At 38.9% G+C, this 144179-nt stretch overlaps 1 protein-coding gene across 2 annotated transcripts; it reads left to right on the top strand.

Moving 5' to 3' along the window:
* Window positions 1–18853: 18853 nt before the first annotated feature.
* Window positions 18854–81514, top strand: LOC149775118 (uncharacterized). Of its 2 annotated transcripts, XR_016416606.1 has the most exons (9): window positions 18854–18931; window positions 24963–26339; window positions 31029–31238; window positions 33879–34021; window positions 59761–59834; window positions 66935–67018; window positions 67809–67903; window positions 71999–77380; window positions 77424–81514. XR_016416606.1 is itself a non-coding variant. In XM_089944205.1 (8 exons), the coding sequence occupies exons 2-8, from the start codon at window positions 25032–25034 to the stop codon at window positions 72542–72544; spliced, it is 2460 nt and encodes an 819-aa protein (XP_089800331.1). In that variant the 5' UTR covers window positions 18854–18931; window positions 24963–25031; the 3' UTR covers window positions 72545–81514. The 2 variants fall into 2 exon arrangements, 1 of the variants encoding a protein (XP_089800331.1); XM_089944205.1 differs by having other exon boundaries at window positions 71999–81514.
* Window positions 81515–144179: the final 62665 nt, after the last annotated feature.

Here is a 144179-nt window from a genome sequence, read left to right on the forward strand (position 1 = left end):
TTTTCAGGGCCACCCATATTTCTCGAAAAGAGAATGACTTTCAATTGCCTACCCCTTTTTAAAAAAAAAAAAATTTCTTTTTAAAAAAAATTTAAAAAATCCCATATTCAATTTCCCTTGACGCTAGACAGTCCCACGAATTTTTTTTCTCCATGTTCAATTCCCCTTGACGCTAGAGTACCCCACGATTTATTCCCATGTTAAATTCCCCTTGACGCTAGAGTAGCCCACGATTTATTCCCATGTTAAATTCCCCTTGACGCTAGAGTGGCCCACGATTTTTCTCCATGTTAATTTTCCCTTGACGCTAGAGTGGCCCGGGTGGGTGGGTGGGTGGGTGGTCTGTAATGCTAATCCCCATTGACGCTAGGGTGGCCCTATTCACTACTGCTGTAATCTTTCCGCTATCCAAAACAGAGAGAATGAGCAGCAGAGAGGGTGAACAGACCATAGAATTCCGACAAAAACAAATAAACAAACAAATAAATCATCTCGTAGAAAGGTCCAGATTTTACAAATGAACTTTCCTTGAGATGTTTATTTTTGCAATGACCGATTGTGCTAATAAAACCTCAGTTCGAAATAGTATCTGAAAAAATAAAGTACTCTACGTGTTTATTTATTTCTTGTTTATTTTTTTGACGACCAACGTTGGTAGGTACCCTCTCTGCTGCTCCTCTTCTGCTGATATTAATTAAATTATTATGTTATAATAAAAATGGTACATCCAGAATCTCATACTGCAAGAACAGCTCGAGAACGATTAGAAACAATTAAAAAATTTCTTCCTGTCAGAGACTCATTTAGAAAAAATCTGCAAGCGCAGCAAGAATCAAAAGTTGAGTTTGAAGAAGACACTAAAAAACTATTTAAACCCGTCACTGCAGCTACTGAACAAGTTACAACTGTCATCAAAGAAGATCTTCTTCCGGTATCAAAACAAACTGTGGTACAGGCTGAAAAAATAGCAAGAAGAACTAAAAAAACAAAGAAGATTTTACGAGATCTTCCACCTGGCATAGCCAGGGAAATAGCCGCAGCTCAACCTCCACCTGTTGATGAGGAAATACTTGAAGGTATTGGAGAACTTCGTACTGAAGTCGCCGATGTGAGAAAAAAACTTGCATCTGAACCCAAATCAGCAGAAGAAAGCTTAAGATTAATTGCAAGATTTAAAGAAGGAGTTGTTGAGGAAATTAGAAACACTGAAAGAGAGAGATTACCTGAAGAAATATTAAATAGTTTATCTAATAAATCTAGTATTTTAAAACCCCGTTATGAAAAAACAAATGATGATAATTTCATTAAATGGATATATCGCGTATATTACAATAAAAAACAAGCTAGAGGTCAAGAATTTAAAAGACTTAAAGAAGAAGTAGAAAGACTTAGAGGGGGAGGGGAACAACCAAAACAAGGAGAGTTCTTCCAGTATCAGCTTCCTCCACCTCTGCAACAAATAGAACAACAACAATCTTCTTTGCCACAGCAAAGGTTGATGTCGAAAATTAAAAAGGCTAAAGAGTCACTTAAATCACCCTTCTCGAAGAAAATTTCTGCACCGAAAATGACATTTACACCGACAGATTCACCACATGGATTTCGAGAAGGTGACTCACCCCCGGACACCGCTGAAGTACTTACTTCGGTAATGCAACCACCACCCCAAGATGAACCTAAAAAAGGATCTGGTTTATGTCCTGATAATATCATCAATGACGTGTCACGGTTAGAAGTTCTCATAGGAGGAAAACGAGCTGGAAATAATTCACCAGAAATAACCAATGAAGCAGCTGATATTTGTCGGCGACTATTTCAAGGTGGTATCATGGATATTGGCGTTTACCGAGAACTTATTGATGAGCTCGTTGATGACTAGTTGTTAGATAAATGGTAAATAAAATAAGATGATTGTGCATGATAATCATCGTAAACCCACACAGGTTAGAGCGGTAAACTCACGATTACCAATCTATGAAGCAATTTACGGAAATGGACTTGGTGATGTCATTCGAGGATTATTCACGAGGATAGCTCCAAAAGTAGCACCCGTCGCAAAACAATTATCGATGAAGGCTATTGATATTGTTCGTGATAAAGTTCCTGGTGCAATTGTCAATGTTGCTGGTAAGGCGTTCTCGGCGATCAAAGAAAGATTATCACGATTATTGCGACGAAAACAACAACCACTAGTAAAATTACCAAGTACTGAGGTGATGCCTGCAGACGTAAGTAAAATAATAAATCAGGCTGCAAATCAAAAACTAGCGGCGATATCTGAAGAAGCAGAAAAAAATATAACAGCAAATTTAATAGCAGGAAGCGGTCTTCGTCGACGATGATCATCATTTGGAAAAATGATAATTATAATAAAAATGTTCAGGCGCGAATCAGACCCAGCATTTGATATGGAGGCACCTGTCCTTAAGTACGAGTCTGTACGTGATTATCAATTTTATTCCTATGACGCAAGACTACCAAATCAGCGAGGGAGAATCGAATTACAGGTTCATGATACAAGTAGATATTTCTTGCCCGCTGAAGCGTTTATTGAAGTAGAAGGTAGACTTGTAACGAATGTTGTAGCTAATACGCCATATGCTGCTAATTTGCGTGTTGGTTTTGTCAACAACGGAATTATGGCACTGTTTGATAGCGCCACATACATGATTGATGGAAAAAATATTGAATCAATTCAGAAGGATGTTGATGTTGCTACAACAATAATTGGTCTGGCGAGATATTCTGACGACTTCACAAGATCAGCTGGTCCAACAATGATGTTCGCTAAAGATATCACCGACAACGCTAACCATAATCAGTATACCAAGGTATTCACTCCAAGGGCTACTGCAGTTGATCCACAGGCAGAAGCTGCCAACCCAGACCGTGAAGTTAGACCAGGTGCTGATTTTGACATCATAAAAGATACTGCCCCGACTTTCAACTTAGGGTTTGCAACACGCCGGGCGGCGCTGTCAGGAGATAATAGAAATTTTTCGTGTGCAATTCCATTATCTCACATCTTTGGATTTTGCAGAAATGTTAGAAAAGTCATCTTTGGAGCTAAACACACAATTGTACTCGTAAGAAAAAGTGATGATAATGATGCAATCTGGCGAGGTGCTGGTGCTGATGCTGATGGTAAAGTAAATATATCAAAACTTTCATTGTGGATGCCAGTAATGACACCATCTATTACTGAGGAACAAAAATTACTATCTTTTATGGATCAAGGCGGTAAATCATTGCTATCATGGTTAACAGTAACCACAGATGCTGCTCAAAGCAATATTAATGGTTTATTTACATGGCATATAGCATCACAACAGGGTGTTTCTGCACCACGACATATTTTTATTGCACTACAAGATAATGCTCGGATAAATGATCAACAACGTTCACATATGATATTTGATAACCTTGGAGTTAGTGAAGTTTCTTTACGGATAAATGGACATCAAGAACCAGCCGAGGATATATAACTAAATTATGCACAAAATCATGTAGCGCGCGCATATCATCGTTTAATGTCATTCATGGGACGTAATCAAAATATAGATACCGGGTTGCAAATATCACAACTAGATTTTACAGGTCTATATCCGATTTATTATTTTTCACTAGAACATCTTGATTTATCCAAACAATCTGTTGTTGATATACACTTTCGAGCTCATGTTACTAACCCACCAGCTGGTGGTGCCTACAGAGCGATCGCGGTCATACTTAGCGACAAGGCCATGTTACTTGAAGGTGGTAGTGGTCGAATGAGGGTCGTTGATGCACCGGTGGAAAATCTTTAATCGTGCTATTTAGAAAAATATATTTTATATAAAAATGTCGTATGGTCATGTTAATGTTACTCTGACCCCGGGTCAGGTAAAAAAGCTTCAATCAAAAACCGCCAACAAATGCGGAACTAAAATATCACTAAAACGAGATCAGATTAGTGGTGGTCCAAACAAATTATCGTTGACAAATAATCAGATTAAACATTTCAATAAAGCCCTAGAATCAAAAACTGGAGTTCAATTCCATCTCTCCCCGAGCGCCATCAAAGACATGGTTAAAACGGGTGGTATATTCCCATTTCTTGCGGCCATTCCGGCATTACTAGCTGCGGCTGCTCCAGCCGTAGCAAAAGCAGTTGCGTTAGGTGCTGCTGGAGCGGCGGGTAAAAAAATTTTCGAAAAAGCTACTGGTGGACGATATAACAAAAAAAAGGGACGCGGTCTAAGATTACCGGGATCTCGTTGGGGGAGAGGCCTAAGGCTTCCAGGGTCATTTCGTTAAATGTTCCATCATCAAATTTTGATTTACTTGATGCTGCTAAAAAATTAAAAATATCCGCCTTTAGAGGTGTTTTTATGCGAGATCAATTACCGAAACAACCAAACAAACTAGAAACGGGTATTATTAATCTTGACAAACGTTCCGGACCTGGTACTCATTGGGTATCATACGCGATTGATCCGCGTGGAATTGTTTATTTTGACTCGTACGGGTTAGCTCCACCTGTTGAATTTATCAAGTATGTCGCACCACTCCACGCAACAACTAGCGGTTATAAAGTTTGGTATTCAACGCTACCCACACAAACAATGACAGATCCGCCAATATGCGGCCGTGAAGTAATTAATGTACTCGACGCTATATCAAAATCATCCAAGCCGCCACATAAAGTCGTGCACGATTATACAAGCAACCGATATGTTGCGCGTAAAGCATTTTAAACAACGGATCTTATTATAATGGTTGACATTTACGGAAGATCTTCACGCGTTAAGAAAATAAAATCCGACGTTGATCTGTCAAAGTATGCGACTAAAGATGACCTCGCTGATATTATGAACCTTGCTGGAGTTGACCCAGATGAAGTTGTTATTTTTCAAGATCGATATGGTAAACTAAAAACCAGCAATATCAGATGGAATGATATAGTCCGGCGAGTACTTGGTGCAGTTACGGATAATATTCCCGTGTTTACTGACGGTGGTAGAATCAGAGATTCAAGTATGTCACTTAAAACCATCAGAGATGAAATTGCAAAAAGTGTTGCTAATCGCGTGAGAAACACCGGTGACACAATGACAGGTGAACTTAACATGAACGGCAACAAAATAGTAGCTGTAACAGCTCCAAAATCTGACAACGAAGTCGCAAACAAACAATACGTCGACGACGTGGATGGAAAACTATCCACGCTACGGGCCGAGTATGACGTTCACACGGGCGCGTTTACAAGGCTTCGAAGAAATTTTCAAAAAACCGATGATGCCATAAATAAGTTCTTTGGAACTCCTTCCGTCATTGACATGAAACTCGTTGATATCAAAAGTAACCTAGATACGATCAAACGAACACAACTAGACATCGTAGCGGGAATTCCTGAGATTATCAGTAAAACCAATCTGATTAAAATTCCAGCTGAAATAACTCCCGGGCATATCACAAACATCGTATGCACAGTATCATCGGGATTTGCAACATGGTCAACGCAGAATAAAAATATCAAATATACCGCAACAGTCACTGGCGTGTACAGGCTGTCTGTGTTTAGTTCTGCAAAATTTGAAATATTTACAACGTTTCCATGGCGTTATTCCACAGACAGGTTTTCCGGGGTTGTATCCGTTATATTAAATAACGGAACCGAAGAAATATTTATTCTGGAAGCAGCTGATAAGAAATTAACCGCAACATCTTACTGGTGGTGTTTGGAATTTGTAGCTGAAACACCTCAATTGTTTACTGCATAAAAATATATGGACGGTGCGCAATACAGATACAATCAAGCACGTGAATGGCAGGCTGCGCTAAAAGATCAAGTTGATCAATATACAGTAAAAGTAAAAAAAATATCGACGACGATTGGTTATCGTTGATGTGATTGTTTATTCAGTATCCGCTGTTGTTGCTGGAACCGGTGTAATATTATCAGCGTTGACAACGATGGCACCAGTAGCTGTAACTATCTGTATTTCAGCAGCAACAACTATTGCAGGTGTGCTTGGTATCATCACAAAAAAAATATGTACTTGTACGAACGAAAAGTTATCCGATTACAAAATAAAATTACATACAGCGACGGTAGCATACTCGAAATTATCCTCGTTGTTATCAGCGAGTCTCAGTGATGGAATTATATCTGATTTCGAATTTTCAATGATGACCAAAATATACGACGAAGGTATTAAAGATACAAGTATCAATAATGACAGAATTACTCCAGCAGATCGTGACCAACACAACTCCACCAAAGATAACGATGATCTCGGTAAGTTCAATTAATCCTGAATTTAGTGTTAATTTTCCTACTGCAATTCCAGTAAAAGAAATAGCACTAGCACAATTACGAGTATATTACAGCTGGCCAAATATCAGATCAAAATCGTTTCATGGTACACCAGCAAATAATTCGCTTGTATTTGCTAACAAGAACAAATCCGATGGAACACCTGACTGGGTTGTTGTTGGAATACCAACCGGCAGTTACCAGATTGAAGAGATCGGTGAGGAATTTGCACGTAGAATAAAATCAATAACGGGAAAGGAATCAAAAATATCAATAAACGTTCATGAGCCGACGTTGTCCTCGACGGTTGAAATAAACTCGCCTGATTATGCCGTTGATATTTATCAATCTTCAATCAGATCAGTGCTAGGATGGCCTGAAATATCACCACCGATAACACCGATACCACCAGAACCAACTCGGGCTGATTTTATCACAGATGAAAGAAAATTTATGATAGTTCCTGAATATAGAGGTAAATATCCGTGGAGCTGGGGGGGCGGCATTTCCTTTTTTATAAGTGCTCCTGATGGTGAAAACATTCCTAAAATAATAAATGATATACGTAATGCTCGTTCAGGTGCTCTATCAAAACCACTCGTTGATGAAGAATTTATTAAATCATATTCTGATCCTGTTAATTTTGAATTTAAACAATCAATCAACAAACTACGAAATTTCTTTACTAATAGCTACAGCGATGACGTAAAACAAAAAATCATTGAGACGATAAAACATCTAAATCAGGTCATATCAGATATTAGATACGTTAATAAAACTATCATTGTGAACATGGTTAAACACGGTGATGAAATTATTGATAATTATAAAGCTAGACCATGGTTTCTCAATCATTACAAAATAACTGAACAACAATTACCAACATTTGTAATACCGGGGATTGATGCTGGAGAACTAGTAAAATTATTAAACGATCTTATCAACGAAAACTTCCCTAAAATACTCGATGCATGGAAAAAACTAGCACCACCTCCAACTGTTCTCAGATATGATAATGATCCACATGGCGGCGGAAGACACGTATCCCCGCGGATCGTTAATATAACACCGACGGTCGCGGTCAATCTGGTTTGTGACGTAATCGATGGCAGCTATCAAATAGATCTCGGAAGATCAAATCAGGCTCAACAAGGATACATCCTATACACGTTCACACCACAAGTTCCCCCTGGAAATTTAATCGTGCAAGAACCAACTAATCCCGTGTATTTGCGGTGTCACAATAATATGTTAACACGAATCAATTTTAAACTCACAGACCACCTTAATCGCTTGATTGACATACGTGGAGAAGAGCTTGTAATAAATCTGTATGTAAAGTCCTAGGACTTTTGTCGTAGATCTTCATGTGGAGGAAGGTTTTTACACACGAGGATTTCTTAACAGTTAGAAGAACATTTGTAACAGAGATCAGAATCAAATTCGATCAACTTAAAAAAAATAATATTTATTAATTTTACTGAAATTGTACAAATTACTTGATTTTGACTACCAACTACCCCCTCAGAAACATAAAAATGCACGAACTACTTGATTTTGACTACCAACTACCCCGTCAGAAACATAAAAATGCACGAACTACTTGATTTTGACTACCAACTACCCCATCAAAATCAAGAAAGTTCTAACCTTGTCAAATTGTTCCTAACAAATTTTATTTATTATAAATTAATTTTATTTATTTATTTACTGAGATTTTTATTTTTTTTTTACTAAAATACAACGAAATTGCTCAATTTTCCTGATTTTGACTACCAACTACCCCGTCAGAAATCAAGTAATTCGTGCATTTTTCTTTGATTTTGCCTACCAACTACCCCGTCAGAATCAAGTAATTTGTGCATTTTTCTTGATTTTAGTAAAAAAAAAAATAAATCCTCAGTAAAAATAAAATTTATAATAAATAAAATTTATAATAAATAAAATTTATTAGGAACAATTTGACAAGGTTAGAAACTTTCTTGATTTTGACTACCAATACACGTGGTCAGCGTTGACATGGACCCCAGTTACCAAAACTTTCATTTTCATTATCATCAGTAACGAGGTTACTCTGGATCGTTTCATCAGTAACGAGGTTACTCTGGATCGTTTCATCAGTAACGAGGTTACTCTGGATCGTTTCACCAGTAACGAAGTTACCTTGGATCGTTTCATCAGTAACGAAGTTACCTTGGATCGTTTCATCAGTAACGAAGTTACTCTGGATCGTTTCACGATCTGACATTATTTTTCTTAATAGTCTTATGCGGGTACTAATCGTTTTCTTTGCCTCATACTCGTGGGATAATAACGACTTAATTCTTTCTACGGCGGTAGAAAGAGGAACGAACTCCTTCACATGATCATCTTCTACGGTAGCTAGCGACTGAAACATTGCCGATTGAATCCGTTTCATGAGACTGTATTCAGATGATAGTGTGTGTGTCCCCATGGTTTTACGTTCTTTTAAAATCTCAAAATCAGAAACTATTTTTTCAGGATTAAGTTCATCAGATATATTAATTCCATCTTTTTTTAATTTTTTAATAGCGACAATTACATCATTGATATTTTCATGGTTCATTATATAATATATAAATCTTTAAAATAAAAAAAATATCCCTGAACACCTATCGAGTGTTTAGCGAGTTCGTCGGGATGTTTCAGGGACAGCACAGCCAAGAACTTGTAGCTTGCCACCGCAATCTACCAAGTTCATTAGGCAAATATTCCCTCTACGAGAGCCCCTAACCCGCCAAACAACGGTCTAGAGGCCCAAGAGGGAGGACAGCACAACCCTCATAAACTCGTAGCTTGCCACCGCATTCTACAAAGTTTAGAGGTATACACATAACATATAACTAACTAAGGACAGCACAGTCCTCATAAACTCGTAGCTTGCCACCGCAATCTACCAAGTTTAGAGGATATACATACAATGAATGAAGAGCCCCTATCGAGTGTATTAGCGAGCTCAGATTATGAATGAAACGGCACTAACTAAGGACAGCACAGTCCTCATTAAACTCGTAGCTTGCCACCGCAATCTACCAAGTTTAGAGGATATACATACAATGAAATGGTTATATACAATGAATGAAGAGCCCCTATCGAGTGTATTAGCGAGCTCAGATTATGAATGAAACGGTACTAACTAAGGACAGTACAAACATGTACGCTCAGCAAAATCACACCCACAATAATTAATCCAGTGGGTGATACGAAAATATGTATCAACCACAAGTCAATATTGTGGTTTGTGAATTTGCTGAGCGGAGGGGTTATTGCGGTTCCCCCCACTATTATAAAAATCGCAATTATGCGCACCACCGACAAATTGTCAGCCATGGGGATTCGATCCTGAACCGCGAGCGCCACAGTCCAATACCATACTGATCGAGCTATCAAACATTGTTACGAACATATGTTTCGGAAGTTAATATATAGCTAGCTATATAGCTAAGGAACCAATATTTACACTAAACAGCGGTTTCTGAATAATAACGGTTTCTGTATTTAACAGTTTCTGTATTTATAACAGTTTCTGAATAATAACGGTTTCTGTATTTGTAGCGGTTTCTGTATTTATAACAGTTTCTGAATAATAGTTTCTGTATTTGTAGCGGTTTCTGTATTTATAACAGTTTCTGAATAATAACGGTTTCTGTATTTGTAGCGGTTTCTGTATTTATAACAGTTTCTGAATAATAGTTTCTGTATTTGTAGCGGGTTCCTAAGTAGACTGAGAATCAATAATAACAGTTTCTGAATAATAGTTTCTGTATTTGTAGCGGGTTTCCTAAGTAGACCGAAAATCAATAATAACAGTGGCATTAATGCACAACTGCAGGTCGATTACAATGAGTAACGATTTCTGTTTACACACAGCTTCCTACGGATCATGTGTTGTATGATGGGAAAATATTTAAAAACCATAAATAATACTTCTACGAGTAATTAGTTAAACTGACTAATTACGATCATAAAAAACCAACCATCTACGAAGAAAACTATATATTACAAAGTAATCTCCCCTTAAATCAAAAATTCAGTAGTGTATGGAGGACCTCTGTGACATAAATTAAAAAATTAATTCAATGTGGTGATGATAGTTAATAATGTGGTGATGATAGTTAATAATGTGGTGATGATAGTTAATAATGTGGTGATGATAGTTAATAATGTGGTGATGATAGTTATTGATACTGAAATGTAATTTTCTGCTTATATTTTTTCGAGAGAGCTGTTTTATATATATTTTCTGCCACTCTTTGTACTGATTGCGGGTGAATATCAAAATATTTCGCAGCAGAAGATATTGAACGAAACATAATTATTTTACCGGTTTCTATGTTTGTAGAAATTACCGCCCTCTTTCCGATTGTCTTACATCTTCCTGTATTACCGCGTGTATTATTCTCGCTGTGAGAGATAGCTTGTAAATTGGATAAATTATTGTTTTGAGTGTCCCCGTCAATATGATCAATAACAAGACCATCATTGATCAAACCCTTGTGACACTCGTATGTAAATCTATGACACATATAATGTTTCTTTTCCCCCCCGCATGTGAACATTAGATAACCAGTATTAATGACAAAACCAACTGGTCTCTTCAACTTGCGGTGCCTGATGATACCATTAATATTTGATTCATAGTTTGTTATGACAGGATGTGGGACAAATATATTTTGCTCCATTATAATAATATTATATGTTTAAATCATTGTTTGTCTGAAATCTTGATATATAATCCTCCACGGATTTTATAGCGTTTTCACCGCTATTATTTTTTTTGTCATAATATCTTTTGAGCTCTCTGAACCGTTTCCCGCCACACTTCCCACATAATTCTGTCTTTCCTCGCACTCCAATACCACACCGTAGACATGGTATTGGTCCTAGACTTCCTCGTCGTATGTTTTGTGAGTGCATCCAACAAAATTCCTTTCTACAGGATTTGTTGCATCGATTTACTGAGCCGATCATCAACCATCTGCATTGGGACATTGTATATATATATATATATAATTTTCTTTATTTAAATATTTGTTTTAATTATATGAACGAGTTTGAGAGATTATCCCAAACTAGGCCTGTTAAGTATAAATTCAACCTTGACAGATTATCTTCTGACTTGCCAGTACGAGATCTGGTTGATCCGAAAAATAAAAGTTTGATCTCGAAAATTCATGACGCTAAGAAAGAATTTTACACGGATAGCGCATCTCATACATGGTCAACGTTCAAGATTATACGCCCTGACTCCGTCAAGGACGCTGTCAAGGACGCTACAATGAATGACAAACGAGCGGCAACTATCATTAACTACATCGCTGAATACGAGGGCAATCAAAAATATTTCTTCAGAGTAAAATTTATTGTATTAACAGAAACAGGTAGTTGGATTATCCGTGACAAATATGATCCTGTCCTTGGTAATAATAAAACTATCATATTAAGTAAAAATTCCAGACCGGGTCTATTGACTGGTATTGATAGACCGTATTATGAGCGAGCGTATCCTGTAACAGCAGTTATTTATGGAATTTATGAGATAAATAAAAAACCCAACGTTGATAAACTAGCGCCGATGAAATTATCATCCTTGACCTTGTCAAGGCTAAATTGTGTAGCCGAGCGAGTAATAGAACACTTTACAAACGCGATGCGTGGAAATGGATTAACTGATTTAAGGCGTGAAAAAATAAACTCGTGGGCTGATTCAGTTAAGGATACCGGTGCTACAATAAAAGATGTTGCTGAGTTAGGAAAAATATTAAAATTTCCAATAACCGTAGCAACAATAACAGGAGAAGTACTGTACCAGTCGAAATATAAATCGAAAGGAGCTCCAATAAATATTATCGATCATAACGCGCACGCATGGACTAACGCAGTAACAATATTTCCACGTGATCGAACTGTTAGATTTTACCCCACAGATATGGCTGTGGCAGATATGGCTGTGGCAGATAATTCTGTGGCAGATATGAGTATGTTTGATTTTATCAACGAAATAAGTAAAACCGATCCTGTATCGGTATGGTTATTCAAAAGTAATGAGGAGGGTGAATTTGATCAGTTTGTCAAACCGAACGGTGAAATATATCGCACAGAATCCCTCCATGACGAGATGAAAAATCTTGCGACGTTTTTACAGTGCAAGCACGCGGAAAATACTGACAAATTACTAACTAATTGTTTTACCGTTCCATCTGTTGCGGCTCATTTCGCCAGAGAACGAAATTCATGGAAACCAACACGATTTGATTTACTCGAGGACGTACGCGCAAGTTGCGTCGAATATGGACATGGCGGATTATGGAATACCAAATACAATTACAATGATGTTATTTCGGTTGATATGGTTGCATGTTATCCAGGAAGTTTTCTGGGATACGGAGATTGTTCTACGTACTTTGAAAGATTTGGTCACCCTACAAACGAGATGACGCGAGTGGCAATTAATGGACCATTACCTGATTTTGATCTGACTGGATTCGCCTGTATTGAGTCGTTCGAGTTTAACGAAAATCTTCACAAGATTTGTTATGTTTGGTTTGGCAGACATTTTTGTGAAAAACGTTGGGCACCTATAGTTCTGTTGCGATATATGCTAGATTGTATGATACTGACATCGTTGGTGGTCAGTGAGGCAATTATATCATATCATGCACAGACCAAAGTTTGGTTGCCCATGTCAGATTCTGAAGTTATCAGCGAGTTTAAGGATGTTTCCGAAGATGATATTCCTAAAATTCTCGAGATTAAACTCAAAACCGCAAAAGATCTCGGTAGAAAAATTATAGGAAAATTTACTCAAGGTGGTGCATATGATTATAAAAGACATCACGCACGATTAATTCTAGATGATGCCGAGTACGATTTTATAATCGCTGATACAACGGCGAAAAATACATTTGTAAATCGAGAGAGTGTTTATTTATCCGACGGAACAAAATTGGGTACGATCGTTAGTTACATAAATGACGTATCCCCGCAATATACTCATCTAAGATCTTCCATGTTGGCTTATGTTTCTATAAATTTATTATCGATGATTAATAGATTTCCTGAGACCGCAGTCAGAGTCGCAACAGATTCGTTTTATATTTCAAGTAAATATTTAGAACCTGTTATGAAATTTACAAGTAATGATGAACGATGGGGTTCGTGGAGAATAAAAAAGGAACTATTACACAATTATACAGAATCAGCAGATGTTCCAGTGAGAGATGTTTATCGTGAGGGTAATAAAATATCAGAAATGTCGAAAGCACCATCGTTGAGTGATCCAATAACCAGATATAAGACAGTATATCTCAATGGACCTGGTGGATGCGGCAAAACAACTCGAACGATTAATGTTTTTAGAAATTCAGATATAATCGTGCTGACACCCACACATAGACTCGCACGTGAGATGAAACAGCGGCAAGTACAATCGTGTACGTATCATAGTTTCTTCCGATGGCGCGGGGATACATGGACTCCTCAACGGATGGGGGAAAAATATATACCTAAAATAATTATTTGGGATGAGATATGTACGGTCTCATTGGATACATTAAAAACGTTTCTTGATTGGTTGTTGACGAAAAATACCGCTATAATAATGTGTGGCGATCATGGTCAACCGCCGCCCTTTGTTGGACCATCTCCACATGACTGGTTAAAAAATTTCGTTGATTATTACGAAGAAATAGATGATGATCATAGAGCTCTTGATGCAAATTTGAAGGAGTTTAAAAAATTAATCAGATTACAATCAAACAAAATTCAGTGCGAAATATTACGTGGAGTGATCTCAGAGACATCAATGAGTGATTTTTTGAACTCATGGAGACCCAACGATTTGATCGTAGCAAGTAGAAAGATAATCAGAGACGCTTTACAACAGCAGTTATTTCAACTACATAAAGAACAATATTCAGAACTACCCGTACCGTTGTGTTATAGACCATCAGATACACGAAAACAGAATATTAATGTTGATATTCCAGGACAGACAGAGTCAAGGAAACAGAATCTCGTATTAAATGATATTGTCGCCGTTGATATCAGTGTAGTCGAAGATGCATTACACGCTGACAAATCTCCATGGGTGTTAGGATACGCTATGACGATCCACTCGTCACAGGGATTAACTATTTCTGATACACGAGTCTGGATTGTAGACGATCGCATCGAGTGGTCAAATTTAGTTTATTTAGCGGTATCGAGGGTCAGAAATATATCTCAATTACGTAGAATTATAATTCCTGAAATCGTTGATAAATTTAACATCATCGATGATGATATAATAAGAAAAAAATTAATCGGATACAAACAATCTGACAAAAAAAATAAACGCGACTTTGATCTTGATGTTGAATTTATTATTGAGTTAAAACAGCAGCAGAACAATCATTGCACCAGTTGTAATTGTATAATGTTATGGCGGTATTCGAGTAATGATTCAAGACAATTTACCGTAGATAGGAAAGATAATAGTCGCGGTCATACACGAGAAAATACCATGTTAACCTGTCTTGAGTGTAATCGACGTAGAGGCGCTAGTGCCTTGGGTGCTAGTTAAGTGATCGAAATCACCGGAGTGATCGCGGTGGTAGTTGTGTATCCGCGGGAATTATTTGTAGTTGTTCACGTGTAAATCCACGTTGAGGAGCAGCAGAATCTAATCTGTAGATTGCAGGTCTGGAAACGCCTACATTTCTTCCAGTGGATCTTGTCACGGTAGATATTTTGTGTGTGGTAACACTCCAAATAGGATCAGTTGCTCTCGCGCTACCACCTTCAAGTTCACCAGGCTCATATAAATATCTGACTGTGATATCACCTAATATTTTTTGTTTTCCAGCATCTTTCCGTTGTGTTGGTATATTTTTTTTTGTGACCGCGCTAATGGGTTTCATGTTGGTTGTTCGTGTGATTTCATTATTTAATGCAGCTATCACGATTGGTAATCTTGCAACCCATTCGCGAGATCTTTTATCCTGAATAAATTCCCTCGCGTATTGATATCCAAATAACCGTTCAGCAAGTGTTCGATTAAATCGCTCAACAATTGCTTGATCACGGTGAATTGCAGTATGACCTCGTCGTATTTTGGTATTATGTTGTTTCATCAACGATGATACTGGACCAAGAAATTCCTTACCAGGATCAACCTGTAGTAGCTGTGGCCATCGTAGACCACCTTGTGGTCCACCACCTCGTTGATAAATTCGTTCAAACGCATCAGCTACTTCAGATGATGTTTTCGCCGATAGCGGCTCTGCTTCTTTATATCTACTTGCAACATCAACTACGGTTAGCGCGTATTTGTACGTTTTTCCACGTACAGTATCATGTGGTAAAAACAGAATATCAGCTTGATGAACTTCATTAGGAACACTGACATCGAAATACGAGTACTGAATGTGTTTAGGACGTGGTAGATAAATTTGCCATATTGCTTGTTTAGATAACCACGTTTTAGCAGTAGAATGTTTAACCGATGCTGCATCAGCGAGTTTACCAATTGCTGCTTTGCCTCTCCAGTATCCTCTCGGTGAATAATAAATTGATTCCATTATTAATTACCAGCCCCAATCGCTAATTTACCTTTCATCGAGGATCTTACTAACCAATTAGCTAATGATTCTCTAATATTTTTATTTTTTATAGAATTTAATGAATGAATTAATTTTACATCTGCAATATGCCTATCTTGTAGATTTTGACTTTTATAAGCTACATCATGAGCATGACAAGCTCGATCAATAGCATTTATTGGTTCCTCGCCTGGTTTTGGTTGATCTTGATTATCGAGCCTGATATCGAGTCTGGTACCAGGACCGCAATAATTATATCCTGGTAGATGTTTTTCCCCGCTGTATTTAGCCCATGGAGCACCTGGAAACTTTGACATCAAATTAGCAATATCACCACCGCGCTTATTAGGTAAAAACGAAAATTTCTTTCTACCGCATATAGAACATTTTCCACCGTACGCTATTTTTTTGTTTTTTGTTGTAACCGTAGCTAAATCAGTAGTTGGAGTTTTAACTTTACAGCGTAAACAATATAAATTCATGTTATAATATATATGGATATAATTGATTTCTCAGCAACTCGGCAGCGAGAGCCAGTTAAGCATCATCCTGCGCTACCGAACTCCATCAGAATGATTATCATAGGACCATCTGGATCGGGTAAGACGCAATTATTACTTAATCTGATAATGAGATGGTTGAAATGGGATAAATTATATTTAGTAGCACCATCCGTTGATGATCAGCGATGTTATGATGTACTTAAAGATTTCAATGAAAACGCGCGATTACTGGATGAAGATAATGATGTTATAGAGTTTATAACCGATATTGATGAAGCACCATCCGTAGATGTTTTGGACGGATTTATTAATAATTTAGTTGTATACGACGATGTGATGCTAGATAAACAATCAAATCCAGCCAGAATATTTTCCCGAGGTAGACATAAAAATACAGACGTGATCTATGTTACTCAACGATATACACAAATACCAAAAGTGATCAGAGACAACTGCAACATTTTAGTTGTGTTTAATGGCGTAGACACACACACGTTGCGAAATATTCATCAAACTTGGTGTGGTGGTGACATGGATATAATTAAATTCAAAAATTTCTTCTCACGAGCGCAAGCTACCCCGCATGGATTTATAACAATAAATTTACATGATCCAAGAACAAGATATCGTGTGGGTATTGATAAAATATTTGGGTAACAGGGGGAGCAGCAGAGAGGGTACCTACCAACGTTGGTCGTCAAAAAAATAAACAAGAAATAAATAAACACGTAGAGTACTTTATTTTTTCAGTTACTATTTCAAACTGAGGTTTTATTAGCACAATCGGTCATTGCAAAAATAAACATCTCAAGGAAAGTTCATTTGTAAAATCTGGACCTTTCTACGAGATGATTTATTTGTTTGTTTATTTATTTTGTCGGAATTCTATGGTCTGTTCACCCTCTCTGCTGCTGAATGTCATTGACTACTTTTAGAAGAGTAGTTTCATTAATGTGGCAAGGGCGATATGCAGATTGTACATTGCTTAAAAGACTGTTTGAATTCAGATGAGATGCAAGTTGGGATAGAACAACTTTTTCTAAGATTTTGTAATATGAATGGGAGATTATAAACTGGGCGGTACTTCTTTAAATCGTTATGGTAGAGTGTTGGTTTCTTCAGCAGAGGCTTTACAATGGCAGTTTTGAAATATGATGGCAATTCCCCGGATGAGAGAGAGGTATTAATAATATCAGTTAGTGAAGGCAATACTGGATCTAAGCACTCAAGCAGCAGTGATGTTGGAATTGGATCAAGTTAGAGAGAGAGAGGATACTACTACTACTACTACTACTACTAATAATAATAATAATAATGTGTGTGTGTTACGTGGTTTTTCTTATAATAGTTCACATGGTCCGAATCAGCCCGTCATTTGGTCCGAATCAGCTACGGTCCGAATAGGGTTATCACAGTGGAACCTTGGCTAGCGAAGATGTCCATCCTTACACACTGGGATTTAGTCACTGGGCCTTGCAAAATATAAAAATCTCCGCATAAACCAGTGTAAAAACAGTACATATGCGCTTACCCAGCAGGAAAAGACAAATTTATATATGACACTGTCATAGGTCTGATATCCATCTTAATCGTTCAAGTGACTCAGACTTTTTAATAACATGACAATTATTAAGATTCCAACCCTATAACCATTTGCATATTAAACGGCATGAAAAGTCTAACGTACATATTCAATTAACATTTGTTCCTAGGACAATCCTTCTACTTACGCACCTACTGATAAGGCTCAAACTTGGAGCTGGTCAAAATGTATTCAAAGCAAGGGGATAAATGTTTTAGAAGCACATACTTGTATTTTGCAAGGCCAGCTGGTTTATAGATTTAAAAAAAATCGAAGTGTCACTTAAAGCACAAAGTACAAAATTACAGGCAGATCATGTAGCACAGTCAGATCATGTAGCACAGTCAGATCATGTAGCACTGTCAAATCATGTAGCACTGTCAGATCATGTCAGATCATGTAGCACTGTCAGATCATGTAGCACTGTTCAAAACAATCTCGTATAACATCATAAAATAGGGCAAAACGCACCTACTCTTGAGCGGCGAAGTATCATTAGCTTACCGTAACGAAAATAATAAATTTCGTAAACTACTTTTCGCCATTATTTATTATATACTTTGGAAAGCACAGTTACATGAAGTAAGTGTATATAGGTGCCAGATAATATTTAATTAATTCACGAATTTCGAAGCTATACTTATCTTCCATTCTTAGTGAAAATATTAAGAAATAGGAAACTAGGGTTAAATAATACGTGAATATAATATCCACAAAGTTTTGCATTTCCTCGAAAACACTGTAAACTTTTTCGATCACATTCATATCATACTTCCTACATCCTTCCGGAAAACATTTGCCCACAAATTTAAAGGAATTGGCATGGGCCTTCGGTGGATGTAATTTTAACTGAAAAATAAGTGTGTTACACCGGTCAACAGATGTTGTCTCCCAAACTTGTGCACTTCGAAGAATGATAAAATATAATATTTGCCAAGAATTTACGGTCTGTTCAAAGATTATTACATCGGCAGTACTGTTTGTTATTATCGTCTTGATCTTTCAGATATATGACAATGGATGACATTCCTCACGATTACTTGTTTTACGCAAATTCTCATATTTGCCCCAAAGTGTAGGACGTTTGGGGCTCTCTAAGGGAAAATGAAATCGCAATAACAGTTTCTATTTGGCATGTATATATTAAGAGGTATCCACCACCCTTTCCATTGCCCTATTTAGTCTTGTTCTAAATTAGAAGAAATTACAGATGTTAATAATTGACATCTTTACGAAAATAATGTGCTACCTCTTGTAGGGTAATGCGATAGCTCGAGGAATATCAGAGTTCTATGATATCGCGAGTGTTAAAGTTTACGATCGGAGAATCTGTAAATAAAAGAAACTTATCTTCACTATATTATATATGTTGTTCTTTGCTCTATATTAAAATGCGTCTATATTAATTTAATTTCCAGTTTAAATCGGATGACTGCAGGAAACGACCGATAAGCAGATGCCATGCATGATAGGTTCCTATGATATTGTGGGTTCTATAGTATCGTGGTATTCGAACTTTTCGTTATTTTTTCCGTATAGTGCTACCTATCGTGTACGTCTCTTATATACATTACATTACCATAAGTTACTAGTTCAGCATCACCAGTTAATTTTGTTAAAATCTCGGGATTGCAGACGAGCACACTATTTTAAAAATACAGCCATGACTATTACTGTTTCCCAATAATGTCCGTACCCCATGTTCTCAAATGGAATCTATATCTTCTTGAAATCGGAATCAATGTAACAAATTCGTTAACCAGTTTGTCGTCTGATTATTTTTAATGATGTTAAGCAAGAGTTGGATCACATTATTACCGTATTTATCAAGACCCAAAAGATCGAATCTATCAATCTATGGTAGTTAATAAGAATGAATGGTGGTTTTTGCACTTGACTTTAAAACTTTATGGTACATGATTTATTAATTTCTCTGGAATACTAGGAGTTGTTTAAACAGTCTGATGTCAAAATGTGCTTTCATGCTTGTGTTGGTGGTCCATTCTCAGTGACAGTCCCAGTGCTACTCGTCCCATCACAGATGGCTACAGATGCATTTCTGAACTTCTCTCTGGCAAGTTTCTGTAGGGTGGCAGATGGAGGTAGCATCCATTCTTCAAGTGCATCCATTCTTCAAGTTGCTTTACATTTTGTGCAAAATATATGTTAGTTTCCCAACTTTAGGACAAGTATGTGCCATCATAAAAATATGTTGTTGGTATTACCTCGATAACAGTAATTTCCCATGCAATCTACATGGCATTTGCTTATTGATAGTTTCAAGCAGTCATCCAATTTAAACTGGAAATTAAACGCATTTTATTATTGAGCAACGAACAATAATAGATTTATATAATATGTTCAAGGTAAGTGTTTTTATTTACATATTTGCTGATAACAAACTTGAAAACCCACAGTACCAATATTCAATACTTCAGAAACTGGCTAAAGTTTTTTAAAATTTCTCCTGCACAGTTTATGATAGTATTGTTAGACTTGGATTGTTTCACATGTCTGTTAGGACCACATAACAAGAGGACACTGCCATAACATAAAGTGTCATGCAAAAATGCCCCTTCCCCCTGTTATGTTTAGCAAAACATGATTTTCATTCATATTCCTAACCAAAGAAAGAAGAGCAGAAGAGAGAGAGACTGTTCTTTACAACGCAGTATATACTTCTGACTTGTATTAACAGAAAATGGTTTTGCTTAAAATGTAAGTCTGTCAGAGACAAATAGCCACACTTTGCACAGGTTACTTAATTGACTAACAATGTCAGTGATATGATGCCTTGGTGGGAGAACCCATTAATGATAGTTGGATTAATGTGGAAGCATGATTAAGTTTTTGCAGCAAAATATCAAAATACGGTTGTGATTCAGGGAATGATGAACTATTGTTGAAGCAAGCAAAACCCATCAAAACTAAATTTTACAATTTTTGGTAGATTGAGTTTGTATGAAGCACAGTAGCAAAGGGAAGCATTTATTCTTTGCGCATGGTGCAAACACTGTATAAAATTAATCATTCTGGAGTGTATGACATTCATTGTCATAGAAACATCACCCAGCATTGGGACATTGCTTGCTCAAGCCACAAAATAACTAACTAATGCAACCATTGTATGTTTGTAACTCCTTGCCATCATTTTCAGGCTGCCAGTATAAACAAGGCCTTATCTTAAAAACAGCATGATGATGTGTCATGAATCCTTGGTGGAAAAATCCTCATAGGCTCTTTTGCATAGCTAGTACACAAATTCATTGAAAGTAAGAGGATCTCTAGTTGATGGAGTAGCAAGTTGGAAATTTTTATTCCTTGTTTACAACATTTATCAACACGGTAACACCACCATAATGGTTGGAGGTAGATCTCAATCTCCCCCCCACCCAATAACCAGCATGTTTTAAACATTTTAATTAGTGTGGCCAAAGCATGTTTGAAAATCCTTGACAAGTTGGTTGCAAGTATATACAATGTGTGCATTTTAACTGACAGCATAATTTCTTTTCATTCCAGAAGATGCCATTAACTACTTTAGTAGCCATCTTTTCATGTGACAGGTATGACTCATAGTCGATAAAAGCCAAGCTAATTATTGACATATAAAGAGATATGATCAGTCCATTACAATCGCCTAATGGTATAGATCCATTAAAAAAAGTGCACAATTGGAAACATGAAAAAGTAAAGTGAGTAATAATAACATTACTGTCAAACTACCGTAAATTTTGATATGACAAAGGCTTATTACTATGAACTATCTTCAGAAGCAAATAAAAGTAACAGCCCATTATCAGTAAATCTAAGGCCAGGCATTATGTAGAGTGATGGTATAGAAAACTACAATCTGAATTGTTTTGGCTGGCTTGAATTCCAATCTGAATTTCATTGGCTGGCTTGAATTCCAATCTGAATTTTATTGGCTGGCTTGAATTCCAATCTGAATTTCATTGGCTGGCTTGAATTTCAAGCAGATGACGCGTGTTGACAGTTTTTGCAGATCTGTTTACTTAAAAAAATGAGAATGTTACTGATTTGATACTTATTACAGCTGCAAGCTTTAGAGTCATATTATTGCTACCCATCTTGAATAGATGGTCATATTGTTATAAGGTTTTAACTGAGGATTTACTTGTCCCTATTGCTGATCTGACATCCAGTATGACTGACACAATGGCCATCTTAACAGTCTTGTTATTACTACTGACCATTAATGGATGGACATATCAACACTGGCTTTCATTAAAAATAATAGCCTTCATATGAAATGAAAATAGGGCTGATCTGACTAAGTTCCATTGTGGCCACCATGGCAACCAGCTTAAGAATCTTGTTATTGTTACTCTTTCCACGTGGATGATAATATTGACTTCTTACTTGTATTACTCTACAAAAACATGGTGGCAGAGTGATAGATTACTGACATCTCATCTCTCAGTTTGGGTTTGAATCTCAGACTCAAACAGTATGAAAATGTGAGAAAGCTTACCAATAGCTTCCTGTGGGTTGGTGGTTCTTTCCGGGGTTCTCCTGGGTTCTTTCTCCACCAAGTATACTGGCTGACATTTATTGTCAATAATGTGCTGAAAATGGCATTAAACCGATAACAGCAACATCCAACACAATACCTTTTCTTTTACTAACATACACAATTTGATTTACCTAATTACCGTGAATTCATTTATGTTTTCCTAGTTATAAATAGTTGTAGTTTTGAGAAAATGATGTTTTTGTTTGTCCATAGTATAAATTCAAAGATTTGTAAAGGTGTCCTTTCATTTACATCACTTTTTGTCTCTAATCTTCTGGTTGATATTAACCATGATATCTTCAAGTATTGGTACTGTCAGTCACTCCATGGTTGATATTAACCATGATATCTGCAAGTATTGGTACTGTCAGTCACTCCATGGTTGATATTAACCATGATATCTTCACGTATTGGTACTGTCAGTCACTCCATGGTTGATATTAACCATGATATCTTCAAGTATTGGTACTGTCAGTCACTCCATGGTTGATATTAACCATGATATCTTCAAGTATTGGTAATGCCAGTCACTCCATGGTTGATATTAACCATGATATCTGCAAGTATTGGTACTGTCAGTCACTCCATGGTTGATATTAACCATGATATCTGCAAGTATTGGTACTGTCAGTCACTCCATGGTTGATATTAACCATGATATCTGCAAGTATTGGTAATGCCAGTCACTCCATGGTTGATATTAACCATGATATCTTCAAGTATTGGTAATGCCAGTCACTCCATGGTTGATATTAACCATGATATCTTCAAGTATTGGTAATGTCTGTCACTCCATGGTTGATATTAACCATGATATCTTCAAGTATTGGTACTGTCAGTCACTCCATGGTTGATATTAACCATGATATCTGCAAGTATTGGTACTGTCAGTCACTCCATGGTTGATATTAACCATGATATCTGCAAGTATTGGTACTGTCAGTCACTCCATGGTTGATATTAACCATGATATCTGCAAGTATTGGTACTGTCTGTCACTCCATGGTTGATATTAACCATGATATCTTCAAGTATTGGTAATGCCAGTCACTCCATGGTTGATATTAACCATGATATCTGCAAGTATTGGTACTGTCAGTCACTCCATGGTTGATATTAACCATGATATCTGCAAGTATTGGTACTGTCAGTCACTCCATGGTTGATATTAACCATGATATCTTCAAGTATTGGTACTGTCAGTCACTCCATGGTTGATATTAACCATGATATCTGCAAGTATTGGTACTGTCAGTCACTCCATGGTTGATATTAACCATGATATCTGCAAGTATTGGTAATGCCAGTCACTCCATGGTTGATATTAACCATGATATCTGCAAGTATTGGTACTGTCAGTCACTCCATGGTTGATATTAACCATGATATCTGCAAGTATTGGTACTGTCAGTCACTCCATGGTTGATATTAACCATGATATCTGCAAGTATTGGTAATGCCAGTCACTCCATGGTTGATATTAACCATGATATCTGCAAGTATTGGTACTGTCAGTCACTCCATGGTTGATATTAACCATGATATCTGCAAGTATTGGTACTGTCAGTCACTCCATGGTTGATATTAACCATGATATCTGCAAGTATTGGTAATGCCAGTCACTCCATGGTTGATATTAACCATGATATCTGCAAGTATTGGTACTGTCAGTCACTCCATGGTTGATATTAACCATGATATCTGCAAGTATTGGTACTGTCTGTCACTCCATGGTTGATATTAACCATGATATCTGCAAGTATTGGTACTGTCAGTCACTCCATGGTTGATATTAACCATGATATCTGCAAGTATTGGTAATGCCAGTCACTCCATGGTTGATATTAACCATGATATCTGCAAGTATTGGTACTGTCAGTCACTCCATGGTTGATATTAACCATGATATCTTCAAGTATTGGTACTGTCAGTCACTCCATGGTTGATATTAACCATGATATCTGCAAATATTGGTCCTGTTATTCACTCTATACTTGTCCTTATTTACAAGTCCAGTCGAACTGCAGACTGCATAGACCCAGATCTACCATTACATAACGCACCAACAGATGTGAGTAAATGCAGTTTGTTGGAGTAATTAGTAGAACAAACAAGATAGACCCTGATCTGCTTGTGCATTGTGCAGCAGTTGATCATGGTCTGTGTTGTTTGCAGGTGGACTTATAAGTGGGTATGTACATTGCTCCATGAAATGTAGCTGACAGTAAAGTACATTTGTAAACATGTAGATGAAAACATTCATATTCATGTTACTAAGCTGATGGGAGAAAGTGGTCTTTGTTGGGAGGTAGTCTTATTATAGAGGTTAAGTTTGCTCATTTGCATAGTAAATTGGACAAAACAAATTTTGTTGCTATTGTTGGAGGGGTCTTTTATTTGGAAGTGAAAATCATTTGATTTCTTGCTGTTTCATTTTCAGAGAAACTTAAAAGTTGATGATTGAAGACAGTATGAGTTATGACATTGTATTAGTCTGTAAAAATTGAGCATGATGGCGGAAACAGATCCAAACCTTAATCTGTGTGTCTCAGAATATCATCAGGGAATCTTACAGAAATTACATTCCCTGCAGAAACAGGGCTGTGTATGTGATGTGCGTCTTACAGCAGAAAATGGCAGCGTTGAGGCTCACAAGGTCATTCTTATAGCATCCAGTACAGTTCTGCAGCAGCGGCTCAGTCGAACACCCTCAGGGGCATATGACAACATTCACTTTGATGGGATTCCTCATCTTGTTTTGAAAAATGTGGTTGACTATATTTATACAGGGAATTTATCTGTGCCGAAAACTTCTGTCCGAATTTTTCTAAACTTCTGTGAGGATCTAGGTTTGCATGAAGCAGCACTGTTATGCCGTGAATTTATATCCAGTGACAAAGGTATTAATACGAATAATTCTTCCAGAGTTGAAATTCCCATGAAAAATTCGCATTCTGACCCCAAAACTGCTGAGGAAGCAATTGATCACCCAAAGAACGAATTTTTTGGTTTAAAACGGAATAGACGAGTTAATCGCAAACCCCGTAAAAGACCACAAATTGAGGACACATTGAATCTTAAAAATATAAAGCCACCCACAGCAAAAATTCCTAAAGTTTTACTACCCAGGAATGCGTCAAGAGACTCTGTTTCATCTAACCATTCCAGGACTCTTAGAAGTTCCTCACTTAAATCTACCAGACTGACCCTGAAACCAAAAACCAAACCAAACAACACAAGTAAGTCTTCCACAAAAGAGCAAGCAACAGAAATTCAAACTTTGAAGGGAAAGTCTTCAGAAGTTAAAAAAGGAAGATCAGTCAGAAGGATTGGCAAAAAGGAAAATGCAGCTGAAACTAAAGACATTTCGGAATTGTACCCTAATGTGCTCCCATCTGCTGGAGATGCAGAAATCACAAAGGTTAAACATTTACCTGGAAAAGATAATGAAGATGACAAGACTGTAAAAGAAGAAATAAATTCTGTATCAGATGAGGAAAATGAAACTGAGCGAGAGCAAGAAGAAAATACCGATCGTGTAAATGTTGGTGTAAAGGATAGCATGGGTACAATACAAAACAAACATGCAAAAGTTTGTGAGACTTGTGGTGTAGATTTTCCAAATAAAAAATCATTATTGAAGCACATGAAGTCAGATCATGAAGGTTCCCCGAAAAATAAACGTGCCTCAGTCTGGCCATGTGTAGTGTGTGGTCGACCTTTGACTTCAGCAGTGAGACAAGCTTGTCATCACTTTAGCAAGCATGGCATTCCGTATGATGACAAGAAGTTTAAAATTCACAAGTGTACTTATGAGGTATGAGTTTCACTTTGTACAGGCAGTGAAATGCTACTACTCAAATCAAAATGAAATTCTGAATGAATGCAATGAAATGTAGAATGAATGCAAATGAAATGTAGAATGAATGCAATGAAATGTAGAATGAATGCAAATGAAATGTAGAATGAATGCAATGAAATGTAGAATGAATGCAATGAAATGTAGAATGAATGAAAATGAAATGTAGAATGAATGCAAATGAAATGTAGAATGAATGCAATGAAATGAAGAATGAATGCAAATGAAATGTAGAATGAATGCAATGAAATGTAGAATGAATGCAATGAAATGTAGAATGAATGCAATGAAATGTAGAATGAATGCAAATGAAATGTAGAATGAATGAAATGAAATGTAGAATGAATGCAAATGAAATGTAGAATGAATGCAAATGAAATGTGGAATGAATGCAAATGAAATGTAGAATGAATGCAATGAAATGTAGAATGAATGCAATGAAATGTAGAATGAATGCAAATGAAATGTAGAATGAATGCAATGAAATGTAGAATGAATGCAATGAAATGTAGAATGAATGCAAATGAAATGTAGAATGAATGCAAATGAAATGTAGAATGAATGCAAATGAAATGTAGAATGAATGCAATGAAATGTAGAATGAATGCAAATGAAATGTAGAATGAATGCAATGAAATGTAGAATGAATGCAAATGAAATGTAGAATGAATGCAAATGTATGTGATCAGGTTCTTTGTTCATTACATTAACAGATGCTTTGTGTGATAATGTATGTGATCAGGTTCTTTGTTTATTACATTAACAGATGCTTTGTTGCTACTTACAAGCCATGAAACGTGAAACTGTTCTTACATCCCCATTGATGCAGTGACATTACTAATAACCAAATTAAACAAAATAATAAAATAATATTTGATGACATTATTCTGCAAATATATTTTTATATTGACTGCAGATGTAGTTATATTTTTTAATCATAAATTGAATGCTGTCTATTGAATTTTATGCATTTTTTTTTAAAGTACACGTATGATTGCATTACTGATTTCTGCTTAATACCTTTTGAAACAGAAATTGCAACTTTGATAGATGCATTCCAGATGAATGAAAACTGGAGGAATATAAGCAATCAGAATGCATTTCTGAAACTATAACAAAATGAGAGTGGTGTGCAGATGAAATTCGGGTATGGTAACATGACGCATTTCAGGGTTGAATCTTCTTCAAAATTTCTGTAGTCACGCATATCAGTTTCTGGCAGTGATGGTGGCTTAATGTTAGTGGTATTGTCAACATTCAAGTGTTATGTCAATTTTTTGCAAGATACAGCTGTGATCTGTCATTGCATGGACATGTGTGAGATTCATTTTGTACCAAACATGTCATACATATTTTTAACTTTCTGCTAGCTGAGGCCCCCCCCCCCCATTTACTTGCAGTTTGCAACCAGTGCACTGAAAAAGGTGCCAACAACAAATGTTGTTAAACAATATTAATATTTTTTTATTGTTCATTTTCATCTGGTATGCTGCCCAGTTGCTTTCTTTTATGTAATGTTTTGTGTAATATTTTATGTAATGTTTTATGTTATGTAATTTTTTATGTAATGTTTCTGCAAAGAATTTTAGTGACTTAACTAAACATTGTTCGAGTACCAGAAATTGCTCCATTATTGCATAAAGTTTGTAAATGACTTTTCATAGTGCTTTTAAAAGAACATCAACTCTGAATGAAAGGAAACCATGATTCTGGCTTGTACAAGGGAACCATACCATGGTCAAGGGAATCATACTCTTACAAGGGAATCGTATCATGGTCAAGGGAATCGTACTCTTACAAGGGATTCATATCATGGTCAAGGGAATTATACTCTTACAAGGGAATTGTATCATGGTCAAGGGAATCATATCATGGTCAAGGGAATCCTACTCTTACAAGGGAATCATATCATGGTCAAGGGAATCATACTCTTACAAGGGAATCATATCATGGTCAAGGGAATCATATCATGGTCAAGGGAATCATACTCTTACAAGGGAATTGTATCATGGTCAAGGGAATCATATCATGGTCAAGGGAATCATATCATGGTCAAGGGAATCGTACCCTTACAAGGGAATCTTATCATGGTCAAGGGAATCATATCATGGTCAAGGGAATCATATCATGGTCAAGGGAATCGTGCCCTTACAAGGGAATCTTATCATGGTCAAGGGAATCATACTCTTACAAGGGAATCATATCATGGTCAAGGGAATCATACTCTTACAAGGGAATTGTATCATGGTCAAGGGAATCCTATCATGGACAAGGGAATCATACTCTTACAAGGGAATTGTATCATGGTCAAGGGAATCATATCATGGTCAAGGGAATCATACTCTTACAAGGGAATTGTATCGTGGTCAAGGGAATCATATCATGGTCAAGGGAATCATACTCTTTCAAGGGAATTGTATCATGGTCAAGGAATCGTACCCTTACAGGGTAATCGTACCATGGTCAAGTGTTATACTGGAATTGTCAAAGTTTTAAGTAAAAATTTTGAACTTGACAGAGACCAGAGGTTTGGTCTGCTAGCTCCTTTCCGATGATTTTGGGGAATGGTTGCAAAACAATTGAAAACCTGAACTCTGCATGGGGTTTTCACCACAAGAGTTCTTATGATGTCTAGTTGGTCTTAGATACAAATATGATGTCTAGTTGGTCTTAGATACAAATATGATGTCTAGTTGGTCTTAGATACAAATATGATGTCTAGTTGGTCTTAGATACAAATATGATGCCTGGTTGGTCTTAGATACAAATATGATGTCTAGTTGGTCTTAGATACAGATATGATATCTAGTTGGTCTTAGATACAAATATGATGTCTGGTTAGTCTTAGATACAAATATGATGTCTAGTTGGTCTTAGATACAGATATGATGTCTAGTTGGCCTTAGATACAAATATGATGTCTAGTTGGTCTTAGATACAAATATGATGTCTGGTTGGTCTTAGATACAAATTGTGCTGATTTAATATCAATATGCCCAGTATGGAAACACAGCATCCATTTTGAAAATCTTGTTAATGCTACTTCTTCTCATTGGATGGTCATATCAACATTGGGTTTTACTGGAAGACTTCTTAATGTGACAATTGGTCCCATATAAAAAGGGTGTTGATCTGAGGTCCAATATGGTCATCGTGGTAACCATTTTGAAAATCATGTTACTGCTACTCATCCTGAATAGATAGTCATATTGACATGGAATTTTCATCAGAATTATTATATTGTCGTGTTTGTCCTAAACATCTTAAACAAAAATGGTTGCACTTGAACATTACCTAAATGTAAGTGGTGCTAATAGAAGGTACTATATGGCCACCATGGCAACCATCATGAAAATCTTGTTGTTATTTCTCATCCTGTACAGAAAATTATTCTGGCTTAGGGTTTTATTAAAAGACATCTTGTGATGAATAGTTTAGTCATAAATGAAACTGGTGCCGATTGATGTCCCATTTGGCTGTCCCAGCAGCCATCTTGAAAAATTCATTTTTAATAGGTCTCCTGAATGGAAACTGTCAGAAACTGACCATTTTAGCTTTTTTTTTCATTAGCTATGTTCATTTTGATTCCCAGTCAAGTCAATTTCAACCTTTGTAAATTCCATGCTGAGAGCGGTAGGTTTGTGACATGTTTTGCATTAAATGTGAGATTCTCAAAGCACAGTGACCTGCTTTTCAAAGCAACTGTAAGTGAGTTGAATGAAGAACTTATCTAATGGTATTGTTATTGCAGGCTTCGGCATAATGTTTTGCATTTAGCTCAGGTTCTCTGACACTGTTGTATATAATCATAAACTTGATGGGTATTTTCATCTTAGAACCACTGTCACATGTAAAAGTAGATCACATTAACCTAGTTTTCATTTCCTATTGATTGTTACATTCTCTGTTTCTCTGACATTGTTTCTATATAACGTCATCAAACTTGATGGAAGTATTCATCTTGGATGCCATTAAATGTAAAGTCATTAAGCTTGGTGGCTATATTTAAATTGGAGGGTATTACTGACTGCAGACAAAAGTAGGTTATGGTGAGCTACTATTAATGCTCTTGCAGTCATGTTGAGATTATATATTACGCACAGTTATTCTGTCGTTGTTGTAGGCACAGTCTTGAAATGTGCTGGATGTATTATTCATCTTGGAGAGTACTATTCACCATGAGCAAATGTAGGTCACAGTGACCTAGTTTTCACACTCCTATGATTACATTATGTTTTTGAATTTATCTCAGTTTCTTTGACACTGTTGTATATAGTCATGAAATTTGTTGATTGTATTTATAATTGGAATGTTAATATCATTAGCTACTGTTAAGGTAGCTGTAATCTACTGTTAAGGTAGCTGTAATCTACTGTTAAGGTAGCTGTAATCTACTGTTAAGGTAGCTGTAATCTACTGTTAAGGTAGCTGTAATCTACTGTTAAGGTAGCTGTAATCTACTGTTCCAGCTTGAGTAGTTGTGCAGGGTTTTTGGGTTATTCAGGATGGGATAGGTAATATTTAGAATTCTGTGGAATTCCTATTATTTTTGTCCTCAATTTCATTTATACTACAATCCTGTTTCAATCTTTTCAACATGTCAGTACAAGACTTAATCCCATAAACTAATTACTGTGATAATTTCAGGGTTGTAACTACGTGACAGCCAGTAAACACTACCTGCAGATTCACCAGCGTGGTCGTCATGGCAATGAGAGGCCACATGTATGCGAATTTTGCGGGAAAGGCTTTAAGCTTCCAAGTGCTCTAATGACCCATCTTAACATCCACACCAAGGAACAGGTCTTCAGGTGTGATGATTGTGGTCAGAGTTTCAATCAAAAAGGAGGCCTTGATGTAAGCTGTGGAAAGTTTGTTCTTAGTGCAAGTTATGAAAACTTTGTTAGAATTTTGTAGCTTAATGTCCCTGTTGTTATTTTACTGCTGCATATTCAGTCATCTTTAACATAAAGTTGCCTACATTTTATCTTTATAGTTTTATAAATGAATGTCAGTATTGATGTTAATGAATGTCAGTATTGATGTTAGTGAATGTCATTATTGATGTTAATGAATGTCATTATTGATGTTAATGAATGTCATTATTGATGTTAATGAATGTCAGTATTGATGTTAATGTCATTATTGATGTTAATGAATGTCAATATTGATGCTAATGAATGTCATTATTGATGTTAATGAATGTCATTATTGATGTTAATGAATGTCAATATTGATGTTAATGAATGAATGTCAATATTGATGTTAATGAATGTCAGTATTGATGGTAATGAATGGATGTTAATGAATGTCAATATTGATGTTAATGAATGTCAGTATTGATGTTAATGAATGTCATTATCGATGTTAATGAATGTCAATACTGATGTTAATGAATGTCAATATTGATGTTTTTACAGCTTTTAAGTTGTAATTGTTTATTTTGGCCATGTCTAATATTTGTATAATTTATGACCTTGACTTACTTGGGGGTGACTGGAGCAAAAAGGTAACTTTTAATGTAAAACTTGAAACATTATTAGCAGGAAAAATTGATAATCATACTGCTGGGTATCAGGTTGGTGAATTTAAAAATTGATAATCATTCTGCTGGGTATCAGGTTGGTGAATTTAAAAATTGATAATCATACTGCTGGGTATCCAGTTGGTGAATTTAAAATTGATAATCATACTTCTGGGTATCAGGTTGGTGAATTTAAAAATTGATAATCATACTACTGGGTATCAGGTTGGTGAATTTAAAAATTGATAATCATGCTGCTGGGTATCAGGTTGGTGAATTTAAAAATGCATTGGATTTTCATTGGGATGAGGAAGCTATGTTGGTTTTGTAATTTGAATATTTAAGTAACAAATGTGCTCTCCAAGAGTGCTTGTTCTACATGGCCATTTGTAATTATCTAGTTAGGGTCATAAAATGTTATCCTAATAAATTCTTGGCTCAGTGAAGTTGTAGTTGTAGGTTTAGTTATGAAATTCTTCTCAGGAATAGTGAAAAACACAAAACTGATAATTTCATTGTTAAAAATTCAAATCGTACCGTAAAAACAAAACGTGTTTTGAAATTGTTATCATTAGTACATACATGTGCAGCATTATTTCTTTGAAACAAAATCCTACAAAAAATTCTGCTCTTGTACTGCCACCATGAGGCCAGAATCATAGAATATGATTAAAAACTGTTGTCTGTCAAGTGTAACAATCAGACATAGAAATAATTTTATATCACAGATGTAGTAGAAGCGGATACAAGCACTACGACTAATAAAATCAATTTTATTCTTCTTGTCAAAACTTCAATACACTGCTTTAGCATCATCATCAGAATCGTACATGTCATCCTGATGGTTTCTCATTTTGCCACATTCTGCCCAGAACTGACCTCACTTTTTTTGGGAGCCTAGGAAAATCTTGAATTCTTGCTAATAAGGTAGACACCGTTATTATGTAATGTAAGTTAATCCCCAAAATGAGCAAAGTCTGGAACCAAGATACTGAATAAGGCCAAATATCTACATCTATGTGGTTTTAACAATTAGCTCATTACATAAATTTGAAGAAACAGCATTAAAACTGACTTTTTACATGTGCTTGCTTTCTGTTCATCAAATAAGAAGAGGTGAGTGCAATTAAAGACTGATTCTAGTGTAATTCAATAATCCCATTGGCACAGTTGAAATTAAAGACTGATTCTAGTCTAATTCAACGATCCCATTAGCACAGTTGAAATTAAAGACCGATTCTAGTGTAATTCAGCGATCCCATTGGCACAGTTGAAATTAAAGACTGGTTCTAGTGTAATTCAACGATTCCAATGGCACAATTGAAATTAAAGACTGATTCTAGTGTAATTCAGCGATCCCATTGGCACAGTTGAAATTAAAGACTGATTCTAGTCTAATTCAACGATCACATTGGCACAGTTGAAATTTAAGACCGATTCTAGTGTAATTCAGCGATCCCATTGGGACAGTTGAAATTAAAGACCGGTTCTAGTGTAATTCAACGATCCCATTGGCAAAGTTGAAATTAAAGACCGATTCTAGTGTAATTCAGCGATCCCATTGGCACAGTTGAAATTAAAGACCGGTTCTAGTGTAATTCAACGATCCCATTAGCACAGTTGAAATTAAAGACTGATTCTAGTGTAATTCAGCGATCCCATTGGCACAGTTGAAATTAAAGACTGATTCTAGTGTAATTGAACGATCCCATTGGCACAGTTGAAATTGGGCAGGATAAAAGCGTCTTATTGTTGACTTACATGTAACAGAGATATTTGCATGACTAGAATATGACTTGAGTCACAATGAGTTAGCTTGATGCAAACATTATTTAGGTCAGTATTTTGCAATGTTACATTGTATAGGCAAGGAAACATAAGCTACATTACACAGTGGACAGTGTGTTATGCATAGAGTTTTAAAGGGATGTATACATTTCTACAATACTAAATGTCAATCATTTCTAATACAGGTTCACATAAAAAAACACCATGAAGGAGAGGCATCCTGGACAGAGTTATGTCACCTTTGTTCTGTGAAATTCCTACAGAAGGCAGATCTGTCTTGGCACATGTATAAAGTTCATGATGTTCCACTACCAGAAAGATACAAAGTGTAAGCATACTTATGTACAATGTTATCTTTATTATATTTATCATTTTAGTGGTTGTCCTTGTCTATGGCCAAGGAAAGTGAGGCCATCCAGTGTGCAGATCGCAAACTAGCAGTCTGCTGGTTAAAATCAGATTTGTCTGTGGAATAAATATTAACTGGCAATTTCTTGTTAGTACCAGTGGTTTTACTATATTTCAGTGAGTGACTATACATACTTGTACAATTTGATAAACTTGATAATGAGGAGGGACATGCAATATGTTTTATGTTTTACCATTAAATACATTACCCAATCATATTAGTATTAGAAATTACTGCTGCTACTTCCAGAATCCACAACTTTTATAAATCATACTATCATGCTGTATTGTGTGTACTACATTTTGTAAGTCAGACTATCATGCTGTATGGTGCATACTACATTTTGTCAGTCAGACTATCATGCTGTATGGTGTGTACTACATTTTGTAAGTCAGACTGTCATGCTGTATGGTGTGTACTACATTTTGTCAGTCAGACTGTCATGCTGTATGGTGTGTACTACATTTTGTCAGTCAGACTATCATGCTGTATGGTGTGTACTACATTTTGTCAGTCAGACTATCATGCTGTATGGCGTGTACTACATTTTGTCAGTCAGACTATCATGCTGTATGGTGTGTACTACATTTTGTCAGTCAGACTATCATGCTGTATGGTGTGTACTACATTTTGTCAGTCAGACTATCATGCTGTATGGTGTGTACTACATTTTGTCAGTCAGACTATCATGCTGTATGGCGTGTACTACATTTTGTAAGTCAGACTATCATGCTGTATGGTGTGTACTACATTTTGTCAGTCAGACTATCATGCTGTGTGGTGTGTACTACATTTTGTCAGTCAGACTATCATGCTGTATGGTGTGTACTACATTTTGTCAGACTATCATGCTGTATGGTGTGTACTACATTTTGTCAGTCAGACTATCATGCTGTGTGGTGTGTACTACATTTTGTCAGACTATCATGCTGTATGGTGTGTACTACATTTTGTCAGTCAGACTGTCATGCTGTGTGGTGTGTACTACATTATGTAAGTCAGACTATCATGCTGTATGGTGTGTACTACATTTTGTCAGTCAGACTATCATGCTGTATGGTGTGTGTTACATTTTTTGTGTATTTTGTTACTGCTTCATATGACTAATGCTTACAGTGGGTAATGCCATGTTTACAGCTATGTAGTACTGCAGTACAGCTTGGTAATGACATATTTACAGCTACGTAGTACTGCAGTACAGCTTGGTAATGACATATTTACAGCTACGTAGTACTGCAGTACAGCTTGGTAGTGCCATATTTACAGCTACATAGTACCGCAGTACAGCTTTTATCATTCATAGGTACGCATATTCACACATCTCATCTCTTTATTATGAAATATTTATAATATGTTCAGTATGTATTTAATTACACTTACATTTTATCATAGTTAATTCGATCTGTAACTGTTTCTACGTTCCACTTGCAATCTATTGTTGATGTAGGGTATCTAGTGGAGGCATGCATTCATATTTTTATATTTGATAGCCATTATCTTACTTTGTATTTACACCTGGTGTGTTTTGTTCTCTCTATTTTCATATAGTCTGTGACAACATGGCTATTAAATTTAAAAAATGCAGTTGATTTAATGTGGTGGAAATCAATCTTGAACCCTGCCAGTAGTGAAGGGGGGCACTTTACGTACAATGGGAATTAGCATTAAAAACACCCTTGGGGCACTTTACGTACAATGGAAATTTAACATGGAGAAAAATCGTGGGGCACTTTACGTACAATGGGAATTTAACATGGAGAAAAATCGTGGGGCACTTTACCGACAAGGGGAATTTAACATGGGAATAGAGTTTGGGCTTGTTTAGGGACAAGGGGAATTTAACATGGGATTTTTTTAAAAAAAATTTTTTAAAAAAGGGGTAGGCAATTCAAAAGACTATCTCTTTTCGAGAAATATGGCTGGCCCTGAAAAGGGCCTTTGGTTTATGTTAATATACCCTTAACATAGAGGGCATTTGCGACATCTTCTTTTCCTCAAACTTCGTCTTACAGCAGGGCCATACATCAGAGTCCTCTTGAGGCAACCTTGTCTCTCTATATAGACTCTTCTTATCCACAGGCTGCTGTTGGTCCTGTGGACAACGGTCCACTTGGCTCGGACATACATGAGCATGTCCGTCCTGAACATCATTGTTGACACAAGGGTTGAAGATTCAACGTCTGTCCACATGTTGAGGCTCCGAGAATAGGTGAATCAATGCAGTGAACGGCGCTTATTTATAGGGACAGGAAGGATTGAAACGGATTGAGTTCATTCACCAATCCAAACACGCGTTACAGAATTCAGTCAGCCCGCATCCAATCGTAAGAGTGCAGTATGTGACGTCACGTAGTCTATATAGATTCGCTAGCGCTTGTGTGCAGTCAATCTATGCGACAGTGATTCAACATGACGGAAACTCAGAAAACGATCCATTGGGGTGCACCAGCAGGAGAGACTGCCCAAGGGAACTCGGACTTACTTTCAGAAGAAGTGAATTGGGATTTTGTGGATTTTCTCTCCTCGCAAGAATTTGTTCCGGAACCTGCGTTACCTTCTTCATTACCGCAAGTGGAAAATTTTAGACAGAGACAAAAAGAAGAATTGGAGAAATTTATATAACGACAAAAGGAAGCGGAACAGGCTTTTCTCCTACAGCAACAGCAACAAGAAGAAGAGGTAAGAAAAAAACAACAGCAGCAACAGCAAGAAGAAGTAGTAGCAGCAAAGAAACAAGAGGGTGAAAATCAAACGGTCACGGTACTGTTGGACATTTTAGCGGAGTTAAGAAGTCTGAAACAAATGTATCAGACTTCATTATCACGACCGAAGAGAATACGACCTTCCCGAGCTAAACACGTCAACCCTGTGACTAAGCCTACCGTACCACCCTTAGTGATTTCAACCCAATCATCATCAGCATTACGCAGTTCAGAAGTAGGCCTTGGCCGTGGCAAAGGCATAAGGCAGTTAAAGTTGATTGGTTAAACTCACCCTTTCACCATGAAGAAAAAAGGCCCTTTTCAGGGCCACCCACATTTCTCGAAAAGAAATACAATTTCAATTTGCCAATAACTCAAAAAAAACCCCACCCATTTTACCCTTATAGTACGTGTCTGTGTATGAGTGCGTGAGTGTACGTTCTTATTTTAAAATCACAACTCAAAGACACTTACCTTATATCATTCATTTATTCTTTTCTCCATTTTTTACAATCCAATTCACAATTCACAACACAACACTTTAATGAAAAGTTCATTGACTTCTCCTTGTTTAGTCTCTCTGTTTCTTGAATTTCTTCACTGTCTTTTCCTCATTTTCTTCCCTTCTTCTTTTCTTCTTCTCCTCTTTCTTTGCCTCTTGTAAATAGAATTGTCTTTTTTCTTCCTCTAAAGAATCCCTCTCTTCTTTCGAAGAATCCCTCTCTTCTTCTGAAGAATTCCTCTTTTCTTCTGACTCCTCGTTTCTTTTTTGGGCAATCTGGAGACCAATGTCCTTTTTCTTTACAATAATAACAGGTATCTTGACTTTTGTCTTTTTTAGTCCCTGTTTTTGTTCTTGTTTGACGGTCTGGACACTCTGAAGACCAATGCCCTTTCTTCTGACAGATATAGCAAGTATCTTGACTTTTATCTCGAAAGGAAGGAGAGTAGTCTGTCGGCTGGTCTGAAGAGAATTTTCTAATGACCCCTCGCAAAGCTCTAACGAAACGTTCCATCTGGTCAGTCTCTTCCATCGTTGTGCTCGGCTTGAGAGTGAAATGAATAGTGAAAGGACAAGACACACACCCTTTTATATACGCTGGTCTGCTATGACTATAAAGTAGTTTATGGTGTTTGAACTTGAGTCATTTGACTTTTTGCTTTCAAGATGAAACGATCCCATTCATTCGAGAAGAAAGAAGAAGAAAGTAAGAGGCAGAAACGTGATCTATCGCCTCGAACCAGGGCTGAAATCTTGGCACAAATTCATGCCAGTGATTTTGAAGAGGACATGAGTGAACCAGAATTTGAAACCTCTAAACCAAGTTTACCACCCTTAGTCAACCCTGAAAAGTACTATTCCATTCGAGAGACGGAAAAGCGCTCCTCTAGAAAATTTAGAACCACGGCTTACAAATACACGGTGAAGTTTAAAGATTTCAAGGCTGAAGTACCGTTAGAGAAAGCAGAAGTGTTCATCACTGAGGTGTGGGATTCTTTGCTCACTGCACTCAAGCAACAATGTCAACCCAAAGAAGACGATCGCTTGAGACTTTCCATACAACACGACGGTTTGAAATCCCCTGTTTGGATCGAGTTTAGCACCCCTGCAGAATTGACCGCTTCCAAAATCATGGACAAGATTCAACACGTACAACAATCTAATGACCAGTTTGACATCACCGATGGAAAAGCCACATTGGACATGACCCACGTCTCTCCTCCTCAAGGGACCGGACGCAAAAAGATGTTATTGGTGGACGACCTTCGCAACACCAAAAAGAGTCTCGTCCTAATTAACAACCCTCATGACCAGATGTGTTTAGCCCGTGCCATCGTGGTGGGACGAACCTATGCCAACAAGAACGACACGGTAGAATGGAAAAGAACCTGGAACACTATTCAACGATCCGATCGAGCCAAACAACGAAGCGAAGCAGAACTCCTGTTACAACAAGCCGGACTGTCCAAAGACACACCCTGTGGCATTCCTGAGATGCAAAAATTGCAAGATGCCCTAGCTCCACGATACACCTTGAAAGTGCACCCTCAAGAAGTGCGCGGACCTCTGTTGTTTCGAGGCCAAGACTTTAAGGACGGAAAATACATTCACGTTTATCATCACGATGAACATTTCGATACCATTACCAGTATCACCGGATTCCTGAAATACAGTTATTACTGTGAGAAATGTGACCATGGTTATAACAATCGAGAGCAACACAAGCATTGTGGATCGAAATGCACAGGATGTTTGGCCTCTTCACCCTGTCTGAGCGAAGAACCAGTGCCTTGTTCAACTTGTCTGCGCACGTTTGTCAGCCCTACCTGTTACCAACAACATCTGAAAACGCAAGGTTCACAGAAGAAATGCGCTTGTCAACTGCTGAGATTGTGCTCTACGTGTGAACAAGTCATACGTACCAATAATACCAAGGCACACGTATGTTCAGGAAAGAAAAAATGTCACATTTGTCACCACATCGTGGACTTGGAACACCAATGTTACGTGCAAAAATACCAACCCCCACCAGAGAAAGAGGACGGTCACAAGAAGAAAGGCAATTTCATCTTTTTCGATTTCGAATGCATGCAAGAGACCGGCATTCACATTCCTAATTTCTGCGTGGCTCATCGAGCGTGCGAGAAGTGCATTCAAGAACCTATCTTCAGTCATTGCCCTCACTGCAGCAAGATACCCGGAGGGCGTGAAAAAATCTTTCGGGGACCAAACACGTTAGCCGATTTTGCCCAATGGGTCTTAGACCCCGTCGACAAGACGTGGAGCCAAGAGGACATCGAACGTTACGGAGATTGTCATCGTCATGCCACGGTGATGGCTCACAATTTCTCCGGATACGATGGACAGTTTCTTTTGAGGTACTATACGGAACAAGGCACCGAACGTCCTAAAGTGACTTTGAACGGAGCCAAAATCATTTTCATGCAAGTGGGACAAGTGCAGTTTAAAGATTCGATGAGCTATTTGGCCATGCCTTTGAGTCGAATGCCTAAAACGTTTGGAATGACAGAAATGGCTAAAGGGTACTTTCCACACTTTTTCAATACGGAAGCCAATCAACACGCCGTTCTACCCCATTTACCTGAGGCTCACTATTACGACCCCGACAACATGCATACCGAACAACGAAAAGCTTTCTACGCTTGGTACCAGGCTCACGCCTCGGACCCTTTCGACTTTCAGGAAGAAATGCTAAAGTATTGTCGTTCCGACGTGGACATTTTACGGCGTTGCTGTGGAAAATTTCGAGAACTGTTCATGGAACACGGAGGGGTCGATCCTTTGAAAGAAGCTTGCACCATTGCCAAAGCGTGTTCCTTAGTGTATCGACAACGATTCATGCCTGAAAAGACCGTGGCTGTCATCAGTCCTCAAACGACCCACTTTGTCAAACGTCAATACTCGGTCAAAGCCCTACGTTGGTTACATTACTTGTGCGACAAGGAAGACAAGTGGATTCAGCATGCCCGCAACGGAGGGGGCGAAAAGACCATCGGAACGTATTCGGTCGATGGCTGGGACTTAGAAAACCCCAAGATCGTGTACGAGTTTAACGGTTGCTTATTTCACGGATGTCCCGTCTGTTACCCTGACCGTTGCACTAAAAATCAGTTTTTGCAATGAACCATGGAAGACTTGTACCAGGACACTTGTCAGCGGCGCCTAAAGTTGGAACAGCAAGGATACCAAGTGGTGGAAATGTGGGAACACGATTACGATCACCGTATGAAAACCGATCCCGAGTTTAAACGCCTCGTGGAAAGTTACCAGTTCGTGGACCCGCTGAACCCGAGGGATAGTTTGTACGGAGGAAGGACCAATGCCACCTGTTTGCTGTACCAAGCCGACGAAGAGAAAGGAGAAGAAATCAAATACTTGGACGTGTGTTCGCTGTATCCCTACGTGTGCAAATATTGTCGTTTTCCCGTAGGGCACCCACAATTGCTGACGGAACACATTGACCTGAAAAATATTCGACAATACGAAGGCTTGATCAAGTGTAAAGTTTTGCCTCCCACGAACCTCTACCATCCCGTCTTACCTCACCATTGTCAAGGCAAACTGATGTTTCCCTTGTGCCGTACTTGTGCCGAAACGTGCAACCAAGACCAAGCTTGTCAGCACACCCAGGAAGAACGGGCCTTGACGGGAACCTGGGTCAGCGTAGAATTGTTCAAAGCTTTGGACATGGGATACCAACTGTTAGAAGTGTACGAAATATGCCACTTTCCCAAGACACAACAATACTGCAAGGGTGACCCTACTCAGAAAGGCATTTTCGCCGACTACGTGGATGCCTTTTTGAAACTGAAACAAGAAGCCAGCGGCTATCCTTCCTGGTGTCACACTCCCGAAGACCAAATAAAATTCAAAGAGAAATACTACGAACAAGAAGGCATCACTTTAGACCACATCGAGAAAAACGAAGGCAGGCGATCGTTTGCCAAAGTGATGTTAAATTGCTTGTGGGGTAAAATGGCACAACGACCGTGTTTACCCAAGACGGAATATTTGACAGAACCTTCCCGCTACTTCCAGATGATTCACGACAAAACCAAATACATGAAACACGTGGACGTCGTTCGAGAGAATTTAATCTTGGTCAATTACGAAGAAGATCTGGACTTTGTACAAGACGACCCTTTTGGAAATGTCATCATTGCGGCTTACGTGACAGCCCATGCTCGCTTAAAATTGTACGAAGCTTTAGAACTGTTAGGGGAACGCGTCCTGTACTTTGACACGGACAGCTGCATTTACATCCATCACCCGATTCAACATCACCCTGACATCGAAGGAGACCGTTTAGGAGCCTGGACAGACGAGCGTCCCGACGACAAGATTCTAAGTTTCGTCAGTGGCGGTCCCAAAAATTACGGCTACGAATACCGGGACAAACAAGGAGAAGTGCACACGACGTGCAAAGTGAAAGGACTGACTCTGAATTATCATACCAGTCGAGTGGTCAACTTTGGGGTATTGAAAGAAGCCTTGCAATCAGGAGAGGATGGAAACTTTAAAGTGGCCACCTATCAACCGAACAAGATTGTACGTTTACCCACTCACCACATCGTCAGTCGACCCTTGGAAAAAGTCTATCAAATTGTATACCAGAAGCGAGTTCGACTTCCCAATCATTTCACCTTACCGTACGGTCACGTCGGTATTGGTCTGTATATAAAAAAGGAACCCTAGGCAAGATCGATAGTTCATTGGGACTACCAAGACCGAGCGAACAAGATGAATACTTTGAAAGAGGCATCGTTCCAGTTTGGGGATTCTAAAAAAGTTGTATCTTCCTCTAGTGTGACTAATACTGGATGGATAAGACCCATGCATTGCGACGGAAAATGTCCGGAAGGAAACTGCGATTGTCCATGTGGTTACCATTGTAATTGCGTAACGGAGTTTGCAGACGAGTGCGATTGTGAGCCTTGCGATGGGACCGATGCTGTACCTTGTGACCTGAGCGATGCCGTAAAGCATCATGGGAACTTTAGTACCCCTATCATGGAAAGTGATGCTGTGCGTGTCAAACCTGTGGGATGCGAAAGTGATGCTGCTCGTCCTCTTGGACATTTTACTGGGTTTCGTTTTAAAGGGGAATGTCCACCTTCACGTCTACCCCCTTACGGATGTCATCCAGCCCTGAGCAAACTCCTACCTATGTCACTTAACCCTCATCGAAACGAACCTGTGAAAAACGAATATTCGTTTCCTGTGCGTTCGTCGGAATACTGTGACTTTGAAAATCGTCTTCAATCGTTCAAAGAAAATGGCCAAAGTATCTGGGAGGACCGACCCCTGAAGAATTAGCCAGAGCCGGATTTTTCTACTTGGGCGAAGGAGATAAAGTCAAGTGCTTCAGTTGCGGTGTGTCACTTCACCACTGGGAACCGCAAGATTCGGCCTACGTAGAACATGCTCGATGGTCACCGAATTGTCATTACTTACCTTTAGTGGGACCGAGACATTGAAGTAACTTTTTACCATAATCATCTGTTCATGGATACTTTACAAGAGAACATTCGTGCTTTGCCTTTGGAGTTGAGAGAACGCATTTATCGAGAACTGGTCAAAATACAAGTGAAACGTAAAGAACAATTGCATCCGATACGTCACCGGTGTTTGAACCACTGGTACCTGAAGGCTATACAAGGACTGATTCAATTGAAAGTGTTCCATTGGACAGACATTGATCAACGACCTCCTGGTTATAAAAAGGAATGGTTTGGTATTGACGATTTTATCTACTACATTGTAAACGTACTGCATCGAATTCCAGAGGAAGAGTTAACGAATTACCAACATCTTGAACACAATGTCAACTTGGTGAAAGAGGAAACTTCTGAACGAATTGTAATGTGTAGATTAGTGACTCAACGATTTAAATTCGACACTGAAGTGAAACCATGTTTGTGCAAAGAGTACATTTCTTGTGTCAGACCAAAGAGGAATTAGTATGACCTATTCATGGATACTTTGCTAGAGAACATTCGTGCTTTGCCTGTGGAGTTGAGAGAACGCATTTACCGAGAACTGATCAAAATACAAGTGAAACGCAAACTCAAAGTGATTCGTCCGTTTTTAAATTATGCTATGTTCCAAAGTACAAGAAGACTGATTATGAGTGGATATTACATTAGACACAAAGTTAAACGAGGCTATTGGTCGCCACCCAACGATTCCAAAAACAGTGTATATAATTATGGATACTTTACAAGAGTACATTTTGGGCTTGCCTGAGGAGTTGAGAGAAAGGATTTACCGAGAGCTAGTGAAAATACAAGTGAAACGTAAAGAACAATTGCATCCGTTACGTCACCAGATCTTTAACCACTGGTACCTGAATGGTATAAGAGGACTGATTCGTCAGAAATTTTTTCACTGGTCAGACCTTGTTGAATACTTTCAGTATATGAATGATGATGGGCTAGACGTTCGTAATTTTGGTTACTTGGAGATTCACTTACTGCAACGTATTGAGGAAGACGAGTTAAAGGATTACCAACATTTGTTACATGGAATCTGCTTAGAAAAAGACGAAACATCTAGACAAACTCTGACGTTTCAGTTACAGTATGTAACATTTAAATTCCCTACTGGAGAACGAACGTGTTTGGTTAGAAATTACCTTTATTGCTTCCGAAACAAAGACACTATAAAATCAAGTTGCCATGCCACGGATTATGTCACATATCATTCAACAGATTCCGTGGAAGGAACTCAATGACCATATTCAAACCGTGGATCATTACCATCAATTATTACAAGAATTGTATCCATTCAATTTGGGACGACAAGTGGTGTGTGTCTTAGTGACTTGTTTTCTGGGATTTCGTTTACCAGCCGATTCTTTGTGGACTCTTTACGATCAGTACTTACCACCTCCATGGCCTTAAATGGTCACGAAAAACTCCTTTTGCTCAAAGCCTTGCGGTTTCATCTGGATACTTCTCGACCTCAACAGGAAAAAAAGATTCGTCAACTTTTAGCTACCCAAGACATGTATGACGATGTGTGTGTAGCTTGTGACTTACACCCTCATTGGACAGATGTTCGTGACTGGAAAAAGGGGGGTTTTGAGGTTTGGACCCAAGAAGTGGCCCAGTATGCACAAGAGTTGTTCAAGGAAAAAAGTTACTTTTCAACCTGTGTTAGTGACGGTGCCAGAAGAACCCGTCACCGAGAACAACCACTCGCTTCAGGACAGGACTGTCATGGACAGGCCTGAAAGGTCATTCCGGGAGGACACTTGTGTGACAATACCTCATGTAGAGACTGTAAGAACATTACACACTGTCCCTAGGACATCTTCGTTACCCAAAACATGTTGTACAGACACTTGTTTATATTCCACTTTGATCGCTTTGCTGTGTTTTATATTCCTGTACATCACTATTTGGGTTGTATGTATTTTTGTCTTTCGTGTTCATATTTGAAACATTCAATAAACGTGTTCTGAAAAAAGTATATAAACTCTTGTCTTGTTTGTTTTTCGTGTCACAAGTGACATTTCTCACACCATGGCTACCTCTGCTGTCTCTGCTCCCTCTTCCTCTACTGTCAAAGTCATCGACGAACACTTAGATCGTGCCAGTTGGGAGGCTTTGTATCTTCGCCATCCCTTTAACATGCTCATTGCTGGACCTAGCGGTTCTGGCAAAACCGAATTCGTCAAACGTTTGATCGAACATAAACATCATTTGATCGATCGGCCCCCTCAACGGATCGTGTGGTGTTACAAAGAGTGGCAATCGGCGTACAGCCTTTTGCGAGAAAGTCAAGGCGATTCCATCGTGTTTGTGGAAGGCATTCCTAAAGAAGACGACGGCATCGTCTCTGACTCCCGTCTAACCCATTTGGTCATTTTCGACGACATGTTAGGAGAAGACGAAGAAGAAATTAAATTGTGGTTCACGTGCAAAGGGCATCACCGTAATGCCAGTGTCGTTTACATCACCCAAAATTTGTTTCAACAAAGTAAAGCCCATCGCACCATCAGTCTCAATGCGCATTACGTGGTCTTGTTTAAAAGTCCTCGAGATAAATCGCAAGTGCAAGTCTTAGCCAAACAGTTAGGAACGCCTTGGCTGACTCAGGCGTACGACGATGCCACTCAAACTCCACACGCCTATTTACTCGTCGATTTGAAACCTACGACCCCCGAGGATTTGCGATTTCGTACCCACTTGTTTCACCACTGGTGCCAAGACGGAGGGCCTGTCCTGTACACGTCTCCGTCCTCGACTTCATTTCATTCCCCATGAAAAAAATCTATAAAAACCTCAGACCCTTTTTCGTCTGTCTCACACAGTGTGAACATGACGTCCCTTCAGTCGCATCTTCCCGTCAAATTGATTCGTGCCTTGTATGGCATCAGTCGAGAAAAAGATCCACAAACACGAGCTCGTGTCTTAGAAGCTAGTCTCAAAGAAGTCTTACGATGGTTCACGGTGACGGCACGTCAATTACTCCAAGGAATCATTCAGATTCCTCATCAAACCCAACGCTTTTTCGATCGAAACAAAGTCGCTTTGGTCCAACTGGCCGATCCCCGCATCGACACTCAAACCAAAAAACAAATCATTTTGAAACCTGGAGGGAGCGGTACTCTAGGAGGGGTCATCATTCGCTCACTCTTAAGATGGGATCCTAATGCCCCCAAAGTTATCCCCAAGACAAAAGTTCAACGAAGCCCCAAGAAGAAAAAGAAAAAGACCAAGTCCCCAAGAAGAATAACTTCTCCAGTGGCAGGACCCTCCTCTGACCAGACACCACCACCATCACCCCGGAAAAAGAAAAGAAGCCCCCAGAAAAAGAAACAGAGAAAAAGTCCCCAGAAAAAGAAAAGTCCACAGAAGAAAACTAGTCGCAAGAGAGGCACTTCGGCCAGGACGCAACCTTACACTCGCAAGCCACGACCTGCCACAACGTCTCCGGTAGCCTCACGTTTGTCCACTTCTCCGTTGATGTCACCAGGAACTGAAGAGTACTTGGAGACGTTGATTACACCAAGAACTTCTCCGTTGATGACCCCCAAAAGAACTTCCCCAGTGGCAGGACCTTCCCATTTAGCGGCAGTGGCTGCTGCTCACAAAGTACCTTCTCCCAAAATCAAAGTCCATGAAAGATCGGGCATGTTACAAAGTTTACTGGATTTGTCCAAGCAAGAACTGGCTCGATTTAGTCCGTTACGTACCCCTGCACGACGTGTCATGCCTGTCCTCAAACTGATACGCCGTAAAGACAATCAGTGGCGACGCGTTCCAGTATAAAAAAGGCCTGTGACCGAGTAGAGTATCAGTGTTTTTAGGTGCTCCTAAAGACTTAAAGATGTCACCCTCCAGAAAACCCCAAGGAAAAAAAAGGAAAGGACTGCCACCACGTTTAGCCAAACATGGGGACATGTTATCTGTCCTGTCCAAAGCTTCTCCACCCCTACGAAAAAAACTCATTCAAACGGCCTCCAAAGAGGTCATCGATACCGTGTGTGAATGTTGTTTGAACGTCTTGAAAGGCACGATCCCTTTGTCCAAACACCAGAAACAATGCTTAGGCAAACATCGTCACGTTCTTCGGAAAATGGTTCAAAAGAAAATTCCCATTCGTCAAAAAAAGAAGATGTTGGTCCAACAGGGAGGCATTTTACCTCTCTTGTTAGGCCCCATACTAAAAGGAGTCTTGGGAACCATGTTGGGAGGACTGATGGGAGCAAGATAAAAAGGCCTTCGGAAGTCCCAAGATCTCAGAATTCACCCCTGACAACCCCATGGAAGGACGAAAACTAGCTTTAGTGCCTTACAAACGATGGATGGAATACCATCGGTGGCAAGAACAACGCACCCCGCATTTACCTCCCAATCCCAATTTGAGCGAGATGTCCCAGTTACAACACGAATTGCAATCCTTGATGGATCGCCAAGATTTGTCCGAAACAGAAAAATCGCAAAAGTACGGTCAACTCTTGCAACGACTACAACTCTTTCACCAGAAAGCTTTAGACGAAACAGCTTTACCCACTCTGAAAGATTTTAAGACCTTGATGAAAAGTCCAGCACCATCACCAGTACCAGTACCAGTACCAGTACCACCAGTACCCGTGACCAAGACAGAAAAAGGAGAAGAAGAGGAAGGGTTTCAAACTCCACCAGAAAAATTACGCAAGTTAACAACACCACCTACCTCCAGAATTGGATGGATTAAAAAGATGATGGCCACCCCTTCTTCCTCACAAGAGAAAAAGAAAGTGAAGACAGAAGTGAAGACAGAAGTGAAACAAGAACCGATATCCCCCGCTCAGACATCCTCCTCCTCTTCGACACCTATTGCCGGTCGCACACGCAAAGCCTTGCAATCCAAGAAAATACCCCAAGAGAAAAAGAGTAGCCTCTTCCAAGAGTGGGTGCCTTATTAACACACCAATCAACACAAAAAAAAAAAAATGGAAAAAGTCTTAGCCAGCATTTACTACGATCCCTCCCATCCTGCAGGTTACGCAGGAGATCAAAAATTGTATCGTGCTGCCAAAACGCGACTGAAAAGTCTCCGTTTACCTCAAGTACAACGATGGTTACAAGAACAAGCTACCTACACTTTACACAAACCCATTCGACGCAAGTTTACCAGAAGTCGCACCCGAGTGGAAGGCATCGATCATCAATGGCAAGCCGATTTAGCCGATGTCTCTCATTTGGCCAGCTACAATCGCGGCTACAAATATTTGTTTTGTGTCATCGACGTCTTTTCCAAGTTTGCCTGGGTCGTGCCCTTGACTTCCAAATCCAGCAGCGAGTTAGTGCGAGCCCTGCAACGGGTGTTGAAACAAAGCGGTCGTCGCCCTCTTCGATGGCAAACGGACAAAGGCACCGAATTTCTGAACCAAGCTTTCCAAAAAGAATTAAAGAAACGTGACATTCATTTTTTTACCACCGAGAATCCCGAAACCAAAGCCAGCATCGTGGAACGTTTTCAACGTACTTTGAAAGAACGCATGTGGAAATATTTTACGCATCACCACACTCTGAAGTACATCGACATCTTACCGCACCTGGTGCAAGCGTACAACCAATCTTACCATCGAAGCATCGGACGTGCCCCGCAAGACTTGACTCCCGACAACGAAGTGCTGGTGTTCGAGCGCCTGTTTGGTACGTCCCCGATGAGGGCTGTCCCCAAGAAAAGTGGAGAGTTGACCGTAGGAGATTGGGTACGCATTGGCAAAACCAAACGCACTTTCGACAAAGGTTACTTACCTAACTGGACGACCGAATTGTTTCGCGTCACTGGACGAGTGCATGGCCGTCATCCTGCCGTCTATAAATTGGAAGACATGAACGGAGAAGTACTCAAATGAACGTTTTATTTGCCCGAGTTACAACGTGTCACCAAAAAAGAAGACGACGTGTACGACATCGAAAGCATTCTCGAACGCAGAACCCGTAAAGTGGGCAAACGACGTGTCAAAGAAGTCGAAGTACGTTGGAAAGGATATCCACCCAGTTTCGATTCTTGGATCGACGCTTCGCAAGTCATCGACTATAAAAAGAAGAAGTGACCATCATGCCCTTTCACTCAGCAGACGCAGCTACGTCGACCACTCCTTCTTCCCCTAGTTCTTCTGTGCAAGATTTACAAAAACAACCCTTGTGGGTGTGGTGTGGAGAACGTGTGCCTAAAACGCAAATCGTCTTTTTCTGCCAAATCTTCGTGGTGTATTGTGTCATCGGGGCAGCCATCGCCAATTTGAGTTTGCAACAAGGAGACAAACAATTGTGGACCATTTTATTGAGCAGTTGCATCGGTTACCTGCTTCCCAATCCCTCCCTGAAATTCTCCTCGAACGGGAACGTTGTGTCCAGTGCCAGTGTCAGTCACCAGTCCAACCACAATCAGAACCCCATTTTGGGCGGAGACACGCCTCTGACGTCCACTAACCCCTCGGACAGCCACAGAACTCTGGAATTATGAGTCACGAAAACCAATTTTACTTAACCTTACCCAGTGACAGTTCCATGGAGGTGTTTCCCCACAACACGTTGTGCTGTTACACGGCCAAATTACCTCAAGCCATCCCCTTAGATCACGAAGCCCATTGGGAAGTGGCTTTAGTAGAAATGATTCACCCGACCCAAGTCCTCAATGTCCTTCCCAATCAAAATAAATTTGATGTGGAAGTTCATGACGAGCAAATGCAACAGTGGATGGATACATATAGCAAATATGACAAGAAAACCCGTACACCAAATTCAAAGTGGACCACCTATCACTTGTTCATTCCCCCAGGCTATTATTTTAGTGGTCAACATTTGGTCAACACCATAGCCACCAGGTTTAATGGTGTGTTTCTGAAAGCTTTGGAAACTGTCAAAAAAAGTGTCACCCTGGAGTACCACAAAACAGCTCGTCGCTTCCTGATGAAATTTCCTGAGGGGCCTAAAATCATGTCTTTCTTATTTTGTCCTGAATTGTTTGACATGTTAGGCGGTGACATGGAGCTGAGGAAGAAAGTAGAAAAAGAAAAAGGTGAATTACCAGTCATTTCTGACAACGATTCTTTTGCCAAGTATTTTCGTACCCCGGTAGAACTGAACCAAGGACTGAATTTGATGTTCGTGTACTCCGATGTGGTGGAGTACAACGTGGTGGGACACACCTCCGTACCGTTACTGCGTGTCATTCCTTTCAAAGTGGATTCTGCCGCAAACGCTGACGAGGAAGGTGGAAACACTTACCACGTCCACCGCGAATTTGTCCATCCTCACTATTTGCCTGTCAGCAAGCCGTATTTGGACACAGTCAACATTACTATAAAAGGAGATTTGGGACAAAATATTCCATTCACCAAAGGAAAAGTCACGGTGAAACTCCATTTTCGAAAACGGTTCTCTCACGACTCGTAAGTAAGTCATGTATCCAGTGTACCGAGGGGTGGCTCGACAGCGAGGACACGGCTTAGGAGACATGTTAAAATCGGCCTTTCGTTCGGTGGCCCCAGTCTTGAAACCGATGGTGACACGCGGATTGCACGCCTTGAAAGATGCGGCACTGACGCAAGGCAAAGAATTTCTCCAAAATGTCATCATCGACAAACAAAACCCTAAAGAAGCCTTCATGAGGGCAGGTAAAAATGTCTTGCTGCAAACGGGCAAAGACATTTTGGGCCGACGAGACACACCTATAAATGCTCTGCACGCTACCGAGTCAGGCATTCAGCAAGGACAAGGCAGAAAGAGACGACGAAGAAAACACCCTTTCACCAGACTTCAAGCGAGAAAGGCCAAGAAAAGAAGAACCGTTCGAGACTTAGACGTTTTCGATTATTGAGGAAGAACAAAAAAATGATGCACCGAGAGTCTTGTGCTTGTTCCAAGACGGAACTGGATATGTTTGCCATGCCCCCCACCATGATGACGATGCAAGAATCCCAGTGGGTGGAATTTCACCCGGTCTCCTCATTGACCGATTCCGCTCCCATCGAGTTTGAAATCAAAGGACAGCCCGAAGATTACATCGATCTGAATAGCAGTTACCTGTATTTGAAAGTCAAAGTGATCAAAACTGACAACACCAATCCTGGAGCCAATGATAGGGTAGCGCCCGTCAACAATTTCATGCATTCCTTGTTCAGCGAAGTGGACTTGTACTTGAATAACAAACTGGTCAGTAGCAGCATGGATACTTACCCGTATCGCGCCTACTTGGAAAATCTCTTGACGTACGGAAAAGAAGCCAAGAACACTCATCTGGATGCTTGCGTGGTATGGAAACCTGACACGGCAGGTGAGAACACGTTTAGCGATACAGCCCTGACAGCAGATGACAATCCTCACAATGTGGGGTTTAACACACGTAGAACTAAAATTCTGCAAGGGCGAAGTTTAGAACTGATGGATCGTTTGCATTTGGACATGTGGTTACAAGAAAAGTATTTGCTGAACGGTGTGGATATCCGCCTGAGACTGAATCGTAGCAGTGCTGCTTTCCATTTGATGGCTAATGATGCCACTTACAAAACCATCATTCAAGAAGCCAGGCTCTACGTGCGTCGCGTAGAAGTGTTACCTAAAGTAGGTAACGACATCAGTCAGACGTTGAGCAGAACGACCGCCAAGTATCCCATACGACGCGTAGAAGTGAAAACGTTCACCATTCCTGCTGGACAGCGATCCATGATCAAAGATCATCTGTTCCAAGGACAGTTACCCAAGCGTTTGATTGTTGGTATCGTCAAGAATACAGCCTTCAACGGAGTCCACAACGAAAATCCTTTTGAGTTTAAGCATTACAATGTGTCCAAGATCGAAGTCAGTCGCGATGGCAAGACCTTGTGTACCCGACCTTTCGAGCCTAACTTTGCCCAGAAGAATTACTTGAGATCGTACTTGTCCCTGTACGAAGCCACCGGTCAGTTAGGAACCAACACCAGTCACGGCATTACGTACGACGATTATGACGGAGGCTATGCTTTGTGGGCTTTCGATTTCACTCTAGACCAAGGCAGCGACGAGGGACATTTCCACCCTATAAAATCTGGCCAGATTCGAGTGGAAATTCAGTTTGCGAGTGCACTGGAAGCAGGGAACACAGTGAACGTCATCCTGTATGCAGAATTTGATAATACGATAGAAATCAACAGTTTAAGAGAAGTCATCCTAGATTACTAGAAGCCATGGAAGACTGTTATCCCTCTTTACCTAGTGGAGAAACTTTGGAGATGGAATGTAAGGAGACCGTGGAAAAAGAAGAAGTGATCATGATGAAATCGAGATGGCCAGAACAAGAAGCCCATTTAGTCTCCTGTTTTGCCAAACACTTGGTCGACAAAATGACGGAATTGATCAAGAAAAATTGTTATGGATGTCAAAACGATCATCCCAGTCAAATTCAACACGATAAATGCCTAATGTTAAGTCAAGAAGAAAAATTGGACGAGTATCTGGACGAAGCTTGGAGTCTCATCTCGAACAAAGACGTGTTGCACCAGTGGTATAAAGACTTGCGTGAACATTCTTGTCCAGCATTAACCACTCAAGAGATCCATCGTATTGAAGCTCTCCTGAATCAGAGTGAGGAAACAGAACGAATAACCGTTTATTCGTCAGACATTTTCAAGCAAAAGGTCAGGATCGAATTGACGACTTATTATTACCTGTGAAGAAGAAAAAAACACAAAACAGTGGATACCTGGGAACTTTATTACCTTTTGAACCACAGTTCGTATACGGCTTCTTGGAATCCTGTCGTCTGTGCTAAAGATGAACTCCCTCATCGCAAACCTAAAGACCATCAAGCTTACGTGATCAACACGGACGACAGTCATCTCCCAGGAACCCACTGGGTAGCCGTCTACTTTCCTCAAGAAGGATGTGTGGAATATTTCGATTCGTATGGATTGCCCCCTTTGGAAGACGATATCATCGACTTTATGAGAAGAAATGCTCAAACCACCCGATTCAATAATGTGAAATTACAAGGCACAGATTCCTTGGTGTGTGGACAATATTGCGTGTATTTTCTGCATCATCGCAGCCTGGGCTATTCCTTAGAACATTTAGTGACTCATTTCGATCCTCGTTCTTCTGCTAGAAACGATGTGAAAGTAGACCGATGGTTTTGTGACCATTATGCTTATCTTTTGTCTCAAGCTAGGAAACGTAGTGTCCATCAATGGCCTAATGATTTCCAACAGTGGAAATCACAATTTCATTCACAACGTTGTCAGCCTTGTTCAAAGTAGTTAGTATTTGAAGAAAAAATGTTTGTGATTTGAAGAAAATTGTTTGATGTTATAGTGTTGGATTATTGTTAAAAATGTTGTTGTTTAGTGTTAAGTGATTTTTAAATAAAAAATGTTGTGTTTTGAAAAAAAATGCCTTTGTCTTTTGTTTAGCTATAAGAATGTTGGATTGATGCTCTTTCATTTCTTACTATCCCTCTCATGAACGTTGCGGCTCGAAAACCGTGTGGGGGATGTTTTCCTTCACGTCCGCGCTTTAACTTTAAGAACCGGTTTGTTCCCAGTCTAACCATCCATTGTCGACTCATCCTCCTACGAAGATGTGCTCCAAACTAGCTAAGCTCAACGAAGCCTACGTGAATTTGCATAGGGTCAGACACAGTCTGATACCGAAGCCAGAAGAAACAGAGAATGTGAGAATGTTAAAAATCACTGAAGACCTAATAGAAGAGCTCTTCAGAGAAGAAGTGAACAGGGAAAAAGAAGAATGGACAGAGAAGTACAGACTTCAGAGACAGCAGCAACAACAACAACAACAACAACAAGAGCAGCAGCAACCTGAAGCTGACAGAGGCTTTGTCGATTGCCGTATCGACACCAAAGAGTTCTTCTTCTCTTTCCGAAGAAGCAGACCTATCGCCAGAAAGTCTATCCTCAGAGGACATCGCATTCTTAGAAACTAAAAAAAGAATGCCATAGCAAAACAAAAAAACAGCCCTTTTCAGGGCTACCCAATACTCTAGAAAAGAAATAACGATCAATTTGCCAATGTGTGTAAGTAGAGTAGTGTGAAAATAAACACTAACTCTCTCTTAAAAAATGTGAGGGTATGTGTTTGTGTGTTTGTGTGTTAGTGTTAGTAAGAGCTAAAAGTAAGTTGGTGTGGATAGTAGATTAAAATGATATCTTATCTTAGTGTTTGAGGTGTATATTTGGGATTAGATTGGATTGCTTTGAGTATGTGGATAGTCTATTGAAGTGATTTATAAAAAAATTTTACAATAGTGATGGGTAGAATAAAAAGTGAGTGAGTGTTTCTTTTAGGTCCGCGCGTTGTTGTTTTTTTTGGTTGATGATCTAGGTAAGATGAATTTTATGTTATTAGGGGATGTTTTCCTTCACGTCCGCGCTTTCAGTATAAATTGAAAGTGGTTAGGCAGTCCAGCTACCCTTGTTGATTGATCAACACCAAAAATGAACACGAGACTGGAGAAACTGTTGGAGCTTCATGTGCATCTGGAATATGCCAGGCGCATATTAAATGAACTGGCCGCTGAAGCCATTGTCGAGGAGGGAAGGATAAGAGAGGAGGAAAGAAGAAAAAAAGAAGAGGAGGAGAGAAGATATAAAGAAGAGGAGGAGGAAAAGGAGAGAAGAAATTTCAAAATCCCAGAGAGTGAAAATTGGGATTCTGAAGCAACATATCCTGCCTCTGCTCTCTCCCCCCAAAAGGTAAAAAGTAACTGGGGGATAAGATGTGTATGTGGCGCCAGGCCTGGAAGGTGCCACCATTAACCAGGTGCCCATGAAGTTCCAAACAAAACAGCCCTTTTCAGGGCTACCCAATACTCTAGAAAAGAAATAACGATCGATTTGCCAATGTGTGTAGGTAGAGTAGTGTGTATATAAACACTAACTCTTTATTAATAGTGGAAGTGTATGTGTTTGTGTGTTGGTAAGAGCTCAGGTATGTTTGTGTGAATAGTAGATTATGGGTTTCTTAGCAAATGTGGAGAGTATAGTTTGGGTTTGATTATATGAAATGAGAAAAGTGGGGATGTTTTCCTTCACGTCCGCGCGTTGTTGGGTCATGATCTAGGTAAGATCCATTTTATGTTTTAGGGGATGTTTTCCTTCATGTCTGCGCTTTTCGTATAAGAACCCACAGTATTCTTCGTTCAAACCATTCTAAGGAATAACAGATACAAGATGGAAGTGTCGGCGTTGTTCAATGACTTAAGAAATGTTTATTTTTGGATGATGGATGGAGAGTACACTATTGAAAGGATAGAAAGAGAATGGAGGTTGAGAAAAAGTCTTGACTATGTCAATGAACTACAGTTAGCGAGGAAGATGATAGAGGAGATGATAGAGGAAGAAGTTAAGAGATTGAGAGGATTGATTAAACCAGAGTATGTAAGAGTGGGGACTATAAAAGAGTCTATGGACAAAGTAAAAGCAGTGAGATGCTATTTAGAAGAACTAGAGAAATGGTCAGAGTGGAAGTTCGTGAAAAGGGGCATTGAACAACTAAAGAAAGCGGAAGAAAAGATGAAAAAGATAATAGAGGAAGAAGTGCAGAAAATTAAGGACAGGTGGGCAAAAGATAGAAAAGAACAAGAGAATAGAAAGAAAAAAGAAGAATATGAGAGACTGAACAATAACTGGATAAAAATCCAACAGAAGTTCCGAGCCATGGGTCACCCAGACTGGATACCGGAAAATGAAAAGAAGAAGAAAAAAAAAGGAATTTGGGGAAAGATTAGGGGCTGGATGAGAAGATGGAGGAAATAGAAGAAGAAAGCCAAAGGCCCTTTTCAGGGCCAGCCATATTTCTCGAAAAGAGATAGTCTTTTGAATTGCCTACCCCTTTTTTAAAAATTTTTTTTAAAAAAAATCCCATGTTAAATTCCCCTTGTCCCTAAACAAGCCCAAACTCTATTCCCATGTTAAATTCCCCTTGTCGGTAAAGTGCCCCACGATTTTTCTCCATGTTAAATTCCCATTGTACGTAAAGTGCCCCACGATTTTTCTCCATGTTAAATTTCCATTGTACGTAAAGTGCCCCAAGGGTGTTTTTAATGCTAATTCCCATTGTACGTAAAGTGCCCCCCTTCACTACTCCTGCCTTGACAATGCTTATTGTCCAGAAGATGTATGGTCCAGAGTTGTTTTTGAGTTGTTCAAAAATAAATTAAGGTAAAAAAGACAAGGGCCAGATCCAAATCCAGTAAAGAAGACATTTAAAGTTGACATCCAACCTCAGACTCATTATCTAGTTTAGTTGGGGATGCAAAGAAGTATCGTGAATTGAGGATGATCAGTATGAATTATTAAGCATTGTCAAGAATATCGACATACCAATATATGTCATACAAATATAGTCAACCTACTGGGTATAAGTCTAGCTTCCTGCCTGGTCATGATATGGCTCAAGAATCCAGGTGTATGAGAGTGTTTTTTTCTTCTTTTTCTGACTGATCCAGCCAGGATGATTCTTATGATGGTTTATTTGCCACCCCAGCAGCTTCATGGCTAATTGGGTTATCAGTCATATATTTGCAGTCCCAGCTGTTGTTAGACCCATCCAGCCATTCCGACAAAGTATACGATAGACCCATCCAGCCATTTAGACAAAGTATCCACAGTATGGGTTATCAGTCATATATTTGCAGTCCCAGCTGTTGATAGACCCATCCAGCCATTCAGACAAAGTATACACAGTATGGGTTATCAGTCATATATTTGCAGTCCAAGATGTTGATAGACCCATCCAGCAATTCAGACAAAGTATACACAGTATGGGTTATCAGTCATATGTTTGCAGTCCCAGCTGTTGATAGACCCATCCAGAAATCCAGACAAAGTATACACAGTATGGGTTATCAGTCATATATTTGCAGTCCCAGCTGTTGATAGACCCATTCAGCCATTCAGACAAAGTATACACAGTATGGGTTATCAGTCATATGTTTGCAGTCCCAGATGTTGATAGACCCATCCAGCCATTCAGACAAAGTATACACAGTATGGGTTATCAGTCATATATTTGCAGTCCCAGCTGTTGATAGACCCATTCAGCCATTCAGACAAAGTATACACAGTATGGGTTATCAGTCATATGTTTGCAGTCCCAGCTGTTGATAGACCCATCCAGCCATTCAGACAAAGTATACACAGTATGGGTTATCAATCATATGTTTGCAGTCCCAGATGTTGATAGACCCATCCAGCCATTCAGACAAAGTATACACAGTATGGGTTATCAGTCATATATTTGCAGTCCCAGATGTTGATAGACCCATCCAGCCATTCAGACAAAGTATACACAGTATGGGTTATCAGTCATATGTTTGCAGTCCCAGCTGTTGATAGACCCATTCAGCCATTCAGACAAAGTATACACAGTATGGGTTATCAGTCATATATTTGCAGTCCCAGATGTTGATAGACCCATCCAGCCATTCAGACAAAGTATACACAGTATGGGTTATCAGTCATATGTTTGCAGTCCCAGATGTTGATAGACCCATCCAGCCATTCAGACAAAGTATACACAGTATGGGTTATCAGTCATATGTTTGCAGTCCCAGCTGTTGATAGACCCATTCAGCCATTCAGACAAAGTATACACAGTATGGGTTATCAGTCATATATTTGCAGTCCCAGCTGTTGATAGACCCATCCAACCATTCAGACAAAGTATACACAGTATGGGTTATCAGTCATATGTTTGCAGTCCCAGATGTTGATAGACCCGTCCAGCCTTTCAGACAAAGTATACACAGTATGGGTTAAGTTTTCAAGTTTGTTCATCCTTTCTAAGATCATTCATCCATACCGTCAGCAATGATGTCTTTTGCTGCCTGGACCATATAGTGAGCTGGCCGGCAATACTAACCCAGACATCAATGCCAACTCAGCCGATGTTGGCAGTCATGTCAGACCATCACCTTTGTAAACATGTAGGGAGTTCTGCATGGCACAAGACCAGCTTTCATAGCCTTTCTGTATGGACGATTCTAAGCAATGCATGTTAATGACTTGATGTCTTTGCCTTATGGTATGACTTATCCAGGAACATACCCATGTAGGACAAAGACCCTCAAGCCAATGACTGTTCCACTATAATAATATTGATAATTCTGATTCTGCTGTGGAAAGAACTGAATTCAGTTTCAAAGCTATCATAGAGGGAATTTTGGGAAATCCTACTTTTTATGGAATGTTCCCTCAATGCTTGTTACAAATACAGCATACAAAGTCAAGGCTTTGGTTGATAAAGATGAGGATGATGTGCATTAGATTTACCCCAGTCTTTAAAGATTGCATAAATAGCTGGTCATTTATGAGAAAAACAAAATCAGCTATTCAGATGATCAGCATTTCCTCCTCCTATTCTACTGATATTAATGTGATTCTTTAATGAATTTGATGGGGAAAGGAAAGATTTAGTAACTTTTGTGCTTCAGCATGCATCACTTTCACTAAGACAACTTCAAACTTGCACTTTACTGATGCAAATATGTACTTTACTGATGCAAATGTGTACTTTACCTATGCAAACATGTACTTTACCTACGCAAATGTGTACTTTACCTATGCAAATGTGTACTTTACCTATGCAAATGTGTACTTTACCTATGCAAACATGTACTTTACCTATGCAAATGTGTACTTTACCTATGTAAATGTGTACTTTACGTATGCAAATGTGTACTTTACCTATGCAAACATGTACTTTACCTATGCAAAGTAGCCTAATGGGTTGTCCCACAAAGGATTCTCAACACATCATCATCCTAGCTGTTGTCAGTTGATAAAATAATTGGTGCAATGTTATTTGTCATTCTCCAACCAGCTTACCCTTTATTCATGTCTTCAACAGTCAAATGTATGAACTGCTCCAAGGTGATAGTTTTCCATTTGGATTTAGTACAGCTGATTAGCATTTATACAGTTTAGGGTATATATATGTTATGGGGTTAAGAGAGGTCTCTTTCTCATTCTCACCTTTTTTAAACTAAGATCAGAGAATATAATCTTTTTCTAAATATGATCATATCGGGGTTTTTGAGTCACAAATCTATTTTTCACCTCACAATACATTTTCTGGCAAGTATGAATTTTTTTTGGATTTCATTAATGTGGGTGGTTATTCCAATAGTGTTGACCACCATATTACACCATATTATAGTTGGCTATACAAGATGGGGGTGGTGGGGCATAAAATGGTTTAGCAATGCAGTTACCAACTTAAATTGATGTATATTTAGCAAGAAATACCTAAAACAATGATTCCATATTTGATGATTATTTCTTTCACCCAGGCCTATGGATTGGTATATACATATGTGAGAGTTCTCATGGCATCCCTCATAGTAATTCCATTGAAAATGTAGTTAAATGAGTTTTGTTTGCTAGAATCCATTAGAATATAAATGCTTAATTTCTTGTTAATAAACTTGCACAAACATATGAAAGACTATAAAGTATATTTTTTGGAATTATTCAGGCTGGATGAGTCTGACATATTTTTGGGCCAAAATAAAATGCCTAAATTGGACATTTTGCATTTCTAATGAGAAACTGGTATTTAGGTTAATACAGATAAATTAGCTGAAATGCGTACATAGGTCTTTGTACTGAACAGTAACAAAAACATACTTTGCATTACTTGGCAATTACACTTGCAGTAATTCAGAGATCATTTGGAAGAAATTAGTGAAGAGGTTCTAAAAATTTGGTAGCCATACTGCAACTGTGTTATATCTGAATTCATGTTATAACAACATATGTGTTGTATCAGGATTTCCCGGTAGCTTGTATATGGATACATCTTGGTGTTTATAACACTAATTTAATCAAGTTTGGGGATTGACTATACATGCAGGCCAGGGCCAACTACTTGTCTTTTGAATTACTTGCCAGCTGCAGAGTGTCTTTTATTGTGCCTGTCTATTTGATCTTTCAGATACTCCTGTGACCTATGCAACTACCAGACAATCCGTAGGAATAAACTTGAAAGGCACATGGATGCCCATGATGGTAAGATTGATAACAGATCCTTAGTTAGCTTGTGTTACTGATAACATTAAACATATTTTCACTGATATTGTTAAATATAATATCTTGACATAATGAAGTTCTTTTAATTTGGTAAATTATTGTTCACACGCTTTTTTGCAAATCGATCTTTAGCAATATTCATTTTGTACAAATATTTGGTTATAAATCTGACAGAGCTTTTCCAAATTAAGTCTTTCTGCATTATTTGCAACCTTTTCTTTTGTCATGCTGGTACAGTATTAAGATGGTTATTTTCATTAACATTGCAAATCTCTGTCGGAGATCTTATGTGAAATAACGAGTGTACTTGATTGAGTTCTGAAAAGTTATGGAACCCTGTTCCCAAGAGCTCAAATCAAGTGAGTAGTAGGATCACTTGATTTTGTTTTGTCTTCTGTCTGCTTTGAAATAATTTTAATTATCTGTACCTTGTGCTGACTAAGCAGTTTTTGTTTGTTTGTACCACATCATTAACATCACTTCTTCAAATACATTACCTGATTCTAATTCCTTTGGAAGAATACTCCTACCTCTCAAATCAGCCCTCCCAGGCTTAAATGTTTTAGCTAAAAGCTAAAAGTTACATGCCCACCCAGGTGGTAGTTAGAGTGAGTAATCTCCCCTTGATTGATACAGGAATTGATGCCAAATTCCATGAAAACTTAAGTTGCTACTTCAGATCATGCTGAGTAGCACTCTCTCTACAGACAGAGAGCCTCACAATCCACACACAAGCATTTTGGAACTTTTCTACCTTAAAGCAAGTTGCAGGAGTGTTCTCGTCTAAGGAGAGCATACTTGATACAAATCTCCAACTTTTCTGTTCTTTCTTTCTTTGATGGCAAAGTTTTTGGCTATTTGGTGCCATCACTTTGCCAACCTCACACACTTAGTTGCCCTTGGTATGTACCAGCATCAGTCATGATTGCTATAACTGTGTTTAAAGGTGAGTAATAAATAAAACTCCTGTAATATTGGTTTATAATTCCTGCTATGGTCAGGTAAGTTTCTGATATTAACCTTGTCATGGCATCCACTTCAAAGTTGTATATGTGATGTTCTACTGATTGTACCTGTATAGGCCACCATTTGGCCTTTCCTCTTTCATGCAGGTAACATTGTCCTACAGGTAACATTGTTGTACAATTGATATTGTAGCACAAGTATCATTAATGACGCTTCAGTGCATTTTTATGTCATTGTATAGTTTGTACTATAGAAAACTCCATTATGTTGCTGTATTGTGTCTACCACAGTTGGAAACATACAGTAGTTTTTCTATGCATAGTTCAGTCATAGCATCTACTTCATAGTTACTCTAAGTGATGCCTCAATGATTTTACTTGTATAGGCTTTTCTATAGGTAACCTTTATTAGAATTTATATATTAGCATCCACTTCGTAAGCATTTGTAGAGAAAGTCCAATACTCTACCTGTATGGGCAGCCACTTGCACCCTATTTACATGTAATTGTCATAGTGTGTAGCTCTGCGCATACCCTATCAAGTTCATAAAGCAGGACGCGTGCTGCTCTACACCTGTTTATAGTGCATGATAAATTTCTGTGTTACATATTTAAACCATGGGCAAAACCAGACTGATAACCACTCTACATGTGCATCTGACTGCAGTCGTCAATCTATCAAGACATGTCAGGCTTGAATGTTATGGACAGAAGTCAGTGTGCAGCAGCACATTGGGCAATAAAGGGGAAGGTATTGAATTGAGGGATGAGGACATTATCATGTTAGTATTTGACACCATAAAACTTGCTGGTGAGTGAGCTTGAGAAGAAACATTCAGTTTCACTTACCATCGTGCATATCAGAATTATGGAATGGCTACATGGATCACTATCTTGTACTCCATCCCAAGACAAATGCCAACCCAGACCTTCTCACTTGACTACACTATATACCTCCGATTGTACAATCGATCATAGAGTATCAGCCCTTAGAAGATTGACCTTTGTCCAGTTTTACATACCCAGGTTATACATGCATTCTCATGGATCAGTCTAACCCATATAGTGCCCCTAAGTACTCCCTCCTAGGTACTCCCTGTGTACAATACCCAGCTTAGTGCCTTAGTATTCAAGATATGTTGCTTCACTTTGTTTTTAATCAGTTCCACTCAAAGAAAGCCTGTACTTAGTGAAGTCACCATATGTAACTCAACACGTTCTGCAAGTTAGTGAACCACCTTCTTTGAAATTCTTCACAGGTATTGCAAGAGACATCAACTTCAACATGCTTATTCAAAGACAACAGAACTTGCTCTCAGTTCCCCTCATTGTTATTAGATATTACTTGATGCACGAAGACTAAGCCTTATGTGCCATGACTGGAATTTTCCACCTACTGCCAGCGGATTTCTGTCCTCCTCCTCACCCTGCAACAACTGCTTGGTCTAAATTCTGGCATCAGTTGATTAGTGACTATCTGGTTTCAGATTACGTCCATAAACTGGTATCGTCAGTTACAAGACCCAAGTGTCAACCAACTCTTTTTCTCACAAACACGCCTTCCCTCGAACTTTATCCAGCAGTTCTATAAGTCCCACATACCAGTTTTATATTAGTTGACCTGAGCAGTCAACTTAAATATTGCATTTTTCGAAATGAAAAAGCCATGGATTGAAAGTCTATTAATAAAATAGCAGTTGTTGTGTGATTACTATCTATGATGATCTTTCAGCTGGCAGAACAAAGTGTATCTCTTGTTACCCTGAATCCCATAGGACACGTGTGGGTGTCTGTTTCCAGAATGGCTGACACCTTAAACAGAGCTGTCCAACATACTGTAGCCAATGCTGTAACAGCAGCTACAAACTTGAAACTGGTGGAATGATTATCATTAGGCTGTACTATGATCACAACCTTTATAATCTAATCTCCTCTTTAATGGTCTGGTTGATGAAAATCTGCAAAGAAGCCACCAACGATACCAATTTCCCTCCCTCATAGTTTCAGCTACAGTGGAGGGATTGTCAAGGCAGTTAATTAAAAGATCACAGGACACTCCTAGGACACAAGCCACTTGGAAGCAGTTCTGCCAAACCAATAACCATTGAAAACCACAGTTCTCCTGAACAAAAGTGGACAAGAAGCAAAGAGAAAGTTATTATTTTTGGCAGCATTTTTTGCATGAGAGCTTTTTAATCTAAAAAATGAAATCATCTTCACACCACCCTTATCACAGGTCCCGGTAGGAGGAAGGCTCCAGTTCTTTGCTGCCAAATGGGACAAGATATGCCATGACAGCCTGTGGAATGGGACAAGATATGCGATGACAGGCTGTGGAATTATGTCTCAATTGACAGCTTCCAAGAAGTTCCTGCGATTTGCATACAGACAGTCAATGGTGTTCAGTTTGATTGATGGACTGGGAAATGGCCCATGTCTGGACCACCTCCATGGTGGCAACAGCAAACCACCTGCACTTCATTTTATAATACATTGGGTGAGTTATATCTTGGAGCAAGACATGATATCCCATGTTACATTCCTCCATGTCAACAAGGATAAATCTGATCTCATACCAACTCAACACTTTATTTACATAGGTATGGAGTCCAACAGTCAGTAAACAGAGTATGTCTCCCTGAGGAAAGAGCATTGAAAATCAGAACAATGGTGGCTTCCTTGCTTCTCTACCCACCTGAGAAATCCTTTGCCTGCTGGATTGCTCAGTGCAGCAATAGACCTCTTCGTTCTAGACCCAGTTGTGAGGGCTGCTGTGGTAGGTAGGTAGGTAAGAAGGGCCAAGCTTTGGGTTGAGGGAGATCATGCCTCTTCTTACCCTTCATAGAGGGAAAGGATGACATATCCGCACAGACTTTTTTGTTCTAGATAAAGTGGGTAATTCATTCTGTGTATTGGAAAATAACCCAGACCAAATGAATATGCTTTGCAACTTGGATCATGAAGCTATGGCAGTCACCACAAACACTGTTCTCTGTCATTATCTGTGACATGGGATGGATATTCGAGTCTGCTTCTTAAGCTTTTATCTCAGAGATCTTTCGTCTTGAAAGGCTCAGCTGGTTCTGGTGGGACCTATAAGTTGTTTGATAGCTTGATAAGGATGTGGCTTCACAACATCCTTTGGATTTCTGTGAGGAAATTTTTTCCCTTTCAAAGCCACTCCCCGATATATGGAGACTGTTTTCCAGACGGGTTATCTAGACATTGACTCAGGTACCTTAGGGTACTGGAGATGGTTCCCCCAGAGTAAGGGGATGTATCTCCAAGGATTTGGCGCCAATGTCAGTATCAAGTGGAGATCACTCTACCATCTAGATGGGCAGATACATTTTAGCTTTTTAGCTAAAACATTTTAGTCTGGGAGGGCTGGATTTATGATGTACTAGTATTTCTCCATAGGTATTATGATTGGGTAGGTATTATTGAAGAAATATTTTACTACAAACAATTTTGTGTGTGTATGTGGAGTTTTATTTAATAGATAAATTCCTATACTTTTTCGAAATGTTTATATTCTCATTTTTTGTCATTTTGCTGAGCCAGAGTAGTTCAGTTGGAGAGACTGATTGCAGGCTTGATATCAGTTGGAGAGACTGATTGCAGGCTTGATATCAGTTGGAGAGACTGATTGCAGGTTTGATATCAGTTGGAGAGACTGATTGCAGGCTTGATATCAGTTGGAGAGACTGATTGCAGGCTTGATATCAGTTGGAGAGACTGATTGCAGGCTTGAGGTTGGCCCAGGTCAGCTGCTTTGATGGGAAAAGCCCATGACTCCCATTTCCTTGACATGATTTAGCCAGTAATGTATTTCAAATGCTGCTTTGATGGGTCGGCGGGAAAAGCCCATGACTCCCATTTCCTTGACATGATTTAGCCAGTAATGTATTTCAAATGCTGCTAAAACCCATACAAAAACTGACGAGTCTCACACAGTATTCTTCATGACTTGATATAAAATTACAGAGTCCAGTACATTCATAGGTCATATTTTAAATCTGTAATATTTCTCTTCGATACATTCAGTTTTGCAAATATACATGCATTTTCTTGTGCTTGACATGGATATTCATGACACAGCTGGGTTACAGGAACCTATATATTCTGTTGGCATGTAGATGAGCCTCACTATCACTATCAAGTCTATTTTATACTTCATTTCTTTGTCCTTAGTTATGTCTGATGATATGGGTTTATACTTGTTTAATTAGGCATGTAGATTCAGAACAAAGTTAAATCATGTTTGTCTGAATGGAAATCTTGGTAAAAGTTGCTTTTCCAGAACACTTGGTACCTATTCTCAAAATTTTGTAGATTTTGTCCTTGTTAATTCCAACTTGCATCTGTATATCACCTGCTGCTTTTCTGTGTTCATGACAAGAAAGTTGTGATGGGATTTAGCTTTTCTGTGATCATGACAAGAAAGTTGTGATGGGATTTAGCTTTTATGACTAGTCATTCTTGTGGTTCATTTGTTTGCTCAGTATTTTGTTACAGCTAATCATAATTTTAGGTCCTATTTCACCTACATTTATGATAATGGCATGTGGGAACATATCACAAGGAGTTACTCAGCCATGCCTAACTATGTCAGTGTGACCTAATATGCACTCTTCAGTGACTTTTGAATTTTCAGCAAGTTGCTCATTACAGCACAAATATCATGGACTCTTTTTCGAATACATGGATGAAAATTGGTAAATAGAGACAGTGTGACCTAATTTTCACATGAGTGACTTGTACTTCTGAATTTTTAGCTATTCATTCATTACGTCCTCAATATAATGGACCATACTTCATCAACACTTATGGTATGTGGATGCATCTTAATGAGAGTAACTTGACCTTACCAAAACTAGGTCAGCATAATCATTTATACTTTAGTGACCTTTATTTTGAACTTTGTTTGTTACATTCTCAGTATCTTAGGCTGTTTATTAGGAAAATTGCAGTATGAGTGCAAATCACAGTGAGTAATTCTACCATATAAAAACTAGGTCATTGTTATCTAACTGTTATGCTTGAGTGACTTATATGTTTAGAGCTATCTATTTGATACACCCTCCATATCTTGGACACTTGCTAACTTGCTCATAAACTTGGCACATGGAAGCATATAAACGAGTTTAACTTAACTATACCAAAACTAGGTCACTATAAGATAATTTATGTACCTAAGTGACTGGTATTTTCAGATGTCTGTTCATTACACACTCAGTATCTTTGACCCTATTTCTCCTACACTCAAGAGAATTGCATTTTAAAGAGTGTAAAAAAGTCATATCAAAACTATATCACTGTGACTTAATTTTGAGACAGGAGTCATTCTGGTACTTTTTGTCAGTACCAGTTTGTGCACTGTTGCCTACTGCGATTAAATTCCTGTTGGCATGGGTATTCAACAAGGAATCATGACAAAGAAAAGTTGATATTTACAACTAATTTAAGGGGGCCTTGAGTGGCCAAGTGGTCTAAAGCGCTCTCTGTTACAGATTACTACCATCTCACCTCTGTCTGCGTGGATTCGAGTCTCAGGCTCTGCCAATGTGGATATGTGAGAAAGCTTGCTGGTAGCTTCTCGTGGGTTGGTGGTTCTTTCCGGGGTTTTCCTGGGTTCTTCTCCACCATTAATACTGGGCGCCATGTATGGCCTATCTTGTGCTGAAAAATGGCATTAAACCCTATAACAACAACAACAACAACTAATTTAAGCAACTACTCCGGTGGCCTAGTGGATAGAGCGTCCTTTTCAGATGCAGTAGGTCGCGGGTTTGAACCCCAGCCGAGTCATATCAAGGACTAATGAAAATGGTACTAACAGCTGTCTTGCTAGGCACTCAGCATTACTAGGTTAGTGTCAGGATAATGTGACTGGGTGGGACATCATGCTACATGTCTGTGGCATGATGCCCCAGTGCTAGACATCACTATAAAATGCCACACTGATGACATAGTGATATGACCAAAAAATTGTTAATGCTATGTTAAAAATCCACAGAGGCACACACACACTAATTTAAGCTGATATAAATTGATACTGTATCCCTGTAATTTTAGTATAATAGGTATATATTGATTTCTTTTGCTTTGCAGACAAACGACTGTATACTTGTGAGGTCTGTAACAAGAAGTTTGTAACAAAGAGTTATTTGAATAGACATGTCAAATATCATGGAGGTGAGTTTCCGATGTTAGAGTTTATATTAATACAATAAGTGGTAATATATAATTTTCATTCTCTTTTAAGAAATTCAGGAAATTCTGTGTATTCATTATTTATAAAAATGTATGGGCCATTTTATCAGCATTTCATTATGTTTTCACTCTATTGCTACATGCGTTTAACATTTTCTGTCTATAGTTATCTGGCTGTGCTATCAAAAATTGTAAGGTTATGATTAACATTTATGGATTAACATTATTTTTTACATCCTGTGTACAAAATTTGGAATAGATGCAAATTGTATTAGCACTCCATTAAATAATAAAATTTGCAGTTTAAATGTCAGATGGCCATTATTTGGTGGAATAAGCTTTACGAGAGAGGACAGCGTAATTGGTGTGGCTAATTGATTTACTATAGTTGAGTGTTCAGATTAAGTTATAAAGGTTGATCATTAGCTGTTCAAACTATCTCTGTAATGTCAAACAAAATTGTTGAATGAATACTAGTGTGACCCATTTTCATTTTTCAAGTCACACAGTTTTGTTTCTGTGATTATTATATGATCATTTTTTTCTCCGTTAACTTTACATTGTCAGAATCATTCAGTATTTTACGATATTGCATAAACAGTTGTCATTGATAAATTTACAAGAACAGCTGGATCCATTTTTCATGTACTTTCAATAATTCCTTTAACCATGATGGTTCAGTATCATATTCATGAATATTGCTTGCTGAGAATTGTATTTAAAGCAACTGTACAGCACATTAAGATTGAGATTATTTGTTGTATTATTACAGAGAAGAAGTTTAAGTGCAACTTTGAAGACTGCAGTTATGCTTGTGTTGATCAGGTTGGACTAAATAAGCATATACGTTTGATGCATACACATAAGGTTAGTAGTCTCTCATTATCATATACATTATAATAAGCAATAATTGCTGACATGTCACCTTTGTCCATGTGGGTTTTCAATCTCAGCCTCGGCCAGTGTGGGTACGTGTGAAAGTATGACAGTATCTTCCCATTGGTCGGTGGTTTTCCTTGGTTTTTCCTCAACCAGTTACACTGGCTGCCATATATATCCTATCACGTATTGAATAATGGCATTAAGTCCATAATAACATTAACAACAATAAAGCAGTGCTGGAGCTACAGGGGTTGAAAGTTCAATCAGCCAGGCTGAAACCAATCAATCTATTGATTGGTTTTATTGATCAATCAATCAGCCAATCAGTCAGTCAATCAGTAAATCAATCAATCAACCTACCAAAGAACCGTGTAGATAGAGGTTAGATCCTTTTGCACTCAGTCAGTAATGTCTGCCTATTCCCACATAAGTCAGTCTAGAGGGACCTACATTGGTATTATTAAAATTAGGCATGCTTGAAGTTAGTTTGAATACATTTCTTTCTTACTTATGTATTGCCAGAAATTTGGAAACTTATTGTGTTATGTCTCTGTCATAAACTAAGTAGCAGAATAAAGCAAAACCAATATATTCAGTAAAATAATTTTTTATTTATTTATTGAACACAAAGGGTAAATTTAAGAGACACTTACAGTATTGTGAATTAAATCACAAATAATCCTAACACAGGTCCAAAACTAGAGAATGTTCTGAATGAATTCCAATAGTCTTTAATGTCCTGATGTACCACACTGATATGTCCAGAATGTCTTGGAATGAGTCGTCAATAATCCTAAAGTAGTGTTTTAGTTTTATAAGTCAGTGAGCACTTTTTAATTCTAGTGAATAATTTAAACAAATAATTCCTCTACAATATATCTGAACACAACTGTATGTGATTCTAAAGACTGATCATAAAACAGGAATGAAAAATTTGTTTACCAAACAATTATATATATATATATATATATATATATATATATATATACACAGCATGACCTCGCTATAGCATGCTCCGTTATAACGCGAATTTGGATATAATGCGGTTGTGGTATGGCTCCCGATATTTCATATACATGTATTTTTCTTGTGCACAAAAAAAATCTTAAAAAGTACGAGAAAAAAACCGTAAAAAGTTGCTTTTCATCTAGGGGAAGAGATCGCATATGAATAATACAAGACGATCGCTTGGTTCCTGAAATTTTATATGCATTTTTCTCGTACACGAAAAAGTATTTTTCTCGTACACGAAAAAGTATTTTTTTTCTTCTTAAAAGTAAGAAGAAGAAAAAACGCATAAAAAGTTTATTCTGGGATCGTGTAGGTCTTCGCCAATGTCGCACACTTGGATTGTTTTTCCTTATTGACTGCAAAACATACCATGTGGCTTTTTTTATTTGTTGGCGACATTGTTGGCTGTTTAAAATTTTATATACAACCATTGGTTTGGAGTGCAGAAATTCAGAGACCCCATGAAAGGAAGCCGCAAACTGGATATAAAATGCACTGAAATTTATATATTGTTACATAAACAAATTCTTTGTCCATACTGACAAACCGTCCAAACAATGTATTGTTATATCATAATCCGCTTATCCTGACATCTAGCATGAGTTCAGTATGTTGTGAAATATCCGATTTTTTGTTGTTGACATTTCTGGTAACGGAGATCAACCAGACGAGGCATTGTCTCGTAATCTTTCATTGGATTTTCGGCCGCTCGCTAGTAATTAATATATTTACAAAGACTGAAATTTATATGTGCATGGTAAGTGAAATTCCTCTTCGTTTCACTCAGAATTAAATTAATAATCATCAGAACACTTGCGTCTCTATCGTCCGTTGACCCTTTGTTAATTTTCAGACGCATGCATGGAAGGCAGCATCACAGTACTACCACAAATGTAAAAAAAAAAGATGCATATAAAAAATACATGTTACTTATTAGCTTATTCAGTAGGCATGGAGGTACAGTAACTAGAATAGTCTAAACGACGGCCAATTCCTTTTTAAAAATGTACCTAGATAAAATAGTTTGCTGAAATTTCAAATGAAACAGATTACCTTTGAAGCACCGACTGTTATGAAAACGTGCTCAGCAAATGGAAAAAATACCAGTCTCAATCATGCAATACAATTATTTGATGTTGCCGCCAAAATAAGAAATGGGCATTCGTTTGGTTCTCCATGCTCCCTTCATCAAAGAAAGCCGACTACAATCTTTCAATAACAGCAAAAAACTTTTCTTCAAAGGAAGTCAGTACCAAACTTAAATAAAAGTGATGGAATCTGATGGATTTTTGCATTTTCCAACGTGACTGGAACACGTTAACTGTGCTGTGAAAGTTTTTTTTTTGTAGGGAAAAAGTTTATAAAACGCAAACTAACTTTTATTGATTTGGAACATACTTTAAAGTAAATGTGCTTCATCATTCGTTACGTGATTGTGCTCTGTTTTTCCACTGAATTCAGACCAATATGACCTGTTACAAAATTAACGAATATTTTAAAGCTGTGTGTGCATATTTTCAGTGGAATCACTTGTATTTTGGATTCAATGTATATGATGAGTTTCGCATGTGAGTACACGGCATTGATATTCTATTCATGCTATACATTAGACATTTATATATAAACAGGATTCACGTATATATACCAATTAATGGTTCTCTCAATAAAGTAAACTATTATATTATGTCTTCTCTGTTTTCACTACAGGTGTATTTCTCATTTAATATGCATCAATTCAAGATGGTAACTGTGCCGACGAAGCATGCATTTTACCGTCCGCATTTATTACACACCCTCCCCCAATTTTTTGTTGTTGGGGGGTGTGTACATTTTTTTCAGCTAACTGACTTGGTTGCATATAACACGGTTCAGTATTTAATGCGGTCGGGTTTTATGGCTCCCAACTACCATGTTAAAGCAGGGTCACACTGTATATATATATATATATAAAGCCCACTTGACCTATGATGCAAATTGTTTTCTGGAAAAACTAATTCCATTAAGTCATAAGTAAGGCTAAGCCCTGAACTTGTATTGTAATGATCTACTTGTTTACCACATATAATGATGACAACAAAAGTCAGGTAGGCAAAACTCCACAACCCTCAATCATGAACATGACGAAGGGTCAGGTGCACAATATAAAAGAAATATACAAGTGTTACTATCAATATTTAGTTCAGTCTGTTCATTTGTCTGGTTTGATTTTGAGTTTAGTCACTATTGTAGGATATTTGTGTTCCATGAACAAATTTCTAATTTAGTTAAGGCCAGTTTGTAAATCTTTATAAAGAAAAGAGAAAATAGAATTAGGATTTTGTTATAAGGATGATATATGAAGTGCCCATTACTGGGTCATTGTGTTCATTGGCACATGATGTCATGTTTCTCTGTACAATTTAATTGATTAACTGAAGGTCTTGTCATTTATGCTCACGATGTAAAGAAACCAGTCATTAGCCATTGTTGTTGTTTTTGTGGGTTTTCAGTGCATGATAGACCAAATTTTAGCTTAATTATATGGACATTATTTGATCCATGGTGTCATATTGTTTTTATTTTCCTGGCATTGAACCTTCTTGTAAAAAGCAATGATGTTCATGTCTTGCAGGTACCATAATCTTTCCTGAAAACCCTACCCTAAATATGTAAATAATCTTTCCTGTAACAATATATATAGTCTAGCAGGATTATGTCTTCCTGTTAAGAACAAATGTACTTATGTCTTGCAGCGCTAGGTCTTCTTGTTAAAACAAATATGCTCATGTCTTGTATGACTATAAGCCTTCCCATTCAAAATGCAAATATTTTTTATGCCTTGTAGGACTGTAAGCCTTCCCATACAAAATGCAAATATTTTTTATATCTTGCAGGACTGTAAGCCTTCTCATACAGAATGCAAATATTTGTTATGCCTTGCAGGACTGTAAGCCTTCCCATACAGAATGTAAATATTTTGTATGCCTTGCAGGACTGTAAGCCTTCCCATACAAAACGCAAATATTTTTTATGCCTTGCAGGACTGTAAACCTTCCCATACAAAATGCAAATATTTTTTATGTCTTGCAGGACTACAAACCTTATGTCTGCTCATTATGCTTGTACAAAACTGGTCTCCGTGGAAACCTGGACAAACACATCCGTAGCGTTCACAACCTTGATGTGGTGACTAAGCATACAGTTCATCTGAAGATGAAGTTCAAGGACAGGAAATCTGGAGACATCATTAACAAGGAAGGTGAACTGGTTTATTCACTTCAGGATAAGAAAATTAATGAGTGCCATATAAATCCCAAATTTCAGGAAATGCTTTCCCTTCAGAATTTACATCAGTCAATTGACCCACTGGAATCTCCTGAGGAATCCCAGCAAATTCGTGCTGAAAATCACACTGCAACAAAATCAGAGATGGTGTCGGTTTTGCCCACAGAAGGAAACTTCATTCACAATTATTGTTATCCTGGACAACCATTTCCAGTAACTGCCACCTCTATGTCCTTGAATATGTCACACAGTGACCTTGGGATGCAAAACAGCTCTCAGACACCACAGTCAGAATTGTACCAAATGGATCCATTGGCTTTTGCACCCACTAAATATACAGAATATTATTAAATAAGCAGTTAGTCAGAATTTTCCATGTTTTCACAGGTCATTATGATAGCTTGGGTGAAATAGGTTTGGTTGGTTGGTAAAACAAAAGGTAAACCTTTTTCAGTTTTTGGTTCTATTGGTCATGCACAAGAAGAGATTATGGGATTGTCGTCTGTTATCGTAGTGTGTCTGTCCATTAACAAAGTTTTTTTTATCACTATTCCTCCAAACTAGATGGAAGAATGCCATGAAACTTTACACACACTTTCATCCCAGAGTCTGTTTAGTCCTAAATTAAGTGGTGCTATGGTGACATGCAAGATGGCTTTGCTATATTCAGAATATTATTGTCACTGATTCTCCATAATGGATGGTCAAATCAAGATGTTGGTCAAATCAAGATGGTGGTTTCACTAAAAGTTTCTTATAATGCCTAGTGAGCCCTACAGAAACAATTATGTCAGTGTGATGTCCAAAATGGCCACCATGGCAGACATCTTGAATAAATCTTTTTGTCACTATTCCTTCTGAATAGAAAGTCATATTGACAAGACTTCTTATGATATTAGTTGGTCTATAATCAGAGTGGTTCTGCATGGTCATCAAGTATGGGCAGCATGGCAGTCATTTTGAGAATCTTCTTATCACTATTCCACCTAAACTGATGTCATATCAACATGACAATTTCATTAAAAGACTTCATATGATGTCAAGCTGGACTTAAAAATGAAACTGGTGCTAAGATGTCATCCAGTATGTCATCCAGTATGGTGACCACATCAGCTGTCTTGAAAATCTTGTTATTGTTTCTCCTCCTCAACAGAAAGTCATAGCGATATAAAGTTATGACATCTGATTGGGCCTAAATTAAAATCATGCTGCCTGGATATCCATTATAGCTACTAGTGCAGTCATCTTGAAAATCTTGTTTTTTTTTTACTTAACAGCCTTATCATAATTTACTTTTCACCAAATGTTTTAGGTTGCCTAGTTGGTTTTAAATAAAAATAACGCTGATCTAATATCCAGTATGGCCACCCAGGCAGCCATCTTGAAAACATTTGTCATTGCTACTTCTGCTTAATGGAAAGTCATATCAACATGGGTTTTCACCAGAATACTAATTATTAAATCTTGTTGGTCCTGAATGAAAATGTTTCAGATTTGATCTCGAATATCACTGCTACAATGAAGATATTGAAAATCTTGCTACTAAGTTTCTTGAATGTATGGTTATAGATGTATCAACATGGGATTTTCACTAAAAGTCTCCTAATGGTGCCAAGTTTGTCCTAAAAGAAAATGGTACAGGTCTATCAACCAGTATGGCTGCCACAAAGCTAATGTGAAAATCTTGTCACTCAAGAATATCAGAGATGTTTCAGCACTCATTGGTCAAAAAGAAGAAAGGATTCTTTCTTGAATTTATGAAAATTCTTTACTGTAGAGCACTAGTCCCATCTGGAGACTCCTCTTTAATTTAAGCTTTCATCATTTGGTTATGACATAATAATGTGTAATTCTACTCCAAAATATTTGTGCTCAAAACTAACAGAAGTATAAGTAATCTCATTTATGAATCCAGCTTTGGAACAGCTAATTAAAACTCACATTATCTATCTATTTGCTTAGCATAACAATTCCCAGGCTGTCAAGAACATAGAACCAGATCTGTTAGGCTGCCAGGCTGTCAGGAACATAGAACCAGATCTGTTAGGCTGTCAGGAGCATAGAACCAGATCTGTTATTACAGCTAAATGTTAGAATTGTTGTTGGGACAAGATGAGTGTCAGTATTTGTCTGTTTTCTGAGAGTCACAACTTTCACATGTGAATCATGAAACTTGGTGTGTGGAAGCATCTCAGTAACTTTTACATTTGTGTTGGCTTAGTTTGCTGGACTCATCATTCAAAGGATGCAGTTCAGGTTCTCCTCATCCACCTTGGATGCGGGAGGTTGCGGGTTTGAACCCTGGCCGAGTCATACCAGAGACTTATAAAAATGGTATTAACAGCTGCCTCACTATGCGCTCAGCATTAAGAAGTTAGTGTTAGGACTGGTTGGCCTGGTGTCAGGATAATGTGACTGGGTGGGACATCATGCTACATTAAAAATTCAAATCACACACAAACATATACTCAATTTCTATGATCAAGTCAGCCTGGGTTGCCATGGGGTCACCTTGGGCAGGGCATAATCCTCCAGTGCCCTGGCACTAAGGAAACTACTTGCGTTGCTGTGCAATAAAGACCCTGGCACTAAGGAAACTACTTGCTTTGCTGTGCAGTAAAGCAAAAACCAAACCTAATCAAACCAAGCCTTTTTGAAGAATGAGGTATCATTGACTTCATGCTTCAGTACCTTTTTAGAAATTTTGTGTTAAAAGTTTATTTATTGGGGTATTTATATTCCAATCAATAAACTTGATAAGTGGATGCATTTCTGTCAATACTGCTTCCTTAAAACCAAAGAAGGAAACAGTGACCTACAGTTTATAATGCATAAAAAGGGTTTGAATACCAGTGCAGTTGGAAGTAGGAATAAACATGTTTACTCAATGGTAAACATTCATATATAAAAACTGTTTGTAATATGTTACCCTCAGTGGGTTAACTGTGTATTGTACTGTGAATGAGTATGGGAACCCTTTGTATGGACTGCATTCTCATGCATTTTTAGTAAGTCGTCACCTAAGTTTAATCAGGCTAATTATGTATTCATGAAATATGTTAATTGACAGTATGTTAATTGACTCACTCTAAGTTTAATCAGGCTAATTATTTATTAATGAAATATGTAAATTGACTCACTGTAAGGTTACTTATAGCCTTTCATCCAGTACAATCTGGCTTTTAAGGCTGGACATTGATAATAGCTTGTCAGGCAGATCTTTAAAAAACAATGATTTAAAAGAAAAATACTTAAACAATGTTATTCTTCAATTTTTTAAATTACCAACTCATTACAATACCTTAACTTTGATTTCACAGTAGAGAATGTTTTTTATACCTTTATGTTGTGTTACAATTGGTAGGTAGTCGGTAGGTGAGTTGCTGGTTCACAGTATGTCCACACAATATTGGCAGTATAGTGCAAAATAAAACATCTTAAAGTTCTGATGTGTATTAGATGTTGATGAGAAAGTGGAATACTAGATATAATGCAGGGTAGGACAAGAAAACGGATATTGGTGGAAAAATTGAGGGTGTTTTAGTGCCCAAGTTTTCTCTGGCAATTCCCTTTGAGCCCCAACAAAGATGACATAATTGAGGATACTTACAGTAAAACTTTTTTTTTTTAATGACCACAGCTTTTTTCTGATTTGTATGTTATACACTCCCTTTTTTTTCCTGGGTAACATGTTTCCCCCATGTGCTTCATTCCTTGGCATCTGGTTTCTTTTTTATTTTTTAAAATGTTGATTCATGATGATAAATGTAGCCAGTCATTCTCAACTGCTCACATGAGCATGCTCCTGACTCTTTCAACTGACTCATTACAAATTGTTTGTATATGTACATTGAACAGTGCTGTGATGTTTGCATATGTACATTGAACAGTGCTGTGATGTTTGTATATGTACATTGAACAGTGCCATGATGTTTGTATACGTACATTGAACGGTGCTGTGATGTTTGTATATGTACATTGAACAGTGCCATGATGTTTGTATATGTACATTGAACAGTGCTGTGACGTTTGTATATGTACATTGGACAGTGCTGTTATGTTTGCATATGTACATTGAACAGTGCTGTGATGTTTGCATACATACATTGAACAGTGCTGTGATGTTTGTATATGTACATTGAACAGTGCCATGATGTTTGTATATGTACATTGAACAGTGCCATGACGTTTGTATATGTACATTGAACAGTGCTGTGATGTCTGTATATGTACATTGAACAGTGCTGTGATATTTGCATATGTACATTGAACAGTGCCGTGATATTTGTATATGTGCATTGAACAGTGCTGTGATATTTGTATATGTACATTGAACAGTGCTGTGATATTTGCATATGTACATTGAACAGTGCTGTGATATTTGCATATGTACATTGAACAGTGCTGTGATATTTGCATATGTACATTGAACAGTGCTGTGATGTTTTAAAAATGAGTTTGCCAGATATTTTGGAATATGTTTAAAGAAGGAAAGAATGTGAAGGTATTACTTACACCAGTAATTAGGCATGTTATTTATTTAAATTCACATCGTATTTAAGGAAGATTTTCTGACATTTTAACATGGAGATTCAACTACTTTTTGACAAAATTCCACTGCTGAAAAAAGTGCCATTATTTTATCTGCTGATTGAAAATTGACTAGAATGTTTTCTAACAGTTCAATCAACGCTCACATGGAAATTTTGTCTGTCACATGATTATATTGTGTTAGAATGAGTTTTGTGGACTTATAACCTGCAAAGTATTGCCAAAATATGTCAAATATGGGCCACAGTACCAGGGTATAAATTTTTGATTTTATTCACAGAACACTGGGTAAGAAGGTTAGTGGATTGTTTACCCTAATTATATTTTGACTTTTGCAATTCAGTGTTTTCTTTCATTGTTCATTTACAGGAAAGCACAATAAGTAAAATTTTCAGTGTCCTTCATTTCATCAAATTCTCTGAATGAGTTATGAAAATCTGTTCACTCCCTCTGTCATTGTAATGTATTTTTTTACCTTGTGTTGGTTGATTTTCATTTTCATTTTGCAATGTAATGATTTCTTTCATTCAAATATATATAAGGACGAGGTGAGCTATGTAAGTGTTGATTATGCTTTGGTTTACCTTTCCAGGTGAGCTATGTAAGCATTGATTACACTTTGGTTTACCTTTCCAGGTGAGCTATGTAAGCATTGATTATGCTTTGGTTTACCTTTCAGGTGAGCTATGTAAGCATTGATTATGCTTTGGTTTACCTTTCCAGGTGAGCTATGTGAGCATTGATTATGCTTTGGTTTGCCTTTCCAAAACAAGAGCACTTGATACTTTGTCTTTAAGTGAATGATATGTTTTGTTGACTGGTGTAAGTGTATTGTAACAGTTACATTTTGCTTGTACAGTTATTGTGTTATCAGTGGGATCTATCAAAATAAGAAATTGCTATACATAGTTTGGAGGTACACAAACTTTTGTTTCCTTGTTTTTCATTACCATATTTTTGCTAAATGATTTTGACCAACCATTTTATTTCTTGGTCCTGATTGTATTAGTATATCATAATCATCTGTATGGCTGTTATTTTGATTTAATAATAATTTGTTTTGCAGTATTTTTTAACAGTATCATATATCACATTTCCTCTTCAGATACATTATCTGGTCATAATGCATTAGGAGTCCTTCCACTATCTGATCATAATGCATTAGGAGTCCTTCCATTATCTGATCATAATGCATTAGGAGTCCTTCCACTATCTGATCATAATGCATTAGGAGTCCTTCCACTATCTGATTATAATGCATTAGGAGTGCTACAATTATCTGATTATAATGCATTAGGAGTCCTTCCACTATCTGATCAAAATGCATTAGGAGACCTTCCACTATCTGATCATAATGCATTAGGAGTCCTTCCACTATCTGATCATAATGCATTAGGAGTCCTTCCACTATCTGATCATAATGCATTGGGAGTGCTACAATTATCTGATTATAATGCATTAGGAGTCCTTCTACTATCTGATTATAATGCATTAGGAGTGCTACAATTATCTGATTATAATGCATTAGGAGTCCTTCCACTATCTGATCAAAATGCATTAGGAGACCTTCCATTATCTGATCATAATGCATTAGGAGTCCTTCCACTATCTGATCATAATGCATTAGGAGTCCTTGCACTATCTGATCATAATGCATTAGGAGTACTTCCACTTTCTGATTATAATGCATTGGGAGTGCTACAATTATCTGATTATAAAGCATTAGGAATCCTTCCACTATCTGATTATAAAACATTAGGAATCCTTCCACTATCTGATCATAATGCATTAGGAGTGCTACAATTATCTGATCATAATGCATTAGGAGTCCTTCCACTATCTGATTATAATGCATTAGGAGTCCTTCCACTATCTGATTATAATGCATTAGGAGTGCTACAATTATCTGATTATAATGCATTAGGAGTCCTTCCACTATCTGATCAAAATGCATTAGGAGACCTTCCATTATCTGATCATAATGCATTAGGAGTCCTTCCACTATCTGATCATAATGCATTAGGAGTCCTTCCACTATCTGATCATAATGCATTAGGAGTCCTTCCACTATCTGATCATAATGCATTAGGAGTACTTCCACTTTCTGATTATAATGCATTGGGAGTGCTACAATTATCTGATTATAAAGCATTAGGAATCCTTCCACTATCTGATTATAAAGCATTAGGAATCCTTCCACTATCTGATCATAATGCATTAGGAATCCTTCCACTATCTGATCATAATGCATTATGGGTCCTTCCACTGTCTTGTAAATCAAGACCTCTTAGTATGAATAAAGGTGTTAACAGTAACAATATCCTTTAACGTGTTTGAGAACTAATAGTGCTCAGTTTATCTGTTTCCTGTGATGAAAGTCAGATGAGAGTGGTCTCCTCTTGGACAGAAGGATCGGATCAAATCCCATCATTCCTTCCTTACTGCTTTTTTAATGTCTATTACGCATGTACATTTATGGAGGTCAGACAAACACCTGTTTTGCACCATTCACAAGTCTTAGTGATGAAAGGAGTTTTCTCATCACTTGGGAAGTATACTCCATCTTTTTTGTCACTGAATTTTGTTCTTTTGTCACCAGAGATGAATATTTACATCACATTTGTTTGTTTCATTGTATGATAAGCAGTATCAACCCATCTTACAGAGATGAATATTTACATCACATTTGTTTGTTTCATTGTATGATAAGCAATATCAACCCATCTTGCAGAAAATCTTGGTACCTAACCACATGTTATACATACACATCAGTACTGGCTTCGGTTGAACCACAAAAACCAGTCTGAAGAACCAAATATTGCATGTACTTATCAGTACTGGCTTCGGTTGAACCACAAAAACCAGTCTGAAGAACCCAATATTGCATGTACTTATCAGTACTGGCTTCGGTTGAACCACAAAAACCAGTCTGAAGAACCCAATATTGCATGTACTTATCAGTACTGGCTTCGGTTGAACCACAAAAACCAGTCTGAAGAACCCAGTATTGCATGTACTTATCAGTACTGGCTTCGGTTGAACCACAAAAACCAGTCTGAAGAACCCAATATTGCATGTACTTATCAGTACTGGCTTAGGTTGAACCACAAAAACCAGTCTGAAGAACCCAATATTGCATGTACTTATCAGTACTGGCATTTTTTTTTTGTATACTAGGCCTCAGAACCCTTTTTGACCCCGTCCACTCAAGTTCTGGAATCATCTTGCTTACACCCACAAACTGGTTCCTTCTACTTGACAGCCAGTCTAGGACTCATTATGTTGACAGTGAACAACATCCAGCCACAACAACCTCCAGCTTTGTCGTAGATGTACAGTATAACTGGTACCAGATTCGGTAATAAAGTCTTCCAGGACATCTAATCACCAAATCAATGCAGACTGGAACAAGGCTGTTCCATCACCATTACCATCTCTATCACAACTTGTGCATAATTCTGATAATGGTGATTTCTTGAAGTCTTAAGCTACTGCTACCAAAGTTTTGTTTTTTCCTGCTGCTCCTTCAGTGGAAACTAACAATATTCCAAACTTGTCAGCATTGTATCCAGGAAAGACAGTAGCATAGTCTGGTCAAGTTGCTGACATCTTGCAATACAAGACCCTAATGTTACCAGGCTTTCTTTTTGCACAATTCCACTCTGATTTTATATATATTTGACTCGTGCATATTTCCTGAAGGGTACCGCAACCAGAGTGCATACCCTGTTGAGTGTAACATCTTCCACCCTGTGAGTAGAAGTTTCTTTGATGTGAACCCAATTTAGGACTGTATCATGATGATGATGCACTTCGACATAAAATTGGGGACTTTTTGAGAGAATGTGGTTGCAGTACTTCATATATACATTATTTTGGAAGGGGTTTGTTTTTCTTAAGTCTCACTGTAGTTTATGTTTACATTTTTGGAACTTTGTGTGTATGATTTGGATTTTTAATGTAGCTTTAATAATTTTAGTCATATCACTACGATGTCTGCAGTGTGGCAGTTTAAAGTGATGTCTAGCACTGGGGTTTCATGCGGCAGACATGTAGCATGATGTTCCACTCAGTCACATCCTGACACCAGGCCGACCAGGCCTAACACTAACCTCTTGATGATGAGCACTAAGAAAGGCAGCTGTTAGTATAATTTTTTAAAGTCTTTGGTATGACTCTGCAGGGGTTTGAACCTGTGACCTTCTGCATCTGAGACAGGTGCTGTAACCACTTAGGTCCCCAGAGGGGTCTTTAACACACTTTTAGTGATAAGACAGGTCTGGATACATGGATATTTTTCTTTGACTTACAGAGGACCTGATTTATGAGGTAGTGGAAGGAATTTTAAAATATCAAATGAGTATTATTGAAGAAGCGTATTTTACTTCATAATTGGTCTCTACATAGTCACAAACCTTTTAATATTTGAAAAGAAATTTCCTTGATTGCATTTAGATGGATCTTCTTGTATAGTAAACATTTTTGTAAAATATACATTTTGATAGATATGTACATATTGTTCTGATTGTCTGCGTATTAAGTTCTAAAATAATCATTTATATATATTTATGTAAATAACCTAATTTCATACATTGTCATGCATTGTGGAGTATATTTTTATACTTCAAAATTTATTGATTATTGCTTCTGTGCTAAACCCTAATCTTTCAGAATTTTCAGTATTCTATATTGAGACTATTTTTCCCAATTTTTACCCAGTAGTATTGGCTGAATATTTTTCTGATTCTGAAATAAATCACCTTATCTTTACTTTAGTCTTGTTTTATGTATAAATCCCTCATGATACTTGCTTATAAGATGAGTTCAACTGCCAACTGCAATGACCCTGATCTTTTGTTGCATAATGCAAGTACATATGGTAATGTTGTTTCACTTTCTTCCAATAGATATTGATGGCTGTTGACTCATGGAGATACCTGTAAAATGCTAATTGCTGTTATCAAGTTCAATGGATCAGCTTACAAGGAAAAGATGTATAAAGATGTCTTGTTACAAATATAAACATGGAAAACTGAAAAAGCAAAATTTTGAGGTCAAAATGATGAGGTCAAGGTCATTATTCCAGCTGGGTTAGCAATAGCAGGCTTATTTGGACCTCATATTTAACAATGTTCAATAAATTAACATATTTTAGCCTTCTGGTTACCATGGAGATCCATTACTAGTTAGTAAGACAGTACTTTTGCAAAATTTTAAAGTAGAATTTAAATTTTAAATATTAAATTCCAATTTAAATTTTAAATTTTAAATACCAATTTAAATTAAAATTTTTATATTGAATTTGGTGTTAAGTTTTCAAGAATAGTTTCCTCATAAAAAGCAATGCAAGTGCAGGATGTAAAGTTGATTGAAGTCATGCACATTGAATGAATGGTAACTGTATGAGGAAAAGCTTATGATTTTCTTAAGAATTTGTGTTTATATTTCCATTCACTGTAGTCTGCAGTTGTATCTGCCTGTTTACATTTTTGTTCATCAAAATAACTAACATCAGACTTCAAATGCATATTGTTTGTCAGATCTGTTCCATCAGGAAAGTGTATTATCTCCCTTGTCCCACTGTAAACGATGATGAGACCTGGGATCCAAGAGTAAAAGTAATAATTGGCTGAGTTAGTTGCAATTGATGATTCTTGCATGCGAAATTCAGCTGTTGATACATTTTCCTCTAAAAATTTTTTGTTCTTCTAATTTTTAAAGTCAGTGCAGGAAATAGGAATTGTATGGAACTAGTTTTGAGCCAAAATCTGTGATATGATTTTTAGGGGTCTTTCTCTACACACAGGTATATTCATTAAATCACAACTTGGATCTTTTGACTGATCTATTAATAGCTTGTGCTGCAGGTAGGGTAGGTGGCCATGTGGGGTTATCTGAACAGTTATTCATGCATCATACATTTATCAGAACTACTACATGACTTTAAAAAAGACAGACTGTTTTTTTTAAAAACCAGATTTGATGTGATGAAGAAAAATAATATTTCTTGTGCAAAATTATGTGTATCATGTGATCAGAATGGTTGCTACTTCTAGAATAACATTTATGACATTATTTCCTCATTAAAACCACACTGGCTTTTAAAATCAAATGTATCAAAGAACTGTCATGTCAAAAACTTGTGAACATTAGAAACTAAAAGTGACGAAATTGGAACTAACTCATCAAAAGACTTGTAATGCATAAGTACTTTAAATGTACAAGAAGTTACTTTTAACATGTTCAATTTTAAAGTATTAATTTTCATTTTGTAACTTATTAATTTAGATCAAAGACTAATGAGGTTTTTTTAAAGTTAGAATTGATGTTAGTGGTCAGCACAGATAGAAGCATATACATACAGGGCTGACAAGGGGGGGCCAACAAGGTTATATCCCCGGGGCTTGGGCCAAACAACACTTTTTAATTTTATAAAAGATTCTTTTTTCTAACAAGAACTAGAAGAGGCTTGGGTGTTTCTTACCCCAAGACCCGAGATGACTCTCTATGGCCCTGTATACATGTACCCCTCCACATTCCAACCATTCCTTTTAACAAGCAACAGTCTGAAGTGTGTTCTATATCACCTAACCCATGGGGAAGGACTTAGTTAGGGCATATGTACATGTACATTAGCAGCACATTTTTGGGTAAGTTTGTACATCTGGGCATTTTTTGGCACTGTATATATGCTGTTAAACATGAACTAATATTTGTTCAATTGATGCATCTTAAGAACTAAACCCACAGCAAAAAGTAGGTCACTGATCCACATTTTATGCTTTACTAACTTGCGTTCAGTCCAACTGCTCATGCCAGAATCCTCATAATGGGTACAACACCATTACAAAAGTATGTCACTGTGACCTATATTTCACACTTAATTAAGTAAAATTTATTTCAAGCTATTTTCATGCTAGAATTATTACTCTTGCAACCAAAGAAAGTCACTGTGACCAAAATTTCCCTGGCTTCAGTATTTGTAATTCATGACCAAATAGTTTTAGTAAATCTTGTCGTTGTGGGGTTTAATGCCATTTTTCAGCACACGATAGGCTATACATGGCAGCCAGTATTATAGTAGAGGAAGAACCCGGGAAAACCCCAGAAAGAACCACTGACCCTCGAGAAGCTACTAGCAAGCTTTCTCACATAGCAGCAGGGAAGTTGTACAGACCAGATCCCCAGACCAAAATAAACCTTCCTGCGAGAACTTTCTCCGTAGAAGCCTCAGATTTAAAAAATAAGCCTTCCTGCGAGAATTAATTTGCGTAAATTCGTCACCGATTGCAATTTTTGTGTGCAAAAATCATTGATTTTGGACAACGATTTTAGGGGGGGGGAGAAATTTGAAGTTTGCGAAGATTTGGCTGCCTTTTCATGAATAAATTTGATCAAGACCGATTCGATATCTACTACGCGGATCATGAAGATTAATCGTGATGAAACCGTGCGGTGTTGCCTGGGCGCGGCTGAAGAAAATTTTGAATTTGTTTATGTCCATATCGCCGTTGCACCAAGTCTGATGAATATTTCTCAGCGTGTGAGTATCGACGCCATTGAACACCGATAAGATATTACAATTGTCCCTAATTACCTTTGGAATTTGCGTATATCGCTGCGTCACGTAAATAACATCGGTGTTCTTGTGTCGGCCACGCGAGAATATCCTAGCCGGATTAGTTTGCTTATCCAGCATAACATCATCAAAAACAACAAGATTATTAACATCGCCATCTAAATTTTCCACTGATGGAGTTTCATTGATGTCTGTGATGAATTCTATCGTGCCTTCGTCGGTATTGTCGCTAAATTCCTTTAGTACTTGATAGCAACGCTGATCATCAACGGATGGCGCAACCAAATACAATTTATCCCATTTTAGCCATCGCATTATCAAATTTAGCAACAATTGCGTCTTTCCAGAACCAGACGGGCCAATAATTATCATCCTTATCGAATTTGGTAACACCGCGTTGTGTTTCGCTTGCTCGCGTTTCTTCGTGGCGGAAAAATCAATTACATTCATGTTACTAGAATACATGGATCTATATTGTGTTAAGTGTCGCACGCGCACAGCTACGATAAATCCAACCGAAATCGTCACACGCAATAACAGGAACGCAATTGCAGGAGAATGCGAAGTTTGCAAGACGCGCAAATTCAGATTTGTAAAAAAAAAAATAGAAGAACCGGAGGAGACATTACCGCCTCCATGAAAAATCTACCCGGGTTGCCCTGGGCGAAATATCCCGGAGAAAAGCATCTGCCAGGATACAATTACTGCGGACCCGGAACAAGGCTCGATATAAGACTCAACGATAAAAATCAACCAAATCCCGGCGAGGATCCAGTAAACGCCATCGATAACGCGTGTTACTATCATGATCTTGCGTATCGCAGCGGAGATTTACAACAAAGACATCTCGCTGATATTAGGCTAATTCACGCACTAAACGCGATTCCTGACAAAAGTTTCAAAGAAAAATTGGCAACTTGGTTGATAAAAGGCGCGATGAAAGGTAAATTAGTACTCGGCGCTGGTAAATAATAATGGAGCAAATATATTATTCTCCGCGAGGATTCTGGCGAGGAAAATCAGCAATAGCCAAACTCGCTAAAGCCGCCAAAGTAAAACAATCCACCGCTGAATCGTGGTTATCGAAACAGGCAGTCTGGCAAATATATCTTCCTCCGCCTAAGAAAATACCATATGCAAGTTTCACCGTCAGTGTCCCTAATGAAGTCCATCAGGCTGATTTAATGTTTCTTCCTTACGATACCGTCGACGGAGTCACATATAAATATGTCTTGACGGTTGTTGATATCGCCAGCAGGTATAAAGAAGCGGAACCGTTATCGAATAAAACAGCAACGGAGATCGCTAAGGCGTTTAGCGAAATTTATTCACGATCTCCATTAATATGGCCGAAGCTTCTCCAGGTTGATCCAGGTCGAGAATTTCTTGGCGCGGTTACTTCATTGATGAAAAAGAACAATGTTAAAATCCGTCGCGGTATTGTAGGTGTTCATCACAATCAGGCTATCGTTGAAAGATTCAATAAAACACTAGCGGAAAGATTATTCGGGTATCAGTACGCGCGTGAATTTATTCAAGATAATCGATCTCATGATTGGGTAACAAGATTGCCTCACGTGATTAACGCGTTAAATAACGAGACAACACGAATAATATCAATGAAACCCGCAATTGCGATTACAAAATCGAATATACCACTAAAGCGAGATTCCGCAATTCCACCTGTGCTAGGTAGCGTCACGGTCAGGTATTTATATAAAGAAGGCGAGGCCGAAGGAGGAAGAAAAAGAGCAACCGATCCAAATTGGAGCGTTACAACACACAAAATATCAGCCGTAACAAGATCATCGGGAAGACCAGCAATTTATTTTCTAGATTCGCTAGCGCCACAGCGCGGATTTACCAAGGAAGAATTACAAATAATACCGAAAGATACTCAACTACCGCCAGCGTCATTAATGTGAAATCGAATTCTACCTAACTGAGATAATTTTCTTACTCGAGACACGGCTAAATAAACTAAATTTGACCAGGAAATTCTATCATCGACGATCCAAACTTGGCCATCCACGGTTAATCCCTGCGACGAGTGTATCGTTGTTGCATATCCAAGTTTCCATGGCGATCTTTCTTCGTTTATCGCATCATTAACAAGATTAATATCAACAAGAATAATATCGTTCAAGACCAAGATCTTTTCCTCTCCGCAGGGTAAAGTAACACTGATATTTTGTTTCCTGGTATCAGCGGGCCTGTAACATAATGGCACCTGTAATGTTGGAAATTTCTCGCAATGAAGTTTGAATAACATATCCTGAATAATATCACGAACAATTTTCCTACTAGCAACGATCAAATGATCGGGACGCCACAAATTAAGAAAAATATCCATCGGAGTCTCGTCGATTATTCTTCTCATCACGTCACATTGAATTTTATTCGGTTGTAATCGAATTATTTTCTTAAACTCAGTCAGTAAAATATCATCGGATCTATAATCGGCGTCGATTTCCTCGTAATAGTCAACGAAGTTTCTGAGCCATTCGTGAGGAGATTCACCATCAATCGGATCAGGCTGGCCATGATCTCCGCACATTATCACGGCTGTATTTTTCTCCTCCAGCCAGGTTAGGAACGATTTTAATACAACTAAATTTACTGTGCAAATTTCATCAAATATTATAATTCTGTTGATATATTTATTTCCCATGCGAGCCGAATCCCATAATCCACCGCTGTATTTGAAATAACTGTGATAAGTACCAGAATCAACGCCGCGTTGCCTTATTTCTCGCGCTAATCTGTGAGTTGGAGTCAACACTATCATATCAGATTTCGCAAATAAATTTATCGCTCGCGTTGTTTTACCGCTACCACCAGGACCATTCATGTAAACGAATTTGTTACGTGAAATCGGGTCAAATGCAGATGCAGCCGTCGATATTTCCTCGCATTTATCTCGATGAAATTTATCGCAATCTTCGACATCGGCGTCTTCACAGTAATCTAGGATATCCTCGTTTTTTATCCTCCAAGTTCCCCAAGAACCATCGGAGATTAAATTATCCAGCCTATACTGATATTTCTTATCGATATAAAACGAGTCCGTTGCGACCCTTACCGCGATATCAGAAAATTTATTTATCATCGACAGTAAATTTATACTCACATAAGCGAGCATCGACGATCTCAAATGCGTATACTGCGCTGATTCTCCATCGAGATAGCTAATTACGGTACCTAATTTTTCTCCATCAATGATAATATTCTCTCTGTTGCAAAATATCCCTCGCGACACTGTATCGGCAATAATAAAATCCATCTCGACATCATTGATAAACAATCTAGCGTGTCGGTGTTTATGATCAACGGATCCTCCTTGAGTAAATTTGCCAATTATTTTTCTTCCGATATCTTTCGCGTTTTCACAATCCGTCGGTAGCCACACCTTAGTTTGTTTCCTGTATGATATAATCGCCTCGCTCACCGTCAACGATATTAACATTGACGAATCCAGCATATACCTCAACAACACTATAGGGACCCATCTGCGTTGAGAGAAATGCCGACCGAACCAAATATAGCAAATTTTATGTAAATTTTCAGCAAACTCGAATGAAGTAACACAAGCGAATCCGGTCATGACAAAATCAGGTAATGGTCCGTTAATTGCCACTCTTGTCATCTCGCTGGTGGGATGACCAAATTTAGCAAAATAATCCGCACAATCGCCGTATCCGAGGAAACTTCCAGGATAACACGCGCTCATATCAACGGATATCATATCTTCGAAATAATACTTGGTATTCCACAATCCGCCATGGCCGTATTCGATACAGCTAAGTTGAATATCAGCGAGGTATTCATTTCTCGTAGGTTTCCACGAATTTCTCTCTCTGGCAGCGTGAGCAGCAACAGACGGAACAGTAAAACAATTTGTCAGTAACTGATCAGGATTTGACGAATATTTCACCGCGATATTTTTCATCGATTCATGCAATTTTTCATCACGGTAAATATCTCCTCGAGGCAAGATAAACTGATCATATTTTTCTTCGCTCGAGAATAACCAAACCGATATCGGATCAGATGCGGCTAATATTTTGATATATCGAAACATGGCATCGGAATTGTCTTTTGCGTCTTCCACGGGATAAAATTTAACAGCGCGATCTCGCGGGAATATCATTACCGACTGCGACCACGCATGTGAATTATGATCAATAATTTCGATTGGTACTCCTCGGGATCTATACGGCGACGAGTATAATATTTCTCCCGATAGCGTTTTCACCGTGATAGGAAATTTAAGTTTCTTGCTCAACACAGCAACATCGTCAATCGATGCGCCATCAACAACTGTCTTTGCCCATGAGTTAATTTTATTCAACCTCAACTGAGTCAGACCAGATCCACGACGAGCGTTTTTCATGTGCTCGATAACGCGCTCAGCCACGCAATTTATCATCGGCGATTCTTTCATCGCAGGTAGATTTTTCATGTCGGGATTATTATTTAGCCGATAAATTCCATAAACAACAGCGCTAGATGGGTACGCCCTAGCATAATAAGGACCATCGATTCCCAATAATAATCCTGGCTTCGAATTTTTATCAAGAACGACATTTTTCTTACCGCCACGCACGGGATCTCGTTTATCGCGAATAATCCAAGTGTCATCAGGCATTTGTGCGATGAATTTTATTCCGAAGATAAATCGCTCTTCCTTGTGTTCGAATTTTATATGCTCGATTATCTTCTTGGCCCGTTCCAGATTCATCGTAGCGTCAACAGCGTTAGTTTTCCATGTCGACCAAGTGTGAATTGCTCCATCATCAAGGAACTCTCTCTTGGCGCGATCGACCTCAGGTATGATATATTCTGCCTCATCAAGATCAAATATGTCCATTATTATATTTTAGACAAATGTTTAAATTATATAATGCAGTGCAAATGGATACCAATCGGATCAACAAAATCATGCGACAAATCCTGCAGAGGCGATTATTGTGGCGCTCATATATATGCAATTCGACGAGGCAGTAAAGGACCACAGCGATGTTTAGTTTGTCAAGTTGGCACTCGAGGAAAGACTCGATTGTGTTTGTCCTGTGGAGGGAAAAATTATCGGGAATTGCTCAGATATTACAAAAAGAAATCCTCGTCGGTGATAACATGCGAAGAAGATTATATTAATCGATTCAAGGCAAATTACGATTTAGACAAATGGAATATTGTATATGGAAATGAAATCAACGATTCCTGCAATGAAAATCACACACGAGTATAGATCGCATCCAACCATCGAGGGTTACGAGGCATCATCTGATGGCACCGTCAGAAATATCAAAACGAAAAATCGTGTTGGTCATATTTGTAATTCGGGTTATCTGTTATTTACTTTCGGTCCAGCAAAGAGAAAAATTGCGTATTCCAATCACAGATTTGTATTCGAGTGTTATCACGGACCTATCAAGATAGGCCTTGTTATCGATCACATCGACGGAAACAAACTCAATAATAAACTTTCCAATCTTCGCGCAGTAACACAGAGTGAAAATTGTAGATCCGGCAATACCGGTCGCGGACGGCGACTAGCTAAGGCGGTTAAATCGATAAATCAAGCAACAGGCGAGGAGATGATATTCACGTCGATGACCGCAGCCGCGAAATATTATGAAATTAACTCACAATCGGTGCAATTTGCAGCAGAAAAAAAATATAAAGCAACATTTTCATATAATCTTGGTACTTGGATCGAATTTTCCTATATCCCAATAATATTTGATTCGGAGAGCGACGAAGAATAATTGAATATTACAAAATTAATATAATATGGAAGAACAAAATATAAATAACATCATCGAAGCTATCGATGACTTGAGAAAAAAAAATATAAATCTTCCATCGGAGTTGGACGCGAATAAAATCCGATCCGAATTTGAGACGATTGTTCAAGGGAAACTTGAATACAAATACACGCTACCATCCGAATACAAATTAATAAAGAAAATCCAGATTGCGATGTATCAATCACTTGCGACAGTCAGCGATGATCGCGTCGAGGATTTTGTTAAATTATCGACGCTGGTAGAAAAAGCTAGGTTGATTTTATCAGAAGCATACGAGTCAAAAAAAATTACAAGTTCACGCATCAGACAGCTGAAAAAACTTGTCGATGAGAACAAGGCCAAGGAAATCGCAGACTCTTGAATCTTCCTGAATATTTTCCGCAAACAACAAAAAAAAACAAAAATTAAAAAAAATATATTAATTTTGAAAATTTCCCTGGATTTTATTTATTTTTTTGGCCTGTTTTTCTCCGTGGACAGAATCGAAGAATCTCACGATTTCACCAGCAGATTGATACTTATCGTTTCTCCGCGTATATCAAGCAAATTTCCTTTCTGATCCGTTAGTTTGAAATTTATCCTTGACAACAATCGATTATGACATCGCAGATAAAACGGATTCACCGGCTCTTTTATTATCAAATAACCAGGAGAGGCGCTAGGTGAAAATGAATACAATATAAATCCCTGCTGCGCCTGATTTGACTCTGACGAATCAACATTGTAGCTGCCTTCGACAACATCCGCGTGAAGATAAATCGCGATAACTTCCGTTATATTAACAATACCTGGCGAGATATGCCGACCTTGCCCGGCGGGATCGTTATTGTGTTTGAGAATCAATTCCAATTGTACTTTTTTAGTCCACGCGGCATGTAACTTCGGAAATAAATCATCGATGGTATCAGTGACGGATTTTCTCATTTTATCAACGTCATAATCAGGAAATTTGAAATTTGGTAGCGTTTCCTCGGTTAATCCAAATACTCTCATGATTTTTTGTTTTTCTCCTGAATTTTTGATCAACTCGAATTTGCTAATAGGAAGAACATAATCGGCAATTGATATATCGTCGATTATCGCCTGAATAAACATGTCGTGATAATATTCAACATCATTCGCGAGTTGATTTAAAATCTTCACGCGTTTGATAATTTCGCTACATGAGCCTGATTTATTTAAGATGCATTCATGAAAGGATTCCCGCAATAAATTTAATTGTATTGTATGTTCTTGAATAAATTCGTCGAGGGTTCTTCTTACCAAGATACCGTCTATGGGGGCTATTATCTTAATGTGGGTAGCGTCGAAGATTTTCACACCGGGGGGAATTTTAGGAAGAGGCAACCACGAGAGAATTCTTTCGTTAATAAAAGTAAAAGCGAATATTACCAGGTTAATTTTGTGGTTATTCATGAGGTTGATGGCGCTATCGATCAGAGGTTTGTGTTTGATATCTCCATACCATCCTTCGTCGGTGGTAAAATCTTCTTTTTTTGGTTCCGGTAGTTCTGGAGGAGCTTCCTCGTACCAACCTGGAATAATAAAATCTGATTTTTTTGGTTTTGCTAGAGGTGCGATTTCAGGCCAACCTAATACGGTCCTAATCGATGATTGGTAAATATCTACCATATACGGCGATTTCACTTCTATCATCGATGACAGTGTTGGTTCATGCGCAGATATCCTTATTCCCGGAGTAGCATCGCCGGTTATATTTGATATTCTGGTGGTAAATTCCTTATCCAGCTGATCAATTTCGTAACTGCCTGTTGGTATGCCAACGACGATCCAATCAGGCGTTCCATCGGGTTTGTTTTTGTTGGCAAAAACAAGTGAATTGTTTGATAATAATCTGCCAAATGATTTCGATCTAACATTAGGCCAGCTGTTGTAGACACGCAATTGTGTTAACGCAATTTCTTTGACGCTAATTGGTGTTGGAAAATTGATGCTAAATTCTGGCTTAGTTGAGCTTAACGATATTAACGTCGTTGTCGGCGGCGTCGTGTTTGTCACTATTTGGGCTAGTTCGGACATTATTAATATTCATTTGTTCAATCTCGGAGTAAATACCGATCATTACCGAAAATTCTGGATCGGAGATAATGCCATCATTGAGACTCTCCGAAAGCAACGATGATAATTTCGAATACGCGTCGTTGATCTTGGTTAGTTTGTTTTGTACAACGACAATTTTTCATTCGCGCATGAGGAGATTTTTTTCGCTACGATATTGAGAACACCAGCGATTGTTGTTGTTGACGAGATTATTATCGTTGCTACGATCGGCGCTATCGTTGTTATCGCGGATAAAATTATCCCCGCACCAGCGACTACCGCGGATACCGTGTACACGGCGACGTCAATGATAACTAATCTACGCTGGTATTTTTTTATTTTTGTTTGATATTCGTCTAGTAGTTTTTTTATCGAATCCTGCCATGATCGCGCCTGATTATAACGGTAATCCGATGCGGTCATTTATTAGTTATTTATCTAGCCAATTGATTGGGGATTCTCTATCTCGGCAACTTTAAATGGCTCGGGATCCTCCTCTTCGGCAACGTTGACAGTCTTGGAGGGACTGGTTGTGCCCCAACCAGCTAAATATTCGAAAATTACAAAATAATGCACTGGTCCCATGTTGGTTCTATCCAGTGGCGTTAATTTAAAAGTTTCAGTTTTATTCTCGTTTATAGAAATAACGAAAAATCCAGGATGATATTCATAAATTTCACGAAGAAGAGCCGTCACGTTAAATTTTATTAATGACTTCGAGATAATATACACTCGATATACAGCCTGAAATGGCGCGGTAAAGTTAAAAGAATCATTATCAGGTGTCCATGTAAAATATTCTGCCCTCAGCATAAATGGTATATTGATAAGAAGATTTGCTGTATATACCTCCGGTGGTACCGTAATAAGCCCCAACGCAGAAATATCCAACGGTGACATTTCTACTTTGATTTCGTCGACGCTTGTTGTTACGGCGAGAAGTTTCTCGTTGATTTCTTGAATTTTTCCATCGTTCGCTGATGTATCAACCTTTTGACGCGCTAATTCACGTACCGCGTTAATTTCATCGTTAATTTTAGTAATATCCTCGTCGATTTTTCTTGTTTTCTCATCTGTCGATTCACGTATCGCGTTAAACCCCTTGGTAAATTCGGGAACAACAAGATCGTTGAGTTTATTAATTTCCTTGTTGATATCGTCGATTGTTGCTCTCTGACCTAACGAGATATTTATTTTGGTAATTTCCTCGTTAATGGATTTTACTCTCTCGCTGAGATCGTTATGTGATGTTCTATCGGTTTTTTGAAATATTAATGCACGTGCCGATTCAATATCTTTGTTGATTTGGGCGATATCTTCGTTGATTTTTCTTGTTTTCTCGGTAAGATCGTTATGTGATGTTCTATCGGCTTTTTGAAATATTAATGCACGTGCCGCTTCAATATCTTTGTTGATTTGGGCGATATCTTCGTTTATTTTCTTTGTTTTCTCGGTAAGATCGCTGTGTGATGTTCTATCGATTTTCTGACCCATCGCGGTATTTATTTTGGTAATTTCCTCGTTGATGGATTTTACTTTCTCGCTGAGATCGCTGTGTGATGTTCTATCGGTTTTTTGAAATATTAATGCACGTGCCGATTCAATCTCTCTGTTGATTTGGGCGATATCTTCGTTTATTTTCTTTGTTTTCTCGGTAAGATCGCTGTGTGTAGTTGAGGAGGTTTCGATGAATTTTTTTATATCCTCGTCGAGTTTTTTACTGAGATTTTTTGATGTATCGTCTAGTTTTTTAAGATCGTTAGTTAGCTTGGTAAATCTTTTTGTCACTCTGTCCTGAAGATCGTCGTGTAATGCTTTATCAGCCTTCAGAAGCAACGTTGCTGATAACTCTTTGTCGGATTTTTCTACATCCGCGATATTAGCCTTTAGTGGCAATACCGCTAATAGATCAGTAATATCAGCTATAGATTTCAACACTAATTCCGATTGACGAGTAAACTGACTAATATGATCATTATATTCGTCTCGCTTGATTATATCAGTTATTTTCACGTTGCTGGTGTGTAATCGCCCTTCGGTATTTTGAAAAACAGCAACTTCGCCAGGGTCCACCTCTGACAGCGATAGAAGATTGTTAATATCGCTCTTGGTTGCGAACTTTGATAGATCGACGTCAGTCACTTCTGCCTTTTCCTTCCTGTAGATAAATCTACCGTAAATATCAACCATGATATTTATCTACGGCGTATTCAAATACAATTTTGTGATAAGGACCGGATGATTTTGAAATTGCGTCAAGAACATTAATTGACTCCGGGCCGCATATCGGTGGATCAGCTAATGTCTGCGTTGGAAGTGTCGAATACCAAATCGGAAGATTTAGTTTTGACACATAGCTGATAAATTCATTTGGCGGTGCTAATCCATAAGAGTCAAAATAAACGACTTCGCGAGGATTAATCGCGTAGGCAACCCAGTGTGTTCCAGGGCCGGTATTTTTATCGAGATTTATTATTCCCGTCTCGGTAAGGTTTGGTTTGTTCGGTAGTTGATCCCGCATAAATACGCCTCTGAAAAATTTTATTTTTTTTTTCTTTGCTTCGCTAAGTAAATCTAAATTTGAATAGGCCGTGCTAATCTTAGGCCTGATCCGTATGGGGGCCGTCTTAGATAAAGGCCTGATCCTTTTTGTTGTTTTTGCAACATTTTCGCGATTAAGGGAGAGAGGACGGGAAGTAACCCTCCCTTTTTTTTACCGTATCTCCCTCCCACCACCTTCTCTCCTAATTTGGAACCTATACCCGAGAGCGCGCCTAATCCTAATGTCTTTCCAATCATCGGAAGGGCCATTTTTATCAGAGGAAGAAAAGGAAAAATTCCGCCCGTTTTGACCATGTCTCTGATGGCGCCTATGGAGAGACTCACATGAACACCGGAATTTGCTGATTTGGCCTTGGTAAATCGTTCACGTTGACCTCTAGTTAGCGACAGTTTGTTAGGTCCACCGTGAATCTGATCGTTTTTCAGTGTTAATTTCATACCGCATCGCTTTGATATCGCTGATTGGAGCTTTTTCATCTGACCCGGGGTCAGAGTTACACTGACGTGTTCGTATGGCATATTAATAATCGCTTAATCTAAATTTGGAATTTATCACATATTCTCGACAGGAGCATCGATGACTCTCATTCTGCCGCTAATGCCTTCCAAGATCATTGTTCTATCGCTGAGAATAACCGCGATGGCTCTTGCTGCTCCGGCTGTGTTAATTCTAGCTTTGAAATGGATATCGACAACGGATTGTTTTACCAAATCGAGATGTTCCAGGGAAAAGTAATAGATAGGATAGCGAGTATTAAAATCTAGCTGTGATATTTGCAATCCTGTGTCGATATTTTGATCGCGTCCCATGAAACTTAGCAAGCGATGATATGCGCGGGCAGTCGAATAGTTGTCAAAATCAATCGATATTTCCTCGGATGGTTCTTGCTGGCCGTTTATTCTCAGTGAAACGTTTGTTGCATCGAAATTATCAAATATCATGTGACTGCGATTTTGATTATATCTATCTGCAGCATGAAGAGCAACAAAGATGTGTCTAGGTGCCGAAGCGCCCTGTTGTGACGCAATTCGCCAGGTAAATATTCCGTTGATATTAACATCGCAGGAGTCGGTCATCGTTGTCAACCAGGACATGACGGATTTTCCGCCTTGATTCATGAATGATAATAATTTTTCTTCCTCAAGCATCGATGGAACTATCGCTGGCATCCACAAGGTAAATTTGTTTAGGATTACCTTGCCTGCATCACCAGGATCTCGCCAGATGGCTTTGTCACTGCCAGCGGCGTCTCGAACGAAAGTTATCGTGTGTTTTGCTCCGTAAATAACTTTTCTGAAATGCCTGCAAAATCCAAAAATGTGAGATAGCGGAATTGCGCAGGAAAATCTTCGTTCAACTCCCTTTAGCATAGCTCTTCTCGTGGCAAATCCAAGATTGTAATTGATATTGGTGCCGATCATCACTGAAAGAACATCGGCGGGGGCGGCGCCAGCGGCATTTCTCGGCCTACCGATATCATACGGTAAATGTTCAGGGGCATCGGAGTTATCTTTGGCGAACATCATACTAGGACCGGCTGACCTGGTAAAATCATCCGAGTATCTCGCTAGGCCTATAATCGTCGTTGCTATATCAACGTTGTCCGTAATTGATTCGATCTCTCTTCCGTCGATCATGTAAGTGGCGCTCTTGAATAATGCCATAATACCATTGTTGACAAACCCAATACTAAAATCTGTTTCATAGTTGGTATTATCTTCTTTTACAATTCTCCCAACAACCTCGATATATGCCTCAGATGGAAGAAAATACCTTGTTGTATCGTGGACTTGAATTTCCAAGCGATTATTTGTATTTGGGTCAACTGCGTCGTACGAGAAATACTGGAAATCTCGCACGGATGTATCCCTACCTACAGGCTCGTCCATGTCGAACACTTCATTTGACACTTGTGCGAACATTTATTATTAAGAATATCATCTAAAACGAAGACCACCTCCTGAAATGAAACTTGTATTTGCTAGATTTGTCTTAGCAACTTTATTTGCTAGATTTGTCTTAGCAATTTCCTTTGCTAGATTTATGTTAGCAACTTCATTTGCGAGATTTGTCTTAGCAACTTCCTGCGCTATATTTGTCTTAGCAACTTCCTGCGCTAGATCGTTTATTTTTTTATTTGCTGCGTCGTTTATGGCTTTACTGACTTCGGGTGGCATTTCTCTGGTGATGGGTAATTTGACGGGTTGTTTTTTGCGCACTAAATTTAATATTTTACTTTTGACAGCATTGAAACCCTTACTGGCCAAATTACCGATACCAGAAATGGCAGTCTCGCCGATCTTTCCTATTGCTTTTAACCCGAGCTGTTTGATCATGGGTCCGATTTTAGGTATTACTCGCGTAACGAGACTTCCAATGATATCGCCGAATCCATTGCCGTGTATATATCTGTATACGGGCAATCGAGAGTTTACTATGCGGACCTGTTTGGGTCTGCGCTGATGTTTGTGAACAATCATGTTATTTCAATTGTGTTGTTTTAATCGATGAGCTCATCGACGAGTTCCTTGTAAATGTGAGAGTCGATGACACCGCCGCGGAATAATCGCTGACAAATATCTGAGGCTTCGTTGATTATTTCACGAGAGTTATTTCCAGCTCGTTTTCCTCCGATTAATACCTCAAGGCGAGATACATCGTTGACAACACTGTCAGGACAAACGGTATATCCGCTTCCTGTCTTTGGTTTTGAAAATGACGATGGCGCGTCCTCGAATTCCTCTTCTTCTTCGCTAAATTCTCTCACAGCCTTTTGAAATTTTTTGAATCCGGGGTGATCAGGATCGATTTTCTCTCTCCATGAGGCAAAATATACAGCGGGAACCCATTCCTCGCGGGTATATTTTTCAAAAGCTGCGGGACGTAAATATTTGCCCTTTACGTCGTAACCGTATTTTGCAATTTTGACCAGGTTGCCTTCATTTAATTTTTGAATTCCAACATTCGTAAAATCTTCCTCGGGTCTTCTTCCAGCAAGATTAGAAAATTCCATCGGTCCAGTAATTTGAGTAGATGCATATTTCTCAAAATGAACAAAATTCACATCATCCCCCCTGGCTTGAGATTTACCAAATTTTAATCGGTATATTGCCTTATACCAAGAAATTCGTGAACTATAAAAATTTGATCCCACATCCGTTAAATATTGATGTCGATCATCAAAGCTGCGCCTCGCAAAATATCCGAGCTCATCAAGATTATTAGGATTAATTTTTTCTAATTCCAAATTCATTTTGATAATACCAATTTCCTTAAATTTATCCTTTATATTTGCAACAGGATCGGTTCTTTTTTCCTTCTTTTCTTTTTTTTCTTCCTTTGGTGTTTCTTCTTGTCCTTCTTCTTCTTCTAGTTCTTCTTCTTCTTGCGCTTGTTCTTCTTCCTCCTCTTTTATTCGTTCTCGTTGTGCCCGTCTCCTTTGTTGTTCTTCCCTTAATTTCTCCACATACCGCTCCTTCTCATCTTCTTGTTGCGCTTGTTCTTGTTGTTCTTGTTCTCGCTGCGCTCGTGCTTGTGCTTGCTCTTGTTCTCGTTGCGCTTGTGTTTGTGCTTGTGCTTGTTCTTGTTGCGCTCGTGCTTGTGCTTGTGCTCGTGCTTGTGCTTGCTCTTGTTCTCGTTGCGCTTGTGTTTGTGCTTGTGCTTGTTCTTGTTGCGCTCGTGCTTGTGCTTGTGCTCGTGCTTGTGCTTGTGCTTGTGCTCGTGCTTGTGCTCGTGTTTGTGTTTGTACTATTCGCTCCGGCAATAATCGAGTGTGTTGCTCGATGTCTCTCGTCATGGGGATAAGCCCCTTCTTCCTAAGTTCCTTATCTTTCTTTTCATCGCCGTATGCTACCTGTTCGATCGCTCCAGTGACTGGACTCAACAACTTTGACGATATCTCGGTAATTCCATATTGCGTGTCTTCGTAATCACGAACTTTTTTCTTAAATAATTGTTTAGCCGGGATAAGTTTCTTCACTGCCGCTAATTGTTCTCGCGCTAATTTGGCAGAATGAGGCTCTCCAACTCTACTAGCTTTCCGACTCATATTATTTTCAACTATATTGTTTTAATGCGAGGTAAAATTAGGATCAGCAGCCAAATCTTCGCAAACTTCAAATTTCTCCCCCCCCCCAAAATCGTTGTCCAAAATCAATGATTTTTGCACACAAAAATTGCAATCGGTGACGAATTTACGCAAATTAATTCTCGCAGGAAGGCTTATTTTTGAAATCTGAGGCTTCTACGGAGAAAGTTCTCGCAGGAAGGTTTATTTTGATCTGGGGATCTGGTCTGTACAACTTCCCTGCTGCTCTCACATACCCACATTGGCCGAATCCAAGACTTGAACCTACGCAGACAGAGGTGAGATGGCAGTGATCCGTAACAGAGAGAGCTTTAGACCACTCGGCCACTCGGCGTCCCTCCCAGTAAATATACATACACACCTATACCAGATACATGATGAGGGGATGTATCTTGATAAGTATTTTACCTTCTTCACAAAAGTTGGTGATCTGTATTTCACACTTCATTGACTTTGTTTCAGATGTGTTTTCACACTTCATTGACTTTGATTCAGATTTGTGTTTTCACACTTCACTGTCTTTGATTCAGATTTGTGTTTTCACACTTCATTGACTTTGATTCAGATTTGTGTTTTCACACTTCATTGTCTTTGATTCAGATTTGTGTTTTCACACTTCACTGTCTTTGATTCAGATTTGTGTTTTCAGACTTCACTGACTTTGATTCAGATCTGTGTTTTCACACTTCATTGACTTTGATTCAGATTTGTCTTCTGTTTATTTCTCAGTAGTTAGCATGTTGGAGTCATTACTGAAAGATTGTGGGATCCAATTGTACCCGGTCAGCTGTTGTGGCATGTCCTTGGATAAGACACATTACTCTGCTTACCTTGGCATTAAATAACCAAACCAAATTGGTTTATTATCAGTCTTTGTTCATACAAGAATTGTCAAACAATATGATTGTATACATCTCTATTTGTACCATACAATTACAGCAAAAGGTCACTGTGACCTATATTTCACATTTTATTGGTTACTTCTCATGACCACATGGGCTAACCACAGAAGGAATACATCTTGATGAGTGTTGTGACCTATATTTTATGCCTCACCAACATTTAACCAGTGATTCTTTAATCATTAGGCTTGATTATACAAAAAGAGGTTACTTTGATCTATGTTTCACATTTTACTGGCTTTAATTAAGTTCTTGGATTTTGCTCATGAGGTTTTGTATGCAGACTATCCCAGCCAGAATCATGAAAGTTGGTGAGAGGATGTATCTTGATAAGTACTGCATAGTTATTGCAAACACAGGTCTATGTGACCTATATTTAATGTCTGAGTGACTTTATTTAAAAAAAAATTATGATAATTTAATGTAAAGGTCACTGATTTAGATTTTATAATTTTGGAGCATTTGCATTTACCTCATGACCACATGGATTCTATTTTATTCAGTATATATCCTGGCCTACTTAGATGGCACTTTATACTAATGCAGTTGGATGTAGATATAAATATGTTTATTCACTAGTAAACTTTCCATGTTAGTGACAGTACCGTACATTGCATGCCATTATATTTTACCCTCAGCAACTTAACTAGATATTTTCCATGTGAATGAACATAGGACTTAGAGGAGTACTGAATGCCTTTAATATGAGGCCTCAGATGTCAAGGTCATTGCTGATGAATGAACATAGGACTTAGAGGAGTACTGAATGCCTTTAATGAGGCCTCAGATGTCAAGGTCATTGCTGATGAATGAACATAGGACTTAGAGGAGTACTGAATGCCTTTAATATGAGGCCTCAAATGTCAAGGTCATTGCTGATGAATGAACATAGGACTTAGAGGAGTACTGAATGCCTTTAATGAGGCCTCAGATGTATAGCTATCAAGGTCATTGCTGATGAATGAACTAAGCTGGCACTCTCTGTTTTGACTGATAGCATGCACTTTCACCTTTCAGCAAAATCAAGTTTCTAATGTGGACAATGACAATAGCTCCTGAAGTAGATTTTAAGAATAATGATTTTTACAAAAATTGTGAAAAGAACATTAATCTCTGCATTTTGTTTGCTCCACTGGTCATAGGCCAGAAGAACTTGTCATCTATTAGACATCCATTTATAAATTTGTTATCGCTACTTATTGTAAACTACTCGAAACTTTACGTACTCATTCATGACAATATCTATTTGGTCATAATTCAAATTAGTGTTGCAAAGAGATCCATTATGTCCACTGCTAAAGTAACCATATTGAAAACCTTGTTATCCCTACTCTTCCTGAATCTACGGTCATGTCAACATGGGGTTTTCAACGAAAGAGTTCTTATAATGCCAAGATGAAAATGGTGGTGACCATAATTCAAATATGAATGCCATATGTCATATTAAAAATCATGTTACTACTACTATACTTATCATGAAAAGTCATATTGATAAAGTCATATTGATTCAGGTTTTCACAAAAAGACTTATGATGTCTTGTTGGTCCTAAATGAAAATGGTGTAGCTCACACATCCAGTATTTCTGACATGGTAACTTCTCATGACTGGATGGTCATGTCATTGTGGGACTTTTGCCTAACGACTTTTCTTGTTGTCTAGTTTGAAAATGGTGTTGTTCATGCACATAATATGAGTATCACAATGGCCATCTTGAATACCTTGCTTTTAGAATCTCTCCTGAATGAATAGTCATATGGGCATGAGGTTTTCCCTGAATGAATGGTCATATCAGCATGGGGTTTTCCCTGAATGAATGGTCATATCAGCATGAGGTTTTCCCTGAATGAATGGTCATATCAGCATGGGGTTTTCCCTGAATGAATGGTCATATCAGCATGAGGTTTTAAGGTCAAATCAGCATGAGGTTTAATGGTCATATAAGCATGAGGGTTTCCCTGAATAATGGATCAAATCAGCATGATGTTTTCACTGAATGAATGGTCAAATCAGCATCAGCATGAGGTTTTCCCTGAATGAATGGTCATATCAGCATCAGCATGAGGCTTTCCATGAATGAATGGTCATATCAGCATGAGGTTTTCCCTGAATGAATGGTCATATCAGCATGAGGTTTAATGGTCATATCAGCATGAGGTATTCACTGAATGAATGGTCATATCAGCATGAGGTTTTCCCTGAATGAATGGTCATATTAGCATGAGGGTTTCCCTGAATGAATGGTCAAATCAGCATGATGTTTTCCCTGAATGAATGGTCATATCAGCATGAAGCTTTCCCTGAATGAATGGTCAAATCAGCATCAGCATGAGGTTTTCCCTGAATGAATGGTCATATCAGCATCAGCATGAGGCTTTCCCTGGATGAATGGTTATATCAGCATGAAGTTTAATGGTCATATCAGCATGAGGTCTTCCCTGAATGACAGGTCAAATTAACTTGAGGTTTTCCCTGAATGAATGGTCATATCAGCATGGGGTTTTCCCTGAATGAATGGTCATATCGGCATGACGTTTTCCCTGAATGAATGGTCGTATCAGTATGAGGTTTTTCCTGAATGAATGGTCATATCAGCATGAGGTAATCCCTGAATGAATGATCATATCAGCCTGAGGTTTAATGGTAATATCAGCATGAAGTGTTCCCTGAATGACCGGTTAAATCAACTTGAGGTTTTCTTTGAATGAATGATCATATCAGCATGAGGTTTTCCCTGAATGAATGGTCATATCAGCATGAGAATTTTCCAGAATGAATGGTTATATCAGGATGATTTTTCCCCAGAATGAATGGTCATATCAGCATGAAGATTTCCTTGAAAGAATAATCATGTCAGCATGAGGTTTTCCCTGAATGAATGGCAATATCAGCATGAGGTTTAATGGTCATATCAGTATGAGGTTTTCCCTGAATGACAGGTCAAATCAAGATGAGGATTTCCATGAATGAATGGTCATATCAGCTTGAGGTTTTCCCTGAATGAATGGTCTTATCAGCATTAGGTTTTCCCTGAATGAATGGTCATATCAGCATGAGGTTTAATGGTCATGGCAGCATGAGGTTTTTCCTGAATGACAGGTCAAATCAACATGACGTTTTCCCTGAATGAATGGTCATATCAGCATGAGGTTTTCCTTGCATGAATGATCATATCAGCATGAGGTTTTTCCTGAAAGAATGGTCATATCAGCATGAGGTTTAATGGCCATATCAGTATGAGGTCTTCCGTGAATGACATGTCAAATCAACATGAGGTTTTCCATGAATGAATGGTCATATCAGCATGAGGTTTTCCTTGAATGAATGGTTTTATCAGCATGAGGTTTTCCCTGAATGAATGGTCATATCAGCATGAGGTTTAATGGTCATATCAGCCTGATGTTTAATGGTCATATCAGCATGAGGTTTTCCATGAATGACAGGTCAAATTAGCATGAGGTTTTCCCTGAATGAATGGTCATATCAGCATGAGGTTTTCCCTGAGTGAATGGTCATATCAGCATGAGGTCTAATGATTATATCAGCATGAGGTTTAATGGTCATATCAGCATGAGGTGTTCCCTGAATGACTGGTGAAATCAACTTGAGGTTTTCCCTGAATGAATGATCATATCAGCATGAGGTTTTTCCAGAATGAATGGTTATATCAGCATGAGGTTTAATGATCATATCAGCATGAGGTTTTTCCTGAATGAATGGTCATATCAGCAAGAGGTTTTCCCTGAATGAAGGGTCATATCAGCAAGAGGTTTTCTATGAATGAATGATCATATCAGGATGAGGTTTTCCCTGAATGAATGGCCATATCAGCATGAGGTTTAATGGTCATATCAGCATGAGGTTTTCCCTGAATGACAGGTCAAATTAACTTGAGGTTTTCCCTGAATAAATGGTCATATCAGCATGACATTTTCCCTGAATGAATGGTCATATCAGCATGAGGCTTTTCCTGAATGAATGGTCATATCAGCATGAGGTTTAATGGTCATATCATCATGAGGTAATCCCTGAATGAACGCTCATATCAGTTTGAGGTTTAATGGTCATATCAGCATGAGGTTTAATGGTCATATCAGCATGAGGTGTTCCCTGAATGACTGGTGAAATCAACTTGAGGTTTTTCCTGAATGAATTGTCATATCAGCATGGGGTTTTCCCTGAATGAATGATCATATCAGGATGAGGGTTTCCTTGAATGAATGGTCATGTCAGCATGAGGTTTAATGGTTATATCAGCCTGATGTTTAATGGTCATATCAGCCTGAGGTTTTTCCTGAATGACAGGTCAAATCAACATGAGGTTTTCCCTGAATGAATGGTCATATCAGCATGAGGTTTTCCCTGAATGAATGGCCATATCAGCATGAGGTTTAATGGTCATATCAGCATGAGGTTTGCCCTGAATGACAGGTCAAATCAACATGAGGATTTAAGAAAATCCTGCTGTCACTACTCTTCCTGAATGGATGGTCATATTGACACCAAAGGACTTCTAATGATGCCTAATTTGTCCAAATGAAAATGGTGCCACTCTGAAATCCAATATGTCCGCTGCAGCAGCTGATTTGAAAATCTTTGATAGCGATGAAAGCAACAGAGATGCTTTCAACAGTCTGTCTGCGGATATGAGGAAGAAATGGTCTCCTCTTGAATTCTCTTGTTAGTTTGTCATTTCGCTTAGTTTCTATTCCACACTAAATTCCATGCACGTTTACGTGAATGGCTGCAAGTCACTGTTCAAGAATGCAACACTTTGTTTGCAGTGCTCTGCTTTCTTCATTAAATCCATCTTTCATGTATAAATCATCAGTGTCTCTTATACTGATTTAATTAATGTGAATAAAAATAGAAACTCAAAAACGAAAACAATCAATTTATCAATATGCAACGGTGATTGCGAATAGACAAGAAAGGCATAGAAATACATTTTGTAGCGGACACACTCGGCAGGGGTGTGAGTAAATTCAATCGGTCAATACATAGTTGCCCGTAAACTGTCTTAACTCCATTCAAAAGGCAAGTATGTGTATTTGCATGTTTATGTGACATAAAATATATGTATAGTATGTAGTGTAGGCTGTATCAATGATATATCATACTTATAAATTTGTCATTAAAAGTATACTCGACAAGCATCATTTTCTTTTAATGAAAAATTGATACCTTTTGTGGTACATGTATATAATTTGATACAGCGTACATACTATATATATAATTTAATAATTTATTGGTATATTAGTACAATACTGGCTATACAGCGGTAAGCAACCGTGTAATCGTGTTTACACTGGACTACTCCTATGAATTACTACGCACGCATTATTAGTCACTAAAAGTCTTTTCCAAACCAGTCTGATTTGATATGGTGCGAATATCCTATCAGAATCATTTTAACATATTAATCATGGTGAGAATATGCGTCCGTGTCTAACAGACCGGTGGCTGAATCAAGCTGGGTCGTTCTTTTTCTAGCCATGTACAAAATTATTACCTGTCAGGTGCCAAGTACCGTCTTAAAATGTCAAATGTAAGATATAAAAAAATAACAAATAAAATTAAAAAAAAACAAAACAAAAAAAAACAAAACAATATCGTAACTGTTAATTTTTAAAGCAAAATTATATAAAGTTCAGATATACAAAAATAGCAGAAAAATTTTGCTACCTATTTTAGAGTGACAGTTACCAAGCGTTTTCATTACAAGACGTGCATCACACCACATACTAAATGTATCTAGTGTATACATCGATTACTTACATTGTAATAGGTGTACGTCACTCTTAGAATTATGACCTATACGAATATAAACAAAATGTTAACATCTTTTCATATCATCATTTGCACCGTATACCTCGAATGTCTTACATCACAGAGGGAGTGGGGGCGGAAATATCAAATGTGGTAAATGTAAGACTCCCAATCGCATCAGTTTATTTGATATACAAAACTAACGACTGATCCAGATGCCTCACCGACTTGTCGTTGTTTTGATGGAAACCGGAAACATAAGGTTTCTATGTAGTGAACTTTTAAATATCTAATCAGAGGCCCATAATTTGGTTGCTCAGTCAAGTAATCGGATAAATGAGTACAGTATAGATTACCTAAACCGAAATTTATAATGAAACATTAAACATCCCTTTAGGTTGGATACTTGTTACAATAAACATTAAACATCCATTTAGGTTGCATGCTTGTTACAATGAAACATTAAACATCCATTTAGGTTGCAGGCTTGTTACAATGAAACATTAAACATCCATTTAGGTTGCATGCTTGTTACAATGAAACATTAAACATCCATTTAGGTTGCATGCTTGTTACAATCAATAAAACATTAAACATCCCTTTAGGTTGGATACTTGTTATAATGAAACATTAAACATCCCTTTAGGTTGCATGCTTGTTACTATGAAACATTAAACATCCCTTTAGGTTGCATGCTTGTTACAATCAATAAAACATTAAACATCCCTTTAGGTTGCATGCTTGTTACAATGAAACATTAAACATCCTTTTAGGTGCATGCTTGTTACAATGAAACATTAAACATCCCTTTAGGTTGCACGCTTGTTACAAATCTTGTAATTAAAAACTGGAAAAATTATACATTCATTCAAAACAATACAAAACAAAAAAAAACAAAAACAAACAAAAAAAAAAAAAACAACAAAAAAAATAAAGAAATAAAAAGCCTACTTTAAAAAAATGCATATACCATAGGAAAATACATTATAAATTATATTTATTTTTAAATATACATTGTATTTAAGACCATTATCACATGACCAGCTGCAACCTTATAATCTAACCAGAGGTTGTACAATGTTTCAGACGGCTGTTAATACTTTACTCCACTCAACTACTCACCTATCTGCTAGAACATTATTAAAAATAAACAAAATAAGTAAAAAAAAGACAAACAAAGGCAACAAAATCCCAGCCAGCTTTTCTACTACTCGGATGATTGTAAAGTTTCGTCAGCCAAGGAGCCAAAATAATATCATCGAATGACAGAACAAATGGATAATTAGAGATGGAAAAGTTCCAATGAAACATCACAAGCTTCAGCATTAAGTGATAGTAAAAAAGATTCGAGATCAGACAGTTTTGCTAATTATTTTATGTTTACTAATTACAAATCTATACAAGGTCATCAAACAGAATTAATGAAACTGAATAAATGCAACATTAATGTTTGATGCCTTACAATTTATCTTGGGACGATATTAGCAGGCTATACAAATTTTAAATCGTTTTCTGCTCCTCATATTCCAACAAAATACATTATGAATATTCAAAAATTTCGAGTTATTATCAATGACTCTAAGAAAGAAGTTTCAAGAATCTACATTTTCGTTGATAATTGTAACTTTACTTGAATAAAATCATGTTCTGTTTCTGTCCAGTCGTTATATATGGATTTGGTGGAAGTTAAATGTCTTGATGCAGTAATGCAAAGACAGACGAAATGAACATAAATATTTATTTATGACCAGAAAGAATCATATTCCGAAATGTTTGATGTTTCGTTCTCAGCAAGAGAGCCAGTAATTTCAATGTCTTACGCATTATAACTTCATTGAAATACGAATTTCTTTTTAAACATGAAAGTATATTTTTCTTGATGTTAGAAATGTCAAGAATAAGTTTCTATTTTCTCTCATATGTTGGTGTTTGAAACAATTATATCAGACCATACTTTTACACCACCTAAATTTGAAGGGTCAGAAGCTCTAGGCTGTCGACAGTTTCACGTATTTGGGCAGCAAACAAGTTAGAACAATCAACATTGACACTGAGGTCAACAGCAGAATTGCCACAACCAGCTTTGCCTTTGGTGTATGCAAGCGAGACGTGGACTGACAATAGCATTTTTTTATATGTAAACATGATCACTTGATCCTTACCCGGGGATCCGTTTTATGCATTATTAAAGTTTTAAACTATTTCTTAAAGAGAGATCTCACAGTCTGGGCTTATAAGACTTGATGTCAAGGTGTTCTTTTGTTGTGTCAGTTTGGAGTTATTTCGAATTATTTGGATTAAAAAGGATTAATTCTTTTCTCCTGGAAATATAGAGTGCTCATACGAAATTCTTGAACAAAAACATGTCTTATAAAAATTATTCGTATTTCCAATACCGGAGTTTATTTTTTTTGTGTTTCTACAAGAAACTGTAAACAATACCATTGAACATGATACAGCATACGTCATTGCCTTCCATCTTGGATTCTTCGTCGGGACTCGAACTTGAAATCATTAGAACATTTCAATATTAGGACTTCTAAAATTTTATTCGTGGATTATTCTTGGATTATTTTTGGATTTGATTCTTAAAACTGTAAGTTCTTATTTTTACATTTTTACAGTATTTTTCCAGGGAAATAAATTATTTGTTAAATTTTTCAAAGCTTGCTGTTATCGCTATTTCTTGTGTTACTGTTTATTTGAGCCTAAACACGTAACATAAGAATTAGGGGCTCCTCCAGACAACTCAATAATTCCACATGAGCTGTTTACGCAGGATTGTGCGGATAAAGTGGCAAGACAAAATTCCTGATACCAAGGTTTTCACGAAGGATGGCATTTCATCCGTTTTCACATTGCTCTAGAGGGCCATAGTAACATGGGTAGGACACATCATCCGCACACTCAAGGAACTGAATCCCACAAAACGTCTCTATGGCGAACTCTGCGAGAAAAAGCGCGCTGTTGGAGGACACAAGAAGAGTTTAAATGACTTACTAAAGGTATAATTGCAAAACCTGCATATCAACAGTGCCTCAAGGGAGACTCTTGCTCAAAGCCGTCCCGCCCGGCGCAGCAAAACAACATGTAGTGCAGGCGCAGCAGAAAAATGCTGAGAAGCAGAGAAAACGTTCCACTCATAAGGCCAGAGCTGCCAACACCAGTAGTAAAGGGGGGCACATTACGTACAGTGGGAATTAGCATTACAGGGACCCCTGGGTCAGATTACGTACAATGGAAATTTAACATGGCGAAAAATCGTGGGTCAGATTACGTACAAGGGGAATTAACATGGGAATAAATCGTGGGTCACTTTACGTACAACGGGAATTTAACATGGGGAATAGAGTTTGGGTTTGTTTAGGGACAAGGGGAATGGAACATGGGATTTTTTTTTTAAAACAAAAAAGGGGTAGGCAATGGAAAGGCTATCTCTTTTCGAGAAATATGGCTGGCCCTGAAAAGGGCCTTTGGGTTTATGTTAATGTATTCATTAACATAAAGGGCACCGCATTGGTCTTCTTCTTGTCCTTAGGCTGCGTCTCACTGTTGGCCCGTAAATCAGCACTCTTTTCAGGCATCCTTGTCTTTCAACGTAGATCCTACGTATCCACAGGCTGGTGTTTGTCCTGTGGACAACTGTCCACTTGGATCGGACATACATGAGCATGTCCGTCCTGAACATCATGGAAGACACAAGCGTAGAAGATTGCACATCGGTCCACATCTTGAAGCGACGAGAACAGGTGAATCAATGCAGTGAACTGCGCTTATTTATAGGTAGAGGTAGGATTGAAACGGATTGAGTTCATTCACCATTCCGAACACGCGTTACAAAATTCAGTCAGCCCGCATCCAATCCGAAGAGAGCAGTCTGTGACGTCACGTAGTCTATATAGATTCGCTAGCGCTTGTGTGCAGTCAATCTATGCGACAGTGATTCAACATGACGGAAACTCAGAAAACGATCCATTGGGGTGCACCAGCAGTGGAGACCGCCCAAGGGAACCCGGACTTACTTTCAGAAGAGGTGAATTGGGATTTTGTGGATTTTCTCTCCTCGCAAGAATTTGTTCCGGAACCTTCGTTACCTTCTTCATTACCGCAAGTGGAGAATTTTAGACAGAGACAGAAAGAAGAATTGGAGAAATTTATACAACGACAAAAGGAAGCGGAACAAGCTTTTCTTCTACAGCAGCAGCAAGAAGAAGAGGCAAGAAAAAAAAACAACAGCAACAACAGCAAGAAGAAGAAGTAGCAGCAAAGAAACAAGAGGGTGAAAATCAAACGGCTACGGTACTGTTGGACATTTTAGCCGAGTTAAGAAGTCTGAAACAAATGTATCAGACTTCTTTATTACGACCGAAGAGAATACGACCTTCCCGAGCTAAACACGTCAACCCTGTGACTAAGCCTACCGTACCACCCTTAGTGATTTCAACCCAATCATCATTATCAACATTACGCAGTCCAGAAGTAGGCCTTGGCCGTGGCAAAGGCTTAAGACAGTTAAAGTTGATTGCTTAAACTCACCCCTACACCATAAAGAAAAAAGGCCCTTTTCAGGGCCACCCACATTTCTCGAAAAGAAATACAATTTCAATTTGCCAATAACTAAAAAAAACCCACCCATTTTACCCTTATAGTACGTGTCTGTGTATGAGTGCGTGAGTGTAGCTTCTTATTTTAAAATCAAAACTCAAAGACACTTACCTTATATCATTCATTTATTCTTTTCTCCATTTTTTTTACAATCCAATTCACAATTCACAACATAACACTTTAATTAAAAGTTCATTGACTTCTTCTGTCTCCATGTTTAGTCTCTCTGGTTTTTGAATTTTTTCACCGTCACACTCTTTTCCTCTTCTTCTTCCTCCTCCTCTCTTTCTTCCCTTCTTTTTTTCTCCTCTTTCTTTTTCTTCACCTGTCTTCTTTCTTCCTCAGAAGAATCCTTCTCTTCCTCTGAAAAATCCCTCTCTTCTTCTGAAGAATTCCTCTTTTCTTCTGATTCCTCTTGTTTCTTTTTGGGGCAATCTGGAGACCAATGTCCTTTTTCTTTACAATAATAACAGGTATCTTGACTTTTGTCTTTTTTAGCCCCTGTTTTTGTTCTTTTTTGACGGTCTGGACACTCTGAAGACCAATGCCCTTTCTTCTGACAGATATAGCAAGTATCTTGACTTTTATCTCGAAAGGAAGGAGAGTAGTCCGTCGGCTGGTCTGAAGAGAATTTTCTAATGACCCCTCGCAAAGCTCTGACGAAACGTTCGATTTGGTTAGTCTCTTCCATCGTTGTGCTCGGCTTGAGAGTGAAATGAATAGTGAAAGGACAAGACACGCACCCTTTTATATACGCTGGTCTGCCATGACTATAAATTAGTCTATGGTGTTTAAACTTGAGTCATTTGACGTTTTCTACTCAAGATGAAACGATCCCATTCATTCGAGAAGAAAGAAGAAGAAAGTAAGAGACAGAAACGTGATCTATCGCCTCGTACCAGAGCTGAAATCTTGGCACAAATTCATGCCAGTGATTTTGAAGAGGACATGAGTGAACCAGAATTTGAAACCTCTAAACCAAGTTCGTCACCCTTAGTCAACCCTGAAAAATACTATTCCATTCGAGAGACGGAAAAGCGCTCCTCTAGAAAATTTAGAACCACGGCTTACACCTACACGGTGAAGTTTAAAGATTTCAAGGCCGACGTACCCTTGGAGAAAGCAGAAGGGTTTATCACCGAGATGTGGGATTCTTTGCTCACCTCACTCAAGCGACAATGTCAACCTAAAGAAGACGATCGCTTGACACTATCCATAGATCACGACGGTTTGAAATTCCCTGTTTGGATCGAGTTTAGCAGACCCGCAGAACTAACCCCTTCCAAAATCATGGACAAGATTCAACACGTACAACAATCTAATGATCAGTTTGACATCACCGATGGTAAAGCCACACTGAAAATGGCCCACGTCTCTCTTCCTCAAGGGACAGGACGCAAAAAGATGTTATTGGTGGACGACCTTCGCAACACCAAAAAGAGTCTCGTCCGAATTAACAACCCTCATGACCAGATGTGTTTAGCCCGTGCCATCGTGGTGGGACGAACCTATGTCAACAAGAACGACACGGTAGAATGGTAAAGAACCTGGAACACTATTCAACGATCCGATCGAGCCAAACAACGAAACGAAGCAGAACTCCTGTTACAACAAGCCGGACTGTCCAAAGACACACCTTGTGGCATTCCTGAGATGCAAAAATTGCAAGATGCCCTAGCTCCACGCTACACCTTGAAAGTGCACCCTCAAGAAATGCGTGGGTCTCTGTTGTTTCGAGGCCAAGATTTTAAGGACGGAAAATACATTCATGTCTATTATCACGATGACCATTTCGATACCATTACCAGTATCATTGGATTCCTGGGATACAGTTATTACTGTGAGAAATGTGACCATGGTTATAACAATCGAGAGCAACACAAGCATTGTGGATGGAAATGTCCAGGATGTTTGGCCTCTCCACCCTGTCTGAGCTAAGAATCAGTGCCTTGTTCGACTTGTCAGCGCACGTTTGTCAGTCCTACCTGTTACCAACAACATCTGAAAACACAAGGTTCACAGCAGAAATGTGCTTGTCAACTGCTGAGATTGTGCCCTACGTGTGGACAAGGCATACTTACCAATAAGGCCAAGGCACACGTATGTCGAGGAAAGAAAAAATGTCACATTTGTCACCACATCGTGGACTTGGAACACCAATGCTACGTGCAAAAATACCAACCCCCACCAGAGAAAGAGGACGGTCACAAGAAGAAAGGCAATTTCATCTTTTTCGATTTCGAATGCATGCAAGAGACTGGCATTCACATTCCTAATTTCTGCGTGGCTCATCGAGCGTGCGAGAAGTGCATTCAAGAACCTATCTTCAGTCATTGCCCTCACTGCAGCAAAATTCCTGGAGGGCGTGAAAAAATCTTTCGAGGACCGAACACGTTAGCCGATTTTGCCCAATGGGTCTTAGACCCCATCGACAAGACGTGGAGCCAAGAGGACATCGAACGTTACGGAGATTGTCATCGTCATGCCACGGTGATGGCTCACAATTTCTCCGGATACGATGGACAGTTTCTTTTGAGGTACTATACGGAACAAGGCACCGAACGTCCTAAAGTGACTTTGAACGGAGCCAAAATCATTTTCATGCAAGTGGGACAAGTGCAGTTTAAAGATTCGATGAGCTATTTGGCCATGCCTTTGAGTCGAATGCCTAAAACGTTTGGAATGACAGAAATGGCTAAAGGGTACTTTCCTCACTTTTTCAATACGGAAGCCAATCAACATGCCGTTCTACCCCATTTGCCTGAGGCTCACTATTACGACCCCGACAACATGCGTACCGAACAACGAGAAGCTTTCTACGTTTGGTACCAGGCTCACGCCTCGGACCCTTTCGACTTTCAGGAAGAAATGTTAAAGTATTGTCGTTCCGACGTGGACATTTTACGACGTTGCTGTGGAAAATTTCGAGAACTGTTCATGGAACACGGAGGGGTCGATCCTTTGAAAGAAGCTTGCACCATTTCCAAAGCGTGTTCCTTAGTGTACCGCCAACGATTCATGCCTGAAAACACCGTGGCTGTCATCAGTCCTCAAACGACCCACTATGTCAAGCGTCAATACTCGGTCAAAGCCCTACGTTGGTTACATTACTTGTGCGACAAGGAAGATAAATGGATTCAGCATGCCCGCAACGGAGGAGGCGAAAAGACCATCGGAACGTATTCGGTCAATGGCTGGGACTTAGAAAACCCCAAGATCGTGTACGAGTTTAACGGTTGCTTATTTCACGGATGTCCCGTCTGTTACCCTGATCGTAGCACTAAAAATCAGTTTTTACAACGAACCATGGAAGACTTGTACCAGGACACTTGTCAGCGGCGCCTAAAGTTGGAACAGGAAGGATACCAAGTGGTGGAAATGTAGGAACACGAGTACGATCACCGTATGAAAACCGATCCCGAGTTTAAACGCCTCGTGGAAAGTTACCAGTTCATGGACCCGCTGAACCCGAGGGATAGTTTGTACGGAGGAAGGACCAATGCCACCTGTTTGCTGTACCAAGCCGACGAAGAGAAAGGAGAAGAAATCAAATACTTGGACGTGTGTTCGCTGTATCCCTACGTGTGCAAATATTGTCGCTTTCCTGTAGGGCACCCGCAATTGCTGACGGAACACATCGACCTGAAAAACATTCGACAATACGAAGGCTTGATCAAGTGTAAAGTTTTGTCTCCCACGAACCTATACCATCCCGTCTTACCTCACCATTGTCAAGGCAAACTGATGTTTCCCTTGTGCCGTACTTGTGCCGAAACGTGCAACCAAGATCAGCCTTGTCAGCACAGCCAGGAAGAACGTGCCTTGACGGGAACCTGGGTCAGCGTAGAATTGTTCAAAGCTCTGGACATGGGATACCAACTGTTAGAAGTGTACGAAATTTGCCACTTTCCCAGGACACAACAATACCACAAGGGTGACCCTACTCAGAAAGGCATTTTCGCCGACTATGTGGATGCCTTTTTGAAACTGAAGCAAGAAGCCAGCGGCTATCCTTCCTGGTGTCACACTCCCGAAGACCAAATACAATTCAAAGAGAAATACTACGAACAAGAAGGCATCACTTTAGACCACATCGAGAAAAACGAAGACAGGCGATCGTTTGCCAAAGTGATGTTAAATTGCTTGTGGGGTAAAATGGCACAACGACCGTGTTTACCCAAGACGGAATATTTGACAGAACCTTCCCGCTACTTCCAGATGATTCACGACAAAACCAAACACATGAAACACGTGGACGTCGTTCGAGAGGATTTGATCTTGGTCAATTACGAAGAAGATCTGGACTTTGTACAAGACGACCCTTTTGGAAATGTCATCATTGCGGTTTACGTGACAGCCCATGCTCGCTTAAAATTGTACGAAGCTTTAGAACTGTTAGGAGAACGCGTCCTGTACTTTGACACGGACAGTTGCATTTACATCCATCACCCGATTCAACATCACCCTGACATCGAAGGAGACCGTTTAGGAGCCTGGACAGACGAGCATCCCGACGACAAGATTCTAAATTTCGTCAGTGGCGGTCCCAAAAATTACGGCTACGAATACCGTGACAAACAAGGAGAAGTGCAAACGACGTGCAAAGTGAAAGGACTGACTCTAAATCATCGTACCAGTCGAGTGGTCAACTTTGGGGTATTGAAAGCAGCCTTGCAATCGGGAGAGGATGGAAACTTTAAAGAGACCACTTACCAACCGAACAAGATTGTACGTTTACCCACTCACCACATCGTCAGCCGACCCTTGGAAAAAGTTTATCAGATCGTGTACCAGAAGCGAGTTCGACTTCCCAATCATTTCACCTTACCGTATGGACACGTTGGTATAAAACATTGGTTGTAAGAGGATAGCCACCCACCAGAAAGATGACTTCGCCACAGCAAGAATCGAGTGAGAAACCCGATGAGAACTCCAAGTTCAAACCCTACCATTTTCCAGTCTTCTTACCTGACTATTGTGATTGTGCCCGTCGATTGGACACGTTTCAGAAATGGCCTACGGATAGGGAAGGATTACCTTCTTCGCATGTTTTAGCTAGAACAAGATTTGTCTACTTGGGACCTGAGTCAGGATTGGGATACGAGGTACAGTGTTTCGCTTGCGGACTGAAGTTACGAATGGATCTATGTATCTATAAAGATTCAGCTATTCTGGAACATACTCGATGGTCTCCGCACTGCCCTTACCTTTCTATGGCCTTTCCACCCATCACACTACGGTACAATGTTGACGGTACCTTAGAGACGGTACCTTCCAGAACAGGACATAAAAAACGTAAAAAAGGAAAGATGTACAAGCTGGAGACTGCATTGCGACTAGTATAAAAAGGGGGCTATGGTCAAGATCGATAGTTCGTTGTGACTACCAAAACCGAGCGAACAAGATGAATACTTTCAGAGAAACACAGAACAAGTTGTTTAGAAAGGCACAATTCAAGTGTGAGACTTCGGAAGTGGAATGCGATTGTGAGCCTTGCGATGGATACGATGCTGTACCTTGTGACCTGAGCGATGGCGTAAAGCATCATGGGAACTTTAGTGTCACTACCCCTATCATGGAAAGTGATGCTGTGCGTGTCAAACCTGTGGGATGCGAAAGTGATGCCGCTCGTCCTCTTGGACATTTTACTGGGTTTCGTTTTAAAGGGGAATGTTCACCTTCACGTCTACCCCCCTACGGATGTCATCCAGCCCTGAGCAAACTCCTGTTCCTGTCACCCAACCCTCATCGAAACGAACCTGTGAAAAACGAATATTCGTTTCCTGTGCGTTTGTCGGAAAACTGCGACTTTGAAAATCGTCATCAATCGTTCAAAGGAAAATGGCCTAAGTATCTGGGAGGACCGACCCCCGAAGAATTAGCCAGAGCTGGATCTTTCTACTTGGGCGAAGGAGATAAAGTCAAGTGCTTCAGTTGCGGTGTGTCACTTCACCACTGGGAACCGCAAGATTCGGCCTACGTAGAACATGCTCGATGGTCACCGAATTGTCATTACTTACCCTTAGTGGGACCGAGACATTGAAGTAACTTCTTACCATAATTATCTGTTCATGGATACTTTACAAGAGAACATTCGTGCTTTGCCTGTGGAGTTGAGAGAACGCATTTATCGAGAACTGGTCAAAATACAAGTGAAACGTAAAGAACAATTGCATCCGTTACGTCACCGGTGTTTGAACCACTGGTACCTGAAGGCTATACAAGGATTGATTCAATTGAAAGTGTTCCATCGGACAGACATTGATCAACGATCCTCTAGTTTTAAAAAGGATTGGTTTGGTATGGACGATTCTACCTACATCATTGTAAACGTACTGCATCGAATTCCAGAGGAAGAGTTAACGAATTACCAACATCTTGAACACAATGTCAACTTAGTGAAAGAGGAAACTTCTGAACGAATTGTAATGTGTAGATTAGTGACTCAACGATTTAAATTCGACACTGAAGTAAAACCATGTTTGTGCAAAGAGTACATTTCTTGTGTCAGACCAAAGAGGATTTAGTATGACCTATTGATGGATACTTTTCTAGAGAACATTCGTGCTTTGCCTGTGGAGTTGAGAGAACGCATTTACCGAGAACTGATCAAAATACAAGTGAAACGCAAACTCAAAGTGATTCGTCCGTTTTTAAATTATGCTATGTTCCAAAGTACAAGAAGACTGATTATGAGTGGATATTACATTAGGCACAAAGGTAAACGAGGCTATTGGCCACCACCTAACGATTCCAAAAACAGTGTATATACTTATGGATACCTTACAAGAGAACATTTTGGGCTTGCCTGAGGAGTTGCGAGAAAGGATTTACCGAGAGCTGGTGAAAATACAAGTCAAACGTAAAGAACAATTGCATCCGTTACGTCACCAGATCTTTAACCACTGGTACCTGAATGGTATAAGAGGATTGATTCGTCAGAAATTTTTTCAGTGGTCAGACCTTGTTGAACACTTTCAGTTTATGAATGAGGATGGACCAGACGTTCGTAATTTTGGTTACTTCGAGATTCACTTACTGCAACGTATTGAGGAAGACGAGTTAAAGGATTACCAACATTTGTTACATGGAATCTACTTAGAAAAAGACGAAACCTCTAGACAAACTCTGACGTTTCAGTTACAGTATGTAACATTTAAATTCCCTACTGGAGAACGAACGTGTTTGGTTAAAAATTACCTTTATTGCTTCCGAAACAAAGACACTATAAAATCAAGTTGCCATGTCACGGATTATGTCACATATCATTCAACAGATTCCGTGGAAGGAACTCAATGACCATATTCAAACCGTGGATCATTACCATCAATTATTACAAGAACTGTATCCATTCAATTTGGGACGACAAGTGGTGTGTGTCTTAGTGACTTGTTTTCTGGGATTTCGTTTACCAGCCGATTCTTTGTGGACTCTTTACGATCAGTACTTACCTCCTCAATGGCCTTTAATGGTCACGAAAAACTCCTTTTGCTCAAAGCCTTGCGTTTTCATCTGGATACTTCTCGACCTCAACAGGAATAAAAGATTCGTCAACTTTTAGCTACCCGAGACGTGTATGACGATGTGTGTGTAGCTTGTGACTTACATCCCCATTGGACAGATGTCCGTGCCTGGAAAGAACGGGGTTTTGAGGCTTGGACCCAAGAAGTGGCCCAGTATGCACGAGAGTTGTTCAAGGAAAAAAGTTACTTTTCAACCCGTGTTAGTGACGGTGCCAGAAGAACCCGTCACCCAGGACAGGACTGTCGTGGACAGACCTGAAAGACCCTTTCGGGAGGACACTTGTGTGACCTTACCCCCTACTATAGAACTGGTTAGAACATTACCCAAAACATGTTGTACAGACACTTGTGTTTATTCCACGTTCATGGTTATCATGTGCCTTTTATTCTTGTACTTAAGCCTTTGGCTCTTATGTATTTTTGTCTTTCGTATTCATGTTTGAAAAAAAAAACATTCAATAAACGTGTTCTGAAAAAGTATATAAACTCTTATCTTGTTTGTTTTTCGTGTCACAAGTGACATTTCTCACACCATGGCTACCTCTGCTGTCTCTGCTCCCTCTTCCTCTACTGTCAAAGTCATCGACGAACACTTAGATCGTGCCAGTTGGGAGGCTTTGTATCTTCGCCATCCCTTTAACATGCTCATTGCTGGACCTAGCGGTTCAGGCAAAACCGAATTCGTCAAACGTTTGATCGAACATAAACATCATTTGATCGATCGTCCGCCTCAACGGATCGTGTGGTGTTACAAAGAGTGGCAATCGGCGTACAACCTCTTGCGAGAAAGTCAAGGCGATTCCATCGTGTTTGTGGAAGGCATTCCTAAAGAAGACGACGGCATCGTCTCTGACTCCCGTCAAACCCATTTGGTCATTTTCGACGACATGTTAGGAGAAGACGAAGAAGAAATTAAATTGTGGTTCACGCGCAAAGGACATCACCGTAATGCCAGTGTCGTTTACATGACCCAAAATTTGTTTCAACAAAGTAAAGCCCATCGCACCATCAGTCTCAATGCGCATTACGTAGTCTTGTTTAAAAGCCCTCGAGATAAATCGCAGGTGCAAGTCTTAGCCAAACAGTTAGGAACGCCTTGGCTGACTCAGGCGTACGACGATGCCACTCAAACTCCACACGCCTATTTACCCGTCGATTTGAAACCTACCACCCCCGAGGATTTGCGATTTCGTACCCACTTGTTTCACCACTGGTGCCAAGACGGAGGGCCTGTCCTGTACACGTCTCCGTCCTCGACTTCATTTCACTCCCCATCAAAAAATCTATAAAAACCTCAGGCCCTTTTCGTCTGTCTCACACAGTGTGAACATGACGTCCCTTCAGTCGCATCTTCCCGTCAAATTGATTCGTGCCTTGTATGGCATCAGTCGAGAAAAAAATCCACAAACACGAGCTCGTGTCTTAGAAGCTAGTCTCAAAGAAGTCTTACGATGGTTCACGGTGACGGCACGTCAATTACTCCAAGGAATCATTCAGATTCCTCATCAAACCAAACGCTTTTTCGATCGAAACAAAGTCGCTTTGGTCCAACTGGCCGATCCCCGCATCGACACTCAAACCAAAAAACAAATCATTTTGAAACCTGGAGGGAGCGGTACTCTAGGAGGGGTCATCATTCGCTCACTCTTAAGATGGGATCCTAATGCCCCCAAAGTTATCCCCAAGACAAACGTCCAACGAAGCCCCAAGAAGAAAAAGAAAAAGACCAGGTCTCCAAAGAGAAGAACTTCTCCAGTGGCGGGACCCTCCTCTGACCAGACACCACCCCGGAAAAAGAAAAGAAGCCCCAAGAAAAAGAAAAGTCCACAGAAGAAAACTAGTCGCAAGAGAGGCACTTCGGCCAGGACGCAACCTTACACTCGCAAACCACGACCTGCCACGGCGGTGACTGCGTCTCCGGCAGCCTCACGTTTATCCACTTCTCCGTTGATGTCACCAGGAACTGAAGAGTACTTGGAGACGTTGATCACACCAAGAACTTCTCCGTTGATGACCCCCAAAAGAACTTCCCCAGTGGCAGGACCCTCCAATTTAGTGGCAGTGGCTGCTGCTCACAAAGTACCTTCTCCCAAAATCAAAGTCCATGAAAGATCGGGCATGTTACAAAGTTTACTGGATTTGTCCAAGCAAGAACTGGCTCGATTTAGTCCGTTACGTACCCCTGCACGACGTGTCATGTCTGTCCTCAAACTGATACGCCGTAAAGACAATCAGTGGCGACGCGTTCCAGTATAAAAAAGATCTGTGACCGAGTAGGGTATCAATGTTTTTTGGTGCTCCTGAAGACTCAAAGATGTCACCCTCCAGAAAACCCCAAGGAAAGAAAAGGAAAGGACTGCCACCACGTTTAGCCAAACATGGGGACCTGTTATCTGTCCTGTCCAAAGCTTCTCCACCCCTACGAAAAAAACTCATTCAAACGGCCTCCAAAGAGGTCATCGATACCGTGTGCGAATGTTGTTTGAACGTTTTGAAAGGCACGATTCCTTTGTCCAAACACCAGAAACAATGCTTAAGCAAACATCGTCACGTTCTTCGCCAAATGGTTCGAAAGAAAATTCCCATTCGTCAAAAAAAGAAGATGTTAGTGCAACGTGGAGGCATTTTGCCTCTCTTGTTAGGCCCCATACTGAAAGGAGTCTTGGGAACCATGTTGGGAGGACTAGTGGGAGCAAGATAAAAAGGCCTTCGGAAGTCCCAAGATCTCAGAATCGACCCCTGACAACCCCATGGAAGGACGAAAACTAGCTTTAGTGCCTTACAAACGATGGATGGAATACCATCGGTGGCAAGAACAACGCACCCCGCATTTACCTCCCAATCCCAATTTGAGCGAAATGTCCCAGTTACAACACGAATTACAGTCCTTGATGGATCGCCAAGATTTGTCCGAAACAGAAAAATCGCAAAAGTACGATCAACTCTTGCAACGACTGCAACTCTTTCACCAGAAAGCTTTAGACGAAACAGCTCTACCCACTCTGAAAGATTTTAAGACCTTGATGAAAAGTCCAGCACCATCACCAGTACCAGTACCAGTCCCACCAGTACCAGTGACCAAGACAGAAAAAGGAAAAGAAGAAGAAGAAGAAGGGTTTCAAACTCCACCAGAAAAAGTACGCAAGTTAACAACACCACCTACCTCCAGAATTGGATGGATTAAAAAGATGATGGCCACCCCTTCTTCATCACAAGAGAAAAAGAAAGTGAAAACAGAAGTGAAACAAGAACAGATATCCCCCGCTCAGACATCCTCCTCCTCCTCTTCAACACCTATTGCCGGTCGCACACGCAAAGCATTGCAATCCAAGAAAATACCCCAAGAGAAAAAGAGTAGCCTCTTCCAAGAGTGGGTGCCTTATTAAGACACCAATCAACACAAAAAATGGAAAAAGTCTTAGCCAGCATTTACTACGATCCCTCGCATCCTGCAGGTTACGCAGGAGTTCAAAAATTGTATCGTGCTGCCAAAACCCGACTGAAAAGTCTCCGTTTACCTCAAGTGCAACGATGGTTACAAGAACAAGCTACCTACACTTTACACAAACCCATTCGACGCAAGTTTGCCAGAAGTCGCACCCGAGTGGAAGGCATCGATCATCAATGACAAGCCGATTTAGCCGATGTCTCTCATTTGGCCAGCTACAATCGTGGCTACAAATATTTGTTTTGTGTCATCGACATCTTTTCCAAATTTGCCTGGGTCGTGCCCTTGACTTCCAAATCGAGCAGCGAGTTAGTGCGAGCCCTGCAACGGGTGTTGAAACAAAGCGGTCGTCACCCTCTTCGATGGCAAACGGACAAAGGCACCGAATTTCTGAACCAAGCTTTCCAAAAAGAATTAAAGAAACGTGACATTCATTTTTTTACCACCGAGAATCCCGAAACCAAAGCCAGCATCGTGGAACGTTTTCAACGCACTTTGAAAGAACGCATGTGGAAATATTTTACGCATCACCACACTCTGAAGTACATTGACGTCTTACCGCACCTGGTGCAAGCGTACAACCAATCTTACCATCGAAGCATTGGACGTGCCCCGCAAGACGTGACTCCCGACAACGAAGTGTTGGTGTTCGAGCGCCTGTTTGGTACGTCCCCGACGAGGGCTGTCCCCAAGAAAAGTGGAGAGTTGGTCGTAGGAGATTGGGTGCGCATTGGCAAAACCAAACGCACTTTCGACAAAGGTTACTTACCTAACTGGACGACCGAATTGTTTCGCGTCACTGGACGAGTGCATGGCCGTCATCCTGCCGTCTATAAATTGGAAGACATGAACGGAGAAGTGCTCAAAGGAACGTTTTATTTGCCCGAGTTACAACGTGTCAGCAAAAAAGAAGACGACGTGTACGACATCGAAAGCATTCTCGAACGCAGAACCCGTAAAGTGGGCAAACGACGTGTCAAAGAAGTCAAAGTACGTTGGAAAGGATATCCACCCAGTTTCGATTCTTGGATCGACGCTTCGCAAGTCATCGACTATAAAAAGAAGAAGTGACCATCATGCCCTTTCACACAGTAGACGCAGCTACGTCGACCACTCCTTCTTCACCTAGTTCTTCTGTGCAAGATTTACAAAAACAACCCTTGTGGGTGTGGTGTGGAGAACGTGTGCTTAAAACGCAAATCGTCTTTTTCTGCCAAATCTTCGTGGTGTATTGTGTCATCGGGGCAGCCATTGCCAATTTGAGTTTGCAACAAGGAGACAAACAATTATGGACCATTTTATTGAGCAGTTGCATCGGTTACCTGCTTCCCAATCCCTCCCTGAAATTCTCCTCGAACGTGAACCTTGTGTCCAGTGCCAGTGTCAGCCATCACTCCAACAACAACAACCAGAACCCCATTTTGGACGGAGACACGCCTCTGACGTCCACTAACCCCTCGGACAGCCACAGAACTCTAGAATTATGAGTCACCAAAACCAATTTTACTTAACCTTACCCAGTGACAGTTCCATGGAGGTGTTTCCCAACAACACGTTGTGCTGTTACACGGCTAAATTACCTCAAGCCATCCCCTTAGATCACGAAGCCCATTGGGAAGTGGCTTTAGTAGAAATGATTCACCCTACACAAATCCAAAACATCACCGAAAAGCAAAACACTTTTGAGGTGGAAATCCTGAACGAACAATTACAAAACTACATGAATGACATCGGGTTTTCAGGGGACACAAAACCAGCCAGCAATCCAGCCTTCAAAATCTACACCTTCAAAATTCCGGCAGTGTTTTATTTTAGTGGCCAACATTTGGTGGACACTATTGCGGACAGGTTCGAGTTCGCCTTTGGCAAAGCCCTGAACAGAGTAAAAAAAGTGTCACCCTGGAGTACCATAAAGTGGCTCGTCGCTTACTGATGAAATTTCAGGATACTGAACTGTTGTCCTTCAGGTTCATTGGTAGTTTGTTTGAAATTTTGGGTGGACATCCAACAATGGTCGCAAACAATTGGAGCCCCAAGATCAACAGTAATATGGATTTTTACAAAGCTTTTGGAAAACCGGTAGAACTGAACCAAGGACTGAATTTAATGTTTGTGTACTCCGATGTGGTGGAGTACAACGTAGTGGGACACACCTCTGTGCCATTACTGCGTGTCATTCCTTTCAAAGTGGATAGTACCACGACCAGTGACCAGGAAGGTGGAAACACTTATCACGTCCACCGGGAATTTGTACATCCTCACTATTTGCCTGTCAGCAAGTCGTATTTGGACACGGTCAACATTGCTATAAAAGGAGATTTGGGACAAAATATTTCATTCACCAAAGGAAAAGTCACGGTGAAACTCCATTTTCGAAAACGGTTCTCTCACGACTCGTAAGTAAGTCATGTATCCAGTGTACCGAGGGGTTGCTCGACAGCGAGGACACGGTTTAGGAGACATGTTAAAATCGGCCTTTCGTTCGGTGGCCCCGGTGTTGAAACCGACGGTGACACGCGGATTGCACGCCTTGAAAGATGCGGCACTGACGCAAGGCAAAGAATTTCTCCAAAATGTCATCATCGACAAACAAAACCCTAAAGAAGCCTTCATGAGGGCAGGCAAAAATGTCTTGCTGCAAACTGGCAAAGACATTTTGGGTCGCCGAGAAACACCTATAAATGCCCTGCACACTACCGAGTGTGCAGCAAGGACAAGGCAGAAAGAGACGACGACGAAGAAAACACCCTTTCACCAGACTTCAAGCTAGAAAGGCCAAGAAAAGAAGAACCGTTCGAGACTTAGACGTTTTCGATTATTGAGAAAGAACAGAACAAAATGATGCACCGAGAGTAATGCGCCTGTTCCAAGACGGAACTGGATCTGTTTGCCATGCCCCCTACCATGATGACCATGCAAGAATCTCAGTGGGTGGAATTTCATCCCGTCTCCTCATTGGCCGATTCTGCTCCCATCGAGTTTGAAATCAAGGGACAGCCCGAAGATTACATCGATCTGAACAGCAGTTACTTGTATTTGAAAGTCAAAGTTATAGATAAGGATAATGGTGAAATAGCAGACACTGAGCCAATAGCTCCCGTCAACAATTTCATGCATTCCTTGTTCAGCTCAGTGGACTTGTACTTGAACCACAAACTGGTTAGCAGCAGCATGGATACTTACCCTTACTCTTACCTGGAAAATCTCTTGACGTACGGAATAGATGCCAAGAATACTCATCTCAATGCCTGTGTGCTATGGGAACCTGATGAAGCGGATGCGTTTGAGGAAACAGATAAAGACAATGACGGCTTTGTGGAAAGACGAAGCAAAATCCTAGGTGGAAAGAGTTTAGAACTGATGGATCGTTTGCATTTGGACATGTGGTTGCAAGAGAAATATTTGCTGAACGGGGTCAATGTCCGCTTGAGACTGAATCGTAGCAGTGCCGCTTTCCATTTGTTGGCTGATGCTGCTGCTACTACTGGTGGCAATCCTAAAAGCAAAATCGAGGAGGCCAAACTCTACGTACGACGCGTGGAAGTGTTACCCAAAGTAGGTAACGACATCAGTCAAACATTGAGCAGAACGACCGCCAAGTATCCCATACGACGTGTGGAAGTGAAAACGTTCACCATTCCCAAGGGACAGCATTCTATGATCGAAGATCATCTGTTTCAAGGAGAGTTACCCAAGCGTTTAATCCTTGGAATGGTCTCGAATTCAGCCTTCAACGGAGCCTTCGCTGAAAATCCTTTCAACTTTAAACACTTCGACGTGAGGAAAATCGAAGTCAGTCGCGATGGCAAGACCTTGTGTACCCGACCTTTCGAACCTGACTTTGATCCCACAAAGATGAATTACTTGAGATCGTACTTGTCCCTGTACGAAGCCACCGGCCAGTTAGGAACCAACACCAGTCACGGCATTACGTACGAAGATTATGCAGGAGGCTATGCTTTGTGGGCTTTCGATTTCACTCCAGACCAAGGCAGCGACGAGGGACATTTCCACCCTATAAAATCTGGCCAGATTCGTGTGGAACTTCAGTTTGCAAAAGAACTACCAGCAACAGTGAACGTCATCCTGTATGCCGAATTCGATAATACCATAGAAATCAATAGTTTAAGAGAAGTCATTCTAGATTACTAGAAGCCATGGAAGACTGTTATCCCTCTTTACGTAGTGGAGAAAGTTTGGAGATGGAATGTGAGGAGACCATGGAAAAAGAAGAAGTGATCATGATGAAGTCGAGATGGCAAAAACAAGAAGCCCATTTAGTCTCCTGTTTTGCCAAACACTTGATGGAAAAAATGACGGAACTGATCAAGAAAAATTGTTATGGATGTCAAAACGATCATCCCAGTCAAATTCAACACGATAAATGCCTGATGTTGAGTCAAGAAGAAAAATTGGACGAGTATCTGGACGAGGCTTGGAGTCTCATCTCGGACGAAGACGTGTTACACCAGTGGTATAAGGGGCCCCGAGTGGCCGAGTGGTCTAAAGCGCTGTCCGTTACGGATCACTGCCATCTCACCTCTGTCTGCGTGGGTTCGAGTCGCGGATTCAGCCAATGTGGGTATGTGAGAAAGCTTGCCAGTAGCTTCTCGTGGGTCGGTGGTTCTTTCCGGGGTTTTCCCGGGTTCTTCCTCCACCATTAATACTGGCCGCCATATATGGCCTATCGTGTGCTGAAAAATGGCGTTAAACCCTACAACAACAACAACCAGTGGTATAAAGACTTGCGTGAACATTCTTGTCCACCATTAACCACTCAAGAGATCCATCGTATCGAAGCTCTCCTGAATCAGAGTGAGGAAACAGAACGAATAACCGTTTATTCGTCAGACATTTTCAATCAAAAAGTCAGGATCGAATTGACGACTTATTATTACCTGTGAAGAAGAAGAAAAAACCACAAAACAATGGATACCTGGGAACTTTATTACCTTTTGAACCACAGTTCGTATACGGCTTCTTGGAATCCTGTCGTCTGTGCTAAAGATGAACTCCCTCATCGCAAACCTAAAGACCATCAAGCTTACGTGATCAACACGGACGACAGTCATCTCCCAGGAACCCACTGGGTAGCCGTCTACTTTCCTCAAGAAGGATGTGTGGAATATTTCGATTCGTACGGATTGCCTCCTTTGGAAGACGATATCATCGACTTTATGAGAAGAAATGCTCAAACCACCCGATTCAATAATGTGAAATTACAAGGCACAGATTCCTTGGTGTGTGGACAGTACTGTGTGTATTTTCTGCATCATCGCAGCCTGGGCTATTCCTTAGAACATTTAGTGACTCATTTTGATCCTCGTTCTTCTTCTAGAAACGATGTGAAAGTAGATCGATGGTTCTGTGACCATTATGCTTATCTTTTGTCTCAGGCTAGGAAACGTAGTGTCCATCAATGGCCTAATGATTTCCAACAGTGGAAATCACAACGTTGTCAGCCCTGTTTAAAGTAGATTGTCAATTGAGAAAAAATGTTTGTGATTTGAAAAAAAAATGTTTGATGTTATATTGTTGGATTATTGTGTTGTTGGTTAGTGTTAAGTGATTTTTGAATAAAAAATGTTGTGTTTTGAAAAAAATGCCTTTGTCTTTTGTTTAGCTATAAGAATGTTGGATTGATGCTCTTTCATTTCTTACTATCCCTCTCATGACACTCACTGAACGTTGCGGCTCGAAAACCGTGTGGGGGATGTTTTCCTTCACGTCCGCGCTTTGACTTTAAGAACCTGGGTTGTTTCCAGTCTAACCATCCATTGTCGACTCATCCTCCTACGAAGATGTGCTCCAAACTAGCTAAGCTCAACGAAGCCTACGTGAATTTGCCTAGGGTCAGACACAGTCTGATACCGAAGCCAGAAGAAATAGAGAATGTGAGAATGTTAAAAGTCACTGAAGACCTGATAGAAGAGCTCTTCAGAGAAGAAATGAACAGGGAGAAAGAAGAATGGACGGAGAAGTACAGAGTTCAGAGACAGCAGCAACAGCAGCAACAACAACAACAGCAGCAGCAGCAACCTGAACCTGACAGAGGCTTTGTCGATTGCCGTATCGACACCAAAGAGTTCTTCTTCTCTTTCCGAAGAAGCAGACCTATCGCCAGAAAGTCTATCCTCAGAGGACATCGCATTCTTAGAAACTAAAAAAGAATGCCATAGCAAACAAAAAATAAAACAGCCCTTTTCAGGCTACCCAATACTCTAGAAAAGAAATAACGATCGATTTGCCAATGTGTGTAGGTAGAGTAGTGTGAAAATAAACACTAACTCTTTTTTAAAAAATGTGAGGGTATGTGTTTGTGTGTTTGTAAGTGCTTAAGTAAGTTGGTATGAATAGTAGATTAAAATCATGTTTTTTTTTGGTGTTTGCGGTGTATATTTGGAGTTAGATTGGATTGCTTTGCGTATGTGGATAGTCTATTGAAGTGATTTATAAAAAATTTTAAAATAGTGATGGGTAGCATAAAAAGTGAGTGAGTGTTTCTTTTAGGTCCGCGCGTTGTTTTTTGGTCATGATCTAGGTAAGATCAATTTTATGTTTTTCGGGGGATGTTTTCCATCACGTCCTCGCTTTCAGTATAAATTGAAACTCGCTCGGCAGTCTAGCTACCCTTGTTGATTGATCAACACCAGAAAAATGAACACCAGAATAGTGAAACTGTTAGAACTCCAGATGCACCTGGAATATGCCAGGCGCATAGTAAATGAACTATCAGCGGAGGCTATCGTAGAAGAAGCAAGAATAAAGAAAGAAGAGGAGGAGAGAAGAGAGAGGGAAGAAGAGGAAAAGAAAATAGGAGAGAGGATGTCGTACAATATTCCCGAGACAGAGGATTGGGGTGCTGAAGCGAATCATCCTCCCTCTGCGCTCCCCAGAAGAAAGGTGAAAGAAGACTGGGGAAGAAGATGCGTGTGTGGCGCAAGGCCAGGAAGGTGCAACCATTAGATAGATGCATCTGGATTTAAAAAAAAAACAACAGCCCTTTTCAGGGCTACCCAATACTCTAGAAAAGAAATAACTATTAATTTGCCAATGTGTGTAGGTAGAGTAGTGTGAATATAAACACTAACTCTTTTATAATTGTGTGAGTGTATGTGTTAGTAAAGGCTAGCGTACGTTTGTGTGAATAGTAGATTATAGGTTTCTTAGCGTATGTGAAGAGTATAGTTAGGGTTTTATTATATGAAATGAAAAAGTAGGGGATGTTTTCCTTCACGTCCGTGCGTTGTTCGGTCATGATCTAGGTAAGATCAATTTTTATGTCTTAGGGGATGTTTACCATCACGTCCGCGCTTTCAGTATAAAACTAACAGTGTTGGCCATTGGAGCCCATTCTACGGAATAAGCAAACAAGAAGATGCCAGCAGCTTCAGCTTTATACAACGATCTTATGGGAAGTTGGTATTGGATGGTGGATGGATTGAGTGTAGTAGAAAGGGTTGAACAGGAATGGAGGTATGCAGTGACAAAAGACTTCGTCTCAAGACAAGTAACCAGCCTCCACTTATCCGTAAATATTGTAAAAGAAATGATAGAGGATGAGGAGAAGAGAATCAGAGGTTTAATTAACCCACCGTATGTGAAAGTGGGTAAGTTAAAAGAAGCGATAGTTCATGTGACGAGTGCAAGGTGCTTTCTAGAAGACATTGCAGAATGGACAGATTGGTGTTTCGCGAAGTGGGGGTTAGAAAAACTTAAGAAAGCGGAAGAACTAATGAGGAATGTGCTGACCGAAGAGGTCAAGAAGATCAAAGAAAAGTGGTCAAAGGAAAGACAAGAAGAAGAAAATAGAAAAAAAAGGATGAACTAGAAAAACTAAACACAAACTGGATGAAAATCCAAGAGAAGTTCCGGGCCATGGGCCACCCGGACTGGATGCCGGAAACAGAAAAGAAGAAGAAGGGGTTGATGGACAAAATAAGAGGATGGTGGAAGAAGTTAAGAAGTTAAAAGAAGAACAAGAAAAACCCAAAGGCCCTTTTCAGGGCCAGCCATATTTCTCGAAAAGAGATAGCCTTTCCATTGCCTACCCCTTTTTTTAAAAAAAAAAAAAATCCCATGTTCCATTCCCCTTGTCCCTAAACAAACCCAAACTCTATTCCCTATGTTAAATTCCCCTTGTGCGTAAAGTGACCCACGATTTATTCCCATGTTAATTCCCCTTGTACGTAATCTGACCCACGATTTTTCGCCATGTTAAATTTCCATTGTACGTAATCTGACCCAGGGGTCCCTGTAATGCTAATTCCCATTGTACGTAATGTGCCCCCCTTTACTACTAACACCTTTACTTCCATACAACCCTTGTATTATCTACATGCTGGAAAGACTTTCGTGCCCAGACTGGCCTTACTAGTCATCTCCTGACACACCGTTTGAAAACAGAGAACTGTAGCTGTGATTGTCATCGCCACCGATTGACGAAATCACAAACATTGAATAAACATGTACTCATATATAGACTTCATCAATGCTGAGTACACTAATTTATCGTGCGGTCCAGTAGATGCAATCAATGATTGTCACACTTTTCGGCTTCACTGAATATTAACCGATGCTGAGTACACTAATTTATCGTGCGGTCCAGTAGCTGCAATCAATGATTGTCACACTTTTCGACTTCATTGAATATTAATCGATGCTGAGTACACTAATTTATCGTGCGGTCCAGTAGATGCAATCAATGATTGTCACACTTTTTGACTTCATTGAATATTAGTTGATGCTGAGTACACTAATTTATCGTGTGGTCCAGTAGCTGCAATCAATGATTGTCATACTTTTCGACTTCATTGAATATTAATCGATGCTGAGTACACTAATTTATCGTGTGGTCCAGTAGCTGCAATCAATGATTGTCACACTTTTTGACTTCATTGAATATTAATCGATGCTGAGTACACAAATTTATCGTGCGGTCCAGTAGCTGCAATCAATAATTATCACACTTTTTGACTTTATTGAATATTAATCGATGCTGAGTACACTAATGTATCGTGTGGTCCAGTAACTGCAATCAATGATTGTCACACGTTTCGACTTCATTGAATATTAATCGATGCTGAGTACACTAATGTATCGTGTGGTCCAGTAAATGCAATCAATGATTGTCACACTTTTTGACTTCATTGAATATTAATCGATGCTGAGTACACTAATTTATCGTGCGGTCCAGCAGCTGCAATCAATGATTGTCACACTTTTCGACTTCATTGAATATTAAATGATGCTGAGTACACTAATTTATCGTGTGGTCCAGTAGCTGCAATCAATGATTGTCACACTTTTCGACTTCATTGAATATTAATCGATGCTGAGTACACTAATTTATCGTGTGGTCCAGTAGCTGCAATCAATGATTGTCACACTTTTCGACTTCATTGCATATTAATCGATGCTGAGTACACTAATTTATCGTGCGGTCCAGTAGCTGCAATCAATGATTGTCACACTTTTCGACTTTATTGAATATTAATCGATGCTGAGTACATTAATTTATCGTGCGGTCCAATCAATGATTATCACACTTTTTGACTTCATTGAATATTAATCGATGCTGAGTACACTAATTTATCGTGCGGTCCAGTAGCTGCAATCAATGATTGTCACACTTTTCGACTTCATTGAATATTAAATGATGCTGAGTACACTAATTTATCGTGTGGTCCAGTAGCTGCAATCAATGATTGTCACACTTTTCGACTTCTTTGAATATTAATCGATGCTGAGTACACTAATTTATCGTGCGGTCCAATCAATGATTATCACACTTTATGATTTCATTGAATATTAATCGCCAAAAGGGCTCTTTATCTAAATCAATGCATTCATATCCACAATTGATTTTCGTGTCGTGCAACATCTGATAAATCAAGACACTGGTAACGGTTTATAAACTGCGTATCATATGCGATTATCACATAATTTGCTGCGGTAAACAGCCTTCAAAATTAGAGGTCGTCAATAAGACAATAGTATATTAACGGACAGCAAGGAACAGCGCACTTCTCAACTGCAGCATAACATTCTTGCAGAAAGAAGAGAACAAATATTACAAATTAGACACACAATCGTTATCACAGTCTTGACATTGCGCCCATTTGCAATATTCGCAGTTATTTTCGCGATATTAGTAGTCTTAACCCGATCTATATTAGTAGACTTATACCGATCTATATTAGTAGACTTAACTCGATCTATATTAGTAGACTTAGCTCGATCTATATTAGCAGACTTAACCCGATCTATATTAGTAGACTTAACCCGATCTGTATTAGTAGACTTAAACCCCATCTATATTAATAGACTTCACCCGATCTTCGTTAGTAGACTTAACCCGATCTATATTAGTAGACTTAACCCCATCTATATTAGTAGACTTAACCCCATCTGTATTAGTAGACTTAAACCCCATCTATATTAATAGACTTCACCCGATCTATATTAATAGACTTCACCCGATCTATATTAGTAGACTTAACCCGATCTATATTAGTAGACTTAACCCCATCTATATTAGTAGACTTAAACCCCATCTATATTAATAGACTTCACCCGATCTATATTAATAGACTTCACCCGATCTATATTAGTAGACTTAACCCGATCTATATTAGTAGACTTAAACCCCATCTATATTAATAGACTTCACCCGATCTATATTAATAGACTTCACCCGATTTATATTAGTAGACTTAACCCCATCTATATTAGTAGACTTCACCCGATCTATATCAGTAGACTTAACCCGATCTATATTAGTTTTCTTAACTCGAGCTATAATAGTAGATTTCATCCCATCTATATGAATAGACTTGACCCCATCTATATTACCAGACTTAACCAGATCTATATTAGTACACTGAACCCGATCTATATTGCCAGACGTAACCCGATCTATATTAGTAGACTTAACCCGATTTATATTAGTAGACATAACCAGATCTATATTAGTAGACTTAACCATTTCTATATTGGTAAACTTAACCCGATCTATATTAGTAAACTTAACCCGGTCTATATTAATAAACCTAACCCGATCTATATTAATAGAATTCACCCCATCTATATTAGTAGACTTAACCCGATCTATATTACCAGACTTAACACGATCGATATAGTAGACTAAACCCGATCTATATTAGCCGATCTATATACCAGACTTAACCCAATCTATATAGCAGACTTAACCCGATCTATATTACCAGACTTAACCAGATCTATATTCACAGACTTCATCCGATCTATATTACCAGACTTAACCCGATATATATTAGTAGACTTAACCCGATATATATTAGTAGACTTAACCCGATATATATTAGTAAACTTAACCAGATCTATATTCCCAGACTTCATCCGATCTATATTACCAGACTTAACCCGATATATATTACCAGACTTAACCCGGTATATATTAGTAGACTTAACCCGATATATATTAGTAGACTTAACCCGATCTATATTACCAGACTTAACCAGATCTATATTCTCAGACTTCATCCGATCTATATTACCAGACTTAACCCGATATATATTACCAGACTTAACCCGATATATATTAGTAGACTTAACCCGATATATATTAGTAGACTTAACCCGATCTATATTACCAGACTTAACCCGATATATATTAGTAGACTTAACCCGATATATATTAGTAGACTTAACCCGATCTATATTACCAGACTTAACCAGATCTATATTCCCAGACTTCATCCGATCTATATTACCAGACTTAACCCGATCTATATTACCAGACTTAACCCGATATATATTAGTAGACTTAAGCCGATATATATTAGTAGACTTAACCCGATCTATAGTTTAGAAGGGCTGAATGAGAGGATATCACTTTCAATGCAGTGAAGGAGCAATTATCAAGACATATATTTGAGATATTTCATTTTCTAGAAGACTATGGCAATGCTCGTCGTCATGACATCTATATGTAGGTATGATAACAAGAATCCGAGCACCGATAGTCTGAGCCGTATAAGGAATTTGCAAGAAATAGTGATCAGGATCAATCGAAGAGCGATTCATCGCATGATGAAATTGGGGAATACTAGTGTAAACGAATAAACTGAAACAAACATCTACATTCTGAAATACGAACTATTTATTGCTTTAGAACATTTAAAGAGCCAGTGTAAATATATTTTTTAAGGAGGATTAGAAGACTTATCGGTCGTTTGAATGAGATAATCGAAAAATAAAGAAGAAAAAAAAAACCCGCCTCAAGTCTGGTAAGGATATGGCAAGGTAGTCAGAATTGCAGTTAGAAGCATACCCATATGAAATGATAGAAGTAATAAAAAGTCAGGCAATGGAAGCTGAAAAGCTGCAAACCGTGAATGACATACTATTAAAACCGTACATATGCAGATTCGTGGGATTCAATTTTAGCTTACAAATTTTATACAGTTGTCTGGTTCGTATGCAAAGATGACAAGTTCTTCATACACGAACAAAAACACAGACTTTAACCGTAATCGATATCGATGAAGGTTTGTAACAAAAAGTTATCAAACCAACAAGATTCTAGAAATACCGGCTTAAGCAGTCAAACATCCGACCAGCAGTAAAGAATAGTTGTTCAGGAGCATGGCAGTCTCCAACGGCTGAGACCTCCAGCAATGCAGCACAAAGTGCAATACGAACAGCATAAATATGCAAAACAGGTGAAAAGAAGACAGATGAGAAAGAAAATACGGCAAAACAAGGTCAACTATAGGCTACTAGAAATATTCCAGTCACAAAATATCATATGAATCAGAGGAATAATACATAAAAACTATTCCATATACGAATCAGCGATATCGTGTTCATCTTCGAAACATACACAACTTTGTAACTTAGTGGATACTAACATACAACGCTGATAAAAGCAATATAGACATCCTCTCAAAAAGGAAAGATTGTTACAAAAAAAACCCCGACAAACTAAACTGTAAAACTTCAAGAAAAGATTACTATAGTCGAGTCTAACAAATAGGAGAAAAAAGCTACGACGCATAGCTAATTATGATTGCAATCATTGCGCCAAGCAAATATTATGGGGTTACTCTTTCTTCAGACCGTACTAATGCAGAGTACAGTAAAAAAAGTGGGTGAAAATGGAAGGACAACAGTTTATTCCGTTGTATGGATCCGCAAGCAAAAGGATGGTACGAGTTCATTTAACAATGTTAAAACTGGATAAAGAGAGTTTCGGCAGCTATTGTTTATATATGGATGCAAAGTGTAGTTAAAAGTAACCCACAGATGACCTATAATTTTGTCAAAGAAAAGCTGCAGGAAAAGGTCAAGGCCTGAAAATCAGCGCTCATCTGAGGAGACACTAAGACGTAGTCCTGGATGGTGATCACTTGAGGGATATGAAGATAAAATCAAATACATTTTTCTCAATACATTTTCTGGAGTTAAAAGCAGAGTTCTTCACTGTCAGGTGGTTTTGTTTTGGAATCCGGCATTCGTGTTAAATTACTCAGACAACGCTACAGAAGCTGTTTCAAAACTTGCTATCAATGGAGGGAAAATAGTTCTACTGAAGAATCTCACTGGTTCTATTTCCAGTGCCTCGTATATTCCAGGCAGAGACAATGATCGTGCAGCTAGGTTCTCAAGACGGACAAATGAAGATTTTAAAAAAATGTTGAATACAAGAGTGTTTTGCATGTTTGCAGGACAAATACGGTATTGACCTTTTCTGCATAGAAATGTTTTCTGCACTGAGATTTAATCACCAGCTTCCTCATTATGTGACCTACCTACCTGACACTGAAGTGTTTGCATTTAATGCTTTCACTTTCAGCTGGTCTGACTTTACATGTGCTTGTCTCTTCACTATTTCAATCTCGTCAGCTCAGTTTTGAAAACAAAATGAAGGAGAACCACGCAAATGGAGTTTTGATTGCCCAGCTTTGGGCAATATAATCATGGTTTTCAAATCCGCTTAATCTCGTCAGGGGAGAATGCTACACTCTTTCGTGGCAGAAATATCATTTGCTGACACAGGAGTCTGTGAAACTTCATCCTTTTTACAAGATGAGACTGGAGTTTACAAATTCTCAGGGAACCGCTCTTACGTCAAGGTGTTTCTAAATAGTTACCAGTTGTTATCATTGCCTCCTGGAGATCTTCAGTACAGAAACCGTATATGACGTATATCGCAAAGTGGTTGCAGTTTTGCTCCTTAAAACAAGATAATCGCCGTCAGACACCTGTAAATATAATATTATATTTATTGTATTATTGGATGCAAAGGGCTCGAGTTACAGTGCTTTAAATAGCAGGTTCAGCTTTGTCAGCGTTAATATCCGCTAGAAACAATTATGTCAATGGAAACTATGTCATAGTCAGGCGGTATTAAAAAAGTATTTTCCATAAATTATCAATCTTTCCACGATACAATATTACATGGGATGTTTCATTATTTTTAAATTATCTTAAATCCTTGTCACCTCTAGAGAACTTTAACTTAAAATTAAATTATTGGTCTTGTTTACTGGACAGAGCTATGCATCTTATAGATATTAGATGTACTGACAGTAGTTTAGTTAGAAACATAGTTGAACTTGCTAAACAGTCCTACTAGGGGAAACATTTGACTAATTTTCATTCCTGTATTGTACGTGGTTGCATGCTTACAAGACAGTACATTCATTATGCCATGAAAGTTGTTTTTGTGCCATTAAATTAATTTAATTTCTTTTGACTGTATCAAAGTTTTTCAATTACTTTTGTTCTTATTGCTTTAGAATGATACTCTAAATTCTTATGGAATCCCGAAAGAGCATCAAAGGACAGTGGAATTTGGAAATTAAACGAGACTGACATGTAAGCTGAAGTTTGATGATAATTCCATTGTACTTTGGTACCTGAGGGATTACAGGCTCTTATAACCCACCCTGTCTCCCACGTGCTCGATGCATCTATGTTTTGATACTCTTATAGACTGACCTATTGTGGTGTCATGCATTAAATCTCTGAGTCCAATATCGATTGTATATACTTTGTGCAAGGTGCTTGGAAATATATCCACGCCCATACATACTTTTTCCTTGAAAAACTAAAAACAGAAAACCGCAGGTGAGATACTGACTCATTAATTGTTAAGTTAATAATCTTGCTTTACTGAATTTTAGTTACAAATTGTACACGCCATCGTCCGTAATAATCCTAGTAGATACCTTTTAAATACTTCGTTTGTCCAAGGACCTAAACACCATTGTGTTATTTAGTTTTGTGCTGCACAAAAAAGAGAAAGACTTGACTTTTGTCTTTTTGCAAAGTTATTTTTCCCTAATGTTCATCCTGCCGAACGTTTTCTTTCTAATCTGTTAATGTTTCGTGCATTAATCACTAAGGGACATTCTGCGCATGTACGGGCCATAAATTTTGCATTTCTGAAAATCTTTATTGTTCCCAGAACGGTCATTGACATTTGGTCTTTTGCATTTTGGTGTGCTTAAGTGTTCTTTTTATCGTTGCATAGGGTCATATGGCAATATCAAAATGTTCCCTTAGTTCTTTCCTTGATTGAAGAGATATATTTTTCTGAAACCAAAGCATTGAACTGCTCATATCTTTGCAACACTATTACAAAATATCCTTTTGGTGGTTTTCATATTACGTGCAAACAGGGAGTGGTCACAGTAGGGGCGTTTTTTTAATTTAATTAATCTAAATATCTTACGGCTCCTTTATTATTGTGGGTTGAGCCTCCTGAGAAATGTAAAGGAAAGGAAAAAGAAAAGAAGTTTGGTAGAGTAGCCTAATTTATAAAAATGTATTCTTTACAAATGTATTTGTTTCAGTCGTTGTCGCGCGGTTCAGTTTTAAATCAGATGTAAACGTCACTGGTGTACAGATAATGTCACAGCCAAGAGCATACATAATCAGTACCGAATAAACAAGCACATATAAATAATGGTTTGGCGAGATGTTTATATAATACTTTGAACTTAAACTTTACATTTTTGAACTGTGTGTAATTACTACTCAAATCTTCTATTTTTGCTTCTTGATTTAATCGCATCAGTGAACACTATCTAATCTTATATCTATTTTATATCTATTTTATGTCTATTTTATATCTAATCTTATATCTATTTTATATCTATTTTATATCTATTTTATATCTATTTTTCTATCAATATCAACCAATAATGCGTGAATCTCCTTTGTCCCTGAACAACACTTCTGTAATCGATATATCTAATACTAATGAGACAATTCTAAACGTCAGGAATTTAGTTGGTAGTGCCCTATTTTATCACGAAGCCTTACTCAGCGGGAGGGGAGGGGAATCAACATAAATGATTATGTTAGAGTGATATACATTCTCAAAAACAGCGACGAGCTAAAGATTGAAAATACATGGTCCAAACAAAATGTGCAAAACAGAATATATTGTTTTTCTCATCACATGCATTCAATAGGTCGAAAAATCGAAATGCTGCACAAAAGGATAACTATTTTCAGATCTGATTGGATGACAAGGAAGCTGGACAGAAGTCCAGTTGCAGAACACATCTATTCCACTGGGGATGCTTTCAGTGACATAATACAAACTGGAAGTGCTCACTACCGCAACTGGAGTTATGAAAGCAGGACAGAAACTGAATCGTACTATTTTGGCACACCGAAATCATAAATCACAAAAGTCCAAAATGGCGTCCACGCAAATAAATTCATCATCTGTTTACATCCCCAATTAAAATTATATAATTCAATCCTTTTGTTCAATACTCACTCACTCAAGTATAATTACTATTGTTTTGTTTAGCTCTTGGTGGTGTTGTTGTTATTATTGGTATTGCTGCAATTACAGAAAGATTGAATTAAAGTGGTATTTACCATTAAGAAAACCGTTGGCGCTATTGTTCCTAGGTCAGTACCAACTTGGTCGGCATTTTATCATCGCATTTTATCATCAGCTATTTATAAGAGACATCTACAATTTTCAAACGATGCTTCTCTTAGATACTGACATGTAAACTTTGTAAAATTGAACGTTATATATATATATATATATATATATATATACATCGTGTTTTCTTTTGGGTTGGGAAGATGACAGCGCATAGTCGCCATTATTACTGCTATCGTATAACATCGATGACAGGTGCAGGAAGTAAATTATTCGGCAGTAATTTTAGGCTATGTGTCTTCGCGTTTGGTGAATCATCTACTCTAAAGAATATCTTAGTTAAGTTAGAGTGGGCAAGAATCAATCATGCCAGGCCAAATTTCACGAGCAAAGGTCTGTAATATAATTATACGACAATATATCTCTCCAAGGCTTTTGCTCTGTTAACAGTGCAGAACACCAGATATTTACTTTCTATCTATATTTAGTACGGGATTGGTGGATGTTCGAATGAAGTTAAAAGAGATGATTGCATCGACTCTTTTCCTATGTTAATTGTCGACGAATATTAAGAGAGCCAGTTTGAACTTTTCAAGTACAGAGAAAAAATAATTACAAAGCTGCCAATATATATAAGCAGCAGGGAAGTTTAACAGACCATTGTTTCCAGACCAAATAAAGCTTCCTACGCGAACTTTCTCCGTAGAAGCCTCAGAATTCGTTTTTACAGCCTTCTACGGAAGCTAATTTTCATGCATTTCAGACCAAGTGCATCGGGTGGTCGCGCCGTGTGTGTTAGTAAATATAGCGTTCAAGACAGGAAAAATAAAAATCAGGGAATAAATTTTTGTTTTTTGTTGCAACGTTGGGCTACTTTTTCATGAATAAATTTGATCGAGACCAATTCGATACCGACTGCGTGGATCATGAAGATTTATCGTGATGAAACCATGCGGCGTTGCCTGAGCGCGGCTGAACAAATTTTTAAACTTATTTATATCCATGTCGCCGTTGCACCAGGTCTGATGGATATTTCTCAGCGTGTGCGTGTCTACGCCATTGAACACCGATAAAATATTACAATTATCTCTAATCACCTTTGGAATTTGCGTATATCTCTGTGTTACGTAAATAACATCGGTGTTCTTGTGTCTGCCACGCGAGAATATCCTAGCCGGATTAGTTTGTTTATCTAGCATAACGTCATCGAAAACAACAAGATTATTAACATCGCCGTCCAAATTCTCCACAGATGGAGCTTCATTGATGTCTGTGATGAATTCGATTGTGCCTTCGTCGGTATTGTCGCTAAATTCCTTTAACACTTGATAACAGCGTTGATCATCAACGGATGGTGCAACCAAATACAATTTGTCCCATTTTAGCCATCGCATGATCAAATTCAATAATAATTGCGTCTTTCCAGATCCAGATGGACCGATGATTATCATTCTAATCGAATTCGGTAATACCGCATGATGTTTCACCTGCTCGCGTCGTTTCGTGGCTGAAAAATCAATTACATTCATGTTACTAGAATACATGGATCTATATTGTGTTAAGTGTCGCACTCACACAGCTACGATAAATCCAACAGAAATCGTTACAGGTAACAACAGGAACGCAATTGCAGGGGAATGTGAAGTTTGTAAGACACGCAAGTTCAGATTCGTAAAAAAAAACTAGAACCGGAGGAGATATCGCAGCCTCCTTGTCAAATCTACCCGGAACTCCCTGGGCAAAATATCCCGGAGAAAAGCATCTGCCAGGATACAATTATTGTGGACCCGGAACGAGACTCGATATCAGACTTGACGATAATAACCAACCAAGGGAAGGCGAAAATCCAGTAAACGCCATCGATAACGCTTGTTACTATCACGACCTCGCGTATCGCAGCGGAGATCTACAACAAAGGCATCTCGCTGATATCAGGCTAATTCACGCACTAGACGCGATTCCTGATAAAAGTTTCAAAGAGAAATTAGCAACTTGGTTGGTAAAAGGCGCGATGAAAGGCAAATTAGTATTCGGTGCTGGTAAATAAATATGGAGCAGATATATTATTCTCCGCGAGGATTTTGGCGAGGAAAATCAGCGATCGCCAAACTCGCCAAGGCCGCTAAAGTAAAACAATCTGTTGCTGAATCATGGCTATCAAAACAGGCAATTTGGCAAATATATCTTCCTCCGCCTAAAAAAATACCATACGCGAGTTTTACTGTCAGTGTCCCTAATGAGGTTCATCAGGCTGATCTAATGTTTCTTCCTCACGATACTGTCAACGGTGTCACTTACAAATACGTTCTGACCATCGTTGATATCGCTAGCAGGTATAAAGAAGCCGAGCCATTATCGAATAAAACAGCAACGGAAATTGCAAAGGCATTTAACGAAATTTACTCACGATCCCCGTTAACATGGCCGAATCTTCTCCAGGTTGATCCAGGTCGAGAATTTCTTGGTGCGGTTACTTCATTGATGAAAAAAAATAATGTGAAAATTCGTCGTGGTATCGTAGGTGTTCATCACAATCAAGCTATCGTCTAAAGATTCAATAAAACGCTCGCGGAACGATTATTTGGATACCAGTACGCGCGTGAATTTATTCAGGATAATCGATCTCACGATTGGGTATCAAGATTGCCTCATGTAATTAACGCACTGAATAACGAAGTAACTCGAACAATAGCAATGAAACCCGCAATTGCAATTACAAAATCGAATATACCCCTAAAGCGAGATTCCACAATTCAACCTGTACTAGGTAGCGTCACAGTCAGATATTTATATAAAGAAGGCGAGGCAGAAGGAGGCAGAAAAAGAGCAACCGACCCAACCTGGAGCGTTACAACACATAAAATATCAGCCGTAACAAGATCGTCAGGAAGACCAGCTATTTATATCCTAGATTCATTAGCGCCACAACGCGGATTTACCAAAGAAGAATTACAAATAGTACCAGAAGATACTCAACTACCACCAGCGTCACTTATGTAGTTTACTCGAATTCGTCCTAGTTGAGATAATTTTCTTACTCTCGACACGGCTAAATATACCAAATTTGACCAAGATATTCTATCATCGACGATCCAAACTTGTCCATCTACGGTCAATCCCTGTGATGAGTGTATCGTTGTTGCGTAGCCTAATTTCCACGGCGATTTTTCTGCATTTATCGCGTCATTAACGAGACTAATATCAACAAAGATAATATCATTTAGGACCAAAATCTTTTCCTTTCCACATGGCAAAGTAATATTAATATTTTGTCGTCGAGTATTAGCGGGCCTGTAGCATAACGGTACCTGCAGCGTTGGAAATTTCTCACAGTGCAGCTTGAATAACATTTCCTGAATAATATCACGAATAATTTTCCTACTAGCGACGATCAAATGATCGGGACGCCACAAATTTAGAAAATCACTCATCGGAGTTTCATCGATTATTTTTCTCATTACGTCACACTGAATCTTATTCGGTTGTAATCGAATCAATTTTTTGAATTCTGTCAGTAAAATATCAGTCGATCTATAATCAGCGTCGATTTCCTCGTAATAATCAACGAAGTTTCTGAGCCATTCGTGAGGCGATTCGCCATCAATAGGATTAGGTTGGCCGTGATCTCCGCACATTATCACAGCGGTATTTTTCCCTTCCAGCCAAGCTAGAAACGATTTTAGTATATCTAAATTTACTGTGCAAATCTCATCAAATATAATGATCTTGTTGACATAGTTGTCTCCCACTCGCGCCGAGTCCCATGATCCACCGCTGTATTTGAAATAACTGTGATACGTGCACGAATTAACGCCACGCTGCTTTATTTCTCGCGCTAATCTGTGAGTCGGAGTCAATACAATCATATCGGAGTTCGTAAATAAATTTATTACTCGCGTTGTTTTACCGCTACCGCCAGGTCCATTTAGGTAAACGAATTTGCTGCGTGAAATTGGGTCAAACGCAGATGCGACCGCCGAAGATTCTCCAAATTTACCTTGATGAAATTCATCGCAATCTTCGACATCGGCGTCTTCACAATAATCTAGGATATCCTCGTTTTTTATCCTCCAGGTTCCCCATGAGCTACCATCGGTGATTAAATTTTTCAACCTATCTTGGTATTTTTTATCGATATAAAACGAATCCGTCGCGACCCTTACTGCGATATCAGAAAATTTATTTATCATCGAGAGCAAATTTATACTAACATAAGCGAGCATCGACGATCGTAAATGCGTATATTGCGCTGATTCTCCGTCAAGGTAGCTAATCACGGTACCTAACTTTGCTCCATCAATGATAATATTTTCTCTGTTACAAAATATTCCTCGTGATACCGTATCGGCGATTATAAAATCCATCTCCGCATCGTTGATAAACAACCTAGCGTGTCGATGTTTATGATCAACGGATCCACCTTGAGTAAATTTACCAATTATTTTTCTTCCTATATCTTTCGCGTTGTCACAGTCCGTCGGCAACCACACCTCGATCTGTTTTCTGTAAGATACAATCGCCTCGCTCACCGTCAACGACACTAACATCGACGAATCTAGCATATATCTCAATAACACCGTAGGGACCCAACGGCGCTGAGAGAAATGCTTGCCAAACCAAATGTAGCAGATTTTATGTAAATTTTCAGCAAACTCGAACGACGTAACACAAGCAAATCCGGTCATGACAAAATCAGGCAACGGTCCGTTAATCGCTACTCTTGTCATCTCGCTGGTAGGATGGCCGAATTTAGCAAAATAACCTGCACAATCGCCATATCCAAGGAAACTTCCAGGATAACACGCGCTCATGTCAACGGAGATCATATCTTCGAAATCGTACTTGGTATTCCACAATCCGCCATGGCCATACTCGATACAACTAAGTTGAATATCAGCAAGATATTCGTTCCTTGTAGGCTTCCACGAGTTTTTCTCTCTAGCGGCGTGAGCGGCCACAGACGGAATTGTAAAGCAATTTGTCAGTAATTGATCGGGATTCGACGAATATTTCACCGCGAGTTTTCTCATCGACTCGTGTAATATTTCGCCCCTGTAAATATCGCCACATGGCAGGATAAATTGATCGTATCTTTCCTCGCTCGAGAATAACCATATCGATATTGGATCAGATGCACTTAATTTTTTGATAAATCTGAACATATCATCGGAATTATTCTCCGCGAAATTCTCAACATCTACAGGATAAAATTTAACCATACGATCCCGCGGAAATATCATTACCGAGTGCGACCACGCATGGGAATTGTGATCGACAATCTCGATTGGTGCTCCTCGAGATCTATACGGCGACGAGTATAATATTTCTCCAGATAACGTTTTCACCGTGATAGGAAATTTAAGTTTTTTACTCCACGCAGCTACATTGTCCACCGATGCACCATCAGCGACAGTCTTCGCCCACGCATTAATTTTATCTAGCCTCAATTGAGTCAAACCAGATCCACGTCGAGCGTTTTTCATGTGTTCGATTACGCGCTCAGCCACGCAATTTATCATCGGTGATTCTTTCATCGCAGGTAGGTTTTTTACGTCCGGATTGTTATTCAGCCGATAAATTCCATAAACAACAGCGCTGGCTGGATAGGATCTAGCATAATAAGGGCCATCGATTCCCAGTAACAATCCGGGTTTAGAATTTTTATCAAAAACAACGTTTTTCTTACCACCACGCACAGGATCTCGTTTATCGCGAATAATCCAAGTATCGTCAGGCATTTGTGCGATAAATTTTATTCCAAAGATAAATCGCTCTTCTTTGTGTTCGGTTTTTATGTGCTCGATTATTTTCTTAGCTCGCTCCAGGTTCATCGTGGCATCGATGGAATTTGTTTTCCATGTCGACCAAGTGTGAATCGCTCCATCATCGAAGAACTCTTTCTTGGCCCGATCAACTTCAGGTATAATATATTCTGCCTCATCAAGATCAAATGCATCCATGATTATATTTTAGACAAATGTTTAAATTATAATGCATTGCAAGTGGATATTAATCGGTTCAACAAATAATTGTGACAAATCCTGCAGAGGCGATTATTGCGGCGCTCACATACATGCGATTCGGCGTGGTAGCAAAGGACCACAGCGATGTTTAGTTTGTCAAGTTGGCACGCGAGGGAAAACTCGATTGTGTCTGGCTTGTGGAGGAAAGAATTACCGGGAATTACGGC

This window comes from Sinohyriopsis cumingii, chromosome 19, assembly GCF_028554795.1.
Source record: "Sinohyriopsis cumingii isolate HCF-2022 chromosome 19, ASM2855479v2, whole genome shotgun sequence".
Lineage (NCBI taxonomy): Eukaryota > Metazoa > Mollusca > Bivalvia > Unionida > Unionidae > Sinohyriopsis > Sinohyriopsis cumingii.

Excerpts from the sequence above, each read along its gene's own strand:
- LOC149775118 (XM_089944205.1), top strand. The coding sequence starts at position 25,032 with ATGATGGCGGAAACAGATCCAAACCTTAATCTGTGTGTCTCAGAATAT. Across the intron at positions 26,340-31,028 it reads TTCACAAGTGTACTTATGAG|GGTTGTAACTACGTGACAGC; the intron begins GTATGAGTTTCA and ends TGATAATTTCAG. Across the intron at positions 34,022-59,760 it reads CTACCAGAAAGATACAAAGT|ATACTCCTGTGACCTATGCA; the intron begins GTAAGCATACTT and ends TTGATCTTTCAG.